Raw genomic sequence first — 144,179 nt, forward strand, 5'->3', positions numbered from 1 at the left:
TAAAATATTTTTTTATCAGACTGGGGTTCCAAAGATATCTATTGTTGCCAAGACTTCTTCCCTGCTGCAGAAATGATATGGGTATCATCTTTTTACTTTTGAATTTATTTTGTATTTCTACGAATGTGGAGGTGTGGCTACACCTTTAGGTGGGTGGAACACCCACATCTGCAAGGTGGATGGATCCCAGAGCCTTGAACTCTATCAAGGGCGGACTCATGACTGCAGGCTCCAGGAGGTATAAGACACCCGGAGGTAGCTCAACAAAGCAAATTTCATCTTCAACTGAAGTATCACGTTTGTATAGACTAAGCCTTTAATACAGTGACGAGTACTTAATACCTTCATATATACAGGACAGCTTCAAAATCACCATGAAAGAAACTAGACCAACCCCGTGGCTGTTGTGGACTTGTCTAATCCTATTCATCTTGTTCATAAGCCAGACCATTGCAGTTCAAAAAGAAATGAAAGGTAAGGAGAAATCTTGTAATTTCTATGGTTATACTATATACCAGTAATTATCTTTTTTTTTGTTGCATTTTAGATAATAACAGCAATGTTTAATATACAATGTGATCAGGTTTCTTTATCTGTTTATGTCACTTACATTATCTGAAAGTAAATGCGGACAAATTTTAGGTTAATTGGATGTATCTGAATCTCTGAATAATAAAGTAACCCATTTTGTTGAAATTCGTTTTGTTTATTAGTTTCCAAATTTTGTGAATGATTAGAACTCAGATCGTTCAAAAAATGATCGACTGATTCGAATTCGGTGTGAAGAATAGCTAGTTGCTAAGGATCGGGCCGAGAAGATGGCCACCGCATCCTTAACCTCTTCTGGACCGTCTCACGCCAATATATGTCCTAACTTTGAAGAGTGAGATATTTTTGTTATGGCAGCAGCTAGCTGCCATTACCCTGGTATCCCCTTCTTTGACCAGTGGTCTGGTTTCTGACAATAGTGGTCTCTGTGGTGGATTTGCCGCAAGATCACTTTTATCGGCGGTGGGAGAGGGGACCCCTCCTGCTGCACTCTGGTGTCATCCGCCGCTGCCGACAGCTTTGGATCCTTGTCCTTGCTGGGTATGGAGATGAGTGAGGGGAAGATGGCCCTACCCGTCTCCATACAACTTCCGCCCATAGTTCTTAAAGGGACTTTTTTTTTTTTTACAAATGGCAATCTTTTATTTATTTTTTATTGCATTTTAGTGCAAATATGAGATCTGAAGTCTTTTTCACCCCAGATCTTATATTTAAGAGTTCCTGTCATGCTTTTTTTCTATTACAAGGGATGTTTACATTCCCTGTAACAGTAATAAAAATGACACAATTTTTTTTAAAAGGACAGTGTAAAAAAATAAATAAAAGGTAAAATAAATAAGAAAAACAAAATGTTTTTAAACGCACTCGTCCCGCTGAGCTCACGTGCAGAAACGAACACATACGTGAGTAGCGCCTGCATATGAAAACGGTGTTCAAAGCACACATGTGGGGTATCACCACGTTTGCTAGAGTGAGAGCAATAATTCTAGCTGTAGACCTCCTCTGTAACTCAAAACATGCAACCTGTAGAATTTTTTTAAACGTCACCTATGGAGATTTTTAAGGGTAAAAGTTTGTCGCCATTCCATGAGCGGGCGCAATTTTGCATGACATATTTTTAACTTGTAAACAACAAATCTCAGAAAGGGCTTCAGTCCTTAAGTGGTTAAAATTTGACAACTCATCAGCTGTTAGCGGGTTTCCCTGCAGAGAGCTGAAATGTAAACAAAAGATTGCAGACAATATAAAATTCAGAAAAAAAACTGAGTGCCCTTCCCCCTCCCCAGTCTATACCAGGCCCCTCGAGTCTGGTATGGATTTTAAGGGAAACCCCATGCCAAAATGAAAAAAAGAAAAAACGTGTGGGGTCCGCCCCAAAATCCATACCAGACCCTTATCCTAGCAGGAAACCTGGCAGGCCAGAAAAGGAAGAGGGACAAGTGAGCATACCTGGCCACATGCCCTCAACATAGGGGGGGGGGGGTGCTAAGGCAGAACCCTCCCACCTCAAATCACCCAAAGAGCCTAGTATGGATGAGGGGGAACCCCACGCTGTTTTTTTTCTGACTTTTTTATTGGCAGCATTCTTTTGTTTACATTTTAGCTCTCAGCAGGGAAGCGCACTGACAGCTGATGAGTTGCTAATCACTTCAGCCCCGGAAGAATTTACCCCCTTCCTGATCAGATCATTTTTTGCGATACGGCACTCAGTCACTTTAAAGGACTATTGTGTGGTCGTGCGACGTTGCATCCAAAATAGTTTTTTATTTTTTGCACTATAAACCAAAAAAGAGCGACAATTAAAAAAAAAGCAATATTTTTTTACTTTTTGCTATAATAAATATCCCCAAAAAAGTATATAAAAAAACAAATTTCTTTCTCAGTTTAGGCCGATATGTATTCTTCTAAATATTTTTGGTAAAAAAAAATCGCAATAAGTGTATATTGATTGGTTTGCGCAAAGATATAGAATCTTTTATTTTTTACGCTATAAACCAAAAAAGAGCGACAATTTAAAAAAAAGCAATATTTTTTTACTTTTTGCTATAATAAATATCCCCAAAAAAGTATATATAAAAAAAAAAAATTTCTTTCTCAGTTTAGACCGATATGTATTCTTCTAAATATTTTTGGTAAAAAAAAATCGCAATAAGTGTATATTGATTGGTTTGCACAAAGATATAGAATCTACAAAATAGGGGATAGATTTATGGCATTTCTGTTATTATTATTTTTTTATTAGTAATGGCGGTGATCTGCGATTTTTATCATGACTGCGACATTATGGCAGACACATTGGACACTTTTGACACTCTTTTGGGACCAATGTCATTTATACAGCAGTCAGTGCTATAAAAATGCACTGTTTGCTGTGTAAATGACACTGGCAGGGAAGGGGTTAAACACTGGGGGGGGGGGGGTGATCAAGGGGTTAAGTGTGTCAAGGGGAGTGATTCTAACTGTAGGGGGGATGGGCTCACTACAACATGACAGAAATCACTGCTCCCATTGATTTGTCATGTTACTAGGCAGAACAGCTCTGTGACACAATCGCGGGACACCTGTGGACATCGAGTCCGTGGCACCCACAGGAACGTTCACTGAGTACGCGGTGCGTGCACACCCACAATGCCGCGTCTTAAAGGGTACTACAGGTACACCCATTTGCGCAGCCGTCCCATTGTGCCGACGTACATTGTCATGTGCTGGTCGGCAAGCGGTTAAGGATGCAGAGGTCAGCTTTCTAGACCACCCCAGTTCAAAGTTGTTGTTGAGAACTGCCTCACACAGCGAAGCCGGAGCTGCAGGATCATGTGACTGGATCAGACTGGATTAAAAAAGGCAAGTATACATGTAGCATGGCACCCTAAAGGACTGCTGAGAATTACCTGCTCATCTGCACGGCCATGACCAAGTGAACCTTCCATCCCACCTGATCTGGGTTCAGACATCCTTGCAGCACTGTGTGGCAATAATCAAACAACGCAGTGTAATTAGGTTCTGGAGATATTTTATGGAACCAAAAAAAGGAAAATAAATCTGCTGCGTTTTAAGCAACAGCACCAACTCAGCAGAAGAATTCCTCCCAAAGGCACAAGACAAAGTTTAACGACAATACTATATACATATATGTACACTTCCTTTAGATATACTGTCACTCCCTAGTGGATGCTTTAGCTAACTGCTTATACTGCCACACTATGAAATGGAAATGGAAACTGGCAGGGGTCAAGTCCTGGGGAAAAAAGTGTGGGAACTCCCACCCAAGATCCACTCCCCTACCAAAAAAAAAAAAGATACGCTCATATGCATATATATATTTCACATAAAATACAGTGACTGCAAATGCGACATGCTACAAGAGATGACCAGACTGCGAATGTGACTACAGGAGATGACCAGACTGCGAATGCGACATAGTACAGGAGATGACTAGACTGCGAATGTAACTACAGGAGATGACCAGACTGCGAATGCGACTACAGGAGATGACCAGACTGCGAATGCGACTACAGGAGATGACCAGACTGCGAATGCGACTACAGGAGATGACCAGACTGCGAATGCGACATAGTACAGGAGATGACCAGACCGGGAATGAGACTACAGGAGATGACCAGACCGCGAATGCGACTACAGGAGATGACCAGACTGCGAATGCGACTACAGGAGATGATCAGACTGCGAATGCGACTACAGGAGATAACCAGAGTGCGAATGCGACTACAGGAGATGACCAGACTGCGAATGCGACATAGTACAGGAGATGACTAGACTGCGAATGTAACTACAGGAGATGACCAGACTGCGAATGCGACTACAGGAGATGACCAGACTGCGAATGCGACTACAGGAGATGACCAGACTGCGAATGCGACTACAGGAGATGACCAGACTGCGAATGCGACATAGTACAGGAGATGACCAGACCGGGAATGAGACTACAGGAGATGACCAGACCGCGAATGCGACTACAGGAGATGACCAGACTGCGAATGCGACTACAGGAGATGATCAGACTGCGAATGCGACTACAGGAGATAACCAGAGTGCGAATGCGACTACAGGAGATGACCAGACTGCGAATGCGACTACAGGAGATGATCAGACTGCGAATGCGACTACAGGAGATGATCAGACTGCGAATGCGACTACAGGAGATGACCAGACTGCGACATAGTACAGGAGATGACCAGACCGGGAATGAGACTACAGGAGATGACCAGACTGCGAATGCGACTACAGGAGATGACCAGACTGCGAATGCGACTACAGGAGATGATCAGACTGCGAATGCGACTACAGGAGATGATCAGACTGCGAATGCGACTACAGGAGATGACCAGACTGCGAATGCGACTACAGGAGATGACCAGACTGTGAATGCGACATACTACAGGAGATGACCAGACTGCGAATGCGACATACTACAGGAGATGATCAGACTGCGAATGCGACATAGTACAGAAGATGACCAAGTAGCTAGTTTTAAAATTTAAACATGTCCTCAGCCCCTTTATGGCACCTCCTTTACATTCCTGTCCTCACCCCCTTTGTAGAACCCCCCTTCACATTCCTGCCCTGCCTCCCTTTTATATCACCCCTCCTCATTCCTTTCTGTTTCTGATACTTTTCCCCCTCCCTCCTTCATAACAGCCCCCTCTTCCCTGTCTTACCTTACACAGGACACAGCAGATGACATCGGAAGTGCAGCAAAGGGATGGACAGAGGGCGGGACCTGCCCCAGTTAACTGATTGGTTGATAGAATGCAGAGCAGTTCTATTAACCAATCAGTTAACTGAGCCAGCCCCTGCCCTCCGTGCATCACTGTGCTGCTCTTCCGATGTCAGCTCTGTGAAGACAAAGCAGCTAGCAGACTGTGTTAGAGCCTCGGGCGGCTCTGGTCCTGCAAAGGGAACGGCGTTCCTGCTGTGAAAAAAGTGCGGGGACGCCGTTCCCACGCGTTCCCGCAGGACTCGAGCCCTGGAAACTGGCCTGCCTACATGCTATCCTAGGAAGGGAGAGCGGGTCTAGAGAAGAGTAATATAGGGGCTTTTCTATAAGTGATGGCAATAAAGTGCACATTGCAGATCTGATGTTTTTCGCTAGTCGGAGCTTGTTAACTGTAATCCGTTTGGGTGTGCTGGAAATAGTAGATTCCTTGTATAGAAGAAACTAAAGGTGTCTGAGCACAGTGTTCAAGTAATGCAGTAAAGTGTTCTTGGAGTAAACATGTCTGAGCAAAGTGCCTCAATGTAACAGTGGCAAAGAATGAATAAAGGTCCAGAAATTTGCCCTCTCACCAATGACCAGACTGTCCTGATGTCTTCCAGACAGGAACTCGTGTAGCGACACTCGTGCTGCGAACCCGCTGTCTCGATCTCCCGACGTGAAGCTTCCACATACACAGACAGGCAGGTGACCAGAGTGGTGCTGGAAAGGATGTCCCACAGCAAACAACAGAGCTAGGGCCCTTAGGCCACGGGTTGGAAGTATGACTCCGCGTTGGCCACAACCTCTCTCTCCCTGTTGCAGAGAGGTCCATCTTGCCTCAGGCCCCACTGGAAGAGAGAGTCCACTCTCTTCCAGTGGCTATTGTTGCCTTTATAGCTACTCCCAGCAATCTTAGGTGGCAGCAAGGAACTCTGGAATATGTAGTGCTGGCACACAATCATGCAAAGCAATTATCTGATGGGAGAACTATTCATCCCACAATCCTATTATTTGGCAGACAAATATGATGTCACTGGATACATTGATCACTAGAGGGACAGGCGACACCCAGAAATGCTAGAAGGTACGTTGCTTTATGTTTGTAGTCCATATTGCTACATTCTCCCCCCACTTGAAAGTCTTTGGTCCCTAAAGACAGAGCACAACCTCGAATCACTTTACTGCATTGTGAAAGCTAAACAATTAACTATCTAATAGACTAGAAGTTGCAACAGCTAATAACTGACTTAGTGAAGGGTCCTCTGATAACAGATTATATACATCAACTAGAGAAGAAGTCATATTATGTTTTTTGACAGGCTAATAATAAATTTGTGACCTACTCAGTAGTGTCAGGGGGTGGATCAAGGTCATCCTTTACTAAAGACTCGAGAAAGGAGGCAAGTGATTGTACTGGGATGTTGAGTAGTAGATATAAGTTCATCTGGATTTTCTCCAAGAGTTTCATAAGTCAATTTCTTTGGGGGACATATTTTTTTTCTCAACCGAGAATGTATGTCTTCCAGTGACTCGGGACCCTGTTCTGCTTCCAAAAAACTGCATCTAGCTTCCAGTTCAGGTTTTATTTCTGTCTCCGGCTCCACTTCAGGCTCTGGTTCTGCTTCAGGCTCTAATCCCGGCTCAGGGACTGTCTCTCTCTCTGTTTTATTAATATTGGGGACTGATATATCTCTGGGCAAGGGGATGAGGGTACTCGAACAGCCTCTGAAATGAGCAGCAAATGGTGTCGATGCCAAGTCTTGAGGGGGCCAGTCTTCCCTTCCGGCCGAATCTGATTCACAGGGAGTTCAGCCAGTTGTTTGCAAACAATGTAGGGTTGGGAGTGCCACCTGTTTCCATCCTAAAGACAGCCATACCAAGCCTAAACTGACCCACCAGACTGAAAAGCTGGGGGTCATTTGGCGCGGCTAACTTAGCTAGGAAGTAATGTTTTACAATGCGATATGCATTGCAAAACATTCAGTGCAGTCCAAAGGAGACATTGGGGGTCTTTTAAACCCTGCATGTCTCATTAAAGAGAACCTGTCACCTCCCACATACGCACGTACAAATGTAAATGCATGCGTTGGGGGTTTCTACGTGTGAAAACCTTGATTGCGATACACATTTTACATATCGCCATGCAGTTTGTGGGTAACAGTGGAACTTGCTTAAAAGAGAAGTGTTTTTTATTTTTTTTCAAACTCATGCTTACCTAGGTGTTCCCTGCTGATTCTAAAGCCTCGTACACACCGTATGATTGTTGGCCAACTGAGCGTCTGATTTTTGTCTTAGCCCCTGTACACATGGTCGGAAATTCCGAAGGAAAAGGTCTGATCGGACCATGTTGTTGGATAATCCGACCGTGTGTGGGCTACATCGGACTTTTTCCGTCGGAATGTCCGACCAACAAAGTTTGAGAGCTGGATATAAAATTTCCCGACAACATGTTTGTAGAGAATTCCGATCGGACAAAGTGACACGCATGTTCAAATCAAATTACGAGACCAAAGCTATTGGCTACTAGCCTGAATGTAGTCCCATCGTAACGAACGAACGTCATCACGTTCCGAACAATCGTATTTTCCTTCAACTTTGTCTGACCGTGTGTATGCAATACCAGTTTCGGGCAAAATTGGTCAGAAAAAATCAGACGGATTTTGTTGTCGGAATGTCCGACCGTGTGTACAAGGGCTTAAGGGCATGTGCCATGATCTTTTCTTGCATTTCTTGCATACTAATGCCATGTACACACGATCAGACTATCCAGCGGACTTGGTCTGGTGCACAATCCGCCCGTGTGTGGGCTCCGTCTGACTTTTTCTCTCTAAAACTCCGGTGGACTTAGAAAGAAGTTTTGACTCAAAATTGTCCGCCGGACTCGACAGTCCGGCTGACAATCCGGCCGTCTGTGCACTAGTCCGTCGGACTTTTGAAATGAACAGCCCCCCACCCCAAAGCACCTTGTCCCTATGTTGTTGAGGACAAGGGCCTCTTCCCGACAACCCTGGCCATTGGTTGTCGGGGTCTGCGGGCGGGGGGGGGCTTATCGGAATCTTGCTTGAGATGTTGACTCAACTCTCTCTCTGGCCGCAATGACAGGGACGTGTTGTGCCGCGACTTATATAGGGACAAGAGGCGGGGTCACCGGGTGATGTCACATTGTGACCCCGCACCTTTATGATGTCACAGCCCCAGCATCCTCCGGGACCCCCGGACGGCAGTGGTGGTTACGAGGTAGAAGAAAGCCGGGCTCCTCCGCTAGTAAAAGAGCTAGCAGAAGATAGCTAAGGAGTCCAGCGAGAAGACCCCCCAAGACAGAAGACCAATAAATTATTTTAAAAACATGTGTTGTGTTTTTCTCTTTACACTTTTTTCACCAGGTGAATGGGTAGGGGTACATGGTACCCCAATACTCATTCACATAGGGTAGGGGGCTGGTATCTGGGGGCCCCTTATTAAAGGGGGCTCCCGGATTCCGATAAGCCCCGCCCGCAGACCCCGACAACCAACGGCCAGGGTTGTCGGGAAGAGGCCCTTGTCCTCATCAACATAGGGACAAGTGCTTTGGGGTGGGGGGACCGTTTTTTCGGCATAGGGCTTCCCCTTTAAGTCCATAGCAGGTGATGGGGCCAGCGAGGTGTCAATCTCGCCGACGGAGGCGGCGACATTGACCTCCTTTGCTAGTTTGGTCTACCTGCAGCCGCGTTCAAAATGAACTGACTTTTCTCCGTGTGTGGGCAAGTCCATTCGTTTCAGAAGTCCGGCAGACTCCCACTGTAGTCCGGCGGTTTGTCCACCAGAAAACTCCGATCGTGGGTGGGCAGGTCCGCTCGTTCGGTAAAGCCGACGGACATCCGCTGCAAAGTCCAGTGCAACAAACACAAACGTAGTGACGTACTACGAGGATTTTCAGCTCTTGAGCACCACCCTTTGGGCCCCTTCTGCTAATTTTGTTTGGTGAGCATTGATTCTGAGCATGCGTGTTTCTAGTTTCGACTTTTGTGTGATGGATTTGTGTACTGACCTTCCAAAAATTTGACAACAGACCGTTGTCCGCCGAAAATTTACTAGCCTGTCATCCAACATTTGTTGGTTGAAAGTTGGATGACAATTGTCAAATGGAGCGTACCAACGTTCAGATTTAAGAACAACAGTCTGTCAACAGACAATCCCCTGCCAACAATCACATTGTGTGTATGAGGCTTTAAGCTGTGAAATGAGCAATCAAACACTGCTGATTGCTCAGTTCTCCCTGCCACCCTGAGCAGAGAGCTGTGACCGTCAGTAAATGGCTCTGTGCTCTGCCCCTCCCCCGCTCATGGGAGCACTGGGCTGTGGAGTGGGTGGGAACAGCTGGCCAGGTGCTGGTCCAGGCTTCTGGGGGATCCGAACTTTAAAGTTGGGATCTTTCCCGAGCCTGGACTGGCTCTGTGATATCAGCCTACAGTAGGCTATAGCCTGCTGTCGGGTGAAAACAGGACACTAATCACAGGAATTAACTGCACTCCTGTGATCCACAGGAGAAGTACTGTACAGCCAAACAAGCTTCCCCCATACTTCTCCTATAAGGCTGGGTTCACATCGCAGCATGGTGCATCTCACAGCAGTCCGGTGTTTCTCCATTCACCATTTCAGGTCCAATTTCAGCCTGAATTTTTGGCTGAATTCAGACCTGAAACAGATCAGAAGATGCACAGGACCCCTGTGCAATTCGCACTGGAGCTGCTCTGGAGATGTGTGAGCTGGCTCCATAGAGAGCCGGTCACACTCTGACATGCAAATTGGATGCAGGGAAACCTACATCCAATTTACACTAGTGGGAACCCAGCCTTAAGGTCCTATGTTAGCTTTTCTCAACCTTTTTACCCCGGGGAACCCTTAAAATAATTTTCAGGTCTCGGGGAACCCCTGATAAAACCCATTCATTGGGGGTCAGTGGGAAAAATGCCCCTTACTTTGGTGGTCAGTGAAAAGAATGCCTTTTTTTACAGTGGTGGTAAGAATTGCCCTCTTACAGAGAGTTATAAAGATCATTGGTGTTATACAACTGGCTCCTCGCATTGGCTCAAAAGTATGTAGGCATCATCAAACAGGAGTTAAATCAGCCACAGCTCAAAAAAACCCTAGCCATCTCTGGAGGAACCCTGGGGTTCAACGAAACCCTGGTTGAGAATGGCTGTCCTATGTAATAAGGTGGAGTTCAAAGTGAACTATACAATTAACTGCAGGAATTAGCATTTAGGAGGTTAAAACAGGCAGTGAGGATAAGCATTCACCTCCTCGCTGCCTATCAAATGCCTCTAAAAAGTGACCTGAGCATAGATCACTTTTCAGTGGAGTGGCAGTGCCTCCTGCAAGTGTGAAGAAGCCTTTGGGTTCACGTTGTTGTTCTGGAGTTTGTCACAGTGCTGGCATATACACAGTTTTCTTGCATTTTATCCCCATTCTCGACTTCTATTTGGTTGTGTAATTTTACTGTGTTTTCTGAAAGCGCACCAAAGATGCAGCATACAGGACATTTGTGTGTGTGCTTTCAGGAAAACATGACAAAAATGTGCAAACAGAAGTCTATGGGACTGCGGCTAAAAATGGGGGTAAATGCAGGAAAACTGCATATATGCCAGCGCTGCGACTGAACCTCAGCGCATCAGTATGAACCCACTTAGGAACATCTGCTGCTGGAGGACAACAAAGGAAAGAGGGGGAGTGATAGAGATTTAGGAGAGAGAGGGCAGGGAGGGAGAGAGAGGGGCAGGGAGGGAGAGAGGGGCAGAGTCCGTCACAATGACAGTACTAACTTACTCGGTTGGTCCCAGGAGGCTCACTGGCTCAGTCAGCGGCTTCTGTGGCTGATGGATGCTTGTTTAAATTTCCCACCCCCACGTCCCTTCAGATGCAGAACATGGGCTGCACAGAGTGTGGGTAGGGGCAGGGGGAAGGAAGGAGTAGGTAGAGATGATCAGATCCAGCAGCCTTTACCATTTGTATGGAGGTGGGAGCTGTGCTTGCTGAGCTCTGTTAGAATGCAACAGAGACACACAGCTTTGTTACAAGTACAGCTGACATCCCTATATTTATGGACAGCTGGCAACACGGATGGGGCCACCTACTGGTCCCAGGCCCTAGGGCAGTGCCTGAGTGCCCGATGGATCAGCCTGTCCCTGCCATTATCCCAAGAAGAAAAAAATAACAGATTGCTGCAACTACTTATAAAGTTTTAGCTGGAGTTTGGCTTCTATGTATCTAAATGTGTTAGTCCATCTAACACTCCTCTACCCCAGACTGACTATGCCACTGTCCAAAGTACCCCCTGTTTTCCCTTTATCCAGAGTGGGGCACTCTAATACAATAGATGAGTTACTGGGCAAATCACCGGGGAAAACAGAAGGAAAAAAGCCTTAAAAAAAGAAAAGGAATGCAGCCACCACATCGGATGAATCGAAATCCACAATGTATATTACAGTGTCTTGAAAAAGTATTCATACCCCGTGAACTTTTCCAAATTTTGTCATGTTACAACCAAAAACAGAAATATATTTTATTGTGATTTTATGTGATAAACCAACACAAAGTGGCACATAATTGTGAAGTGGAAAGAAAATGATAAATGGTTTTACATTTTTTTTTTTACAAATAAATATCCGAGTGTTTGCTGCATTTATATTCAGCCCCCCTGAGTCAATACTTTGTAGAACCACTTTTCGCTGCAAGTCTTTTTTAGCATGTCTCTACCAGCTTTTCACATCTGGAGAGCAAACTTTTTGCCCATACGTCTTTGCAAAATAGCTAAAACTGTCAGATTGGATGGAGAGTGTTTGCGAACAGCAATTTTCAAGACTTGTCACAGATTCTCAATTGGATTTACGTCTGGCCTTTGACTGGAACATTCTAAGCCCTTGTACACACGGTCAGACATTCCGACAACAAAATCCGTCGGATTTTGTCTGACGGATTTTGTCCGAAACTGGTGTTGCATACACATGGTCGGACAAAGTTGTCGGAAAATCCGATCGTTCGTAATGTGATGATGTTATTTAGTTACGACGGGACTACATTCAGGCTAGTAGCCAATAGCTTTGGTCTAGGAATTTGATCTGAGCATGCGTGGGAAATTTGTCCGATCGGAATTCTTTACAAACGATCGGATCATGTTGTCGGAAAACTTTTATATCCAGCTCTCAAACTTTGTTGGTCGGACATTCTGACGGAAAAAGTCAGATGAAGCCCACACACGGTCGGATTATCCGACAACACGGTCTGATCGGACATTTTCTGTCGGAATGTCCGACCTAGGGATGAGCCGAACACCCCCCAGTTCGGTTCGCACCAGAACTTTCGAACGGACCCCAAATTCGAACGAACTTTAGAACCCCATTGAAGTCTATAGGACTCGAACGTTCGAAATTAAAAGTGCTAATTTTAACAGCTAATATGCAAGATACTGTCCTAAAAAGGGTTTGGGGACCTGGGTCAATGCATAAAATGTTTTTAAAAATGGCCGTTTTGGTGGGAGCACTGATTTTAATGACGATTAAAGTGAAAAAAAAGTGAAATATTCCTTTAAATATGGTGCCTGGGGGTTTCTGTAGTATGCCTGTGAAGTGCCACGTGTTTCCCGTGTTTAGAACAGTCCCTGCACAAAATGACATTAAACGGAAATAACACCATTTAAAACTGCTTGCGGTTTTAATGTTATATCTGGTTCCTGCAATATGGTTGAAAATCATTGAGAAAAATGGCATGGGTAGCCCTCCCTGCCCATTACCAGCCTATTTGGGTCTTGTACACATATTAAGGGGAACCCTGGACCCATATTAAAAAAAGGAAATGCGTGTGGCCCCCAGGCCCTATATACTCAGAACAGCAGTATACAGGCGGTGCAAACAAGACAGGGACTGTGTAGGTTTGTTGTGTTAAGTTGAATCTGTTTGTAATTTTCAACTGGTACATTTTTAAAGTGTAGCTCCAGTCAAAAAAACAATTTTTAAGCTTTTTGGAAAACATAGGGAAGGGTTATCACCCCTGTATAATTTGTTTTGTCGTCCATCTTTTTTCATCTCACTTGCTGTTGTCTCCTTCCGTTTGCAAGTAGGAGATGTTTGTAAATTGGATGTTTGAAAGTAGGGGCCTGCCCTATATGCTCTGCAGAAATGGCGGAACAAGGTGTTGGTTTTGCCACAACATTGTAAGCCCTCAAAGTGACTCTTGGTGGGCGCTGGAGCGCCCTGCTGTGAACGATCATATCAAGAATTGTAATTACATGCCATTGTTGAACAGTGGTAGAAAAATTGACCTTTGGTGGTTGTGGTGCTGGTGCCACAACACTATAACTCCTCACCTTTACTCTGGGTGGGCACAGGAAGGGGCCCTCCTGTGAAATATTATATCAAGAATTGTAATTACATGTCCCTGTTAAACAGGGGCAGAAAAATTTGGCCTTAGGCACTGCTGCTGGTGCCACCACACTGCAACCTCTCCCATATACTCTAGTTTTATTGCAGGAATTAGCCCTGCTGCAAAGCATTGCATCAAAAATTGTACTTAAACGCTCCTGTTAAACAGGGGCAGAAAAATTGGGCCTTAGGCACTGGTGCCACCACACTGCAACCTCTGCCATATACTCTAGTTTTATTGCAGGAATTAGCCCTGCTGCAAAGCATTGCATTAAAAATTGTAATTAAACGCCCTGTTAAACAGGGGCAGAAAAATTGGGCCTTAGGCACTGGTGCTGGTGCCACCACACTGCAACCTCTGCCATATACTCTAGTTTTATTGCAGGAATTAGCCCTGCTGCAAAGCATTGCATCAAAAATTGTAATTAAACGCCCCTGTTAAACAGGGGCAGAAAAATTGGGCCTTAGGCACTGGTGCTGGTGCCACCACACTGCAACCTCTCCCATATACTCTTGTTTGATTGCAGGAATTAGCCCTGCTGCAAACATTGCATCAAAAATTGTACTTAAACGCCCCTGTTAAACCGGGGCAGAAAAATTGGGCTGATGGCATCACCCAGAACCAGAAATGTTCTTCCAACATATCAGCGGAGGAGGAAGAGGATAGACAATCAACATAACAGGACAGTCACTCAGCATCAGCATAGGCAGTCTTGAAGGGATGTGATATTTCAAAAAAAATTATTCTGTTACATCAGCTTCAGGTGCTTGGTAGCTGTGGGTGATCCAAGACTGATTCATCTTGATGAAGGTCAGTCAATCAACTGATTCGGTGGACAGGTGCACCCTGTGATCGGTAACAAAGCCACCAGCAGCACTGAAGGTGCGTTTCGAAAGAACGCTGGATGCAGGACAGGCCAGTAGCTCAATTGCATACTGTGCAAGCTCTGGCCAGTGATCCATCCTCAAGACCCAGTAAGCCAGAGGATTTTCGGTGGGAAAGGTGTCCAAGTCTGACCTTGCCCCTAGGTATTCCTGCACCATGTAAATCAGACGCTGGCGATGGGTGCTGGAACCGATCATACCTTGGGGCTGCGGACTAAAAAATTGTCTGAAAGCATCAGTCAGACGGCCACCTTCTCCACCGCTCCTTCTGACCGATGCCTCAGCAACACGTTGTCCAGGACCAGGAGTTTGTAACCTCCCAGTCTCTGGGAACGCGTTGCACAGACCTTTCTGCAAGGCCTCCCGGAGATGTCTCATCCTCTGCTCCCTCTGCGATGGCAAGATAAGGTTGGCAACCTTACCCTTGTACCGTGGATCAAGGAGAGTGGCCAGCCAGTAATGGTCCCTCTCCTTGATCCGAAGAATACGAGGATCCTTCCGCAGGCTTTGCAGGATCAGGGAGGCCATGCAGCGTAGGTTAGCTGAGGCATTCGGTCCGGAGTCCTCTGGGTCACTAAGGACAACATGATCCGCAGCTACCTCCTCCCAGCCACGTACAAGTCCACGTGTTTCTTGGGACTGTAAATCATCCCTACAAGACTGCTGCTGCTGCTGCTGCTGATGCTGAGTGCCAGCCTCCACCTCCATGCTGACATAATCATCCTCCTCCTCCTCTTCCTCCTCCTCATCCTTTTCCTGTGTGATGGGTGGCACAGCAGGAACACTGTCTGGATAAAGGGGGGCCTTGAGAGGCAAGGAAGTCCTCCTCTTCCTGCCTCTGTTCTGCCTTAAGTGCCCTGTCCATTATTCCACGCAGCGTATGCTCCAAGAGATGGACAAGAGGTACAGTGTCACTGATGCATGCACTGTCACTGCTCACCATCCTTGTGGCCTCCTCAAACGGTGACAGGACAGTGCATGCATCCCTGATCATGCCCCACTGGCGTGGTGAGAAGAAACCGAGCTCCCCTGACCCTGTCCTGGTGCCGTAGTCGCACAGGTACTCATTGATGGCCCTCTGCTGCGTGTGCAGCCGCTGCAGCATGGCCAACGTTGAGTTCCACCTGGTGGGCAGGTCACATATAAGGCGGTTCTTGCGGCAGGTTCTACTCCTTTTTGGAGCTCAGCCAGCCGAGCACAGGCATTAAATGATCGGCGGAAATGCACACAGACTTTCCTGGCCTGCTTCAGGACATCCTGTAAGCCGAGATACCTGCCCAAGAACCGCTGCACCACCAGGTTAAGGACGTGAGCTACACAGGGCACATGGGTCAGTTGTCCCTGTCGGAGGGCGGAGAGGAGGTTGGTGCCATTGCCACAAACCACCATTCCTGGCTTAAGCTGGCATGGCGTCAACCACCTCTCGGCCTGCCCCTGCAGAGCTGACAAAACATCCGCCCCAGTGTGGCTCCTGTCCCCCAAACAAACCAGTGCAAGCACGGCATGGCATTGTTTTGCCTGCGTACTTGCATAGCCCCTGGAACGCCTACGAAGCACCGCTGGTTCTGAGGACAGAGCACTGGAAGAGGCCATGGAGGAAGAAGAAGAGGAGGGGGTGGAGGAGAGAGGTGTGTCACAACCAATAGTAGCATTTTGGAGGCGTGGTGGCGGAACAACCTCCAACACTACTGCACCTTGTCCTGCATCCTTCCCAGCTGCCAGAAGAGTGACCCAATGGGCCGTGAAAGACAGGTAACATCCCTGTCCATGCCTGCTGGACCATGAGTCAGCGGTAATATGCACCTTACCGCTGACCGCCCTGTCCAGCGAGGCAAGGACATTGCCTTCCACATGCCGGTAGAGAGCCGGAATCGCCTTCCGTGAGAAAAAGTGGCGTTTGGGGACCTGCCACTGAGGAACCGCACATTGTACAAACTCACGGAAGGGGGCCGAGTCTACCAACTGAAAAGGCAGCAGTTGAAGTGCTAGCAATTTAGCCAAGCTAGCATTCAACCACTGGGCATGTGGATGGCTGGGAGTGAACTTCTTTCGCCGGTCCAGCAGCTGGGGCAGGGACATTTGCCTGCTATAATCGGACGTGGGTGTACCGCTAGCAGAGTTCCTGGAAGCACTTGGCTGTGACACACCTAATTCTACACCTTCATTCCTCTCAGAGCAGGTTTCAGAGAGGACTGAAGGTCTAGTGGGGTTGGAGATGCCAGCTGATGAGGAGCAAGGAGAGGTCCGCTTTGTTCTTTGGTGTGGGTCTTTGAGGTACGCTTGCCAATGAGCTGCATGGCAGGTCAACATATGTCTGGTCAAGCATGTGGTGCCCAAGCGGCTGATGTTTTGGCCACGCGAGATACGCTTGAGACATATGTTGCAAATAGCAGCGGTGCGATCTGATGCACTCGTCTCAAAAAAGGCCCACACCAAAGAACTTTTAGAATAACGTGCAGAGGCAGCGCCCTGCACAGGCGGAGCTCTGCGGTGTGATTCAGTCGGTGTGCTGCCCCTAAGCTGGCCCCCGGAGGGCATCCTACCTCATTGGACATGTGCCTCCTCCTCCTCCTCTCTCCTTCCAGGCACCCACGTGGAGTCAGTGCCCTCATCATCCCCTCCCTCTTCATCGCTGTAGCAAACCTGGCAGTATGCTGCAGCTTGTGGAACATGACTGCCAGATTGCTGTCCTTCTTGAGCATCCCCTCTCTCTGCGCTCACGCTACTGCCTTCCTCTAGCTGAGTGTCATCATCAGAGCCCACAAAACACTGGGCATCCTCCTGGAGCATGTACCCAACACTGTGCTCAAAGAGTTCAGGAGACTTCTCAGGAGGACGTGGTGGGTCTAGGGAAGGAGTCACTGATGATGACATTGAGAGGAGGGAAGACGATGCGTTGGCAGCTGCTTTGCTAGTACCCTGAGACTGGGTGAGAGAGGATGAGGAGGATGAAGAGGGCTTGGTCATCCACTCTACCAAGTCATTGGCATGTTGCGGTTCAACATGTCCAGCTGCCGAAAAGAAGGACAAGCGTGTCCCATGGCCACGTGCTGATGACAATGCACCGCGTCCACGACCAGCACTGTTGTCTCTAGACACAGAGCCTGCTTGCCCTCTTTTATCGGCTTGCGCCTTTCTGCCTCTCCTTGCTGGCCTTCCAGACATGGTAATGGCCTGAAGGGAGTTGGGTAAAACAGCAGTGTAATGGAGTCACACAACACCCACTAAGCCCTGCAGATGGCTCTATTAGAGAACAGCAATAAACGGTCGATACAGGTGTATATTGTGCTGGAGTCACACAACACCCACTAACTCCTGCAGATGCCTTTATTATAGAACACCAGAGATAAAGGGGTATACTGTAATTGAGTCACACAACACCCACTAAGCTCTGCAGATGGCTCTATTAGAGAACAGCAATAAAGGGTAGATACAGGTGTATATTGTGCTGGAGGCACAAAAAACCCACTAACTCCTGCAGATGCCTTTTTTATAGAACACCAGAGATAAAGGGGTATATACAGATGTATACTGTGCTGTGCTGGAGGCACACACAACTTCCAATAACTCCTGCAGATGGCAAGTGGGCTCAAATAGAGAAGAGCTATGTTGGTGGATATAGCGGTGTGTACTGGGTACAGAGCACGCAGACAGCACGCACAAGCTCCTAACACTACTGACTGCAAGCTCTATTATAAAAGATAGATCACTAGCTATATAGGTGAGGTGAATATAGCGGTGTATACTGCGGTCAGGGCACACAGACAACAACCACTACACAACAGCAAGATCGAAAATCGGCCGAAAACGATCGGTGTGTACTGTGTTGAAGGTACACAGAACACCCATTAACTGCTTCAGACGCCAACACACTACACTAGGCCGCCGCGCTGGCGGCCTTATATAGTGTGGGGCGTGTACTACACAGCCTGAGCTATGATTGGCCACAGGCATCCTGCCTGTGGCCAATCATGGCTCTCCTCGCTGCTGGCGCTGTGATTGGCCAAGCATGCGGGGTCACAGTGCATGCTTGGCCAATCATGAGCCAGCAATGCACTGCGATGACGCAGTGCATTGTGGGCCGTGAGCGCCACACGAATTTGGCGCGAACGGCCCATAACGTTCGGAATTCGCCGAACGGGCGAACAGCCGATGTTCGAGTCGAACGTATGTTCAACTCGAACACGAAGCTCATCCCTAGTCCGACCGTGTGTACAAGGGCTAACACATGCATTTGGTTTCATTGCAACCATTCCATTGTAGCCCTGGCTGTATGTTTAAGGTCCTGCTAGAAGGTGAACCTCCATCCCCAGTCTCAAGTCTTTTGCAGACTCTAATGCCGCGTACACACGATTAGAAATGCCACCAGCAAAAGACCGATGGGAGCTTTTGGTTGGAAAATGCGACCGTGTGTATGCTCCATTGGACTTTTGCTGACAAAAGATTGAGAGCAGGTTCTCTATTTTTCAGTCAGAAAAAGTTCCTATCCAAAAATGCGTTAGTCTGTATGAAATTCGGACATGCAAAAAACCACGCATGCTCAGATTCAAGTACAAGAAAGAAGCGCTCGGTCTGGTAAAACTACCGTTCGTAATGGAGATAGCATACTCATCACTCTGAAATTTTTTTAATCGTTTTTTCTTTATAATGCTAGACGAATGAAGTTGTTTTGCTGCTCATATTCACACAGCATTCTCACAAACGTAATTCTTTATTATTTCTCGTGATCTCCTGAATAATCTTTTTTGTTTTTAAACCCAGATCTCCATAACAATGTTTAGAATTTAAAAAAAAATCAATAACTCCTTTTTTTTGGATTATTTTTAAATTATTTTCTAGTGATCTAGTGATCGATTTTTTTGTGTGTGTTAAGTTTACACAACATTATTATCTTGTATTTTTTAACCTCAAGGAGGTTGGTTGGTGTCCCTTGTTAATTTGACCTTGTAATTTTGAAATGTACCTTCCTACTCACAAAGAAAAACACATAGGTAAGTATTTTCATATAAAAAAAATCTCCATTTATTCTGGCTCATAACAAAATAAATAGGAAGACAACGCTGGAGAAACTGCTGGAATTTGTGAAGCCTTTGTACCCCAGGGTAGACATCAACTATTTGTAAAGAAAAATTGGTAGCTTGAGAAGTCCGTATAATAGGGAGCACAATCTGGTCCAGGACTCCCAGAGATCAGGAACAGCAGTAGTTGACATATATGTCCCCAGTAGGGATGAGCCGAACACCCCCGTTCGGTTTGCATTCAGAACATGCGAACAGGCGACGACTGTTAAAGTCTATGGGACACGAACATGAAAAATCAAAAGTGCTAATTTTAAAGGCTTATATGCAAGTTATTGTGATAAAAAGTGTTTGGGGACCTAGGTCCTGCCCCAGGGGACATGTATCAATGCAAAAAAAAAAAGTTTTAAAAACGGCCATTTTTTCAGGAATAGTGATTTTATGCTTATAATGCTTTTTTATATTATAATTATTTTTATAATGCTTAAAGTGAAACAATAAAAGTATAATATTCCTTTAAGTTTCGTACCTGGGGGTGTCTATAGCACGCCTGTAAAGGGCGCATGTTTCAGACCCTTCAGGTCTGGTATGGATTTTAAGGGGAACCCGATGCCAAAATTTAAGAAAAAATGGCGTGGTCCCCCCAAAAATCCATACCAGACCCTTATCCCAGCACGCAACCTGGCAGGCCGCAGAAAAAGAAGGGGGAACGAAAGAGCGCTCCCCTCTCCTGAACCGTACCAGGCCACATGCCCTCAACATTGAGAGGGTGCTTTGGGGTAGCCCAAAAGTGTTATCAGAGGGGGGGCGGGGTCACCGTTTAAGTAAACGGGTGATCTCTCCCCCCTCTGACATCATGGGGAAAGCCATAGGGAAGTCCCCAATGCATCAGTGACCCCGCCCTCAATTATATAAGTAGTGTCGGAAGAACCGAAGCGTCACATGGCGGAAGATTCCCACTGGGGTGGATCGTGCAAAGGACGGACAGGAGAATACGCTGGAGGAAGATGCTGGACGAGAAGAGCGGAGGAAGAAGAAGATGGAGAAGAAGAAGATGGAGAAGAAGAGGATGGAGAAGAAGATGATGGAGGAAGAAGAACACTGAAGGAAGACCAGAAGAAAGAAGATGGAAGATGAAGCAGGGAAAGAACAAGGAATTAATAAAGGACTTGTCAAAAACCGTCTCTTGTCTTTTTTAACCTTTTTGACACTTTTTGGTGAAATGGTAGGGGTACATTTGTACCCCATTACCAATTCACACAGGGGGGGCAGGATCTGGGGATGCCCTTGTTAAAGGGGGCTTCCAGATTCTGATAAGTCCCCGACCCGCAGACCCCCACAACCACCGGGCAAGGGTTGTTGGGATGAGGCCCTTCTCCCCATCAACATGAGGACAAGGTGCTTTAGGGGGGGGGGGCACTACCCCAAAGTATTCCTTTAAATTGACTCTTCACACCTTTAGACATGATCTTGGCCTTTCTCACATTTGGATTTAGGTACGGTCCATACTTCCCATCATAGTCGGCATTCCTCAAGATGTCCACCATCTCTACAAAGGACATATTTGAGGCCTTATATCTTCTTCTCTGGGATCATGACATTTCTGGCTCCGGGCTTTCCTCCTCGTGTGGTGGTGGGACCATGTGAACATGTGAATGTGGTGGTGGGACCATGTGGACATGTTTCCTATCGATTTCCCCTCCACAGTTGGGAAAGTCCCACCGCTGGACAAACTGGAAGGCCACAGTCTGCCATTCCTGTGGCGATGAAGGAAACTGTACAGTCAAAACATTAAACAAAAATAGTACTTTTGCACATAACATTGCAAACAGATTAGACACAAACATTTTTGGCCAACATCAGTATACCATTTATTTTAAGGAGTATTTAAAGACAAAAATATAATGTCCACTTATCAGATTCCTCACCCCCTCTGATGGCCCATTGTAAACATTTTAGGGGGGATGTTCTAAATGAGTTTGGGAGCCAAAAAAGAGCCTTTGGCACTCTGCATGAATTTAAGTATAACACTAACAATTGTACACATTTTAGGGGGTGTTTTGGGTAAAGCACTCAATAGAGCTGACAAAATACATTGCTAAGTGCCTAGGTTATAGGTGTGTATGGGCCCAGGATAGCATGCTGGGGAGGTTAGTGAAGGCAAATATACATGTAGGCCAAAAAAGGAGCATTAAAAGATTACAGCATGCATGAGGACAAAGGGGGCATTCATAGCATATTACAATCATGGTAATTAGGGAATTGAATAATGGGTGAACAGGTCTCTGGAATAATGATCCCCAGAACCTGGGGGGAGATGCCTGTCGAGAACATGAGGTCCTGCAGACTTCACCCCATCGCCAAGTACCGCAACATGTCGACTAGCCTCTGCCCCGGAGTGATGGCTTGCCGCATGCAGGTGTCCTGCTTCGTAATATAAGGGGACAGCAAAGCCAACAGACGGTGAAAAATGGGGTCCGTCATCTGGAGATAATTTCTGAAATCATCAGGATTATTCTCCTGGATCTCACGCAGCAAAGGCATATGAGAGAATTGGTCACGCTGGAGTAACCAATTCTTGGTCCATGAACTCCTCCCTACCCTGTTCATGGACTGGGCTTGGGTCAAGCAAGAACCCCAGCATCAAGCCCCTGCACAGCACGAACTCTACAACAAGAATGTACCGGCAACATGGCTTCAAAATGGTTGACTGGTCAGAACGAACTAACAGAACGCACTGAAGAACAGCAAGGCCTGTGAAGAGCAACAAGCAACGAGCGGACAAGAACGCACTGAAAAACAGATACAAACTGACTACACGCACTGAAAAATAGATACAAATCCACAAGCACAAACTGAACAGCAGTAAAACGATCTAAAAAGCCTGAAAAACATGAATTGTCTCTCACCAAACTTCTACTAACATGAGATAAACACGAGATTAGCAGAAGGAGCCCAAAGGGTGGCGCAGAGGCTATTGAACTTCCTTATTATAGTACCGTTGTACATCACCGCGCTCTTCATGGTCGCAATTTGGTGTGACTGTGTGTATGCAAGACAAGCTTGAGCGGAATCCCGTTGGAAAAACCATCATAGCTTTTTCCGACCAAAATTCCAATCGTGTGTATGTGGAATAACAGGTTTTCTTCTAAGATTGCCCTGTATTTGGCTCCATTTATCTTCCCATCAACTCTGACCAGCCTCCCTATCCCTGCTGAAAAAAGCATCCCCACAACATGATGCTGCCACCACTATGTTTTACGTGTATGGTGTATTGAAGGTGATGTGCAGTGTTAGTTTTACACCACACAAAAAGTTTAATTTTAGTCTCATCTGACCAGAGCACCTTCTTCCACATGTTTGCTCTGTGCCCCACATGTCTTCTCGCAAACTTTAAACTGGACTTCTTATGACTTTCTTTCAACAATAGCTTTCTTGCCACTCTTCCATAAAGGCCAGATTTGTAGAGTGCATGACTAATAGTTGTCCTGTGGACAGATTCTTCCACCTGAGCTGTGGATTTCTGCAGCTCCTCCAGAGTTACCATGGACCTCTTGGCTGCTTCTCTGATTGATGCTCTCCTTGCCTGGCATATCAGTTTAGGTGGACAACCATGTCTTGGTAGGTCTTCAGTTGTGCCATACTCCTTCCATTTTCAGATGATGGATTGAACAGTGCTCCGTGAGATGTTCAAAGCTTGGGATATTTTTTTTTAACCTAACCCTGCTTTTAACTTCTCCACAACTTTATCCCTGTCCTGTCTGGTTTATTCCTTGGCCTTCATGATGCTGTTTGTTCACTAATGTTCTCCAACAAGCCTCTGAGGGCTTCACAGTACAGCTGTATTTACACTGAGATTAAATTACGCACAGGTGGATTCTATTTACCAATTATGTGACTTCTGACGCCAATTGGTTCCACTAGAATAAAGTTAGGGGTATCACAGTAAAGGGGGCTGAATACAAATGCATGCCACACTTTTCAGATATTTATTTGTAAACAATTTTGAAAACCATTTATCATTTTCTTTCCACTTCACAATTATGTGCCACTTTGTGTTGGTTTGTCACATAAAATCCTGATAAAATACATTTATGTTTTTGGTTGTATCATGACAAAAGGTGGAAAATTACAAGGGGTATGAATACTCTTTCAAGGCACTTTAATTTTTAATTTTGGGTTTAATATGGCTTTAAATTGGAGTCAGCAGTTTTAGTACGGAAGAAGAGCTGCACAACTGTGGAAGATTGATGCCTTGGCTGAAAAGGATAGGAGGGTTTACTTACACTTTAAGGCCAGAGATAGCTGAGATCCTTCAATATGTGGTGGGTTGTGAGGCATAGGGGGTGCAAAGGTGGTAAAAGTCATTGGGCGCCAGACACTTCTTGGATGTAAAAGAGGTTTTAGTTCTTTGACAGTCCTTTTTACATTTTACAAGGGAAAGAGGGCTAGGGCTTGGACACCCTTACGTAGTTGCAATTTCAAAGGGCAGACTCTGAGGCCGCGTACACACGCGGGGACTGTTCGCCCAACTTTGTTCGTCAAACAGTTTGAGCGGACAGTCCGCTCAAAATTAGCATGGACGGACTTGGCCACACACGACGAACGAACAGTCCGCTGAAACTTTCGCGATGACGTGAACGGCACGTACGACGGGACTAGAAATACAACGTCCTATACACTGCAATGCAACCTTCGGCGTGTAAATCCTTTCTGAGCATGCGCGGAACTTAGTTTGACGAACAAGCCTACACACGGGCGGACTGTCCGCTCAAACCAAGTTTCAGCGGACAGTTTTACGGAATTTCCGAAAAACTTTGTTCGTCAGACTGTCCGCTGAAACTGTCCGCTGAAGCCCACACACGAGCGGACTGTCCGCCGAAACACTGTTCAGCGGACAAAGTTGAGCGAACAGTCCCCGCGTGTGTACGCGGCCTGAGACTTCAATAAGAGGACAGCCGTACAGGGAAAGGCCCCAACAAGGTGCCACTTCTGCACGTGCAGGATTGCAGTTTCCTATGGTAACAGTACTTAAACAGTTCCGAATCCTAACTCAAAGTAACACTTCTTTCAGCTGTGCTACAAATTTTCCTTGTAGTTTTTCAGCCCCTTGAGCTCCCGGTCTCTCACTAGACCCACTGATTCACTGACTCTAAAACCTGTTAGCTCCTCAAGGCCTTTGCGGTGGTATCTCCCTCAAGCGTCACCCACGCTTCCCTGCTGGGTCCCTAGCTTTGCACTTCGCATACCTTCAAGCTTCACCCCTGCTGACCGGCTTGGTCCCTAGCTTGGCACACAAGGCTGCTCTGCAAGCATCACCTCCGCTGGTTGGGTCTCTGACTTGATCACCGCCTGAAGTTTCTTGATTCTCCACCATGTCCATTCGGTGAGAATACTGCTCTGGTACTTGCTTCAGTTACTCAGTGCGGTCCCTGGTAAAGGCGATTGGTCCCTTGGTGGCGACAGGCTCCCTTCTACCTCCGACCATGGCATGTTCTCCGGCCGGAAGAACCATTGCTTTGGTTGGACTGCAGACCGCAGTCCCAACCCTGCACTGCCCTCTTACTTCTGGATAGGCCCTCACACAGCTTGGCAGCCTAATGCCCCCGGGATAGGCCTAATCTCCAGCCTAGCAGCCTGGGGCAGGTGACACCCATCCACCCAGACTGCCATCTGGGAGGCACACAAGAACCTGGATCACCTGACCTAACCCAGCAGGCCAAGGGATTCAACCAAATCCCTGCCCATTGGCTGAGATACCCCATATACCCATAACCTGACCTTGAGTTGTCTTTCTCAATCTAATACCTCCAAGTGCCATTACACCTGGTGGTAGAAGAGGAAAGTACACACTTAATTATTAAGGATCCATTGACTTCTCCTTAACTAAAGTAGTTACTCCTGACAAGGAATTTGGCAAGGAGCTCCCTGACCAGTGGAGGTGCCTCCATAAGGGCGGACAGGCGCTGCCTCCTCTCTCCTGCCATCCCCCTCTAGCACCAATAGATAGATTCATGCATTGCATGAATCTATCTATGGCCACCGCTGCCACCCCCATTCAGGCGCCCAGCCCCTTTTCGGGTGCAGGGCACCTGAATTACAGAGGTGGGGCTGGTTTTGAAGCACCTAATTAGAGCCATAGTCTCTAATAGGCATCAAAAAAGGTGACCTGCGAGCCCCAAGCTGGGCGCTCGAAGATCACTTAGCAGTGAATATTCACTTTCCTAACACTAAACCGCCTCTCTGCCAATCAGGTGTTCGGATCTGTTACCCACTCACCTGATTGGCTGAAATGACAGGCGCTGTGATTGGACGCCAGGCATCCAAGCATAGCAGAAGACAGGAAGAGAAGATGGGAGAAAACATCGAGGAGCATAGAGGAGCTGTCCCACTGAGACAGGTAAGTGCAGATGGCGGGCCAGCGGGGGGTACACTGGCAGCATTTGGTATGGCACAGTGGCTGCGTTTGATGGGACACAGTGGGAACAATTGATGGACACAGTGGTGGCAATTGATGGGCACAAGTGGCTGCATATGATAGGCACAAGTGGCTGCATTTGATGGGCACAAGTGGCTGCATATGATAGGCACAGCAGCTGCATATGATGGGCACAAATGGCTGCATATGATGGGCACATGTCATCCAGGCCATTTCATCCTTTCTTCTGAGATTATCCCAGCAAAGCGCAGTGAAACATAGCATCCAATTAAATTACTATTTATGCGCACAGGAAAAGTTCAGGTTTCATGTTTTATATTTCTGTATGAAAAAAGGTTGAAAATGCACTGCATAAATGAAATGACTTCATTACAATTCATAGAACCTAAGTTGTTTTTTAATACCATTCTCTTTCAGTTTGCCTTGGAACTGCTAACTTGCTTTCAAGAATGGGACCAGTAGATGCACATTACCGCTTGATGAAGAAAACTTTTAGTGGTTGTGAAATTGTGCTTGGAAATCTGGAGATTACTCACCTGGAACCCTACCATAATGCATCATTTCTTGAGGTATATATGTGATCAGTATTGCTATACTTAGGCCGCGTACACACGCGGGGACTGTTCGCCCAACTTTGTCCGTCAAACAGTTTCGGCAAACAGTCCCAAAATTAGCATGGATGGACATGGCCACACACGACGTACGAACAGTTTGCTGAAACCGTGCGCGATGACGTGAACGGCACGTACGACGGGACGAAAAATACGACGTCCTATACACTGCATTATAACTTTCGGCGTGTAAAGCCTTTCTGAGCATGCGCGGAACTTAGTTTGACGAACAAGCCTACACTCGAGTGGACTGTTCGCTGAAACAAAGTTTCAGCGGACAGTTTTTCGGAATTTCCGAAAAACCTTGTTCAGCGGACTGTTCGCTGAAACTGTCCGCTGAAAGCCCACACACGAGCGGACTGTTTGCCGAAACACTGTTCAGCGGACAAAGTTGGGCGAACAGTCCCCGCGTGTGTACGCGGCCTTAGAAATCTAAAGCCCCGTACACGTGCTGAATATCGCCTGAAATCAGCTCTTACAGTAGAAAACAGCTGATTTTGGTCCTCTCTCAACGCCACGAGTCAGTGGGCTGCTATTGAGAAAGGGGTCCTATATCCGGTACACCCATGCTGCTTGATCTGGGGTGCCCCGGCCCCTCTTCACCCTAACCTTAGGCATCAATGTCCTTTACCCTGGACTTATGGCAAAAGTGCAACAAAAAGTACTACCTTTCCTCGCCCTGCCCCCCCTCACGAATGTTTAACCCTAGTATCCCTGATGGACTGTCTTTGGGTAGGATCTTCACGTGGCTGGTCCCCCCCTTTTTCAGCTCAGAAATCTGGTGCACCCCATCTCGCATAGGCTTCATGCTTTCGAAACCTTACGTGACAAATATAATATCCCCAAGCATTATTTTTACTTCTACCTACAGGTTAGACACCTTTTCAGCTCCAAATCTCCGACTCTAACCCTTGACAACCCCACGGCCTTTGAATTAAATGAATCTACACATCTGTATATGAGTAAATGGTCTCAGTTGTTGGACAAACCTATCCCCCTACAGACATGGGATAAGATTTGGGCCTCTACTTTTAAATCCTCTAAGTGTGTCACACAAAGGGAAACGGCAATAAAAATTCTCATGTTCTGGTATAGGACCCCCGATGTCATCCATAAATTTTATCCCTCAGTCTCGCCGCGCTGCTGGCATTGTGGGCATGATGTCGGGTCACTCTTCCACATTTTCTGGAGGTGTCCCCTTATACGTCCCTTTTGGTTGGAGGTGGGATTGTTGGTGATGGAGGTGACGGGGGTGTCCCTTCTGATCGACCCCCTACACTGCTTATTAGGCCTCACTATCCCAGGCCTACCCAAAAATACAAACCGGCTGACCTCCTATATTCTATTAGTTGCTAAGAGGCTTATCCCGTTATGCTGGTTGTCTGGCGCGACCCCCCCCTGGCCTAGATTTCTTCAACTGGTGTCCGAGATACGGAGAATGGAGTATCTGACAGCCTCGGTACATGACTTGGTTTCCCAGTTTGATAAAGTCTGGGGACCCTGGGATCAGTCGGAAAATGGGGCCCCCCCCATCTGTACACACTTAACGGCCGCAGCCGCCGGTGGGTGCACCTCCTTTCTGGCTTTTGCTCTCGTCCTTCCCCCTTCCATTATACCTCGTTATGTGGTAGTCCGGGTAACCCATTCTCCCCTTTTGAGATTCTCCATGACGATCTTATGGATGTTTTGTTGCTTTGTTTTTCTCTGGCCTCCGGCCTAATGCCACATGGATGATTTTTTTTTGTCATTCATAAACTGTTTGTTATTTATTTTAACTGTTATAGTTATGCAGTTCACTTCTGTGCCTGCATTTGTGGACATTAATATCTAACTTCTCTAATTAACGTTTATGCTCTTTGCTATGTTTACTTCTGCTTACCGAGTATCTCACTGCTCGATTGGATTGTACTTGCTTTGAAATTTAATAAAAATAAAATTACAAAAAAAAAAGAAAACAGCTGATTTTCAGCCCAGGTGTCCAGCTGCCCATGCGACAGAAGCCAATATCATGACAGGCTTCTGTCTAACAAACAGGCTTAAAAAACTAGCAGCCTATAGGCATTTGATCAGTGCTCGCAGCTAATGGCTGCAAGTGCTGACCGATGTGTTCTGGTGGGGAAAGGGTAGACAAGTAGTGGTTAATGCTGCCCCAGCTACAAGGGAAAATAGTTCACCTGTTTCCTACTGAGCTCTGCCTATCTCTCCCCATGATATAAATAAAAGGGAGGAGGACTCTGCCTCACTGAGTCACAGTATGGATGGGAAAAGACACAGGCAGCCAGCAAGATGTAACCTCCAGCTGTTGCATCTGTCAGGGTTCTTTGCCTTTTAAGGAGTCCCAATTTCTGCCGAAAACCTGTGTCCTGGAACCTTCCACATGTAGGAGGATTGCTGGGACCTACAGTCCTCCATGAAGCCACTGATGTGTTGAACTTTCCTGATCATGGATGCCAGTAATGGACTCTATCTTGTACAGGTACACTGGGGATGCCACAAACCTAAAGTTTGGGACCAGGGATGTTAGGAAAAGATTGCACTTTATGTTGAACTGTTGTGTTAACTTATTCTTCCATACAGCTTGGAATCGTTGCCTTTACCTGGTCTAAAGTTTCTAAAGGGGTGCAATGTAAGTAGCCAGTAGGGATGAGCCGAACACCCCCAGTTTGGTTCGCACCAGAACTTTCGAACGGACCGCAAATTCGTACGAACGTTAGAACCCCATTGAAGTCTATGGGACTCGAACGCTCGAAATAAAAAGTGCTAATTTGAATGGCTAATATGCAAGATACTGTCCTAAAAAGGGTTTGGGGACCTGGCTCCTGCCCCAGGGGACATGGGTCAATGCCTAAAATGTTTTTAAAAATGGCCGTTTTGGCAGGAGCACTGATTTTAATGACGATTAAATTGAAAAAAAAATGTGAAATATTCCTTTAAATATCGTGCCTGGTGGGTGTCAATAGTATACCTGTGAAGTGCCACGTGTTTCCCGTGTTTAGAACAGTCCCTGCACAAAATGACATTTAACGGAAAAAAAGTCATTTCAAACTGTTGCGTTTTTAATGTAATATCTGGCAATATGGATGAAAATCATTGAGAAAAATGGCATGGGTAGCGCCCGCTGCCCATTACCAGCCCCTTTGGGTCTTGTACGGATATTAAGGGGAACCCCGTACCCATATTAAAAAAAATGAAAGACGCGGGGGCCTCCAGGCCCTATATACTCAGAACAGCAGTATACAGGCGGTGCAAACAAGACAGGGACTGTGTAGGTTTGTTGTGTTAAGTAGAATCTGTGTGTAATTTTGAACTGGTACATTTTTAAAGTGTAGCTCCAGTCAAAAAATATATTTTTAAGCTTTTTGGAAAACATAGGGAAGGGTTATTACCCCTGTATAATTTGTTTTGCCATCCGTCTTTTTTCATCTCACTTCCTGTTGTCTCCTTCCGTTTGCAAGTAGGAGACGTTTGTAAGTTGGATGTTTGAAAGTAGGGGTCTGCCCTATATGCTCTGCAGAAATGGCGGAATAAGGTGTTGGTGTTGCCACAACATTGTAAGCCCTCAAAGTGACTCTTGGTGGGCGCTGGAGCGCCCTGCTGTGAACGATTATATCAAGAATTGTAATTACATGCCATTGTTGAACAGTGGTAGAAAAATTGACCTTTGGTGGTTGTGGTGCTAGTGCTGGTGCCACAACACTATAAGTCCTCACAGTTACTCTGGGTGGGCACAGGAATGGGCCCTGCTGTGAAATATTATATCAAGAATTGTAATTACATGCCCCTGTTAAACAGGGGCTGAAAAATTGGGCCTGAGGCACTGGTGCTGGTGCCACGACACTGCAACCTCTCTCATATACTTTAGTTGTAGTGCAGGAATGAGCCCTGCTGCAAAGCATTGCATCAAAAATTGTAATTAAACGCCCCTGTTAAACAGGGGCAGAAAAATTGGGCTGCTGGCACTGGTGCTGGTGCCACAACACTGCAACCTCTCCCATATACTCTAGTTGTGGTGCAGGAATGAGCCCTGCTGCAAAGCTTTGCATAAAAAATTGTAATTAAACGCCCCTGTTAAACAGGGGCAGAAAAATTGGGCTGGTGGCATCACCCAGAACAAAAAATGTTCTTCCAGCATATCAGCGGAGGAGGAAGAGGATAGACAATCAACATAACAGGACAGTCACTCAGCATCAGCATAGGCAGTCTTGAAGGCATGTGATATTTAAAAAAAAAATTATTTGGTTACATCAGCTTCAGGTGCTTGGTAGCTGTGGGTGATCCAAGACTGATTCATCTTGATGAAGGTCAGCCAATCAACTGAGTCGGTGGACAGGCACACCCTGTGATCGGTAACAAAGCCACCAGCAGCACTGAAGGTGCATTCCGAAAGAATGCTGGATGCAGGACAGGCCAGTAGCTCAATTGCATAGTGTGCAAGCTCTGGCCAGTGATCCATCCTCAAGACCTAGTAAGCCAGAGGATTTTCGGTGGGAAAGGTGTCCAAGTCTGACCTTGCCCCTAGGTATTCCTGCACCATGTAAATCAGACGCTGGAGATTGTTGCTGGAAACGATCATACCTTGGGGCTTCGGACTAAAAAATGATCTGAACGCATCGGTCAGACGGCCACCTTCTCTACCGCTCCTTCTGAACGATGCCTCAGCAACACGTTGTCCAGGACCAGGAGTTTGTAACCTCCCAGTCTCTGGGAACGCGTTGCACAGACCTTTCTGCAAGGCCTCCCGGAGATGTCTCATCCTCTGCTCCCTCTGCGACGGCAAGATAAGGTCGGCAACCTTAACCTTGTACCATGGATCAAGGAGAGTGGCCAGCCAGTAATGGTATCTCTCCTTGATCCAAAGAATACAAGGATCCTTCCGCAGGCTTTGCAGGATCAGGGAGGCCAGGCAGCGTAGGTTAGCCGACGCATTCGGTCCGGAGTCCTCTGGGTCACTAAGGACAACATGATCCGCAGCTACCTCCTCCCAGCCAAGTACAAGTCCACAGGTTTCTTGGGACTGTAAATCATCCCTACAAGACTGCTACTGCTGATGCTGAGTGCCAGCCTCCACCTCCATGCTGACACAATCACCCTCCTCCTCCTCCTCGTCCTCTTCCTGTGTGATTGGTGGGATAGCAGGAACACTGTCTGGATAAAGGGGGCCTTGAGAGGCAAGGAAGTCCTCCTCTTCCTGCCTCTGTTCTGCCTCAAGTGCCCTGTCCATTATTCCACGCAGCGTATGCTCCAACAGGTGGACAAGAGGTACAGTGTCACTGATGCATGCACTGTCACTGCTCACCATCCTTGTGGCCTCCTCAAACGGTGACAGGACAGTGCATACATCCCTGATCATGCCCCACTGGCATGGTGAGAAAAAACCGAGCTCCCTTGACCCTGTCCTGGTGCCGTAGTCGCACAGGTACTCATTGATGGCCCTCTGCTGCGTGTGCAGCCGCTGCAGCATGGCCAACGTTGAGTTCCACCTGGTGGGCATGTCACATATAAGGCGGTTCTTGGGCAGGTTCAACTCCTTTTGGAGCTCAGCCAGCCGAGCACAGGCATTAAATGATCGGCGGAAATGCACACAGACTTTGCTGGCCTGCTTCAGGACATCCTGTAAGCCCAGGTACCTGCCCAAGAACCGCTGCACCACCAGGTTAAGGACATGAGCCACACAGGGCACATGGGTCAATTGTCCCTGTCGGAGGGTGGAGAGGAGGTTGGTGCCATTGTCGCAAACCACCATTCCTGGCTTAAGCTGGCATGGCGTCAACCCCCTCTCGGCCTGCCCCTGCAGAGCTGACAAAATATCTGCCCCAGTGTGGCTCCTGTCCCCCAAACAAACCAGCGCAAGCACGGCATGGCATCGTTTTGCCTGCGTACTTGCGTAGCCCATTGAACGCCTACGGAGCACCGCTGGTTCTGAGGACAGAGCACTGGAAGAAGCCATGGAGGAAGAAGAAGAAGAGGGGGTGGAGGAGAGAGGTGTGTCACAACCAGTAGTAGCATTTTGGAGGCGTGGTGGCGGAACAACCTCCAACACTACTGCACCTTGTCCTGCATCCTTTCCAGATGCCAGAAAAGTGACCCAATGGGCCGTGAAACACAGGTAACATCCCTGTCCATGCCTGCTGGACCATGAGTCAGCGGTAATATGCACCTTACCGCTGACCGCCCTGTCCAGCGAGGCAAGGACATTGCCTTCCACATGCCGGTAGAGAGCCGGAATCGCCTTCCATGAGAAAAAGTGGCGTTTGGGGACCTGCCACCGAGGTCCGCACATTGTACAAACTCACGGAAGGGGGCTGAGTCTACCAACTGAAAAGGCAGCAGTTGAAGTGCTAGCAATTTAGCCAAGCTAGCATTCAACCGCTGGGCATGTGGATGGCTGGGAGTGAACTTCTTTTGACGGTCCAGCAGCTGGGGCAGGGAAATTTGCCTGCTATAATCAGACGTGGGTGTACTGCTAGCAAGGTGCCCGGAGGCACTTAGCTGTGACACACCTAATTCTACACCTTCATTCCTTTCAGAGCAGGTTTCAGAGAGGACTGAAGGTCTAGTGGGGTTGGAGATCCCAGCTGATGAGGAGCAAGGAGAGGTCCGCTTTGGTCTTTGGTGTGGGTCTTTGAGGTACGCTTGCCAATGAGCTGCATGGCAGGTCAACATATGTCTGGTCAAGCATGTGGTGCCCAAGCGGCTGATGTTTTGGCCACGCGAGATACGCTTGAGATATATGTTGCAAATAGCAGCGGTGCGATCTGATGCACTCGTCTCAAAAAAGGCCCACACCAAAGAACTTTTAGAATAACGCACAGAGGCAGCGCCCTGCACAGGCGGAGCTCTGCGGTGTGATTCAGTCAGTATGCTGCCCCTAAGCTGGCCTCCGGAGGGCATCCTGCCTCGTTGGACATGTGCCTCCTCCTCCTCCTCCTCCTACCAGGCACCCACGTGGAGTCAGTGCCCTCATCATCCCCTCTCTCTTCATCGCTGGAGAAAACCTGGCAGTATGCTGCAGCTTGTGGAACATGACTGCCAGATTGCTGTCCTTCTTGAGCATCCCCTCTCTCTGTGCTCACGCTACTGCCTTCCTCTAGCTGAGGATCATCATCAGAGCCTACAAAACACTGGGCATCCTCCTGGAGCATGTACCCAACACTGTGCTCAAAGAGTTCAGGGGACTCCTCAGGAGGACGTGGTGGGTCTAGGGAAGATGAAGATTGAAGAAGATTGAGACGAGGGAAGACGATGCGTTGGCAGCTGCTTTGCTAGTACCCTGAGCCTGGGTGAGAGAGGATGAGGAGGATGAAGAGGGCTTTGTCATCCACTCTACCAAGTCTTCGGCATGATGCGGCTCAACATGTCCAGCTGCCGAAAAGAAGGACAAGCGTGTCCCATGGCCACGTGCTGATGATGACGATACACCGCGTCCATGACCAGCACTGTTGTCTCTAGACACAGAGCCTGCTTGCCCTCTTTTATCGGCTCGTGCCTGTCTGCCTCTCCTTGTTGGCCTTCCAGACATGGTAATGGCCTGAAGGGAGATGGGAAAACCAGCAATTGGGTAGTGTATATTGTGCTGGAGGCACACAACACCCACTAACTCCTGCAGATGGCAGATGGCTCAATTAGAGAAGAGCTATATAGGTGGATATAATGGTGTATAGTGCAGTCAGGGCACGCAGACAACACGCACAATCTCCTGCAACTGACTGCAAGCTCTATTACAGAAGAGCAATATAGCTAGCTATATAGGTGGCTATAATGGTGTATATTGCGCTCAGGGTACGCAGACAACACGCACAATCTCCTGCAACTGACTGCAAGCTCTATTACAGAACAGCAATATAGCTAGCTATATAGGTGGATATAATGGTGTATACTGCGGTCAGGGCACGCAGACAACATGCACAATCTCCTACAACTGACTGCAAGCTCTATTACAGAAGAGCAATATAGCTAGCTATATAGGTGGATATAATGGTGTATACTGCGGTCAGGGCACGCAGACAACACCCGCAAACTCCTGCAGATTGCTAAAAGCTCAATTACAGAAGAGCAAGAATGCAAAATCGGCCGATAACGAACAGTATATACTGTGTTGAAGGTACACAGAGAACACCCACTAACTCCTACAGACACCAACACACTACACAAGGCCGCCATGCTGGCGGCCTTATATAGTGTGGGGCGTGTACTACACAGCCTGAGCTATGATTGGCCACAGGCATCCTGCCTGTGGCCAATCATGGCTCTCCTCGCTGCCGGCGCTGTGATTGGCCAAGCATGCAGGGTCGCAGTGCATTGTGGGCCGTGAGCGCCATACGAATTTGTCGCAAACGGCCCATAACATTCGGTATCCGCCGAACGTGCGAACCGCCGAAGTTTGAGTCGAACGTATGTTCGACTGGAACACGAAGCTCATCCCTACCCTTCATGCATTTACATATGCAGCTCAAGGCAGTAAACACATATGTATGTATCCCACAGCAAATAAGCACGTATGTATGTAGTCCTAGGCAAATAAGCACATATGTATACCGTTTAATGCAACTAAGCACATGTGTATACAGTTTACTGTAAATAAGCACATATGTATATAGTTTAAACTAAGCAAATATGTATGCAGTATAAATGAAAACCTGCCAGCGTGCGTTTAAGCAATATGTATTTATGGAGGCATGCATTTATGGAAGGATGTAGGTATGTGTTTAAGCAAATATGCGTTTAGGCAAAACACGAAATGTCAAACATGCACTTACGCAATACGCGCCCATAGAGTCATGCATTTACGGAATAAGCAAGCGTGTGTTTATGAAATGTGTTTATGCAACATATATTGCACCACTTGGATCTATGCAAACACGTGTCTATGCACCATGTGTTCATGCATCACATGCATCCACGCAAACACCTATATTTATGCAACATGGATACACACTTTTAAAAGAGAAACTGCAAAAATGCAGACTTACCATTCCTGCTGCAGGACTCTGAACATAACAGAAGTTTAATCTTCACCCATCACGGCGAGCTTTGTCATGAAAGACCTTCAGAGACTGGGTCCCCCTTAATCCAGGGTCCACTCCCCTGGGCCCGTATAGCACCCTGCAGGAAAGCACCTTGGTCAGAACAAACACTGTACAGGGTTCCATTATGCAGGGTCCAGCGCCATAAGACTGCATTATTATTAAAATCACTGCTCCCAAAATAACGGATGTTTTAAAAAAATTTTTTTTGCATTTATACATATCCCCTGGGGCAGGACCCGGGTCTCCAAACACTTTTTATGACAATACCTTGCATATAAGCCTTTAAAATTAGCACTTTTGATTTTTCCTGTTAGTGTCCCATAGACTTTAACGGTGTTCCGGCGGCTTTCGAATTTGCCCTGAACACTGCATATTGTTCGGTGTTCGCAGAACATCCGAACAACCAAAGTTCGACCTGAACTTATGCATGGGCAAAACCATTTGCCCATCCCTAATGGATGGTACTCAAGCCTCTTTCCAATGAGGCCTGGGTACCAGCAATTTTGGCTGATAGCTTTTTCGAATGGATCTGACTGAAGTCCACTATTCTTAATAGAACCATCCGGACCTCCAAGTATGCTCCAAGAGCACGTGTCACTTCAGTGACCATCCACCTAAAAGACACTGTCGAAAAAACTGAGGTACTTCTTGTGTAAGAGGGGTTATATAGGGGAGGACTTATTGTTTTAATTGATTTACCAGTATCCATTCACCAGTAGGTGGAGTATAACCCATATAGTAATGACTGCCCTGTGTCCCATGATGTACGATAAATAAATTACTGAAGTTCTGCTTTAAAGAGCCCTTTGCTGCTTTCCTAGCTCCAGGTGGTCTCCTCCTTCACTTTTCTCTCCAGCTTCTCAGAATATGCAGCATCTAGGTACTTCTCCAATTTCTCCAGTTCAGACACAATTCGGAGATTAGCATCCAGACAGAATTCTCTGGCCATTCTAAAAAGCAGATGAGACTAATGAGAACAGAATGAACAGCACCACAACCTCTGCTACTTTAAAGACGGGCCTCCATGGACATATCACTTACAGGATGCCGATTTACTACATTGTTTCTGGACATGTCCAGTGGTTCAGCACTTCTGGGTGGAGGTGGGCTCTTTCATCTCCTCAGCTTTAGGCCTCTCTAACATTATTCATCCCGAGAACGGTCTACTGAGCATTTTTGGTGACTTGCAACTATCTTCGCATGCCAAGAGTCTACTACATATTCTCTATTTATATGTTAGAAAGGCTATATTGTTATCATGGAAGGGTACACAGACTTCTCTGAAAACTCTTTAGTTAAAGTTAATTAATGACGCTATACCACTATACAAGCTTACCTTTGAGCTCCGGAAACGGAAAAAAACATCCACAAAATTTGGGATAGATGACTGGCCAGCCCCCTGACATTCTCCTGATAATGAATATACCCTGCAAGTCACCTATAGATCGTGCTACAATACAGTACACTATATGCAGATATGCAGATTGCCATTGCTACTGTACATCGATGGAATGTTTGAACTATGCACAATGGTAATTACTGATTGACCACTGTATAATCATTTGTCTCTTAACTATATGAGCTTAGTACTCGACGCTGTATACCTATGATTCACCAAGTTTTGTTCAGCGATTGTTTGTTTGGTGTTTTTTTTTGTATGTATGTTGGTTTGTTTAAACCTAATAAAAATATCTTTAAAAAAAAAACGGTAAAAAAAATGTCCAGTCCAGCTTTTACAACCACATTAAAGCGGTTGTAAACCCGCTGATGTGTTTTTTTTTTTTCCTACCTGCAAAGGAAAAGGCATAATGAGCTAGTATGTACCGCATACTAGCTCATTATGAAATACTTACCTTAGAACGAGGCCCCAACATCTGGTCCGATCCACGCCAAGGGAGCTGACATGTTCCCTCTGCGTTTCTTCCGGGTATCGCAGCTCCGGCCACTCACAGCGCTGGACTGGACTGGACTCGTCACTCCCGCGCATACGCGCCGGAGATTTCTTCCCGGCAGAGTCCGGCATCTGTCGGGTTTTCAGCCGAGAATCCCCTATGCGCATGCGCCGCTGCAATTTTTTTTACCTACAGGTAAGCCTTTTTATAGGCTTTCCTGTAGGTAAAAGTCCCAAAAAGGACTATACAACCACTTTAAGGCTCCAATAGCTGAGCTCAGTTCATCAATAGCTCCCAGTGTTTCAAACATCAAGTCATCCTTAGGTCTTCTTTCTCCCATGTAAGTGTTGGAGAATAGGGATGACCGAACTGTTCGCCCGGCGGTCATTTAGTGGCGAATTTTGCGTGTTCGCGATTCACCCAATCGGCGGACTATTGCCACTGTTCGCCCAGCGGACATATGTGTTTACAGTGTGAAAGAACTTTGACCTATGATGACACATCCATCATGGGGTACAGGACAGCCAATTGAGACATTTCAGCACATGGACAATTGGACATTCCCCCACCTTATAAATAGACCTGATCTGGCGGCCATTTTACATTCTGTCTTATTTCAGTGTAGGGACAGGAAGCTGTGTGGAGCAGGGAGAGACTGTAGTGACACAAATCGCTAGCTATTAGGTCCACAAAAGTCCTTTTAAGGACTGGTATGGTATACGTGTAGTACAGTATATAGGGTTGAGTGCACTGCTGTGCTGGTCATTGCAGCAGCCTGTCTTTTGTCAGTGCAGGGAGGGACAGGATGCTGTGTGCAGCAGGGACAGTCAGTTTAATCACTAGCTATTACTATTAGGTCCACAAAGGTCCTTTTAAGGACTGGTATAGGTGTACAGTATATAGGGTTGTACATGTATAATATACTTTCTTCCAAATATAGAAAGAATATTATACTTGACTGCTGCCCTATTCTGCAGCAGTCCTTTATCAGTGTAGGGACTGAGGTACAGTCTGCAAATCACTAGCTACTAGGTCCACAAAGGTCCTTGTAAGGACTGGTATAGGTGTACAATATATAGGGTGCTGGTGCACTGCTGCAGATTACTGCCCTATTCTGCAGCAGTCCTTTATCAGTATAGGGACTGAGGGACAGTCTGCAAATCACTAGCTACTAGGTCCACAAAGGTCCTTGTAAGGGCTGGTATAGGTGCACAATATATAGGGTGCTGGTGTCAGTGCTCTATATCACGGTGCTGGTGTCAGTGCTCTATATCTCGGTGCTAGTGTCAGTGCTCTATATCTCGGTGCTGGTGTCAGTGCTCTATATCACGGTGCTGGTGTCAGTGCTCTGTATCACGGTGCTGGTGTCAGTGCACTTTATCACGGTGCTGGTCTCAGTGCTCTCTATCACGGTGCTGGTGTCAGTGCTCTCTATCACAGTGCTGGTGTCAGTGCTCTATATCACGGTGCTGGTGATCATCTCCTGCACCCTCTTCATAGCCTACCCTGACCTTTCCTCTTCTCTATTGCCTTCATGCTCTCCTGAGTCCTGAATTGTCAAAATTTCACATATAAAAAAAGAATGCTTGTAGTTGTCGATCCCAGATTCACTTCATACATGTGTTATGTCAGTGGCCATGTGGTGGGACTATGTGTGTACAGCTAGTAATTATTTTGTGGCTAGAAATATGACCTGTAGGTTTTTAAAGTTCGCCTGCCATTGAAGTCAATGGGGCCCGCCGCAAACTTTGCGGCTTGCGAACTTTCAGCTGCGTTCGCGGTTTGTGTTCGCGAAACGTCCCACCGGAAGTTCGTCCATCTCTATTGGAGAAGCCTTTAGCTCCATTTTTTAGGTGTAAATTGTTGGGAACATCACTGTAGCTCCAATTTGCAAAATGACCTGAGCCTCAATGTCATTATACAGATGTTTTCTCTGACTAAGAGCCTGAATACCATCAGGTAAAATAGCTTATTGGGTATTTAAAGTGCAGGTATTGTTTGGGGGGGAGGGGGGAGGGTGAGAAGGAACACACGTTTTAGGACATTACGTACACTCTGTCCTGGTAGCAATCAATTCAACTCAATAACAAGCAAGAGGCAAGAACTCCTCCTGCAACTGGTCTCTCTGGCCGCCTTGTGGTCTCTCCCCCTGCTCCCAGGCAGCCTCCACATCCCTCTTTCCCTCCTTTTATCCCACCACCCTGGGGGCTGTAGCTTGCCCTCTGGAGATGGCCATAGGGCCACTTGTAGACATAACTACATGTCCGACGATGCCCCTCTCCTCCTTTCTCTTGATTGGTCCTCTTTCTGAACCAATGAGCAGGAACAGAGTGGGTGGCGATCCCCCACAGCTGCTGTCCTGTCTACTTCTGACTCCGGTGGCTGGCTGGTTGGGGGATTGACACCCACTACACGTGTAATATATACAAGGTCCTTCAAATTGGACATTATTCAGAAATACCTGCTGGGCCTGAATAAACTTTAAAATTTTCTGCAAACTTTTGAAAATGGTAGGTTTGTTTGCTTATCTGTTCTCTACACAACACATATACAAAACATGATCTGGCAGAAGAGGGGCTTACCCAACAAGCTGCCACTCTTAATAATCTTTTATATTTGTGAAATTGTGTATTTTATGTGCTTTGTTATATCAGACAGTTAATCAATATATACTCATAATCATTTTTTATTATTCAATTTTAGAGCATAAAAGAAGTGCAAGGTTATGTTCTGATCGGTCTTAACCTTATCAAGTCCATTCCATTGACCAACCTGCAGGTGATCCGAGGAAACACTTTGTTCAATAGACAATTCTCCCTCTCTATTTTATCTAATTATGGTAAAGATAACAAAATAGGCCTAGAGGAGCTACCAATGAGACAACTAAAAGGTATAGTCTGAAATTACTATGTAACAATCAGATTTAAATATGAAGTATATACAGTATACCTATGTAGCCACTGGTAAACTATGTCCTATATACCCTGTTCTTCCTCCCAATATGTTCTAGAATCCTCTAGAAGACAGGGGAAAGTAAGCCTGTAAAACACTGAGCAACCATAAGTAATCAACCCCTGCCATTCTGATAACAACCTCCTGCTGGCATGATTCATGCCCATTTAAAAGGTGCCTACCCCCTTCCAGACCCTTTTTGCCCTGGGATTGGTCGAGTACCTCATACAGTGCCTTGAAAAAGTATTCATACCCCTTGAAATTTTCCAAATTGTGTCATGTCCCAACGAAAAAGAAAATGTATTTTATTTGGAAGTTTATGTGATAGACCAACACAAAGTGGCACATTGTGAAATGGAAGGAAAATGATAAATGGTTTTCAAAATTTTTTACAAATAAAAAATTTGGCGTGCATTTGTATTTAGCCCCCTGAGTCAATACTTTGTAGAACCACCTTTCGCTGCAATTGTAGCTGCAAGTCTTTTTGGGGATATCTCTACCAGCTTTGCATATCTAGAGATTGACTTGTTTGTCCATTCTTCTTTGCAAAATAGCTCAAGCTCTGTCAGATTGGATGGAGAGCGTCCGTGAACAGCAATTTTAAAGTCTTGACACAGATTTTTAATTGGATTTAGGTTTGGAATTTGACTGGGCCATTCTAACACATGAATATGCTTTGATCTAATCCATTCCATTGTAGCACTGGCTGTATGTTCAGGGCCGCTGTCCTGCTGGAAGGTGAACCTTCGCCTCAGTCTTTCGCAGACTCTAATGCCACTTACATGCGATCGGACTTCCCATCGGACAATTCGATCGTGTGTGGGCTCCAGCGGACTTTTTCTTCCCAAATGTCCGGCGGACCTAGAAATAAGACTGGCTTCAAATTTGTCCACCGGACTCTGCTTTTAGTGGACAATCCATTTGTCTGTGTGCTAGTCCGACGGACTAAAACCAATGCTAGGGCGGCTACTGGCTATGAACTTCCTTATTCTACGTCACCACGTTCGAATCTGTCGGACTTTTGGAGTAAGCGTGTGTGGCCAAGTACACTCGTTTGAAAGTCCAGTGGACCTCAGCTGCAAAGTCCGTCGGATTGTCCGCAGGACCAAGTCCGTCAAAAAGTCCGGTCGTGTGTACGCGGCATAACAGGTTTTCTTCTGATATTGCCCTGTATTTGGCTCCATCCATCTTCCCATCAACTCTGACCATTCTCCCTGTCCATGCTGAAGAAAAACATCCCCACAACATGATGCGGCCACCACCATGTTTCTCAGTGGGGTGGGGTGTTCAGGTTGATGTGCAGTGTTAGTTTTCCGCCACACATAGCGTTTTACTTTTAGGCCAAAAAGTTCAATTTTGGTCTAATATGACCAGAGCATCTCCTTCCACATGTTTGCTCTGTCCCCCACATGGCTTCTCGCAAACTGCAAACAGGACTTCTTATGGCTTTCTTTCAATAATGGCTTTCCTCTTGCCACTCTTCCATTAAGGCAGTGTTTCTCAATTCCAGTCCTCATGGCCCACTAACAGGTCATGTTTTCAGGATTTCCCTCAGATGAAACAGCTGGGGTAATTACTAAGGCAGTGAAATTGATCAAATCACCTGTGCAAAATAATGGAAAGCCTGAAAACATGACCTGTTAGTGGGCCATGAGGACTGGAATTGAGAAACACTGCATTAAGGCTAGATTTGTGGAGTGCACCACCAATAGTTGTCCTGTGGACAGATTCTCCCACCTGAGCTGTGGATTTATGCAGCTCCTCCAGAGTTACCAATGGGCCTCTTGGCTGCTTCTCTGATTAATGCTCTCCTTGCACGGTCTGTCAGTTTAAATGGACGGCCAAATCTTGGTAGGTTTTTAGTTGTACCATACTACAGTGCTTTGTGAGATGCTCAAAGCTTGGGATATTTTTTAAAACCTAACATTGCTTTAAATGTCTCCACAACTTTATCCCTGATCTGTCTAGTTTGTTCCTTAGCCTTCGTGATGCTGTTTGTTCACTAAGGTTCTCTGAAAATCCTCTGAGGGTTTCACAGAACAGCTGTATTTATACTGAGATTAAATTACACACAGGTGGACTCTATGTACTAATTAGGTGACTCCTAAAGGCAATTGGTTCCACAAAATTTTAGTTAGGGGTATCAGAGTAAAGGGGGTTGAATACAAATGTATGCCACACTTTTCAGATTTATTTGTAAAAATGTTAAAAAACATTTATCATTTTTCTTCCACTTCACAATTATGTGCCACGTTGTGTTGATCTCTCACATAAAATCACAATAAAATACATTTAGGTTTTTGGTTGTAACATGACAAAATGTGAAAAATTTCAAGGCTTTTTCGAGGCACTGTACATATGCCAAACAGTTCCTCCTAACTTTTGCCCACTACAGTACAGATGGAAGTTTCTCCAAGTTTCCAGAAAACAAACAAGAGAAGCTGCTTGCTGAGTCACCCAGCTCCCCAAGTCACTAACCCTGATCCAGATTCACCCAGGCCTGGTTCTCAGCCAAACCAATTTTCCTACCCTAACAAACCCATTTACATCTAGCACACTAGCTAGGGGGTGCTACGCACAGTTTACATTTAGATGGAGGCCCCCTCTTCTGCTTATTTTTCTCTATGTGTATTAGGTTCTCAGGACCTGGTTTAGGGAAGCAGCCACCATTTTATTGGATTCAATTTAATTTCCTTTGTACATTATCCTTCATTCCTGATCCTCCTCTTGATATTCATCAGTTCTTTGCAGTAGCTCTGTAGCTTTACTTTCTTCTTTTCCAAATCTACCTAGCAGCCTACTCCAAACTAGGGGGGTGCTACACCTGCAAAATCACTAAATATGGCATTATGATTATTTACCTTTTTCTACAGCTTTTTGCAGCATGGTCTGGTGCTGTCGTAGTATACATTTTTAGTGCAAACAAGCTGTCGGAATACATAACACATGCTCTGCACTGAGCTAAATGAGTAATCCTTCTCCTAGAAGCAGATTTTTCATAGGACAGTATTGGTAGTATTTCTGGAAACAGGGCTTTTCATAATAGCTAACCTATCAAGCTGGTTTTTCAGAGGTTGTTGGGACAAGTACAAATGTATAATTGTTTGTAAAAGTCCAATTATACTGTAACCACTTCTGGACCGCCCGCTGTTGATATACATCAGTCCTTTCACATTAAATACCATTTTTAAGGCAACCGATAGCTGCCATAATATTTTCTTCAATGGTGGGCGGTCCACTTTGAGATAAAAGGGGTCGCTGCGGAGGATTCGCCGCAAGAGCACTTTTATTGCCGGCGAGAGATGTGCCCACCCCCCTCCCGCAGTGTTCTCATCATCTCCGCCACTTACTGGATTCATCTTTAGTTGCTGAGATCAGGGAAGAGCTTTATGTTTGAGTCAAACTCATGTTCGACTCGAACATTGGCTGTTCACCAGTTCGCCGAACAGCGAACAATTTTGGGTGTTCGCCGCAAATTCGAAAGCCACGGAACACCTTTTACAAGTCTATGGGAGAAATCAAATATGCTAATTTTTTCATGTATCAATGCAAAAAAAATCTGATATGCAGATTGCCCCTATGACCCCTATTGTCCAAATCCTCCATATGCCTATACATGTCAATCAAATGTTGTGTATGTACAGTATTGGTTTGCTGTATTTGCTTAATTGCAGCGCCATGTGTCATGGCGACATTTTCCATATGTTCCAGCCTCGTGGCAACAGCTCTAATGTCAGTTTTTAAGTCTGATATGGCAGCAGACAGGGTGTTCTTATTATACAAGGCCACCTGCTGTAGATCGGCTAGGCACAGGAGAGGAGAGGGATGAGGATTACTCTGGAGGGGTGTCTGTGGCGATGTAGCTCCCTACACTCCGGTCCGCGGCTTGAGATGCGTGAGTCCGTGAGCTGAGTGCGGAACATCCCTGGTATGTTCCTGCTCATCTGAGTAGACTGGTCCGGCTGAGACTGGGAGGCTAAGTGGCTTCTCCCTGCCATCGGTGCTCCGTGTGATTGAGGCTTTCTCGCTACTGAAAAGTCAGACAGAAGCTCTGGATGGCGGAGCTCTCTGTCTATGTGACCATCTTGCTCTGGTGCCAGGCCACGCCCCCAATTTTTGTAAAGGACAGTGTAAAAATAAAAAATAGGAAGTATAATAAGAAAAAAAATTAAAAGCGCCCCCTCCCTCCAAGCTTGCGTGCAGAAGCGAGCGCATACGTAAGTAGCGCTCACATATGAAAACAGTGTTTACACCACACATGTGAGGTATCGCTACAATCATGAGAGCGAGAGCAATAATTCTAGAACAAGATTTCCTCTGTAATTCAAAACTGGTAACCTGTAGACATTTTTAAATGTTGTCTATGGAGATTTTTAAGTGCCAAAGTTTGTCTCCATTCCACGAGCGGGCGCAATTTTGAAGCATGACATGTTGGATATCAATTTACTCAGCGTAACATGATCTTTCACAATATGGAAAGAAAATTGACCTTTGACCTCAAGTTGCGAATGCAGAAACTTGTAGCCTGGTGACAGAGTGATGCTGAGAAACTTGGGTGTCCCTGGAAAGCACAAGATGGATGATCACTGGAAGCCACAACCCTATGTCATCTGCAGGCAGCTGCCAGGGTTACCAGTATACCAGATCCAGCCAGAGGAAAGCACGGGCCTGCTGAAGACTAGGAATCAAAATCATCTTTTGCCCCTGTCAGAAGCAGTTTGCATGCCACCACAGCTGGATTCGCAGTCCTCATCCACAGCTTTTCCGAGGTTCTGACCAGTGACTAAATCTCAGTCTGTACCCCTAGATATAGAAGATGACGATAGTAAAGATGAAGAGATGGGGATGGATTGGCTGTGGCTGTCTCAGATGCCATGGCCTGCCACCCTCCCTCCTCTTCCTGAAGTGACAGACACCGGGGATCCTCAGGCCAGAGGCTCCTGAATTTGTGCCTCAGAAACCTCCTCGCACTGTACTGCATGTGAGCAGTGCTCCCACAGACATGGCCACCTTTTCTGCTCCTTCCCCTGTCTCCTGATTGGTAGGGGGAAGGAGCCTATCACTGGACAGAGCTGCAGCAGTGGGGGATTCTGGGACATATAGTCCCCAACACCAGTGGCCCCATAGCGGTCCCCCGCTGCTGCAGCATAGGAAGAAAGGAAAAGGACACAAAAAGGCTGCTTGGGAGCAAGGGAAAAATACCATGAGGTGAGGGGAAGACCGGACATGAGGAGAGAGGCTGCTGCTATCTATCAGTGTCACCATCCTACCACAGCTCCAGGTGTCGGTGTGCCTATCCTGCCATAGTTTCACAGTTGGACGGTTGTGTGCATCTTGCCAGAGGGGACCCAGAGGGTATCTCCAGGTGTCTATCTGCAGACATCGCTGTACCTTCCTGCTACCGGTTGCCAGTCGGGCATTCCCACTGAGCCTGTCCCGTGTGTCTATTCGGTTCCTGGGATCGCTAGATTGGTGAGCGGACGATAGCCCATCTTGTGCAAACTATTCCTACAGACAACTTTACCCTGTCTCCTAGTCAGAGCCTGTCCCAGGAGACACCTTACGTCAGTTGCTCCTTATTCTTGAGCCTCCTTGCAGAGAGATCTCCTTGGGCCTTGAGCTAGCTGAAGATACCTGGATATCTCCAATGTGAGAGCTTCCATGTTTCTTCTTTACCTAGCAATGGACTCAGTGTTAACGCTTGTACTCGTTAAGGGAGAACTCTGATTTTCAAAATATAAGTTGACATTGTTTGAATTTTGTGCAACGTGTATATACCTTCAGGACCTGTGGGCTCAGGATTTTAGGGAGACCTGCTGGCTGGTAACATGCTGTCTCTGTTCCCCCTTTATGACTGAGCACATAGGGCACATTTAAGCCATTTAAGTTGGGTGAATTGTGCTATTTATCAATTGCATGTTACTTTGTAATCCATAGCAGAGTTTACTATTTCCAATTACTCAGTTATACTACTGCTGTTTTTTTTGGAGAAAAAAACCTTTCAGTAAACATACTTTCTGGTTTCCTACAGTTGTGTGCATTTACTGTTGTGCTCATACTAACGGCAGTTGCTAGGTGTTCCAAAGTGCTCAAACTGTTTCTTTGGGGTCGAAAAAAGGCAGATTATAGAACCAAACATATTCAAGCTGCTCCTTTGGGGGTGGCGCTATATATATATATATATATATATATATATATATATATATATATATATATATATATACACAGTATCTAACAAAAGTCACATTTTTGTAAATATTTTATTATATCTTTTCATTTGACAACACTGAATTAATGGTACTTTGCTACAATGTAAAGTAGTGAGTGTACAGCTTGTAAAACAGTGTAAATTTGCTGTCCCCTCAAAATAACTCAACACACAGCCATTAATATCTAAACCACTGGCAACAAAAGTGAGTACACCCCTAACTGAAAATGTCAGTATTGGGCCCAATTAGCCATTTCCCCTCCCTGGTGTCATGTGACTCGTTAGTGTTACAAGATTTCAGGTGCGAATGGGGAGAAGGTGTGTTAAATTTGGTGTTATCGCTCTCACGCTCTTATACAGGACACTGGAAGTTCAACATGGCACCTCATGGCAAAGAACTCTCTGAGGATCTATAAAAAAGAATTGTTGCTTCGCTCTCCACATTTTCCTTTTCCCATTACACCACAACTACAAATGAATGCCCTGCCCCCTAATTATAATAAGACTCCGCCTACATACAAAAAAGTGTCCCTATACATTTTTTTACAATGTTGGCAACTATGCATATGTGATACCCAGTCGGCCTCTGTGTAAGCTGTATATCACTGCAGTAGCACAAGCTACTACAGTATTGGCTGCGATCTTCCAGGGGCTGTGCCAAGCGGCTGCCCTTCTGATAGTAACCACAGGGCGTGGTTTGCTCAGCACAGCTGCCATTGAGAGAAAGCCTTGCATTTTTCTCATTAATGCAGTGTTTTCTGATAGGACAAAGTGGAGATTGTTTATGACTAAGGCCTTATAGGCTGAAAAGCATCAACCTTTCTTATTTGCGTTTGGTCACTGTGGCCTGTTAATAAATACTACATTTTTTAAGAGCAATCACCGGAGTGCGGATCATCTTTTCCTTATTTCCCTACTCAGCCAACGACTGTGGATCGAGGACCTGGGGAGCTCTGCTATCTATGTGATGTATGGGTAGTAGCACTGACTCTTTTTTTATAAAGTGTAGATTGTGACATCTCTGCCCTCCTAACCACTTCGCCCAACTAGAGAATTCTTTGCATTCAATGAAAAAATGCAAATCTTTCTCTGAATGGAGACCCTGTCAATTGTGTGACCCACCTGTGGTTACCATGCAGAAAGGCAGCTATCGGCACTGCACCCGGATGATTGTGGCTATTACAGTAGTAGCTCAGGATACTACTGTAAATTACAGCTTACACAGAGAAGAATTGCATACTTACATTGGCTAAGCTAGACCAAAATATATCCTTGCTGTAGTTCAGCTATAACCACTTTCCGACTGGCACACGCCGATGTGCGACGGCAGAATGGCACAGACAGGCAAATGGGTGTACAGGTATGTCCCTTTAAATTTGCCACCATGCCATTGCTTGCATGATGTCAGCGGCGTGCTTGCTCACTGGTCGGGACCTTCATGAGTACTTGAGGACTCGATCGCCGCAGGGATATCCGTGATCATCTCACGGGGAGGAATAACGGGGAGATGCTAAAGTAAGCAAGCATCTCCCTGTTCTACCTAGCAACAGTGACACTGATCTCTGCTCCCTGTGATTGGAGCAGAGATCAGTGATGTGTAAAACACAGCCACGCCCCCACAGTTAGCAACACACCCCTACGACACACTTAACCCCTACACTGCCCCCTAGTGGTTAACCCCTTCACTGCCAGTGTCATTTACACAGGAATCAGTGCATTTGTATAGCACTGATTGCTGTATAAATGACAATGGTCTCAAAAATGTGTAAAAAATGTCTGATGTGTAAAATCTAACACTGCCAATATCATGCAGTGTTAGTTTTTTTTTTACCTTCCTCACCCACTGTCATGTGTAAATACAGGAGGTGGAGGACTTGACATGGAAGCCTTTCTTTTCTGACTTCTGTGTTTATGTTTTTACAAGTGACAGTGATAATAGAGTGAGTTGGCACAGCAGGTCCTATGCTGAACAGAGGTCTGGATGGGAATGACTAGCCCAATTTAACTTCTTATAGGAGGAATGAACAAGTAAGGATAGCAGCTCTTCCTTCTACCCACCACCTCTCATGCCTGGGATCCTGACTAGGCCCTCTTCCTGGTTCTGGCTCCATATCAACTGCATAGTCTACTATAGTGGTAGTTCCTCCACAGTTCCTGCCTAACACACACTATCCTTTTCCCTCCCCACACAACACATTAATAACAGTTCAAATGTGTGGGCTGTTCTTATTTGTGGGAAGTGCCTATGCAGTACACACCCGCAAATTAGCTACTGCAGGAGACAGGTGACCCATTTCATGGGTCTAGGGGCGGTGATTCTCAAACTTTTTTCAGTCAAGGCACCCTTTAATAATTATGGACAGTCTCGAGGCACCCCATTCTAAAACTTAAAAGCTATTCTAATAGTTTTACATAATGCAGCAACATCCACAAGTCCAAGTAGGGCACCCAATGTTAGAGGTAATTTATTCTTTCAAAGCAAATATACTTTTGCAAACTAGTACTGACTAGTATTCCAATGTTTCTCTTCCCCTTCAGTTTTTTCCTCACTCAGCTAACATGACGCCAACACTGATGGAGAGGGGCAGGGGAGGGTCAAACAAGGATGCTATACAAGCGACAGAAATACTCTTTATCAACTGATAATGCCATTGGTCGTTAGGATGCCAGCAGCTAGAAGGTTGTAATGGTGCCCAATGAAAACCTGTAACCATAGGTGTGCACAGCCTATTGCACTAGGGTGTACACCCCAAAGCTCAAACACATATACGTGTGTGTGCATGTGTATATATACTGACAGTGTCAATAGAGCAGAGATCGTTGTCAGTAAGACCGTGGCTGGTGTCAGTCGTTTTTATTCTTATTTTATTTTGTATTATTTTTTTAAATTTCTTTTATTGTTTTTTTTTACAATTATTTTAAGAGCTGTATTAGGGGGTTTTGGTGAAATATCAGGGGGAATCTGTGCCAGAAGAGGTGATTAGGGTGTGCCCAGGCACATCCTGTGTGCACATCTATGCCTTAGACTTGGTGTAATTTAAAAGGCATCTTTATGCTAGCTTATATACAATTGTTGGGCAATTTTAGGCATTTTTCCAACGCACCCCTGAAGAAACTTCAAGGCACCCCAGGGTGCCCATGAACCCTGGTTGAAAAAGGCTGATCTAGGGGGGATGCCCAGGGTAATGGTAGGCCAGCCAATCCCACAACAAATGCATATGTATTTCCAAAATCTCATAAACGATGGCACCACAGATGGATTGTGTACCTCCCATTATTTGAAAGTCTTGTGTAAAAACTAACTGACCATATTTGCTGTACTGACTTTCTTGATCACATTCCTATTAGACAACAGGTGACCAATAATTGATCCTATTGGTAGTAACACTGATTTTCATTTTTAAGCAGTAAGAATGTTTTTGACTACGTACTCACAATGATACCATGGAATAAAATGTTTTTTCTTTTGAGATTAGGTTCACTTAAATACTGTATATGAATAGGATGAATGGGAGTTTTCTTCTGTGCAAAAAAAAAAAAAGTCCATAAGAATTTTTAATTTGTGCATCATAACTTTTTGTTTACAGAAATTACCCATGGTGGAGTTAAAATAGCAAGAAATCCTAGACTCTGTGGCTTGGATACAATTAAATGGGAGGACATTGCTAGGTTGGACAATATTAGGATTTTTGCAGAAAACGCATCTCTTTCACACTGTATGTATGCCTATTGAAGAATTGCTTGCTGGTTATAATCTGCAATGAAATACATTTTTTTCTAAGTAAGTCATATGTGAGCTTGTAATATGAACAATTGATAAGGATTTTTTTTTATTATTATTAAAAAATGTGCTCAGAGATGGTTTAATTTGTTTTATAGAGTGCTAAATATTCAGCTTTTACAAGGAGCACAGAGCCATACACATCTCCATACCGCAGTCAGACAGACAGATAGACATATGCACTCTAAGCAAGATTTCTGTGTATGAAGCTGTTAGCTTAATTCTATGTTTTTTAACCACTTCAGCCTCGGACCAATAAATACCTTAAGGACCAGAGGTGTTTTTGCAATTTCGCACTGCGCTGCTTTAACTGGTAATTGCGCGGTCATGCAATATTGCACCCAAACGAAATTTGCGTCCTTTTCTTCCCACAAATAGAGCTTTCTTTTGATGGTATTTGATTGCCTCTGCGATTTTTATTTTTTGCGATATAAATGGAAAAAGAGCGAAAATTTTGAAAAAAAATGATATTTTCTTCTTTTTGTTATAAGAAAAATCGAATAAACTAAATTTTAGTCATACATTGAGGGCAAAATTTATTCAGCCACATGTCTTTAGTAAAAAAAATGTCAATAAGCGTATATTTTTTGGTTTGCGCAAAAGTTATAGCGTCTACAAACTAGAGTACATTTTCTGGAATTTACACAGCTTTTAATTTATGACTGCCTATCTCATTTCTTGAGGTGCTAAAATGGCAGGGCAGTACAAACCCCCCCCAAATGACCCCATTTTGGAAAGTAGACACCCCAAGGAAACTGCTGATGGGTATGTTGAGCCCATTGAATATTTATTTTTTTTGTCCTAAGGGATTGAATAATGACAAAAAAAAAAAAAAAAAAGTACAAAAAGTTGTCACTAAATGATATATTGCTCACACATGCCATGGTTATATGTGGAATTGCACCCCAAAATATATTCCGCTACTTCTCCCGAGTACGGGGATACCACATGTGTGGGACTTTTTGGGAGTCTAGTCGCGCACGGCATCCCGAAAACCAATCACCACCTTCAGGATTTCTAAGGGTGCAAATTTTTGATTTCACCCCTCACTACCTATCACAGTTTCGAAGGCCATAAAAAGCCAAAATAGCACAAAACCCCCCAAAATGACCCCATTTTGGAAAGTAGACACCCCAAGCTATTTACTGAGAGGCATGTTGAGTCCATGGAATATTTTATATTTTGCCACAAGTTGCGGGAATATTACAAACTTTTTTTTTTTTGCACAAAGTTGTCACTAAATGATATATTGCTCACACATGCTATGGGCATATGTGAAATGACACCCCAAAATACATTCTGCTGCTTCTCCTGAGTACAGGGATACCACATGTGTGGGACTTTTTGGGAGCCTAGCCGCGTACGGGACCCCGAAATCCAAGCACCGCCTTCAGGATTTCTAAGGGCATAATTTTTTTATTTTACTCCTCACTACCTATCACTACCTATCACAGTTTTGACGGCCATAAAATGCCAAGATGGCACAAAACCCCCCCAAATGACCCCATTTTGGAAAGTAGACACCCCAAGGAAACTGCTGATGGGTATGTTGAGCCCATTGAATATTTATTTTTTTTATCCTAAGGGATTGAATAATGACTAAAAAAAATAAAAAATAAAAAATGTACAAAAAGTTGTCACTAAATGATATATTGCTCACACATGCCATGGTTATATGTGGAATTGCACCCCAAAATATATTCCGCTACTTCTCCTGAGTACGGGGATACCACATGTGTGGGACTTTTTGGGAGTATAGTCGCGCACGGCATCCCGAAAACCAATCACCACCTTCAGGATTTCTAAGGGTGCAAATTTTTGATTTTACCCCTCACTACCTATCACAGTTTCGAAGGCCATAAAAAGCCAAAATAGCACAAAACCCCCCAAAATGACCCCATTTTGGAAAGTAGACACCCCAAGCTATTTACTGAGAGGCATGTTGAGTCCATGGAATATTTTATATTTTGCCACAAGTTGCGGGAATATTACAAACTTTTTTTTTTTTGCACAAAGTTGTCACTAAATGATATATTGCTCACACATGCTATGGGCATATGTGAAATGACACCCCAAAATACATTCTGCTGCTTCTCCTGAGTACAGGGATACCACATGTGTGGGACTTTTTGGGAGCCTAGCCGCGTACGGGACCCCGAAATCCAAGCACCGCCTTCAGGATTTCTAAGGGCATAATTTTTTTATTTTACTCCTCACTACCTATCACTACCTATCACAGTTTTGACGGCCATAAAATGCCAAGATGGCACAAAACCCCCCCAAATGACCCCATTTTGGAAAGTAGACACCCCAAGGAAACTGCTGATGGGTATGTTGAGCCCATTGAATATTTATTTTTTTTGTCCTAAGGGATTGAATAATGACTAAAAAAAAAAAAAAATGTACAAAAAGTTGTCACTAAATGATATATTGCTCACACATGCCATGGTTATATGTGGAATTGCACCCCAAAATATATTCTGCTACTTCTCCCGAGTACGGGGATACCACATGTGTGGGACTTTTTGGGAGTATAGTCGCGCACGGCATCCCGAAAACCAATCACCACCTTCAGGATTTCTAAGGGTGCAAATTTTTGATTTTACCCCTCACTACCTATCACAGTTTCGAAGGCCATAAAAAGCCTAAATAGCACAAAACCCCCCAAAATGACCCCATTTTGGAAAGTAGACACCCCAAGCTATTTACTGAGAGGCATGTTGAGTCCATGGAATATTTTATATTTTGCCACAAGTTGCGGGAATATTACAAACTTTTTTTTTTTTGCACAAAGTTGTCACTAAATGATATATTGCTCACACATGCTATGGGCATATGTGAAATGACACCCCAAAATACATTCTGCTGCTTCTCCTGAGTACAGGGATACCACATGTGTGGGACTTTTTGGGAGCCTAGCCGCGTACGGGACCCCGAAATCCAAGCACCGCCTTCAGGATTTCTAAGGGCATAATTTTTTTATTTTACTCCTCACTACCTATCACTACCTATCACAGTTTTGACGGCCATAAAATGCCAAGATGGCACAAAACCCCCCCAAATGACCCCATTTTGGAAAGTAGACACCCCAAGGAAACTGCTGATGGGTATGTTGAGCCCATTGAATATTTATTTTTTTTGTCCTAAGGGATTGAATAATGACTAAAAAAAAAAAAAAAAAAAAAATGTACAAAAAGTTGTCACTAAATGATATATTGCTCACACATGCCATGGTTATATGTGGAATTGCACCCCAAAATATATTCCGCTACTTCTCCCGAGTACGGGGATACCACATGTGTGGGACTTTTTGGGAGTATAGTCGCGCACGGCATCCCGAAAACCAATCACCACCTTCAGGATTTCTAAGGGTGCAAATTTTTGATTTTACCCCTCACTACCTATCACAGTTTCGAAGGCCATAAAAAGCCTAAATAGCACAAAACCCCCCAAAATGACCCCATTTTGGAAAGTAGACACCCCAAGCTATTTACTGAGAGGCATGTTGAGTCCATGGAATATTTTATATTTTGCCACAAGTTGCGGGAATATTACAAACTTTTTTTTTTTTGCACAAAGTTGTCACTAAATGATATATTGCTCACACATGCTATGGGCATATGTGAAATGACACCCCAAAATACATTCTGCTGCTTCTCCTGAGTACAGGGATACCACATGTGTGGGACTTTTTGGGAGCCTAGCCGCGTACGGGACCCCGAAATCCAAGCACCGCCTTCAGGATTTCTAAGGGCATAATTTTTTTATTTTACTCCTCACTACCTATCACTACCTATCACAGTTTTGACGGCCATAAAATGCCAAGATGGCACAAACCCCCCCCAAATGACCCCATTTTGGAAAGTAGACACCCCAAGGAAACTGCTGATGGGTATGTTGAGCCCATTGAATATTTATTTTTTTTGTCCTAAGGGATTGAATAATGACTAAAAAAAAAAAAAAAAAAAAATGTACAAAAAGTTGTCACTAAATGATATATTGCTCACACATGCCATGGTTATATGTGGAATTGCACCCCAAAATATATTCGGCTACTTCTCCCGAGTATGGGGATACCACATGTGTGGGACTTTTTGGGAGTCTAGTCGCGTACGGCACCCCGAAAACCAATCACCACCTTCAGGATTTCTAAGGGTGCAAAGGCCATAAAATGCCAAAATAGCACAAAATCCCCCCAAATTACCCCATTTTGGAAAGTAGACACCCCAAGCTATTTACTGAGAGTCATGTTGTCTGAACGAAAAAAAAGAGATTGATCGGTGGGTATGCCCACCATTAGATACCTCCCTTCATCCACCCACTTCTAATGATGGACATACATGCACCATTTATATATGCCGAAGCATGGGGGCATCCTCCCGCAAAAAAGTTATGCCGCGTACATACGTTCAAACTTTTCCATGGGCAAGCCCCCTGTCGGAATTTTGACCGTATGTACGCGGCATTAGGAGCAAAATCACTCCTCCACCCCTTATGCCCCCATGCTTCGGCATATATGCTCTTTTTTAACTGTGGTGGTGAAATCACCGCCTACAGCACTGGAGTCACGGCTTTATGTATCGTGGGAGCAAACGCTGTTGCTGTCAAGATAAATAAATCCGCGCTGCAGCTGAATGGCGTACCTGCTAAGCAAATTATGGTTAACGTTAAAACAAAGTAACATCCCAGTAAAACCTTACCATACCATACCTGCAAAGCAATTGCCAAAAAAAACAGTAAAAAATAAAACATTTTTTAACACAACCTGTGCCTAAAATATATATATGCCGAAGCATGGGGGCATCCTCCCGCAAAAAAGTTATGCTGCGTACATACGTTCAAACTTTTCCACGGGCAAGCCCTCCGTCGGAATTTTGACCGTATGTACGCGGCATTAGGAGCAAAATCGCTCCTCCACCCCTTATGCCCCCATGCTTCGGCATATATGCTCTTTTTTAACTGTGGTGGTGAAATCACCTCCTACAGCACTGGAGTCGCGGCTTTATGTATCGTGGGAGCAAACGCTGTTGCTGTCAAGATAAATAAATCCACGCTGCAGCTGAATGGCGTACCTGAAAACATGAAAAATGGTTAACAATAACACAGTAAACAGTAAAGTATAAAAAATTTGAGAGAAGAGAGAGAGAGAGAGAGAGAGAGAGAGAGAGAGAGAACAATAAAACGACAACTATTTTTGGTTTTTATATTTTATATTTTTTTTGGTTTTTTTATTTTACTTTTTTTTTTTTTTTTTTTTTTTTTATACATTTTTTTTTGAACTGTAAACTGTAACTGTAACGGTTCGGGTCTCTCAAAATGCGATGGCATCTTGGGAGACCCTGTGTTAGTGTGCCTAGCCTGTGAAATGCTGTACCCTACGCTAATACTTCACTCGTTCATGGTAGCGTTCAAAACACTCACCTTGACAAAGACCAGGCTGGCCAGGACAGCGTGGACAATAAGAACGGGTGTCACGCCTATATCCGCGCTTGCTACAGACACGACATCTTTTTTGGGGGGCTCGTTGGGTAGGGGTACTCGGGAGGACATAAGAATAATGCCTCTCATACAGCCGGCTTACTGCATTTGGTTGGGAATGGTGAGGTACAGAACCGTCTGGAAACAGAAGCTCTGTGACAACCTCTCTTTGGAAGAAAAGAAAGGTTAATGTTCCGCCTGAAGCTTTGTATAGCACAAAAGCATTCAGCAAAGCCAATTGAAATAAGTAAGCAGACACTTTTTTGTACCAGCGTCTGGTCTTACGGGAAGTTAGATACGGCGCTAACATCTGGTCATTGAGGTCCACCCCTCCCATATTTTTGTTATATTCGTGGACACAGAGGGGTTTCTCCACAATACCAGTCGCCGTAGAAATTTGGACCGTCGTGTCTGCATGAAGGGAGGTAAGAACGAAAACATTCTTATTATGCCTCCACTTCATAGCGAGCAAATTATTACACCGATAGCAGGCTCTCTCCCCCAGCCTAAGACGGGAATCTACAAGCCGCTGGGGAAAGCCCCGGCGATTAGGTCGCACGGTGCCACATGCTCCAATCTGATTATCAAATAAATGACTAAACAGTGGCACGCTGGTGTAATAGTTGTCCACGTACAAGTGGTACCCCTTTCCGAATAAGGGTGACACCAATTTCCACACTATCTTGCCAGCGCTTCCTATGTAATCAGGGCAGTTCTCCGGCTCTACGTAACTATCTTTACCCTCATAAACCATAAAGCTCCATGCATAGCCTGTGGCCCTGTCACAGCACTTATAGAGCTTGACCCCGTACCTGGTACGCTTGTTGGGAATGTACTGTTTGAATGACAAGCGACCAGTAAACTTAACCAGGGACTCATCAACGCAGACAACTTTTTGGGGAATAAACAAGTCTGCAAAACGTTGGTTGAAGTGGTTTATGAGGGGCCGAATTTTGTAGAGCCGATCGTATTCAGGGTCTCCACGTGGACGACAAAGTTCATTGTCACTGAAGTGCAAGAACCGCAAGATCTGCTCGTATCGTGCCCTGGGCATGGAGTTAGAGAACAGGGGCATGTGGTCAGCCGGATGCGTGGACCAATAAGCCCGCATCCGCATAAATTTGTGTGTGCCCATGTTGAGGGAAAGGCCCAAAAACGTCTTAAATTCGGAAACCGTAACTGGTTTCCAATCTCTGGCAAGAGACGGCAACTGGGGATTAGCGGCGATGCGTTGACCAGCATATAAATTGGTTTGGTCCACAATAGATCTATAGAGATCTTCCGTGAGATACAGAGAATAAAAATCGAGTGGCGTAAAATCATCTGTATCCACCTGAATACCGGGTTGGGCAGTGAATGGGGGAAGTACGGGTTCTGCAGAAGTGGTGGGCACCCAATTGGGATAGGCGAATTCTGCAGGAAGGGCACTATGGGTACGACGGGCCTGTCTTTGTCTTCTTCTTCTTGGTGGCAGCGGGACACTACTTGTGCTTGCCACCTCGCCAGCTTGAACTGCACTTATGGGACTCGCCACGTCACCACGTGATACTGCAGTGCTGGATGTACGCCCAGGGTGTACTAGGCCGCTGGTGCTTGCCAGTTCACCAAAAGGATGAGCGGCGCTAGTACTGGCTCTATACTCCATACGAGGGACTTCCGGTTCCTGCACCTCAACAACATCAGAAGATCGGGGTCGGGTACGCCTGACAATAGCAGGGACCTCTTCTTCGTCGTCAGAGCTATCTGACATGGAGGCGCTGTCCTCTACAGGTTCGTATTCTGAGCCTGATTCTGACAGATCAGTGTCTTCCTCTTCACTATCTGTCATGCTCAGAAACGTGTAGGCCTCTTCACTAGTGTACCTTCGCTTTGCCATTTTGGGCTCTAAATTTAGGGGTACAGTAGTGAGACTCACAGGTAAAAACGCACCTAGCCTGTCAGCGACTGTATAAAACGCTACCAAAAAAAACTGTTAGCGATCGCAGGGATCAGGCCTGACTCTGCGAACGCTGCAGTTATGTGTGTTGTGTTTTGTAAGTGACAGTGATCGATCGATACTGCACTTGGGTGGGCTGGGCTGGGCTGGGCTGGGCAGAGGGGCAAAACGCAGGTGCTAGCAGGTATCTGGGCTGATCCTGCTAACAATGCGTTTTTTTAGAACCCTAAATTGCTGGGCACGCTAGTATAGATCTGATCAGATCAGATATTGATCTGTTCGGATACTATACCACTAAGGGAGGTGTATGCTTTGCGCGTGGGTGTTAGCGGTGCTGGCACTAACCTAGCACTGCCTGGGGCGACGCAGACCCTTTCTGACCCTAAAACCAAATTTATATCACCCGCCGGGTGATCAGGGGGTTAAACCTTTATTAGGTAATAAATGGCGGGTGCCCTGATGCTATAAAAAGCGAACTACCAAACCAGCGTCACCCGTAACACTTATACGGTGATCACTGGTGAAAGGGTTAACTAAGGGCAATCAGGGGTTAAAACCTTTATTGGGTATTTATATGGGGGTACCTGAAGCTTTATAAAAAGCTGACGGGGAACCTAAATAACTAAATAACTAACTGGCTAACCAGCGTCACCAGTGACACTTATGCAGCGATCGCTGGTGAAAGGGTTAACTCTAGGGGCAATCAAAGGGTTAAAACCTTTATTAGGTTATATATCGGGGTACCTAACGGTATAAAAACCTGGCGTTGAACCTAAAAAAAAACTAGCTTCCTAGCGGGACCAGTGACACTATTGCAGCGATCAGAAAAACGATCGCTTAGTGACACTGGTAAAAGAGGGTGAAAGGGTTAACTGGGAGGGCAATCAAGGGGTTAAACCTTTATTAGGGGGGGGTAGGGGGCTACCCTGGACCTAAAGGGGCCTAACACTAGCTGCCCTGACACTTTTTACAGTCACAACTGACACTAAATGTAGTGATCAATAAATAAATGAACACTGCATTAGTGACACTGTGACTGGGGGGGGGCGGGGGGCCGATCGGGGGGGTGATCGGGGGGTGACTGGGGTGAAATGTGTGCCTGTGTGTACCTATGTGTCAGTGGACTGTTGGTGCACTTACTTGCGTCTTCACTCCTCGCTGTCCGGTTCAAAAAGACCGCCACGAGGAGTGTGACATCACTTCCTCCTCCTGTGTTTACATTTTCACAGGGGAGGAAGTTCGTCACTGGCCAGGAGCGATCGAGAGGGGATGGGCGGAAACCAACGGCCATCCCCTCATCGCCGATCGCTCCGGCACCGAAAGGGACCGCCGTATCTAGCGGGAGGGGGTCCGATCGGACCCCCCACCCGCTAGAAGGCATTCACGTACATTTACGTGATTATGCCTGCCTGTGCCATTGTGTTGACGTACATTGGCAATACGGCGGTCCTGAAGTGGTTAATAGTAGAAGGAAAATTCAAGAATGAGAAAACCACAATAAGGTGTTCATTTAAGTTATAGCTCTGCTAAAATTTTGAATTGAGTAAGGAAGGGTTAGGCTGGATTCACACCTATGCAGTTTTAGTGCTTTTTGCATTTTGCGGATTTGCACTACAGTCCATTTTAACATTGTTTCCTATGGAACATGTTCTGTAGTGCAACTCTGCAAAATGCAAAAAGCACTAAAAATGCATAGGTGTGAATCCAGCCTTAGAAACCCTGCTGGGTTTTAATTGCAAATATGATCCAGCAAATGTTGAGCTATCTACTGAAATTCAGAAGGGGTCAGACTTTATATACTTAGGCTGAACTACTTCCAAATGACATCCGAATGTTTTGAGAATTTTTGTATGAAATTTCCTAAGAATTTTCGTACACATTTTTGTTTAGTTTTTCTGTTCAGAATTCTACTAGTGTACCCAGCTTTAGTTGCACTGAAAACACAGAGAAAAGGATCTGCTCAGAGGGAGATTTTTAATGCCATGTCCCTGCTTGGGATATTCACCCTCTTTCCTTGTCCTGGGGATTGTTGAAACTGAGACAGGTGATGAGAATTCAGAAATATTACAATGGAACAGGAGGTGTGAAAAAATCTTCCAAAGAATACAGTTGCTGCGTTAAAGGCTAGATTCACACCTATGCATTTTTAGTGCTTTTTGCATTTTGCAGGTATGCGCTACAGAACGTGTTCCATAGGAAACCATGTTCAATGGACTGTAGTGTGAATATGAAAAATGCAAAATGCACTAGAAATGCATAGGTGTGAATCAGGCCTTAGGCTGGATTCACACCTATGCAGTTTTAGTGCTTTTTGCATTTTACAGATTTGCACTACAGTCCATTTACCATGGTTTCCTATGGAACACGTTCTGTAGTGCAAATCTGCAAAATGCAAAAAGCACTAAAACTGCATAGGTGTGAATCCAGCCTAAGACCCCTAATCTTGTCACGGTAGGGAAGATCCACACTTATTTGCTGTTTTTTAAAACTGCAGGTTTTAAATGTGATGCTTGCAATGGATCCTGCTGGGGACCTGGTCCAGAGAACTGCCAAATACGTAAGTTAATTTCTAAATATCTTATTTCCTATAACAATGGCAATTTATGTATAGCTGTTACTTGTCATGAAAATAAAGGTATATGTATTGTAGTAACATAAGGTGTTCACAGGAGTCACCAGAAAAGCTTCTTATACCAGAGTCAGTAACCATGATTCTCATGTGGTAGTCTGCTCGGGTTGTGCCTACACTTGAATGTCTCCCTGCAAGTGGAATTTTTGTGTCTGATCTGAAAATCACAAGCCAATTCGATGAAGATAAAAGAAAGAAGAACAAAGTAATGCTCACTTCTCAATAAAAACATCAAAGGGTTTTTAAAGTTAAAATAGAAAATACATTATTTGCTAGTAACCCCTACAAGGTAGCATTCAAAAAAAATATGGGTTATCCATGCGAGACTCTCTGTGTTTAGTGCTATCCAGATCACTATGAGGACAGATCTTGCAGAGATTTGATAAGTGTGGATCCCTTAGTGCAGGGCTGGTTGTATCTGTAGGACAAGATTTTCAAATCCCCCCCCCTTACATCAGATGTCAAGACCCCCCCCCCCATCAAAAGTCAAGAGTCCCCCACCCTCCCTTACATCACAGTGGACCCCTTGCCTTGTGCCACTGCAAAGCTGGGAAGAAGAAAGTGCAGTGTCTGTAAGAGAGGGGCTGGAGTCAGTCTGCTAAATGCTGAGATTAGTGGAGGTGGAGACAAGGGGGGGCTTCAGCTGCCCAGAGAGGTGCCTGATCTGGCAGAGGAGTTCTGACCTCCTCTTTGCTGCTGACTACTGAGAAGGAGAGGGGGCCAAGACAAGCCTTTCCGTGGGGGCAGGGGGAAGTGCAGGATCTGGCGGAGGAGTTCTGTCCTCCTCTCTGCTGCCAACTGCTGAGACAAGGTGAGTGCTGAGGATGCCAGGGCTGCAGGAGAGATGCGAGGACCACATGAAATGGTCTGGAGGGCCCTGGGCCTTGTGTTTGACACATGTGCCTTAGTGGATGCTGTGAATAATATTTAATGAAGCTAACTGTATATAAATGTCGAACAAATGCAATCTACAAACTAGTATATCTAGTCCAATGCCTTATGTCTATAACTTATTGCTAGTAAACTGCATAATGATTCCCCATTATGTAGATAAAAGGAATGCTTTGTTGTCCTTTTATATGCATCACCGATTAAAAAAATGGATTCATGTACAAAAAGAGTAGGTTCTGTTCATTTAGCTTAGTAAATTAGGTGAAGCTGTGCTTACTTCAATTAGTCATTTCCTAGTATATGTGGTGCTGCGCATCTTGCTCTGACAAACTGTCATACTTAATTTGTGTTGTTGCGGTTTGGCTAGTTGTGGTCCCCGCCTCGCCTCTGGGTGGTCCAGTGCCCCAAACACCATGGTTTTGTCAGGGGTTGGGAGGTAAGCCCTGTGTGTAAAGTTCCTTTGGAGTTTAGCGGTTTGTGCAAGCCTAATATATGTGGCGATGTTTCAGCTGTATGCCTAATGAAGCAGCTGTAGACTGCAAAACTCGTTGGAATAGACCATCGGAATTTACCAAGTATCTATTTGTACTTTATTTACATAATATATTTTTAATACATTGCATGTGGTACCGATTGTAACTTTATTGGGGTAGTCATGTTAGGCCCCATTACTTATCTTTAAATGGGTTTGTAAAATAAAACTTTTTTTTATTCAATTGTGTTGCCTCTATTGTGGTGCAAAGTCTCTAAAGTCCCCTCCTTGTAGAAAGGATTTCCCTTTGTTGGTGTTACATAGTAACCTAATAGAAATCTTGTTTTTTTTATGATTGGGTATCAAAGTGAACACGGGTTCACCTGATTTACTAACATGCATTTTGTAAATGAATGGCTTCTATTTTAAGTCAACCCCATTGTGTTTAACATGATATCTCGAGCTGCTAATATTTATTTTTATTGTTTGTTATTTAAAATGTAATTTCTTTCAGTTACAAAGCTCAACTGTGCTCAGGAGTGTCCTGGACGGTGCAGGGGACCACTGCCCAGCGATTGCTGTCACAATCAATGCATAGCCGGTTGTACAGGACCCAAAGACACTGATTGCCTGGTAATGTGTATAATCTTACACTATTTTGACAGTGAAGGGTCAGCCAAAGATATCTGCATCTGTAAAGTTTTAGTTTTATTTTTTTTTTAAACTTTGACATCTGTAAAGTTTAGTCTTTCTGCTAAAGCAATCACAAGGAGGGCTCACTTTCCCTGATTCTGTTTACTTTACATTAATGAGAATACAGTAGGGAAAGTGAGAGCCTTCATGTTGGAAGATCAAAGTTGGGAATTATGTCAAAAGTTTTCCACCGGAGTAGCTGAAAAATAACCCAAGTTCTTGGAGATGGCAAGTCTCAGTGTTTTACCAAACACTGTTCATATCATAAATATAATATACTTTGGTTGAATGCTTCCTTTAAATAGAAATGTTGTATGGCTCTTTTGATTTCAACTGATATAGCTTACACCTTAGGAAATATTTAGGTGAGACATCATTTATGAGTTTCTTCTAGTATATGTCTGCTTATTTACTGCTAATGCTGGTGTTTGTTGGCTAGATTTGTGTAAAACAAAGTTATCAAAAATGCATAACTGCATGATAACAAATATTTAAAGCTGAACTCAAGGAAAACAGTTGATGAAATACATATAAGGGAGCCATTTTACCTTCCAAAGGATTTGTATTTCTGCTGATCTAGTTCTGAGATTTACACACAGCTGCCACACCACACACACACTTCAGGTCTTCTCTCTACCCCGCCCTGTGACTGGTCAGTGAAAGAAGAAGCAGCACGTCAATACACTCATCTTGCATGCTTATTGCACTGTAGCACAACCAAAACTTGGATTAAAAAATACATTTAAAGATGTAGTAATAGTTACAGAGCTGCATTCATTTGTGTCTTTTTTTTAAATCTGCCTTCAGTACAACTTTAACATTTCCGTAAATAGTCTTCAGCCTATTTTTATCACCTTGTGAACCCTCACCTTGTAAAACAGCCAATTCTGTTTAACCCCTTGGAACCAGTGCCTTATGGCCCTTTAAGGGGTTTAGGATGCCGGGAGGTGTGGCTGGGTTTATGACCCTGTGACCACTGAGATTGGCTGTCACGGCATACACATGATCGGAAAGCTCCCAATCAGCTATCGGGAGCTTTCTGATAGCCACCAATAACTGTGCCAGGAGCACACAAGATGTGTGCCCTCAGCACAGCTGTTTTTGCACTAATGCATGCAAATATGCGGCTGCTCAGTACCAAGGCCCGCCCGCCGAGAGGCTGCATATTTGCATGCGGCCGGCACCAAGAGGTTACAATATAAATTAAAGGCAACACAATTGTGTATACATCTAAAAACATTATAAGTACTTATTTTCCCTTTTTTATAAGTGATCACATCCCCTCTATTCTCAGATGCATAAGGAGATCAGAGAGATGGGGGAGGAGAAACAGCAGCACACTGGTCTTCCCACTGAATGGCTGTGTGCGGGGAAGGGGGGTCATGTCTGGACATCTCTGATCATTGGAGGAGAGCAGGATGAGTTGCCAGCACAGCTAGAAAACTGACCATGCTTTGCTCTCATGCAGGGCTGTCTTAATAGCATCAAGGGTCCCTGGGCAAAGTAATGTTCTAGGTCCCCTACAATGGAGACATTGCAGGTAAACAGACATCAAGTAGGTAGGAGGCAGACAAGCGGAAGCTTCCCCTTTTGGGTGGAGCTCCACATTAACTACATGAACAACCACTCTGTACAGCAAAGAAACAGTGGGAAAATACTACATACATAAAGTAACAAAGTTGTCCTGTGCATATAATATATCTGCTAGATTGGTGTCTCCCCAGCACTCTGACCCCTCTACAAACCAGATATCTCCCCAGCACTCTGACCCCTCTACATCCCAGATATCCCCCCCCCAGCACTCTGACCCCTCTACACCCTATATCCCCCCAGAACTCTGACCCCTCTACACCCTAGATATTGCCCCCAGCAGTGTAACCATATACCATAAGATACCCCTTGTATTGTGACCCGACTACATCCCAGATACCCTCTACACTGTAGCCTCTCTACATCTCTGATACCTCTAGCACTATAGTCACCCAAGCTACCCCCTATACACCCCAGATCCCCCCTCAGCATTGTTTTCCCCCATACACCCTTGATATCCCCCAGCACCATTATTCCATCCATATAGTACCCCCTTTTCCAGTGGAGATAACGTGCATGTAAACTTTTGGCTCTGTGCCCACCTCCAGCACTGCACTCAACTAGGCAGAAGGAGGGGTGGAGGACGGAGCATCCCTTTGGGCATTCCAAGCCTTTTCGATGCCATCAGTGCTGGACAGCTGGGCTCACCATGACACCATCTACAATGCTACTTCGGCAGGTGGGCTCTCAGTACTGTTGACTTAGCAGCTCCCACTCCAGCTCCTACCCTGTGGCCTCAGAGTCCTGAGTATTCAAGCTGCATGGGGTGGAGTCAGAGTATCACTGGCACTCTGGCCCTGCCCCTCCCTGCTGGCTGTGAAATAATAGGTATTCTATTGCACAGCATGATGCACCGCTGCCAGCCTACCTCCCCTGTGTATCCATTACTCTCAGTACCATCAGGAGGCCCCCAATTTCGGGGCAGCGTGGGCTCAAGGACCAGCTGCTTTGGGGAAAGTGCAGGGGCCTCCCATGCAGCTGGGGCCCCTGGGCAGTGCCCAGGGGTGCCCTCTCATTAAGAAAGCCCTGCTCTCATGCCTAGTATGGTTCGTTTTTAACAGGAAAGCAGATGGTCTGGCAGGAACACCAGGGATTTCACACAAAGACAGCAATACAAAGAGAACAGGATATTTTTTCATATAAGTACATTGAACCTCAAGCACATACTAGAAATACGAAATGTTGGGTTTACATATTCTTTAAACTATCTTACAATCATTTTTTTCCTTAAAGGCTTGCCGCAGATTCCAGGATGGTGACACATGTCGAGAGACCTGTCCTCCACCTTATGTATATAACCCAAACAGTCACCAATTGGAAAGCAATCCTAGAGGAAAGTTCAGTTTTGGGTACTTCTGTGTTTCTAAATGTCCGTGTAAGTAACATTCAGCGTTCAAGTAAAATTAATCTATAATCAGCAAAGAAATGTAGATGAAGGAATTGTTTCTTCTCAATTAAAATATGCAATGACACCACCCAGCACAATTTTTTATTTATGTAAACTGTCCAAATCTCATGACCTAATTAAAAAAAAAGTATGTAATGAGTCCTGCCCGGTACACACATTTAGTAGGGTTGAAAGATGAAAAATGTGTCAATGACAGCCACAGTCCTACACTTAAGCCCAAGAGCTGCACTAATCTGTACTTGGGCTTTCAGTCTTTGTAATTCTCTATTATGCCCCGTACACATGATCGGACTTTCTGATGTAAAATGTGCGATCGGAGCTTGTTGTTGGAAATTCAGACCGTGTGTAGGCTCCATCCAACAGTTTCCATCGGAATTTCCCTCACACAAAATTTGAGATCTTGTTCTCAAATTTTCCGACAAGAAACTCTGTTTGTGCAAATTCCGATCGTGTGTACACAATTCCGACTTACAAAGTGCCATGCATGCTCAGAATAAATTACGAGACTGAATCGATCGGTCTGGTAAAACTATTGTTCGTAATGGAGGTAGCACATTCATCACGCTGCAAATGTTAAAGTCTCTTCTTATTTATAATGCTAGAGGAATGAAGTAGTTTTGCTGCTCATATTCACATAGAGTTCTCACAAACTTCTTTCTTTATCATTTCTCGTGATTTCATGAATATAATTTTTTTCATTTTTGTCAGATCTCCAGAAGAATTTTTTTTTATTTTTGTTTTTTATAGTGAATATTTATTTGGGGTTTTTTTTTTTTTTTTATTTCACAAAAGTTTTTATTGAAAGAGAACAGAGCATTATAATCAACAATGCAACATAAAAATCGTTTACATTTGAACATATTTTTACATGTTAAAGGAATACAGAGAATGTTACAACAACTGGTAGAGAGTAAATAGATACAACATGTAGTTTGCTAATGTCAAGTATATAATCAGAATTATCCAAAAAAAGGACATTTAGAGTATCTGGGCAAATATAAGGCTAAGAACAAGTCGTTACCATTAATAGAGGGGGAGGAAGTGGGATAGGGAAGGAAAGGGGAGAGAGGAAAGAAAAAAAAATATATAAACCACACCCCTGATGTGAGGGGAGAAGGCAGAGAGTTGGTTAAACATATTACCAGATGGGAAGAGTAGGCAAGGAGGTATTTGTTTAGCGGGCCTGCGCTCTTTAAATATCTAAGGATCAATAGAAAAGTTATCTGACATAAATTCAACAATAATTGTTACACACTGGAAGATTTGTATTCCTGGGTATCTTTGTATTCTATCCATTTGAGCCAGGTTGAGGTAAAGTTTGACATTCTTTCCTGTGAGATGCTTATAAGTTCCTCAATGGTTTCAATAGAGTTAATTTTTCTGAACCATTCTGTTTTTGTTGGGAGTGAGGTGGACCACCAATGGCGGGGGATGCAAAGTCTTGCGGCATTTACCATGATCATGGTCAGGGATTTCAGGTATTTTTTTTTAGGGACTTTGTTGTGATGTAATAGAAAGTGGGCTGGGTCAAGGTTCAACTTCTCTGGGGTGATGGATGAGATGGTTTCATGGACCATCTTCCAGAAAGGTTGAATATTCGGACATGACCACCAGATATGTAATAACGTGCCCTCTTCACTATTACAGCGCCAGCATCTGTTGGAGATTTGGGGGTAAAATTTGTGTAGGATGTCAGGTGTTCTATACCATCTTGTTAAAATCTTAAACCCGCACTCCTGAGTAGCGACATTAAGTGAGCCTTTATGGGCATACGTGAAAATGGTTTCCCAATTTTCTTTGGTAAGCGATAGGTTGAGATCATTTTCCCATGCTAGACAGGATGTGGTGGAGAACTCTAAATCCTCTTCAAATAAAGAGTTGTACAGAGTTGAAATATTGTGTCTTTGTGGACTCGTTTCTGAGCATAAGATTTCTAGGGTCGTGTGGGTTTTGGACCTTAGATTTGCCATATCCGCTGTGGAGAGATAATGTTTGATTTGGAGATAAGTAAAGTGTGATATTAGTCCAGGGTCGTTGTCCTTGTTTATTTCTTCAAGGGATAGAAATTTCCCACTCCTGAAGAAGTGCTTAGTTAGCACTGCTTTGTGGGGCCAATTAATTAGGAAAGAATTTTGTTGGTTCCCTGGAGGGAAATCCGGGTTTTTCCTGAGAGGCGTTAGGGGACTGATCCAGGGGGTGGGGTCCCTTTTCCTAAATGTGTCATGAAATATTGCCAGCGTGGGGCCAATTAGGGGGTGAGATTTGATCTCTTTTGGGTGAAACTTGGGGTTTATCCATGGAAGGTGGTTGATGGGGTAGGTAAATTGGGCCTGTTCTAGTGACACCCAGTCCTTGATTGACTGGTGAATGTTCCAATCTACTATACGTGTTAGTATAGCAGCCTGGTGATACTTTCTTAAGTCCGGAAGGGCTATTCCGCCTTTACTTTTAGGGAGGATTAGTCTTGCGAATTTGATTCTAGGAGATTTACTTCTCCATATAAAGGCGGAGCACGCCTTGCGGAAGGAGGTAAAAAAAGAAGAAGGTAATCTGATCGGGATTGTTTGCATAGCGTAAAGGAATCTAGGCAGGATAGTCATCTTTATCAGTGAGGCCCTGCCAAACCATGAAATGTTGAGAGAGTTCCATCTTTTGAGGTCTTCTTGTGATTCTTTTAACAAGGGTGTAAAATTAAGTTTGAAGAGGTCTTTTAGATTTGAGGGAATCTCTATCCCTAAGTAGGTACTATGTTGTGTGGACCACGTAAATGGGAAGTTTTGCTTACATAAGTCAACATCTTTAGGGGGCAACGAGATATTTAGCGCAACAGATTTGGAGTGGTTAATTTTTAAGTTGGAAATTAGTTGGAAAGATTCAAGATCTCGGATTATGTTGGGCAATGAAACGTGTGGCTGTGATAGAAATAGTAGCATATCATCTGCGAAAGCAGCGACTTTATAAGAATGATCTTGTATTTCAATGCCTTTTATATCTGGGTTGGATCTAAATTTGTTCAGGAGTGGTTCCAAAGTAAGAACAAATAGGAGCGGGGACAAGGGACATCCCTGTCTCGTGCCGTTTTTTAAGTTGAAGGCATTCGACAGGTGGCCATTTGTGCGGACTCGTGCAGTTGGATTTGAATACAGTGCGGCAATGTAAGCTCTCATCTGAGACATTATGCCGATATTTTTAAGTACTGCGTCAATGTAATCCCAGGCCACTCTGTCGAATGCCTTCTCCGCGTCAAGAGAAAGGAAGAAACCCTGTTTTTTTTTGGAAATAAGCCAATTATTTATGTTAAGAGCTTTAATTGTATTGTCACGACCCTCTCTGTCGGGGATGAACCCAACTTGGTCTAAGGAAATTAGAGATGGAAGTAAGGGTAATAATCTGTTGGCCAGGATTTTAGCGTATATTTTAACGTCTTGGGTTTTTTTTTAATCAAGATCTCTTGTTTTTTTTTTGTTTTTTTTGGTGATCTTCCTAATTTTTTGTGGGTTTTGTGTGTCAAGTTACCACAACACCATTATTATCTTGTATTTTTTAACCTCAAGGAGGTTGTTGGAGTTGGTGTCCCTTGCTAATTTGACATTGTATTTTTGAAATGTGCCTGCCTACTCACAAACAAACTGTCCTTTTTGAAGGAAAACACATAAGCAAGTATTTGTGAAAAATAAATATCTCTTTGTTAGGGGTCATAACCAAATAATGAGGAAGACAACGCTGGAGAAACTGCTGAAATTGGCAACCCCAGCCCACACATCAATTATTTTCCAGCTAAAATTGGTGGCCTGAGGAGTCCATATAATAGTGAGCAGAATTCGATCCCAGACTACAAGAGATCAGGAACAGCAGTAGATGACATATATGTCCCCAGGCTGTGGTCATACAACAGCCTGCATCTTTTGTCAGACCAGACTGAACCCAGGCCCTTCCTTCCACTCTTCCTTCCAGGCTTACATCCAGGCTGTGGCTGAGGTGTTGGAAGTGTGGCAAGAGGAGGAGGAGGAGGATGGTCCAACTCACACAGGTGGGTTTTGGTGGTGATTTTGCCCCTCAAACCCTTATTTAGTGTGAGGTACATGACTTCTTCACACAAGAGGCGTTGGCCCTCCTCCATTTCCTGTAGTTTGCATGCAGCCATGGATGTAAAGGCCTCTTGAAGAGTGGGGGTGGTTCTGAGGACCGCAGAAGCCTCCCCAATCAGCCTGAGTGCTGACTCCACATTACTCCCCTTCCTAGGCCTTTTTGGTGGAAGGCGGAGGGGAGGGACCTGGGATTCTGTCAGGCTACTGGGCCTGGCCACCTCCTGGCTGCCACATTCCACAGCCTACTCCTGGCTGCCACATTCCACAGCCTAATCCTGGCTGCCACATTCCACAGCCTCCTCCTTGCTGCCACATTCCACAGCCTCCTCCTGGCTGCCACATTCCATGCCCTCCTCCTGGCTGCCACATTCCATGCCCTCCTCCTGACTGCCACATTCCACAGCCTACTCCTGGCTGCCACATTCCACAGCCTCCTCCTGGCTGCCACATTCCATGCCCTCCTCTTGGCTGAGGCTTTCCTGTGTATGAAAAAGGGACATAGTTTTATTTTTTTGGTCATCAATCAGATACAATTTTCAGCTCATGTGTAAAAGAAACAAAAGGTAGATGCGGCTCTAAACCTTAATAAATCCAAAAAAATCCCAATAAAATAATTTTCTATCTGAAATATGAGAGAGACCTCTATTTATTTATCCAGGATATGCCTTTCACAAAATTATGATTCTATCCTGTACATACTTCTTCTATTGTACCATGATTATTTCACACTCCTTTTATTTTATATAGTGGGAATGGATAAAGTGTAAAGCCCCATACGCATCATATTTTCTGCAGATTTTTTCCTTCAGATTTACCAAAATCTTGTAGTGCAAGGGCCTGCCTGATTATATACACATTGAAACTCCTAAGGTTTGACCTCATATTATATGGTTTTGGTAAATCTGAAGGAAAAAAATAAGCAGAAAATCTGATAGTGTGTATGGGGCTTTAGATCTCATTTACATCTGTGTTGCTGTTTGAAGAGTGATCACTTTTCAGAGAGTGGGGTTCAGGCACGGTTGATAGGCATTTATAAGGTAATACTGCTGCCTCCTAATTATTATTTTTTTTCACAACCTTAGGGGGATTTTGAATGAAAATACCATGCCATAATTGCGAGCCTAGCATTTGGCTCTAAATTTCCGTGCAGTCCTATTCATATGAATAGGTCAAGTTCACTGGCGGTATTGTTCATTGAACACAACAAGGGGAATAATCTTTGCCATGGTTCTGGCTGCCTCTGTAGCCTAAAGTGTTAGTAAACCCACAACAGTAAAATCAGTCTGTATATGCAGTAAAGCAAGGGAAGGCGATCTTTCAGAGGTTTAGACAGGGGCAGACTGACAACTCATGGGGCCCCCGGACAATAGGAGATTATGGGGCCCCCAGGCAATCAGAGATTATGGGGCCACACAGTATAAAATCACACAGTATACACATACATGTACACACAGTATACACAGACATGTTTCTATTGGCTGAGGAGGTACTGGAGAGGTGGGACAGCTATAATCTCGGGATTTTTAGACCAAAAGTATGTCGGTAAGGGACATTTCAGAGACAGATGTAAAAAAAACACAGGTTTTTACATACTGTCCCTGGTTTTACTGAGGCTGGCAACCCTGATGGGGCCCCCTAGTGGCCCGGGGGCCTCGGACAGTGCCCGAGTGGCCAAATGGTCAGTCCGCCTCTGGGTTTAGATCTACCTGGACAATATGGAGGAAGGCAAAGATCCCGGTAAATGGTAGGGGAGCTTTCGCCTTTACAAAAAAAAAAACGACCAAGCTCCCAATAAAAAGTCAGCATCACAGTAGTGTCCTCTGTCCCCTTCACATCACCCTCCCACTGTAGAGTCCTTTGCCCCCCCCCCCCCATAGCACTGTCCTCTTCCCCCCTTCCACCACACTAGTCTTCTGCACCCCCACAACACAGTGTCCTTTGCCCTCTTCACATCAACCCCCACTGTAGTGTCCTCTGCCCCCCCTTCCCCACACAGTAGTGTTCTGTACCCCCAAATGCTGTGTCCTCTGCCCCTTCACATCACCCCTTCCACTGTAACAGTAGTGACATGTACCCCCAATGCTGTGACCTATGCCCCTTTAACATTACCCCCCACTGTACTGTGCTCTGCCCCCCATAACAGTGTTTCTGCCCCCCACAGTAGTGTTCTGTAACCCCCCAACACAGTGTCCTATGCTGCTTCACATCACCCCCCATTGTAGGCTCCTCTGCCCCCTTCCCCCCACAGTAGTGTTCTGTAACCCCCCAAAGCAGTGTAATCTGCCCGCTTCACATTACCCTCCCGTAGTGTCCTCTGCCCCCTACAGTGGTGTCCTCTACCCCCAAATGCTGTGTCCTCTGCCCCTTCACATGACTCCCCCCCACTGTTCTCTGCCCCATTTCCCCCCCCCCAGTAGTGTCCTGTACCCCCCAAAACAGTGTCTTCTGATCAACTTCACATCAAGCCCACCATAGTGCCATTTAGTCCCCCTCCAACAGTGTACCCCCCATACACACAACACTGTGTAGGTAGCAGTTACCTGCCTGTTTGTGTTCACCAGAGCAGAGATCAGGAGATAGAATAGTGCTGGGTGGAAGGCAGGATTGGGAGCTGTTAGAGTTCATAATAGCAAGCTGTTGATTGGTTGCTAGGACTGCTTAGCAAGCAATCACTCAGCATCTCCCACCCCCTCCCTCCATCTGGCTCCTGCCTTCCACTCTCTGCTCTGCAGCTAACAGGAGAGTGGCAGAGGCTGGGGGGAGCCAGAGCCATGGTCACAATCCACCTATTGGCCCCTCACGATCAGTGGCTTGCCACCCCCAGCAGTAAAGCATGCTGTTCTACTGCCTATGGAACCTAAGGTGTTAATCCTCCACATTATGTTAAAAAGGCTGTTTGATCCTGTCTTTTCTGATCCTCCCCTACTTCCACTGTCCCCAATCCATCTCCTGATAAGACAGAGCCTTTGGAGTCACTCTGCACATGCTCAGTTTGGTAGGTATTGCTAGAGATTTTTCTTTTTTTTGGGAGGGTGCATGTGATCAGTACAGGGCCAATCAGCACTGTCCAGACAGAGGGGTCATGGAGTCTCATAGGACAGTCAGAGGAGAATACAAACTCCTTCTACAAGCTTTACCCGGACACTGATAGAAGTCACAAGACTGCTATATACTGCTGATGAGAAAAGATATTTAGCAGTTTATATTTACTAAAATAATTGTATTTCCATATACTGTGGGAGACCAGATATAGTGAATGTAGGGTTGTGGGTTTAGTAACACTTTCAGATAGGTAATTTGGCTGCGGTAAATCTGTAGCCTAACCATTTATTTTACCCTACTCACCAACTGCAAGGACAAACTAATGAGTCCTATACTTTGCTTAATAAACTTTATTAGAAAAAAAAGAATTAGAAAGCTATTTTTTTTTAAACCTAATCATTCCTCTACATTGCATTAAAAATAAAGTTGTGTGATATCCTTTTAGTTAAAAGGCTTTGTTTAGTGGTGGGTTATAAAATGTATTTCTTGGCAGTATTAGTAAATGATGAATGGAAACAATCCAGTGCACTGTTAGCCCTTGTGCTCACGGTCGGACATTCCGACAACAAAATCCGTCGGATTTTTTCTGACGGATTTTGTCCGAAACTGGTGTTGCATACACACGGTCAGACAAAGTTGACGGAAAATCCGATCGTTCGTAACGTGATTATGTTATTTAGTTACGGCGGGACTACGTTCAGGCTAGTAGCCATAAGCTTTGGTCTAGGAATTTGATCTGAGCAGGTGTGGCACTTTGTCCGATCAGAATTCTCTACAAACGATCGGACAAAGTCCGATCGGATCATGTTTTTGGAAATTTTTTATATCCAGCTCTCAAACTTTGTTGGTCGGACATTCCGACGGAAAAAGTCAGATGAAGCCCACACATGGTCGGATTATCCAACAACACGGTCCGACCGGACATTTTCCGTCAGAATGTCCGACCGTGTGTACAAGGGCTTATAATTAGTGGAGTTTCTTCCTTTTTTCTGCCTTTAGGTTCAATCTTCTTATAGCCAGAGTTTTTTTGACACTTTGATACCAAGGCCAGGTTTGTCAGCATCAGTGCTCATAATTAATCATGCATTTTGAGCCTTTTCCTATGTGGTACATGTTTACAAATATTGAATTGCTATAAATATTTATATATGTGTGCATTTATTTATCTATTCATTTTATTAGATAATTTCCTAGAAACAGATCTTGGGTCTTGTGTTAAGACATGCCATTCCAGGGCATATGAGGTGAAAGAAAATGGTGTCCGCAAATGCAAAAACTGTGATGGAATGTGTACTAAAGGTAATACTTTTATGATACATTTATCACAAAAAATGCAATCCAGAAAAACTGCTAAATACCTGGTAAATATATATGTTTGCACTTTTATCTGCTAAATATTTTGTAATTATTTTATGTCCATCTAATGATAAACCCACCTTTGCTACACAGCCAGTAAGGTGACACCCCTATTCCTGGGTTGGTTTGAGGTTTTTGTATGTCACCTTTCCTCCTTGATCCTACAGTATGAACAATGAATTTGCATCATCATCAGGGCTGGTGCTCCTGCTAGGCGTACTAGGCAGCTGCCTAGGGTGCACTGCTGCCTCAGGGTCGCAGCCAGGGCTTCTGATTTCCCCATTAGCCTGGCCAGGGAACATGAGGGGACCTACACAGGGCTGAGGCGCTGACTAAGTGAATTAAGTATTTGATCCCCTATCAATCAGCAAGATTTCTCCCAGCTGTCTTCTATACAGGTAACGAGCTGAGATAAGGAGCTCTCTCTTTAAGGGAGCGCTCCTAACCTCAACTTGTTACCTGTATAAAAGATACCTGTCCACAGAAGCAATCAATCAATCAGATTCCAATCTCACCACCATGGCCAAGACCAAAGAGCTGTCCAAGGATGTCAGGGACAAGATTGTAGACCGACACAAAGCTGGAATGGGCTACAAGACCATCGCTAAGCAGCTTGGTGAAAGGGTGACAACAGTTGGTGCGATTATTCGCAAATGGAAGAAACACAAAATAATTGTCAATCTCCCTCAGGCTCCATTCAAGATCTCACCTCGTGGAGTTTCAATTATTATGGGAGCGGTGGGGAATCAGCCAGGACTACGTGGAAGAATCTTGTCAATGATCTCAAGGGAGCTGGGGTCATAGTCACCAATTGGTAACACAATACGCATGAAGGACTGAAATACATGTATAGGCCTGTCTGAAGTTTGCTAATGAACATCTCAATGATTCAGATGAGAACTGGGTGAAAGTGTTGTGGTCAGATGAGACCAAAATCAATTTCTTTGGCATCAACTCGCCATGTTTGGAGGAGAAGGAATGCTTCTTATGTCCCCAAGAACACCCTCCCCTCTGTCAAACATGGAGGTGGAAACATTATGCTATGGGGGTGTTTTTCTGTTAAGGGGACAGGACAACTTTATTGCATCAAAAGGACAACAAACAAGGCCATGGACTGTCAAATCTTGAGTAAGAACCTCCTACCCTCAACCAGGGCATTGGAAATGGGCCATGGATGGATATTCCAGCATGGCAATGACCCAAAACACATGGCCAAGGCAACAAATGAGTGACTCAAGAAGAAACATATTAAGGTCCTGGAGTGGCCTAGCCAGTCTCCAGACCTTAATCTCATAGGAAATATGTGGAGGGAGCTAAAGGTTCGAGTTACCAAATGTCAGCCTCAAAACCTTAATGACTTGGAGAGGAGCTGCAATGAGGAGTGGGACAAAATCCCTCCTGAGATGTGTGCAAACCTGGTGGCCAACTACAAGAAATGTTATACCTCTATGATTGCCAACAAGGGTTTTGCCACCAAGTACTAAGTCATGTTTTGCGAAGGGGTCAAATACTTATTTCACTCATTAAAATGCAAATCCATTAGTAACTTTTTTGAAATGCCTTTTTCTGGATTTTGTTGTTGTTCTGTCTCTCACTGTTAAAATAAACTTACCATTAAAATTATAGTCTGAACAATTATTTGTCAGTGGGTAAATGTACAAAATCAGCAGGGGATCAAATACTTCCCCCCCCCCCCGCCCACTGTACATTTCTTGTAATAGGAATAAAAGTGCTAGGGAAAAAAAAAAAAAGTTAATAAAGGGACAGTGTAATAATAAAAAAGTAAAAACAAAAGTAAAATAAGTAAGAAAAAAAACATTAAAGTGTCTCTATCCCTCTGTGGTCCTGCAGAGGCGAAGGTATGCATAGGTTGCGCACACATTTGTACACGGTATTCGTACCACATGAGAGCAGTAAATTCTAGTGCTAGCCTCCTCTGTAACTCTAAACAGGTAACCTGTAAATGCCTTTAAAGTCTCACCTATGGAGATTTTTAAGTACCACGGGCATGCGCAATTTTAAGGTCTGATATTTTAGGTATCTATTTACTCGGCGTAACATCATCTTTCACATTGTACAAAAAAATTGGGGTAAACATCGTGTTTTGTTTCTTTTTCATTCATTAAAGTGTACTTTCTCCAAAAAAATTGCATTTGTAAAATCGCTGCGCAAATACTGTGTGACATAAAAAATTGCAACAATCGACATTCTATTCCCTAGGGTCTCTGCTAAAAAAAAAAAAAAAAAAAAATATAGTGTTTGGGGGTTATATGTAATTTCCTAGCAAAAAATACTGATTTAACCACTTCCATACTGGGCCTATTCTGGCGAAAATGGTAAAAATCATAATTTTTTTGCTAGAAAATTACTCAGAACCCCCAAACATTATATATGTTTTTTAGCAGACAACCTAGGAAATAAAATGGCGGTCAACTTTTTACCTTGCATGGTATTTGCGCAATAATTTTTCAAACGCCTTTTGTTTGGAAAAAAAACGGTTTCATGAATTAAAAAATAACAAAACAGTAAAGTTAGCCCAATTTTTTTGTATAATGTGAAAGATGATGTTAGGCAGAGTAAATAGATACCTAACATGTCACGCTTTAAAATTGTGCACACACATGGAATGGCGCTAAACTTCGGTACTTAAAAATCTCCATAGGCGACGTTTTGAAACTTTTTACAGGTTACCAGTTTAGAGTTACAGAGGAGGTCTAGGGCTAGAATTATTGCTCTCGCTCCAATGCACGCTGCGATACCTCACATGTGTGCTTTGAACGGCGTTTACATATGTGGGCAGGGCTTATGTGTGTGTTGGGGGACAGGGGTGTTTTAAAAGAAAATTATTTTATTTATTTTTTATTTAACTTTTTTTTTTTTTTTTACACTTTTTTTTACATTCATTTTTTTGGATCACTTTTATTCCTATTACAAGGAATGTAAACATCCCTTGTAATAGGAATCTATCGTGACAGGTCAATAAGACCCCACATCTCTCCTCCAGGCCGTAAAGCATAAGATTGAAAAAAAATAATCCTCTGATCTCATGCTGACAGCCACGATCGCGGCTTTGTTTACAATGCGGGTCTGGGCATGACGTTATAACGTCGTGCCCAGGCCTCCGACTGCCATAGCGATGACTGGTGACCATCTGGTCCCTGGAAATCTCTATGCTGATCATCCGGCATTGGGCGATTCTTTCTGTGGGCCCCCCGATGGCACGGGAGAACCTGGAGAAGCACTGGATGGCGGGGGGGGGGATGTCCCCTCCCGTCGCCGATAAGAACAAGCAATGGAACTGCCACTATGATCATTCTTATTGTGCACAGAATCGCCGGCTGGAAATAATATATAAATAATGATATCTGAATGATGCCTGTAGCTACAGGCATCATTCAGCTATCCCCCAAAAAAGTAGAGGATATCATTTTACTATGGCCCGGTAGGGAAGTTATTAAACTTGTAAACAAAAAGGGCCTGAAAAAGCCTGGCCGGCAAGTGGTTAATTCTTAGTGAAAGGACTCAGATTGTTTACAGTGGAAGATTTATATCCTCAAGTTGCTACTACAAAGCTCATTCCATCATATAATTGTACAAGGACTTTGCTCACAGTTCTAAAGAAGGAAGCTTAGGGTCCTCAAGGTTACTGCAGTATCCCATAGTTACCCTACTCCTATCCAAATTTAAGTTCTTCATTAAAGCATCAGAAAAGCACCCCACTAGAATGTTCATTGAGACAAAAGAGTGACTGTGTGCCTGGCTGGGGGGCAATTCTGGGAAAATACATAAGGGAACTTAAATACTTCTGGGGCCTTCGGGGGTACCGCTAAACTAATTATCCCCAAAAAAGACTAGAAAAAAAAACCAAGATGCACCGTATAGACTTAAAAAGGGTTCATTGCTATGTTTGAGGTTTTGCAGAACTTCCGTTGGGTGAGGGTAATCTCCCCAATTGGGGCCAGAGGCAGAAATAAAAACCTGATGGAGGTTCTAACCATTCTCTGCTCTGTCCAAAACAAAATAAAACTTTCAGGGTAGAGTTTAACTTAAAGTAAGGTGGTTATCGCTATTTTATGTAGATAACGAGCACAGAAAATTCATAAAATGTATTGTCGCTGAACCATATGAATTCTTATCAGCTGTAGCGTAATAAACCACTTTTTTTTTCAGATGTAATATGTGATGGGATTGGACATGGAAAATTACAGTCGATAATGTCCATAAATTCCACAAATATTGATGATTTTGAAAACTGCACCATTGTACAAGGAAGCATACTTCTCCTATTAGTGGCAAAAACTGGGTACATCCAAACATTTTTTACTTTTGTCAGTTATAAAGATAAAGAAAGTATTTTTAATTTTTTTATTCAGCCATTTCTTGGGGCAGTAACGTGACATTCCTATAAAAGGAGTTAGAACTGCGCTAGTGTGTCAACAAAAAATCAAAAAAAGCAGCAGCTTAATGTGAGATACACAACAAGTAGAATAGATAAGTGAAGCCACGCTAGAATAGTCCCAATTGATGAATCAGGATAATTGATTGAATAATATGATCCTATGTTTCAGTATTTGAAGTTGGTGGGATAAATCCTTATGATAATGACACCACAGTGATCCACTCCAAGAAGTGTAACACCACCATAATATTGTCTAACTTTTTAATTTTAGAAAAAAGTATTGCACTTACATTTATATGTTTAAAAATCACATATAAAAACAGAGCCAGCCGGCTCGCAACAATCTCCCGTCCTTCTAGTAAGACAGCGTGGTGACGTGCCCTCCTGCAAGTGCATTTCGTCATATGTGACGTTGTCAATGGGGAACTGGCAGCGTGTTGACTCACCACCTTATAAGCAAAGCCACACCTCGTTCTGAATCTCGGGTGCGGGACCACAGGCACCATGTTGGATACCGTTCATTACCTGATCCACAGTGAGGATGGTCTACTTATTGCAGTGCCCATGTGGTTTATTAAAATATAGGGAGGACCAAACGCACCCTACAGGTTTGTCTCAATGAACACATTATCAATATTAAAACTTTGCTTGTACACAAGAAAGATCCTTCCAACACTCTTTTTGTGGGCATAGATAAATTTAGTCCCAACTGGAGGGGTAGCTCATTAGTGAGGGAAATATCTTGGTTGGAAATGTCCTGGATCCATAAGCTTAAGACTTATGCCCCTTACGTGTTGAACATAGACGTTGATGTAAATGACTTTATCGATAATACTTAATGGCCACTAGTGTAAACCTGATCTGAGTCACTTGTGTGGGATTAATTAATTTTGATAATTTTTAATCATTTATTTTATGTTATTCATCTATTGAGTTCTAATATATTAATTCATTTTAGTATATTGTTTATAAAATTTGATTATGAATAGCCATGAGGGTTACTAGTTTTAGTACTAATTATTTAACCAATTAATTAATTATTTATTTAGCATTGTTTAAAATATAATTGCTTATAAATATTTTTTGGGCATGTGATAGGATATTAAATTACACCGGAGGTTTGAAGAGTTGATATAGAATTATTATCATTTATTCAATTAAAATTTAAAATGTATTTTTTAGGGATAGTAAACTTTTAACTGCTTTATATGGGGAATTAAAGTCCCCTTTAACCGGTTCCTGATCGGCGCACACTGATGTATGTCAGCAGAATGGCATGGACAGGCAAATGGGCATACAGGTATGTCCCTTTAAATTTGCCGCTGTACCATCGCATGCGCGTCACTTGCGGTGCGCGCGCACCGGCCGGGACATCCATGAGTTGGGTTGCGGGTCCCACAGACTCGATTGCCGTAGGGATACCCGCGATCGTCTCACGGGGAAGAAGAACGGGGAGATGCTAATTTAAACAAGCATCTCCCCGTTCTGCCTAGTGACAGTGTCTGTCACTGATCTCTGCTCCCTGTGATTGGGAGCAGAGATCAGTGACTTGTCACGTGTAGCCACGCCTCCCACAGTTAGAAACACGCCCCAGGACACACTTAACCCTTACCCTGCCCCCTAGTGGTTAACCCCTTCACTGCCAGTGCCATTTACACAGGAATCAGTGCATTTGTATAGCACTGATTGATGTATAAATTACAATGGTCCCAAAAATGTGTCAAAAATGTCCGATGTGTCTGCGATAATGTTGCAGTCACGATAAAAATCGCAGATCGCCGCCATTACTAGTAAAAAAAAAAAGAATAAAAATGCCATAAAACTATCTCCTATTTTGTAAACACTATAAGGTTTCTGCAAACCAATCAATAAAAACTTATTACAATATCTTTTACCAAAAATATGTAGAAAAATACGTATCGGCCTAAACTGAGGAAAACATTTTTTTTATATATTTTTGGGGGATATTTATTATAGCAAAATGTAAAAAATAATGTGTTTTTTTCAAAAGTGTCACTATTTTTTTGTTTATAGCGCAAAAAATAAAAAACGCAGGGGTGATCAAATACCACCAAAAGAAAGCTCTATTTGTGGGGAAAAAAGGACGCCAATTTTGTTTGGGAGCAACGTCGCAACCGAACAATTGTCAGTTAAAGCCACGCAGTGCCGAATCGCAAAAAGTGCTCTGGTCAGGAAGGGGGTAAAATCTTCCGGGGCTGAAGCGGTTAATTAATATGAAGGTATATATTCATTTGTTAAACTCACTTGCTAAACTCCGTGAATGGGTTAACAAGATGATGTGGCTTTTTATTAGGTTATGTTTTGTTTTTTTGTTTTTTCGTCACTTTGATTTATAGGTAAGGTTTTTGGTGGATAAACGTCACCATTGCCTTTAATTTAATTATTTACAAATTTAGCTGTTAATATTCATAAATTGCGACTTTTTCTATTTGGTAAGGAAGGGATGCCCATATCCAACATGGCGCCTGTGGTCCCGCACCCGAGACTCAGAATGAGGTGTGGCTTTGCTTATAAGGTGGTGAGTCAACACGCTGCCTGTTCCCCATTGACAACGTCGCATATAATGAAAAGCGTATGGAGGAGGGTACCTGTTGACGTCACTACGCTGTCTTATTAGGGAGACGGGAGTTTGTTGCGAGCCAGCCGACTTTTTTAAACATATAAATGTATGTGCAATACTTTTTTCTATAATTAAAAAAGTGTGTTAAATCATTGCAGCCATCTATCCAGTGCTATTTATTCCTAAGATCTTCTGTGCAAGTAAAGTCCTTGGCTGGGCTATAACCATATGCCTGTTTTTTCTTGCTATATGGTATGCATGATTTTCTTATGGTGGTGGTGCATTTCTTGGAGTGGATCCCTGTGGTGTCATTATCATAAGGATTTATTCCACCAACTTCAAGTACTGAAACATATCAATGTGACATTCCCATTTATGTAGTTTTCAAAATGTAGAGTAGATAGATGTTACTTGTGGAAACATTAACGTGTATGTAAACCCAACATTTCATATTCCTGATATGTGCCTGCTGTACCATGTAGTTGTATGACAAAGTGTCCTGTTCTCTTTGTATTGATTCTTTTGTGAGAAATCCCTGGTGATCCTGCCAGTCCCTCTGCTTTCCTATTAAAAACAGACTACCCTAGGCATGAAAGCAAAGTGTGGTCAGTTCTCTAGCTGTGCTGGGAACTCAGTATACTCTCCTCCAATGATCAGACTTCTGTTCACACGCCATTCACTAGGAAGTTCAGTGTACTGCTGTTTCTCCTCCCCTAGCTCTCTGTTCTTAACTGTATAATGACCACTTAGAAAACAGGGCAAAAAAAGGTATTTATAATGTTTTTTTTTATATCTATACACAAATGTTTTGCCTTTCATTTCTATTTTAAATTGAACGGGGTGTTTACAAGGTGAGAATTTACATACACTTTAGTCAGTTATATGTGCATGCTGGTAGGTTCAGTTGACTGCTGGCCTCCCAGCATGGTAAGGGATCTAGAGTATGATCACAGACCAAGTATAACCCTGCCAAGGGATGTACTAGGATAACCCAGCATAAAGGCAAACAATACCCTAGAATGTTAGGTCAAGAGTAGGGGGTCACAATAAAAATGCAAAAAAACTTCATCCAATGTCCAAGTGGAGTATTCAGAGTCCATGTGAGTTTATGATAGTTCATATAGGGATGCACACTTTTTCAGTGTCATACTTTTATCACCATCAGCAATCTCTTCCAGATGGGATCTGAGACATTTCCTACCAATACCATGTACTGTAAATTAAAAAAATTAAAAAACACAGGAGAGAAAGCACCACTATCTAAGGGTAGTATGTATGGAATTTCATGAAAAAAATAAAACAATAAGATAATGTACTCACATACAAGTATTTGGATATCACATTTCTCTAAGTACTCTGCAGGATGACCAATGGGGAGAATCTTTCTGGTAGATAAATTCAACAAAATATTCATTGAGGGCTCTCTGAGTTTTACTGATGAGCATGGATAGAGAAAGCACAAAACAAAGAGAATGCACTAGCATTTATTAAATCCCATATATAAAAAGGAGACAGTAATACACTTATATATAATAAAAGAAAGCTGCAGTAATAAAATTGTACCTGCAGGTCATGAGGTCCTAGGTGTCAGGGCTGGGCTCAGCCCTTCCTTCTCAAAGCTGGCCGCTCAGCTGTCGGCTAATTGCCAGCTCCTGCCTCTCCACAGTGACTCACCTGTTGATGATATCCTGCTCGTCAGTCCTGCCTACTTATGCCATCCAATCTAGGTCACATCTCTAGAGACACTCTCCTGTGTTCCTGTTAAAGACTTGCTTGGCTGACATCCCTTCTGGCTCCAGATCCTGCTTGCTGTTCTACTACGCTCATCTCTGGCTCCCTGATGTTTTGGCTTGTCTGACTATCCATTCCAGTTCCTGAACTCTGGCTATGTTTTGACTACGTTTACTCTGTTTACCTTTTTTTATTATTATTAAACAAGTGTGATTTAACTGTACTTCTGTCTTAGACTGATTCATGGTTTCTGACAGTAGGCGAAGGCCATGAATTTATAAGATGCAGTCAATCCACTTGTTGGTAATATTTTTTCCAGATTGGATGAGCAGAATCACTGCATGGATCAATTTGCCATGGCATTACAAACGCTCCTGAGTCGCACAGCTCACCTCAACTGTGGCTGCTCCAGTACATGTGACTCATGAGACTGTTCTTTTGTCCATGGTTGTAGGGGCTCTTTACCATGAGATAATCCAATTCTAAGTTATTTCCTCACCTATGCTTCCTCTGGTTATTGGTTATCCTTGGTTACAGAGGCACAATCCCTCTTTTGATTGGCTCCCTGCTGAGGTTCTCTCCTGGTCGCCACAATGCAGTAAGACATGCTTCCAAAAGGTAGCCAATGTCCTGTGTACATCTTCACTCTCCACCCTGCCGGAGGAGTACCGCAATTTCTTTATCTTACATCATCCTCTTACTGGGAGTACCTTAGGTTTTTTTGCCAGTGTCTTAGGAATTGGAGTGTGTCAGTCCTTGAGAGACCTCTTGAAACAGGTGCTCAAGATTTTCCCTGAACAGCAGGCCTAGGAGTTAGCCGAGCTGCCAGCGACTTTGTGTTTTGCAATTGACGCAATCAGAGATTCTATCCTTCAGATCTCTCGCCTTACACTTGGGTTGGTGCATATGCGTATAATCTTATGTTTAATAAAGAAATTATTAAATAAGAAAAATAAAAAAGAATTCTATGTTTGAAAAATTGGTCAGCCTAAGCGCCATGCAAAAAGCTCCTGGCTGGTTTTCCTTTCTGCGGTGTAAGGCTGTTTGGAGATGATTTGGAAAATTATATCCAAAAGATTTCAAGTGGGAAAAGTACCCTTTGCCAGTTAAGAAAAGAAGTAAACGTCCCATTTAAACAGGCTCTTTCTCTAGTGCCAGGGGCATCAGCCTCCAGGCAGACGCAACGGCCTCCACCATCAGGTTCAAGAGTTAAAACTGAGAATCAATCCCAGGGACAAAAAAGGTCCTGGGGGGAGGAAACCTACAAGACAGAATGCTAAAGCCTCTTTATGAAGGGGCGTCCCCACTTGTTTGAGTGGGGGGAAGACTGCTACAGTTCTTAAAGGACTGGCAGGAGGATTTTCAGGACAGATGGGGGGTCTCTACAATAACTCCAGGTAGCAAACTAGAGTTTCGAGAATTCCCGATTCCTCGTTTCCTCAGATAAAATGTTCCCAAAGATCCAGAGAAAAAGAAGTCTCTCCTTTCAAGTGTTAGACCGACTTTTGACACAAAAAGTGATCATGGTGGTTCCCATGGAAGAGCAGGGGTTGGGGTTTTATTCAAACCTTTTCACAGTGCCAAAACCAAATGGAGATGTCAGACCCATTCTAGATTTCAAAGATCTAAACCGGTTCCTAATAATTAGATCTTTTTGCATGGAATCAATCTGATCAGTAGTCTCCATCCTACAAGGAGGAGAACTTCTGGCATCAATCTACATCAATTATGCATACCTGCATGCACCTATATTCCCCGCTCATCAAAAATATCTGCATTTCAAAGTGGAAAAACGTAATTTTCAGTTTGTAGTTCTACCTTTCGGTCTAGTTTACAAAGGTCCTGGCCCTTCCTCTGGCCAGATTAAGGGCCCAGGGTATAACGATTATAGCTTATCTAGACGACCTGCTCTTAATACAATGGTCGGTAGCCCGCTTAGACCAAAACTTAGGTTGGGACCTCAACCTAGAGAAGTCTTCTTTAAAGACAGTAAGAAGACTAGAGTACTTGGGTCTGGTTGTAGATACAGCCCAGAATGGGTGTTTTTACCCCAGGCAAAATCAGCACCATAAAGGAGCTGATTCAGGGAGTCAGGGCAAAGGTTCCTTCTATTCGCCTTTGTATGAGGTTGTTGGGAAAGATGGTGGCTTCATTTGAAGCAGTTCTCTATGCTCAGTTTCATTTGAGACTGCTGCAAAACAGTATCCTGTCTGCCTGGAACAAGAAAGTCCAAGCATTAGATTTTCCGATGCGTTTGTTGCCAATAGTGCGTCAGAGCCTCAGTTGGTGGCTGAGATCCGAGAATCATTCTTACCAGTTACATGGATGGTGGTAACAACAGATGCCAGCCTTTCGGGTTGGGGAGCAGTCCTGTAAGAGACAACTTTCCAAAGGAAATGGCCTAGAACCGAGAGGACCTTACCCATCAACATTCTAGAGATTCGGGCTGCATACCTAGCCCTAAAGGCCTGGACATTCAGGTGATCCATTCTGACAACGCCTCAGCATTGGATTATATCAATCACCAAGGGGGCACCACAAGTCGTGCAGCCCAGGGAGAGGTAAACCAGATCCTAACCTGGGCAGAAAAGCATGTGACATGCATATCGGCAATCTTCATTCCAGGTGTAGAGAACTGTCAGGCGGACTACTTAAGTCACCAGCAGTTGTTCCCGGGGGAATGGTCTCTTCACCCCGACATAATCCTGGCTGTATGCCAAAGATGGGTGATCTCGGATGTAGATCTGTTTGTGTCCAGGTTCAACAACAAGATTGACAACTTTGTGTCAAGAACAAGGGATCCACTTGCATGCGGGACAGATGTGTTGGTGACCCCATGGGATAAGTTCTCACTAATTTATGCTTTCCCTCCTATTCTGCTGCTACCATGACTTCTTCTCAGGATCAAGCAGGAAAAGAACTCTGTGGTTCTTGTGGCCCCAGCGTGGCCTAGAAGATCTTGGTATGCAGAAATAGTAAAGTCGGTGGTAGGGGCCCCATGGACCCTACCACCACGCCCAGACCTGCTGTCGCAGGGGCCAGTGTTCCATCCTACCAAACGCTAAATTTAACAGTTTGGCTATTGAAACCCACATTCTGAAGAATCACAGGCTTTTAGGCTCAGTGATAGTTACCTTGATTAGTGCAAGGAAGCCAACTTCCAAAGTCATTTATTATAGAGTCTGGAAGGCATATGTTTCCTGGTGTGAATCCAGGGGTTGGCATCCCAGAAAGTATGTCATAGGTAGAATCCTTGCTTTTCTGCAAATGGGGTTATAGATGAAGCTGGCCTTGAGTACTATCAAGGGCCAGGTCTCGGCCTTATCAGTATTGTTTCAATGTTCGCTTGCTTCACATTCTTTGGTTCAAAGCTTTATACAGGGTGTACTGCAGCTTTATCCACCGGTTAGAGCACCCCTGAACCTTTGGGACCTGAATTTAGTTCTGTCGGCATTACAGAAACAGCCTTTTGAGCCGATACAACATATTCCCTTGGTCCTTTTGACAGGGAAGCTATTTTTTTTCTGGTAGCCATTTCTTCTGCAAGAAGGGTATCAGAATTGGCGGCTCTTTCTTGTAAAGAGCCATATTTAATCATTCACAAGGATAGATTAGTATTGCGTCCTCATCCTAGCTTTCTACGGAATATCAAATTTTCATCTAAATCAGGATATTGTTCTGCCTTCATTTTTTCCAGAACCCTGTTCTATGGAAGAAAAGTCACTACATTCTCTGGATGTAGTGAGAGTGGTCAAAATCTATTTGGAGGCGACTGCTCAGATTCAGAAAACTGATGTTTTGTTTGTGTTGCCTGAAGGTCCTAAAAAAGGACAGGCAGTGTCGAAATCTACTATTGCTAAGTGGATTCGGCAATTATTCAAGCTTATGGTTTGAAGAGGAAAGTTCCACCTTTTCAAATCAAAGTACACTCCACCAGCGCTGTTAGTGCTTCATGGGCAGTGCATCACCAGGCCTCCATGGCTCAAATCTGCAAGGCCGCAACTTGGTCTTCAGTCCATACATTCACCAGATTCTATAAGGTGGATGTAAGAAGGCATGAGTATATCACCTTTGAGCGCAGTGTGCTGCAGACAGAAATATAGGCCCTCAGGTCTGATTGCACCCTATTTTTGTTTGCATTTCCCTCCCCTCAGATAGCATTGCTCTGGGACATCATATACAGTAAATAATGTGGCTCTGTGTCCCGTGATGTACGATAAAGAAAATACGATTTTTATAACAGTTTACCTGTAAAATCCTTTTCTTGGAGTACATTACGGGACATGGAGGGTTCCTCCCCTCTTCTAATACACATATATTGCTTTGCTACAAAACTGAGGTACTCCCAGTAAAGGAGTACCTCAGGAGGGAGGGGATGCGTTATATAGGGAGCTAAACATTTCCTGTCTAGGTTGTGCCAGTGTCCATCACCTAAAGGTGCTTATATAACCTATACAGTAAATACTGTGGCTCTGTGTCCCGTGATGTACTCCAAGAAAAGGATTTTTCAGGTAAGCTGTTATAAAAATCCTATATATTTTTGACAAAGGTCAAGCTGATAGTTTGCCTCCACACCAGTTATATGATTGCGCAATTGACCTTCAACCTGGTGCCATACCCTCTCCTGGTCGGGTTTACACTGTCGGTCTTGGAGGATAAGGCCATGGAGGAGTATATTGCAGACGCACTTCCTCAAGGTTTTATCCATAAATCCTCGTCTCCTGCTGGTGCTGGTTTCTTCTTTGAGAAGAAGATCGGTGAACTGAGACCTTGTATTGATTATAGGGGTCTCATTCGTTTCACAATTAAGAATGCCTATCCGATTCCGTTGATTATGGAGTTATATGACCACCTCAAGGGAGCAACAGTTTTCACAAAGCTTGATTTGATTTGAGAGGGACATACAATCTTGTGAGGATTAAGTAGGGCGACCAGTGGAAAACTGCGTTTAATACCAGAACAGGCTATTATGAGTACCTCATAATGCCTTTTGGCCTTTGTACTGCCCCAGCAGTTTTCCAGGAATTTATTGACAATGTCCTCCAAGATTTGTTGCAGTTATGTTTGGTGGTTTATCTCGACCATATACTAATTCTTTCCAAGTCCCTGGAGAGCCAGCACACTGATGTCTGTTGTGTGCTTCAGAAGAGAGAACAATCTCTATTGTAAATTGGAGAAGTGCGAATTCCATCATGAACAGGTTAAATTCCTGGGTTATGTAATTTCCACTGCTGGTTTTTCGATTGACCCAGAGAAACTTTCAGCAGTCCTACAGTGGCCCGACCCGTGGGTTTACGTCCTCTGCAGCATTTTCTTTGTTTTGCCAACAATAAGTTTATTTGTAACTTCTTGTCTCTGGTCAAGCTCCTGACTGATACGACCAGAAAAGACGGTAACCCACAGAGTTGGTCTCCCTTAAGACCTTTGAGAGTCTCAAGGCTGCCTTTGTTTCTGCTCCTGTGTTGCCACATCCTGATCCTACGTTACCTTTTATCCTTGAGATTGATGCTCCTGAGACTGGAGTTGGCACCCTTCTGTCTCAACATCCTACCTCTGAGAGCGCTATGCATCCTTGTAGCTTCTTTTCCAAGAAATTATCACCTGTGTGCAATTATGAGATTGGTGACAGAGAGCTGTTAGCGATCAATTTAGCCCTGAAAGAATGGAGACATCTCCTCGAAGGTACCACTGTTCCGGTTCTCATTCTTAATGACCATAAGACTCTCACATTCTTGTCTGAGGCTAAATGCCCCTCTCTCAGAAGAGCACAATGGGCTCTTTTCTTATCTAGTTTCAATTACATTGTCTCATTCTTACCCAGTACTAATAATGTAAGGGCCGACACTTTGTCATGACAATTTTCCTCCACTTCCAAGATGGAGTCAGTTTTGGTTCCTGTGATTCCTCCTGATTGTATACTGGCTACGGTTTGCAGCAGTCTCACTTCTCCTTTGTGTGACAAAATTCTTGCTGCTCAGGTCCATGCTCCTCCTGAGAAACCTTGTGACCGCTGCTTTGTCCCAGAGAGTCTCTGTACTGCCGTGCTCCAGACTTACCATTCTCCCAAGGCTGCTGGCCATTCTGGGAAGAATTAACTCTTTTGGGCCATTTCCCAACAATTCTGGTGGCCTAGTCTACGGGCTGATGTAACCTCCTTTGTAGCTGCCTGTTCCATGTGTGCTCAGAGTAAGTCTCCACGACACCTTCCAGTGGGCCTTCTACAACCCATACCCAATGGAGAGAGGCCCTGGACCTGCCTGTCTATGGATTTCCTTGTGGAGTTACCCAACACCCAGGGCAACACAGTTATCCTTATGATGGTTGACTGATTCTCATAAATGTGCCATTGTATGCCACTTAAGAAGTTGCCCACCTCTGAGGAACTGACTTCCAATTTTGCTTAGGAGATCTTTCACATACATGGGCTACCCAAGGTGATTGTCTTGGACAGGGGTAGTCAGTTTGTGTCCCAGTTCTGGCAAACCTTTTGTGCAAAGTTGGGAATTCAGCTTGCTTTCTCCTCTGCATATCACCCGCAGTCTAATGGGGCTGCAGAACAACCCAAACAGTCCTTGGAGCAATTCATACGTTCTTGTATTTTTGACCATCATAACAACTGGTCAGACCTCTTACTGTGGGTGGAGTTTGCTCACAATAGTGCCTTGAATTCTGCTTCCCGATTGTCCCTGTTTATGGCAAACTTTAGTTTCCAACTTTCCATGTTGATTGACTCATTTGTTCCACAGATTATTTCTGCGTTAGAGGAGTATCTTTGTGGTCTTCACTCCACTTGGGCACAAGTCCAGGAGGCTTTGCGACATGCTAATGATAGGTACAGACTCCATGCTGACCACAGACGCCTGCCTGCACCTTCCTACCAGATTGGGGAGAGGGTCTGGCTGTCATCTCACAACCTCTGACTTCATGTTCCCTCTCTGAAGTTCGCACCTTTGTTTATTGGGCCTTTCAATATTCTTCGCAGGATTAACTAAGTGGCTTATGCATTAGACCTTCCTTCAAATATACGTATTTCAAATGTATTTCATGTCTCCTTATTAACCACTTCAATACCGGGCACTTAAACACCTTCCTACCCAGACCAATTTTGAGCTTTCAGCGCTGTCGCACTTTGAATGACAATTGCGCGGTCATGCTACACTGTACCCAAATGAAATTTGTATCATTTTTTTCCCACAAATAGAGCTTTCTTTTGGTGGTATTTGATCACCTCTACGGTTTTTATTTTTTGCTAAACAAATAAAAAAATACCGAAAATTTTGAAAAAAAAAATGTTTTTTTTTGTTTCAGTTTCAAAACTTTGCAAATAAGTAAGTTTTCTCCTTCACTGATGGGCACTGATGGGGTTACACTGATGGGCAATGATAAGGCGGCACTGATGGGCACCGATGAGGTGGCACCAATGAAGTGGCACTGATGAGGTGGCATTGATGGACACCGATATGTGGCACTGATAGGCGGCACTGATGGGTGGCACTGATGGGCGACACGGATGGGCACTGATAGGTGGCACAAATTGGCATGGATGGGCATGGATAAGTGGCACAGGTGGGCATGGGTTAGGCGGCACAGGTGGGCATGGGTAGGTGGCACAGGTGGGCATGGGTAGGTGGCACAGGTGGGCATGGGTAGGCGGCACAGGTGGGCATGGGTAGGCACTGATAGGTGGCACAGATGGGAACTGATAGGCGGCATTGTATTATAATATATTGCACTAATGGATGCCAATCAGTGCCAATCAATAATGCATGCCAATCAGTGATGCCCATTGTGGGCACTGATTGGCATCCATTATGGGCACTGATTGGCATCCATTGTGGCACTGACTAGAATCCCTGGTGGTCTAGGGTGGCATACCTTGTCCTTGGCATCCCTGGTGGTCTGGTGGCGTCCCTGGTGGTCCAGTGTGGGCATCCTCGGGGGGGCTGTGCTGATAATCGATCAGTACAGACCCCCCCTGTCAGAGGAGCAGCCGATCGGCTCTCCTCTACTCGCAGACAGACGCGAGTGAGGAAAAGCCGATCACCGGCTTTTCCTATTTACACTGTGATCAGCCGTGATTGGACACGGCTGATCACGTGGTAAAGAGTCTCCGTCGGAGACTCTTTACCGAGATCGTAGTTGCCGGGTGTCAGACTGACACCCCGCAACAACGATCGCCGCGATGCGCGCCCCCGGGGGCGCACAGCGGCTCATAATCCCGATCACGTCATATGACGTCCGGTCAGGATTATGAAACCACTTTGCCGCCGTCCATTTGCTATAGGGCGGGCGGCAAGTGGTTAAAACCTTTGGTCTGCAATCACTTTTCCACCTCGGTGCCTCGTCCTCACCCTGTACAAGTTAAGAACCATGAGAAGTATGAAGTACAGTCCATTGTTGACTTCCGTAGGTTCCGTGGGTGCATACAGTACCTGGTGCATTGGAAAGGGTATGGTCCGGAAGAACGCTCTTGGGTCTCATCCTCGGAAGTACATGCCCCTGTCCTTCTCCGTGATTTCCGTAGATGTTTTCCACTCAAGCCTGGTGGTCCTTTCGAGGGGGAGGGATCATTAAGGGGGGGTACTGTCAGGGCTGGGCTCAGCGCTTCCTTCTCAAAGCTGGTCGCTTAGCTGTCAGCTAATTGCCAGCTCCTATCTCTCCATAGTGAATCACCTGTTTATGATATCCTGCTCATCAGTCCTGCCTACTTAAGCCGTCCAGTCCAGATGATCTCTGCCTTCGCCTTGGTCACATCTCTAGAGACACTCTCCTGTGTTGCTGTTATAGACTTGCTTGGCTGACATTTCTTCTCATTCCAGATCCTGCTTGTTGTTCTACTACGCTGTTCTCTGGCTCCCTGATGTTTTGGCTTGTCTGACTATCTGTTCTCGTTTCTGAACTCTGACTATTTTTTGACAGCGTTTACTCAGTTTACCTTTTTTATTATTATTAAACAAGTGTGATTTAACTATACTTCTGTCTCAGTCTGATTCATGGTTTCTGGCACAAGGTCCCAATAATAGGCAATAGCACTTTGGGTGTGGAACGCTAGTGCAGGCTTCTCTAGATGCCAGATGACACAGGAAACAGCACAGGGAGACATAAACCAGCTGGGATAGGCTGAATAGACACAAAAGGTGGCTGCAAAGGACCACATTGAAGGGACTTTTTTTGTTGAATTTACCTACCTGAAAGATCCCCCCCCCACCCCCGTTGGTCATCTGGCTGAGTACTTAAAATGCGTTAACTAAGTACTAAGTGAGTACAAAGTGAGTGCATTACCTTATTGACTTAATTTTTTCACAATATTCCATACATACTAGCACATTTGACAGTGGCACTTTCCCTTCTCTTTTTTATTTACATGGTAAGGGACCATCTTAGCTTTTCTCTATGAACTTTCACCATGGCAAAATGCTACAAGTTCTATGCCAACATTGTGATTTTTCTACCAATGTTTTTCTACAAAAACTCAGAATGCAGCAAAAACTACAAGGTCATTTTGGGTAGACTTGTATTTTAAAGTCTCATTTGCTTCTGACTTTTTTTTAGTGACGTCTACACCAATACACCAAAACTAAATCCTGAAAAGCTAAAATCCCTTAAAAATATACGAGAAATTACAGGTATGTAATTTCAGGAATTACAGGTATGTTCATGAATTAGCTTTTCTGAGCAGGCCCCTCTTAATCCTCTTGTATTTTATTGTAGTATAACTGTATTGTCTCCCTTTTATATTGTAAAGCGCTATTTAAATCCTGTATTATAATAATAATAATAATAATAATAAATGGTAATACAATCGAGAATATCCATTTTTATTGTTACCTGGTTGTATGGTGCAATTTTTATTTTTATTTTATCTAAATCGTGATTTGTGCCACATGAAAAATAAACTGATACATATTTTTTCTACACATTGTTAAATACAGCATTCTGTTTTTATTTGATAAGGCTGCTGCAAGAAAAATGTATATAGTAAGGCAAGCAATTAGAAACAGGGCCAACTTTATTCTTTCTAATGCCGCGTGCAAACGTAGCGGACTATCCGGCGGACTTAGTCCGGCGGACTTCCCGCCGGACTGTCCGCCGGGCTTTCTGAACGGGCTACTTGCTCACACACGGCACTTTTTCAGCCTGTAAAAGAGCTAGAAGAAGGCACGGTGGCCTGGCAAGAAAAACCGAAGAGGGGGACAAGACCCCCGAAGTCGGAAGAAGAGGGCGGCGGCGAGGAAGAAAGCCGGGCTCCTCCACTACCAAAAGAGCTAGAAGAAGATAGAGGAGGAGTCCGGCGAGAAGACCCCCAAAGACGGAAGACCCCCGGAGCTGTGCAATAAACTATTTTAACCCTTGTGTGTTGTGTTTTATTTTTACTTTTTTTCCACAGGTGAATGGGGAGGGGTACATTGTACCCCATACTCATTCACATAGGGTGGGGGGCCGGTATCCGGGGGCCCCCTTATTAAAGGGGGCTCCCGGATTCCGATAAGCGCCCGGCCTGCAGACCCTGACAACCAGGTTGTCGGGAAGAGGCCCTTGTCCTCATCAACATGCCCTCAACAAGGCACCCCCCCGTGTTGAGGGCACGCGGCCTGGTACGGCTCAGGAGGGGGGGGGGTGCTGATGATTTTTTTTCGGCGTTGGGGTTCCTCTTTAAGTCCATACCAGGTGACCGGGCCAGAGACGCCTCCTTCGCTGGCCCCGTCTACCTGGAGACGCGCTCAAAATGAGCGGACTTTTCTCCGCGCGGGAAAAGTCAGCTCATTTCAAAAGTACGGCGGACTGGCATACCAACGGCCGGATTGTCCGCCGAAATGCGAGTCCGGCGGGAAGATTGGAGTGCAAAAATACTTTCTAAGTCCGCCGTACTTTCGGGTAAAAAAAGTCCGCCGGAGGCTACACATGGGGGGATTGTCTTGCGGACTTGAGTTTGCCGGACTTTTCCACCCGATTGTTTGATCGTGTGTACGCGGCATAAGGCAGTATCTTATAGCAGCATGGTGCACAGAACAAATTTAGCAGAGACAGTATGTGTTTGTTTACTTTATAATAATTCTATAACTAATTTGCTTATCTGAATAATGGTTACATTGTTTTTAAAGGAATATAAGATATTTAATTGGTGCACTGTTTTATTAAATATCCCTTCCAGTTGTTTTATCATAGGCTTAACTAAAATCAGAAAAATATATTTTTTTAAATTAATTATTATTTTTAATAATAAGTGGCATCTGCAGGCTTAAGAAGTTTATGTACTGAGTGCATGAAAGCCATGATTGGCTTTCATGGTGGTCACATGATCATGAACAACACTGGCCTGGTTCCTGGCTACCATTTGAGACCTGGATCTGACATTTGACAGCAATGTCTGATATATAGGAAAGGGCACAGTTTTGCATTAGCAGTTCTCACTAGAAACTTGTCTCCTAGCATATTAGACCTAAACTGGTTTTGTCTTTTTTAGACATAGATGAAAGTGCAGTAATACAGGATCTGCATGTTGTATTTCCAGTTACTGCTACGCCACTAAGAGGGGGGGATTTTGCACTAAGGGTGGGGATTGGGGCAGGGAAAGGGACTTAAAAAACTGGTAGGGGGTGTACTGTATATTCAGGGCCGGTGCAAGGATATATTTCAACGTAGGCGAAAATGCATTTTGCTGCACCCCTTCCCCGCAACCCATTCCCACCGTTCCTCTTGGTACTCCCTGTCTAAAACTGAGCTGGTACCTCCTTCACTTTGCGCCCGTAATGTGATGGGGCGCAGTGTGCAGGATGTTACACACCATTGAAAATGGAGCTGTTCTGAACTTCCACTAAATAGCACTGTGTAATGAGGGGGTGGGGTTATGCATTCCTTGCTTACCCTCATTGGCCACAGGCAGCTGGCAGGTAAGACCAACTAAAACTTCAATGGCTGGGTTCCCCCCATTAGCAAACTCCCAGATCACCCCCCCCCCCCAAAAAAAACTCCCACTGAGCTCACATCTCCAGATTTCCCCACCCTGATTACACCCCCATATACCCCCCTCACCCTGATCACACCTCCCCAGATATCCCTACCCTCATTACACCCCCAGATACCCCCACTCTGATCACACCTCTAGATAACTCCCCCTCGCTCTCATCACAGCTCTAGATACCCCCCCACTCTAATCACACCCCAAGATAACTCCCCCACCCCAATCACACCTCCCCAGCCCTGATTACACCTCTAGAAACCCCCCACTCTGATCACACTCCTAGATAAGCCACCCAATCACACCTCACCAGATACCCCCCACCCTGATCACACCTGCCCAGATACCACTACCCTAAGTACACCCCCAGATACACCCCTAGATAACCCCCAATCCTGATCACAACTCCCCAGATCCCCCTCCCACTTTGATCACACCTCTAGATAACCCCCCACCCTGATCACACCTGCCCAGATAACCCTACCCTGATTACACCGCCAGATACCCAGATACCCTCCACTCTGATCACACCCCTAGATAACCCCCACTCTGATTACACCTCCCCAGATACCCCCCCTCTGATCACACCCCTAGATATCCCCTCATCAGCCTAATCACCACTCCCTCAGATACTCCCCATTTAATAACCCCCCCCCTCACACACACACACACACCTACTTCTCCCATAACATGCCTCCCCTGATTCCCTCACTCTGATTACATGACACCCCTAGATATCCCCCTCTCTGATTGCACCACATCCCCAGATACCTCCCCAGATTGATCACCCCCCTCCCCATAAACCCAGTCTGGTCACACCCCTCAGATCTCTTCACCCTGATCACAGCTTCTCTACCACACACACCAGATACCCCCCCCCCCCCCCCCTCCATCATCACACACACCTTATGTTTACCCTCAGATCTTGGCAGTTCCTCCCAGTCCTGCTGGTCCTCCTCCACATGATGTCAGTGGAGGAATCTGCAGCAAACAGGGTGTGTTAGCTGTCATTGGGGCAGGCATGACAAGATCTCCCCCGAATCATCGGTAGACAGCAGCAGCTGCAAAGACTGGGAGCCTCCTCCATCCTGAACTCCTCCTCCACTGGCCTGACTTCAGTGTGCACAGCCAGCGCCCACCTCCATGCTGCCTGATAGCAATTGCCCCGCCTCCTCTTGCCTTCTCGCACACATGGGAATCCCACCGTTCCGCCTTTTTCTGCCTCATTGGATCCGCTCTGACAGCTGCTCTCCGACTCTTTCCCGCTGACAGCAGCCTGCCTACTAAACAGCAGGCAATCTAAAGCTTCCTTGCTGAGCCCTCTCTTCTATGGGATGCAGGGTGGAAGTTTTAGTTTGCCTGCTGGAGGGACAGGTGTTAAAAATCCAAATCCCCAGAAAGTGCCTGGGGATCCAGATTTTTGACACCCCCAACCCTGATGCCCTAGGCGGCTCCCTGACATGCCTATCGCTGGTGCTGGCCCTGTGTATATTAAAAATAAAAATTGTGACTGAAAAAGAGACTTTATCCAAACATGAACATATTAGAGGGGTAAAAGGAATTGATAACAACAAATTTTTTTAATTTTGTATCTGTCTTTATAGCAATAACTGGCTGACGTTAGAAGCTCATGCATTTACCAGTGATGTGCCCACAACAACATGGAGGGTGATTTTGTTCCTTCATAGCACAGTTTATTGTATTGTGGTCCTGTTTCTCTATAGCAGACTCTTCATTTTTGCCATTTTCTTTGTAAAAAAAAAGTTAGATGGGATAGACACAGCAAGGGGTGCAATTTCTGCTTGTTGCTCGCTTGAACTAATATGATGCTGACTGATCGCTAGATGGAGATCACACAACATGAACCTAAAAAATAACCACTCTACTCTAATGACAAAATTATTAAATTAGACCCTCTTTCTTTTGCAGGATTTTTAGCAATACAGTGGTGGCCAGAAATTTACGCTGACCTCAGTATTTTTGAAAACCTTGAAATAATCAGGGGCAGAACAAAATTATCGTAAGTATAGTAAATGTAAAGAATAAGGTATCTGAAGAATGAAAACTTATTTAATAGCAGACATTTGTTAATAATTAGTGCATGCCACATACTAAGTTTATCTGAGGCCCCTTTCACACTTGTGCAACTTGTCCTGTGACTTGGGACTGCAAAGTCGCATGACAAGTCGTACCCCATGATTTCCAATGAGTACCATTCATATCTGTTCGACTTCAAGTCGCACCAACTTCAAAGTTTTTCCTGTACTACTTTTGTCCAGCTTTGATGCGAGTTGAGGTCCGTAGACCTCAAGTTTACACAGGCATTCCCTGAAATCGCAGCAAAATCACACGACTTTCAAGTCGCAGCAGTGTGAAAGGGGCCTTAGGATGACTCATGCAAGCAGAAGTGAGAAGACCTCTAAGAACTGGCTGTAAATGCCCTGTCAAATTCTTGAACATACTGTATATTTACATTTGATGTCCTTTAGCTACTAAGTACCCTTAACAGCATCAGACACAGAGTCCTGTTGTTTTTTACTTTCCTCTTGATAAAGGGGCTTTGTTATTATGATGCTGTTCTATGCACTCAGGAGGCATTGTTTGCTATAAGCATGGGGTCTGGCTCAGGCAGATAGCTGAGCAAGGACCATATCTCCCAACTGTCTGAGATGAGAAAGGGCACCTTTCTGCAGTATGTGTGCAAAGACACAGCCCTGCCAGATCTGCATCTGCGGCTACCTGCGGCTAACTATTCCCAGAAGTCGGTGCACATACCTGGATTATACAAGTATCTGCACCCCCCTAAAAGGTGCCAATTGTGGCACTGGAGGGGGGGAGGGTTCCGATGAGAGGAACTTCCACTTTAGGGTGCAGGTCCGCTTTAAGGAACGATATATATGTTATTTCTGGAAATAATTTCATACCAGCCCCATAGCATTATTATACTGGCCCAACCACATAACATCATTATTTTCTGGTTCACAAAAGGGAAAAGCATGCATTTTAAAGCACATTTGAAGAGTGTATTATGCTCACCATTGCCCATCAATGCAGCCTGTTCAGTGCCCATCAATGCAGCCTGTTCAGTGCCCATCAGATCAGCCTGTTCAGTGCCCATCAGATCAGCTTGTTCAGTGCCCATCAGATCAGCCTGTTCAGTGCCCATTAGATCAGCCTGTTCAGTGCCCATTAGATCAGCCTGCTCAGTGTCCATTAGATCAGCTTGTTCAGCGCCCATTAGATCAGCTTGTTCAGTGCCCATCAAATCAGCTTGTTCTGTGCCCATCAGATCAGCCTGTTCAGTACCCATCAATGCAGCCTATTCAGTACCCATCAATGCAGCCTGTTCAGTGCCCATCAATGCATCCTGTTCAGTGCCCATCAATGCATCCTGCTCAGTGCCCATCAATGCAGCCTGCTCAGTGCCCATCAGCTCAGCCTGTTGAGTGTCAATCAGCTCAGCCTTACCTAGAGAAGAGGAGTCAGATTATGTAGAGCGGGGATCTCCTGTTTACCCCGTGTGGCGGCTGTCCTCAGACGAAGTCCCACCTCCTATGATAGATGTCACCAGTGTGCTGCCTATCATAGGAGTCGGCTAAGGAGGCGGGACTTCATCTGACAGCTGGGCAAGTGGGAGATCCCAACTCTGTATAATCCAATGGAACTCGCCCCTCCCCGTCCGAGACAGACCAAACCCCAGCAGGACTTAGAGGATGGAGGTTGGAATTGGTGCTGCCGCACTGGATATTTCACAGCCCAGGCAAATATAGAGATGGATGACTCAGACATCCTAACCTGCAAAAACTAATTTCAGGAAGGTGGCAAACCCAATTTAACACAACTAGAGGATGATCAAATGAAATGGAATCAGTGTACAGAGGTTTAATTCTTCTGAGAGATATTAAAGGAACACTCTAACCACCATGAGCACTTCAGTAATTTGAAATGGTCATGGTGGTAGGAGTCAGTATGTGCAGTGTTTCTGCTTGAAACAGGTAGGGGGGCAGAGAGAGAGAGAGAGTGGGACTGAGAGAGAGGGAGGGCTGAGAGAGAGGGGGGCGACTGACAGAGAGATGGGGGCTGAGAGAGAGAGGGGCTCAGAGAAAGAGGGAGAGTGGGTGGAGGGTGATAGAGAGGGGGGTGAGAGAGTAGGAAGGTGATAGAGAGGGGAGTGAAAGAGAGAGGGGGTGAGAGAGGGAGGAGGTTGAGAGAGAGAGAGAGAGAGAGAGAGAGAGGGGGAAGAGAGAGAGAGGGGAGTGAAAGAGAGAGGGGGTGAGAGAGGGAGGAGGTTGAGAGAGAGAGAGAGAGAGAGAGAGAGAGAGGGGGAAGAGAGAGAAAGGGGAGTGAAATAGAGAGGGGGTGAGAGAGAGAGGGGTGGGAAATGGGTATTCTCAGTGGTGAGCCACTTACTGTGGATTGCAGTGCTCAGCCATTGTTGGTAGTGGGCAGTCCTGTGTGGCCTCGGGGATTAGGCTGGGTCCTGGGTTTGTGCCCCCAGCTCAGACATAAAAGAGGCTTTCCCCTGCCACATAGTCCCAAGTCAGATAGAGAAAGAAAAAGACAGTCTTGCATACACTTTTGTGCGACGGATTTGTGTACTTACGATCAAACTTCCCGACAAAAAGTTTTGTTGTCAGAAAATTTGAGAACCTGCTCTCAAACATTTGCGTGTGGAAATATTCGACAGCAAATGTTCAATGTAGCATACATCGGACTTTCTGACAACAAGCTCACATCGAACATTTCCCGCCGGACATTCCGATCCTGTGTACGCGGCTTTAGAGTAATTCCAAGTTTTCCCTTCTAAATCAAAAGGCCTCAGTCACCGCAAGGAGTTATTAGTAAGTACTGTAACAAACATATTACCAAACTTCAAACCAAAGAAAACACAGAAAACAGAGTATTCTTCTCCCAAAGTGTGTACTGTCCTGTAATAAAGCATTCCCAATAACCAGTGTGAGTATAAATCCCAATTGTAGTTAGGGTATACCTGTCTCCTCTCCTAGACTTGGAGCAGTCTGGTAAGAACAAGTTGAGGAGGGGCTACTTCTGGGTTCTCTGACCACTCTCGCCAAATTTTGATAAATTTACTTGACACAATTCTGTGCTGATACACATTATTTTCCCTTACAAGTATAGCATTCGCCTGTTGTATCCATTGATTGGAGTTGGGGGCCTGGGGTGGGGGGGAGCCAATACCGTGCGATCAATTTTCTACCTAAATAAAGCAATCTAGTTAAAGCAATATATGTAGAAGGGGAGTATAGCTCCTCCACAAGGCTGCTATTAATGGTCACAACAACTTCACGCCAATAGCATACCAGTTTGGGGAATTGCCAGAGCAGATGGATCAGAGTACCCCGGTGTAGTTGACATTTCAGGCACAAGGGGAAGTCTCTCCTACCTCACTTATATAACTGTAAATGGGTTCTGTACACTCTGTGAAGGATAAATAAGTGTGACAACTTTTGAGCTGCAGAAATTGAAACTAGCGGACCAGCCACCAGTATCTGTTCCCAGCTTCCCCCATCTATAGGGCCAACATCTGATTCCCATTTCTCCCTACAGGGTAACAGATCGGGGGCTTGGATATGGGCTAGCAGGAAGGCATATATGCGAGAAATAATTCCCTTTTTATCTGGAGTATTAAATATAGAGGGAAGGAAATCAGATTGATCTAGATGCATAACAAATCATCTTCCCTGCTTTCTCATGACATTCTGCAGCTGTAAGTACATATAGTAATGATTATATAACAAGAGGAACTCTGCACACAACTGAATTGGACAGTCGGGCCCTCCTGAGGGACCCCCGGAATTCCCATTTCCATTTAAGACATTGCAGAGTAGTCCATTAGGGAATGGATCAGCAAGGTCCTTAAAGGGGCCACCATCACTGACAAATCCCACCCTCTAAGATGTTGTAGCTGTGCAGTGATAAAATAAGTGAGGGAATATGGAAAAGCTAAAAGATATTCCCCCCTGGTCTTTAGGGTATTGCAGTTTAAAACAAGCTAGTCCATTCTTCCATATTAATGCTCTATATTGGGAATCTATGCATTCAAACCAATAGCTGGGTATCCAAACGGGTGCATTGTGAAGGACATACAGCAACAGGGGGGGGGGGGGGGGGGGGGCACAACATTTTAATGAGATTAGCTCTGTCTGTAACAGATAATGGAAGTTTGCACCAGCTGGCACATTTTAGCTTAAACTTTTGCAAAATAGGTTTCAGGATTAAAGTTATATAATCTCTAGTATCTCCTGTCATTACAATTCCCAAATATTTAAAAGAGTGTACTACTTCCAGCTGAGCTGCTGAGTCTGGAAAGGCCGATACTAGAGGGTCTAGCAATAGAACAGAAGACTTATGCCAATTAATGGCAAATCCAGAATACTGCCTTAATCGTTCTATAAGATGCATAACAGCTTCCAATGATCCTGCAGTGTCCCCTAAGTATATCAAAGTATCATCTGCGTAGAGGGAGAGTTTATCCTCCCTCTTGCCTCAGCTAAACCCCACAATATGCGGAGAGGTCCTGACCATACCCACCAATGGTTCCAACGCCAGGGCAAAAAGCAGGGCGAAAGGTGACACCCCTGCCTGGTACCCCTATGCAGTGGAAAGGCCTCAGATAAAACCGCATTAATTCATATTCTTGCCTGAGGAGCCGCATTTAATTGCACCCAGGAGAGAAAGAATTTCCCCACCTGGAACTTCATCAAAACCACCCAAAGGTACTTCCACTCGATGCTGTCATAGGCCTTGACAGCTTTGAGGGAGAATACCGCTGTATTTCCAGGATTGTTTCCAGAATTATCAACTGGATATTCAAGAATAAACAATGTATATTTAGAGCAGTAGACCTAGCCGGTATAAATGCAGCAAATCAGAGACAGCTCCTGCCAACCGCGTGGCAAGGACCCTGGCCAACGGCTTAATGTCTGAGTTTATAAAGGAGATAGGCCTATAAGCGTCTGGTAGCACTGGGCTCTTTCCAGGTTTGGGTATTACTGCTATGACTGCCTCGTTCATAGATTGGGGGAGACCTCCAGAGCTTGCAGCAGTTTTCAAGGTATCTAGAAGAATAGAAAGGAGGGGCTCACTATATCTTTTATAAACCTCAGCTGATAGACCGTCTATCCCTGGAGACATACTGTTACCCATAGAGGTAACCACCTCAGTAAATTCATCCAATGTAATAGGAGCATTTAATAGCTGAAGAGTCCAAAAAGTGCACCAGTTCCTCCTCTGTGGGAGAGACCTTAGAGGTATACACAGCCTTAAAATAGTTGCTAAACACAGACTCCACTCGGTCCAAGTCATGGAAATTTCCCCAATGGGGCTCTGAATAGCATCTATTTGCTACTTAACCCGTTGTGCCTGAGAGATCACGGGCCAATAATTACCCTGTATTTTCCCCCTCCTTAAAGTAACATTGTTGCATAAAAAAAAATTTTTTTTTCAGCAACGGTGGAAACAGCCTGTAGATAAAGGGTCTGGGCTACCAACCAACTTTGTTCAGAAGCCAGTGTGGAGTAGAAATATAAAGTTCCTCAGATTTCTTAGCCTCAGTAAAAAACTGGTTTTCCCATTCTGCAGCTGTGCGATCTCTTAATTTTTGCATGTCCTGTCTAATCAATGTTACTTCTATCTTTACTCCTTTAAATTCAGTAGTGAAACTAGACAGGTTAGTATTACAGGAGGTGATTGCAGCAAAGATCTCTCTGAGAGTAGGCTCAGGGTCTTGAGTGTCAGGGATGCGCTGGGATTACTGCCTGAGGCTAGGATAGAAGGGGTACTTACTGTATCTCATTGAAGCTCAGCAGGGTCCTCTAGCCAGGCAGAATCAGTCTCCTCCTCAGCAGGGGGATCCAGAGGAGCCTCTACATGTGAAGTAGTTGGTTTGGCAGGAGTATCTTTGCCCAGTGTCTTGGAGAACAGTTTTGAGCTGCCTCTTTAGCTGACCGGGAGGAGCGGGTGCCATATTGGACCTCATGGTTGGGTTCTGTGTTAAGGTCTTTACACCCTTCTGAACATGCCACTGGGAAATCTCAGGATTTTAGACAGGAAGTTTTTGGCGTAGAGAGTCCTCAGCACGTCCTAGTCAATGTGCTGCAAGCCACACCCCCTAGGCGAATTTATTTCACCTCTGTGTATCAGCTCTGGCTAGTCACTTCACTGGGTATAGGTAAGAGCTTACAACCCCTTTAATGCACAAAGTAATGCTGTCTAAAGCCAAAACCATGTTTTATTTAATTTTAGATAAAATGATGAAGGGTTACAACTCCTGCTTAATTGCTGCCTGTGTCAACACTGGGGAGATTCACTCTCTTTAAAGCGGTTGTCTCCCTCCGCCTTCAAAAAAATAAAAATAAATAAAAAGGTCTTGCCTATGATAAACTTTAATGTAACAGGTCTTTTCTTCCTTATATTCTAGTGGAAATGTCTCTCTTCAGATAATAGGCCAAAAAATAACATCTCTGGGATTGCAGTCACTAAAAGAAGTGAGTGATGGTGATGTTGTAATTAAATATAACAAAAATCTTTGCTTTGCTGATTCCATCGACTGGAAGCCTATCTTCAGAACAAACCAACAGGCAAGAATTAGGAACAATGCCCTTGCCGAACAATGTGGTGGGTTTTAATTTATTTAAATTCTTTATTTTAAATTTTAAAAAAGTACTGTCATGCAGAAGTGTCAATGTCAAGATACTCACAGACACCTAAAAACGTTATGGAACCTCTTGATATTAAATAGTCAAACATGATTCATCTCCAAATGTGGACATCACTGCATTTTTAAGTATTCTCTGTAAGTTCTGTCAAATGTAAGAGGGGAACAATGGACTAGAAGAGGCAATCTGCCCTAATTGTTTGTAAACATACTGTACAGTGAGCTAAGCTAGTTCCGACTAAATATGTAAAGTTTGGATGATGGCATAAGGGACTAGTATAAAACCAAACAGAACAGCAACTCATAAAACCACAAGAGAGACCAAGGGGAAAAAATAAAGGGGGGAGGGAGTGTAGTTTAGAGCAGGCATCACTAAATAGCGAACTGTGGTCCAAACATGGACCGAATGATAGTTTTATCTGGACTCTGCCACTTAGCAGCCTGGATGTCCTCTCCCGGGTGCTATTCTCCTTCCCCTTTCCACTACCGCCACCACAGCATTCAGTCTTACAGGAGGTAGAAGGCAGATGGTGCATGTCTGGACAGAGGGTGGGAAGGGCTGTGGTGTGAAGTGGGGACAGGGGACACAGATGTGAAGGAGAGGGGGACTGTGATGTGAGGTGAAGGCTAAAAGACATTGTTGTAAAGGGTGAAGGTCTGCAATGTAAGGAGGGGGGCTGCGATGTGAAGGGGGGGACAGAGAACATTGAAGTATAGGAGACACTGTGATGTAAAGGGGGGCTGTATTGTAAAGCGGGGATGTGTTGTAAAATTGGGGGGCTTGGATGCAAAGGGGCGCTGTGATGTAAATAGGCACTGTAATGTAAAGAAGGGGCTGTATTGCAAAGGGGATGCTCTGATGTAAGGGGGGTGATGCAATGTAAAAGGGGGCACTATGTTGTAAAGGGGGAACTATGACGTAAAGGGGAGGTCTGAAGACACTGATGTAAAGTGAAACTGTAATGTAAGGGGGTGGGGCTTTGATAGGAAGGATCCGAGTCGTAGCTTAAACATGAGACTCTAACCTCTGCTGGATAAAAAGTTTTATGGCCGGACCTCTGTATGAATTTTAGTTCAATACCGCTGACCTAGAGGAAAGGGGGGGGGGGAGGGAAGAGAACTGCACATGAAAACGTTAGGAAGTGCTGAACTAGGCAAGTAAAAGGTCAAAGTTTGAGTAGTCCCTGTTAGGTTTCATGCCTTAGGTAGCCAACACTCCAGTAAATTAAAGTAAATTAATGTGGTCCAAAAGAACCACATTTTGTGAACTTGTTCCTCTTAGAATTGGCAGCCATCATCATTTATTCCATGGTCTAAAGTTCATTAACTTTGGACAACCATAGGCTGATTGCTGGAGGTTTTGTTTTTCCCCCAATAAATTGGGATACAAGATTTGCCTGCATTTTGCAGATGCATTAACCACTTCCTAACCGCTCCATAGCTGAAAACGTCTACAGCGTGGCTCATTCATTCCGGGAGGGTGCCCATGGACGTAGCACTGTGATTTCTGTGTTCTTCAGACACAGCTGTCTGGACAGAGGGAGGGAGCTACCTAACTTTTCAAGACACAGCTGATCACATATAACTGCCCATCAGTGCAGCCTATCAGTGCCCATTAGTGCTGCCTATCTAGTGCCACATATCAGTGCATCCTCATCAGTGCCCATCATTGCCGCCACATCAGCGTCCATCAGTGCTGCCTCATTAGTGGCCATCAGTGCAGCCTTCAGTGGCCATCAGTGCAGCGTTATCGGTGCACATCATTGAAGGAGAAAATTACTTATTTGCAACATTTTATAACAGAAACTAAAATAAAAAATAAAAAAAATTCCATCCTTTTTTGTGTAGCAAAAAAATAAAAACCCAGCCATGATTAAATACTATCAAAAGACAGCTCTATCTGTCTCAAAAAAATGCTAAAAATTTCATATGAGTACAGTGTTGCATGACCGCGGAATTCTCATTCAAAGTGTGATAGTGCTGAAAGCTGAAAATTGGCCTGGTGGGGAAGGGGGTATAAGTGCCCAGTAAGCAAGTGGTTAAAAGAGATCATATGTAGCATTTCACTGACATTGGGATCAGGTGAAGACAATACACCGCTGGGTCATCCAGCATTAGGACAGCCATCAACTTTAGAATGACATGTGAAACATGTGATTCCTGGGCAAGACCAGAAGATATGAAGCATGGTGCTTAACTTTTTTGACATCTTCAATACAATGGAGAGCATTGAGGGACAAGTTTATGTAATATCTTGGGAATCCTATACCATCATGACAATATTGTATAACCTATTTCCTCTATAGCACAAGTGATAGACATTTTATGGGTCAACTGCCTCATCCTGTCCTTTTGTTGAACGGTAAAGATGACATTCTGTTCCTATTTCTCGAAATATTTTGGCTATATAACCTCAGGTGGGTGGGATAGATTACAATAAGATTGGAACAGGCCATGCTGGGGTGTTTCCAAACACAGTGCCTCAACTGCATGGGTGGTGGGGCAAGGACAATGATTTGCTCCTTAGTTGGGAGAGAAAATGGTGCAGTGGCATTGTTTGCCATAAGGGGAATGAAGGATCAAACACACCTTTTATCTTAGATGGTGGTTTCAACTTACCACCTGCAAGGAAATAGTGAGGATGATATCTGCACATTTGAAACAGGTAATGGAATGCCCCTTCCTGTATACTGATTTGAACTGTGGCCTACCACAGGATTCATGCAAGAATGTATTTGTTCATATAAGATGGACCGCCTGCCCCCCAGTGAAATATTTTAGGATCGAATCAATGAGCTGGTGCTGGTAAAGTGGCCTAATATTATCCTGTGGTAGCCAAGAGAGGCCCCCGAGTGCTATCTCTGTGAACACATGTTCTAATGGAGGAGAGAGATTTGTTTCTGGCAGCAGGCATTACTAGTATGGTGTCCTACTGCCAAGTACAGTATTAGAAAATAAGTATAACCCAGTACTACCATTAAATCTAATCCTTCTTCACCTGAACATTTAATTCAGTAAATTAAACTTTAAAACATCAATTTAAAGCCTAACTTTTTTTTTTTTTTTTTTTATATAAATTCTCTATTTTCAAACTACAATAGAGCAGAGCAAACATTTACAGAAATGAATATTATGAAATGACACACAGGTCAAATATCTTTCAATGCAAATGAAGAGGAAGTTCAAAGGCTCTGAGACATTCAAACTTATCGAAATTCAAAATATGTATGAAAGAGAACAGGCTCTATTCAAGTGCAATCGCCACCCTGACTCACATTTTTTCAGTTTTCTGTGGGTTGGGGGGAACAAGGGTATGGACAGTAGAGGATATTAGATTGGAAAAGTGTCAGGGATAGAGATAGAGAGAGAAAAAAAGGTGAGGATTGGGGATAGCTTTCCCAAATGTGGACTGCCAGCTCGTTCATGAGGGGTTAGAGTCCCTATAAAGGAACCACAGGGTCCATATTTTAAAATGTTTTTCCGTTTGTTCTCTGAGATTGGCCATCAGCTGCTCCATTAACTGTATGTTAGCTGGCCGATCCAACCAGTTTGCAATAGTAGGTGGAGAACATCTTTTCCATATGGCAGGTATACTTAGCTGCCTTAAGTAGATGTTTTAGAAGAGAGTTTTTGTAACATTTGATGGACAAAGCCAAAGTTTTTTTTTCCAATTTGAATAGGGTGTGAAAGGGTTAGAACATCTGTCATGGTTTTATTATACACTGTATATAATATCATCACCTGTTCAATATATGGCACTTGTACCACTGTTAAGAAAATGTAGTTTTTTACCCTATAGCAACCCCAAGGGGAATCCTTCTGTCCATTCTTTTAGTTTTCCATCATTTAAAAAAAATGTAATCAATGCTTCAATAGCACTTGTACTGTTTTTTTTTCTCCTGTCTTTATCATTTTCATTCTTTACTTTTGCCTTGGCACCTACCATACAAACGGTATATATTGAAAATTGTAGGATGCAATTATGTTGAATTTAAACTTTGTCACTTTAACCCACATGCTCCTCTGTTGGCATCAATAGAAATGCACATCTTTGCGCATTGTATTGCATGTTGCAACGTACATCAACACGTGTAATAAATGCATTTCAGGCTTTTCCATTGACCTCAATGAAAAATGTATGCATCTTATACGAGGTGTAACTTCACTCTATAGCTGTCAGAGTGACTTTTGTTGATTTATTAATTTTCAAGATTACCAGTTGTGGATTAGAATTTAGCAAATTTTGAATAGAACAAATTTTGAATTACTTGACCATCTCTAGACAAAATGACCCAGGGAAAACAGCTGCAGCATAGTATTAGCAGCAACCCAAAGCAGGATGATGCATTGCTCACAGATAACCTCCTAATGATTGACTGGGTTCCATGCTAATGATTACGCCAACAATTAACTTGGTTGAATCTACAGCAATCATAGCCCATTACATTTGTTTTTAACAGGGCTGGGCAAACTTAAGGGTTGGCACCCCTCAGCCATTTACTGTAGGGGTTTTACCATTGCACCCCCTGGGATGTTTACTAACAGCAAAATATTGTATATACAGTACTACTTATGGCATGTATGTGCTTATAAACTACTTGGATAAAAGATACATTTTTCAGAGTGGCGATTATACATGCATGATCCAACCACCGCGCAATATTTAATGATTAAGCTCTTGACAAAGCTGTATGCAAGAAACCATCTTTCCCCCTGCTGATAACTGTTAAGTGGACCAAAAATGTAGGAATTTTGGTGCTATACTGTAGTTACCAAATATTTATAGCTTTTCCTAAAATCTGTTTTAATTTCCTTTTTATTTTTTTCTATGCAAGTCTGATCACTTTGGATTATATGAATGTAAAAGCATGAATGCCAAGCAGATCCAAAGCTTTTGTAAAATAATGTATAGCTTTACTACCCTCAAAGAGTAATATATGTTCTTGAGAATCTCTTTTAATCATGCAATGGATAATTGGATAGTCATCCATTTATTTTTTATATATTTACTGGCTATTTATTATGTATGTTAATGTAGCAGATGCCCTGTATATCCTGTGGCCTAGCCAAGCTGGCCAAGGTTCTTCTGTGAGGGAGAAAAGTGGCTGTCAGTTTCTGCGGGGGAATTTCCCCCCTTCTCTTTTTTAGCGGGGGTAGCGCTACATTAGCATAGCTTGCATTTTCATATACACGGTTATTTCAAAAACCTTATTCTGCCTGATTTTCATACACAGGTATACTGGTGTGAGCTTTCTCTTTGTTTATATCTGATGGCCAGCCCTTCTTGCTGATAATTATTATTGAACAAACGTAATCTATGTGTTATCAGATTACTATTATTTTTTCTGTCTTTGTAGTTCTCAATGGAAATGTTTGTCATTCTTTATGCTCTGACCACGGCTGTTGGGGACCTGGTCCCAAGCAGTGTCTTTCTTATCATGAATATCAAGGAGGAGAAGAATGTGGGCAGTTCTGCAACACAATATAATAAACCAGGTAATTTCACCTTTACTTTAAATAACTGTTTTTAAAATGTTAAAAAATGTAAAGTTACACAAAAATTACACAAAGTGTGTAAAAAAATCCCAAAAACCTACACATTTTTTTCTCTTCTGGTACTGTGTATCATCACTGGGATTATCACTAGTGATGGACGAACTTCCGACGGGACGTTTCGCGAACGCGAAATGCGAACGGACCCAAACGTTCGCGAAACCGAACGTTCGCCGCGGGCCCCATTGACTTCAATGGGAGGCGAACTTTGCAAACCTTCATGTCGAATTTGCGGCCACGTGGTAATTATTAGGGGGTAAAACGTAGTCCCACCATCTGGACAATGACATAATACATGTATGAGGTGAATTTGGGATCGATAACTACAAGCATTTTTATTTTATTTGGGAAATTGTTCTAACAATTCAGGACTATGGAGCTAATGAAGGCAATGGAGGAGAGGGAAGGTCAGGGACCAGGGTAGGCAAAGAAGAGGGTGCAGGAGATGATCACCAGCAGCGTGACATACCGGAATGACACATGCACCGTGATAGAGGCATCTGACAGCAGCACCGTAATACAGAGCACTGACAGCAGCACCGTGACATACAGCGCTGACAGCAGCACCGTGACATACAGCGCTGACAGCAGCACCGTGACATACAGCGCTGACAGCAGCACCGTGACATACAGCGCTGACAGCAGCACCGTGACATACAGCGCTGACAGCAGCACCGTGACATACAGCGCTGACAGCAGCACCGTGACATACAGCGCTGACAGCAGCACCGTGACATACAGCGCTGACAGCAGCACCGTAAGCAGCCCCAGGAGGAAGTCAGCACAGCACAGGGATGGTGTGATCCCCTCATAATAAGAACCCCCAGGAGGAAGTCAGCACAGCACAGGGATAGTGTGATCCCTTCATAATAAGAACCCCCAGGAGGAAGTCAGCACAGCACAGGGATATCATAAGCAGCCCCAGTAGAAATATGACACCGCTCAACCTCTTCAAAGAGGAGGGTAGGGGCATATAGTACGGTGTGCTTTTTTGGGTCAAGGAAGTGAGCCAAATGAATTAAGAAGGTCTGTGTGCTTGATTAAAAAAATAGTTTATAGACATATACATGGTCTACTGGTCACATGTGTTGAATTCCTCCGAGATCCATGCCTCATTCATTTTTAGAAATGTGAGGTAGTTAACACTGTGGTGAGCTAGGCGAGTACGCTTATCGGTCACAATCCCCCCTGCTGCGCTGAACGTCCTTTCGGACAGGACACTGGATGAGGGGCAAGCCAACAGTTCGATTGCAAATTGGGCAAGCTCTGGCCAGAGGTCAAGCCTGCCCACCCAGTAGTCTAGGGGTTCATCACTCCTCAGAGCGTCCACATCGGCCGTTAACCCAATGTAGTCGGACACCTGACGGTCTAGGCGTTCCCTGATGCTGGATCCGGATGACACCTGTCGATGGGTCGGCTGAAAGAATGACCTCATATCCGAAGTCACCAACACATCTTCAAACCGGCCTCTTCTTGCAGGCGCTGTTGGATTGGTACCCGCAAATCCTTCTCTGGGAGTGGGAATTGCTCCTCTGCCAGCGCACGCAAAAGCAGAATGCAGCATTTCTCGAAGCAAGGCCTGGAAGTGCTGCATTCTGACAGCCCTCTGCGACGGCGGTAACATTTCCGCCATTTTGTGTTTGTACCGGGGGTCTAAGTACGTTGCCACCCAGTACTGGTCCTTGACCCTCATGCTTTTTATACGGGGGTCCCTATTAAAACACTGGAGCATGAAGGCCCCCATTTGCACTAAAGTGGAAGCGGTGTGGTGGCCTGGCTCCTGCTCATCATCCAGGATAATGTCGTCCTCTTCATTCTCCTCTCCCCATCCTCGCACAACAGGGATCCCAGAAAGGTTTAAAGCATGCTCTTCTTGCTCCTGCTCATCCGCCCCGGCACCATCCTCCTCTGACTCCTCATCAGACTCCTGTTGTTGACTTGTCTCAGATAGAGTAGCCCCCCCTGGGAATTCATCCAGCATTGCGACTTCCTCATCTTCCCGCTCCTGCTCCTCCACAGCCTGATCAATGACACGACGCAATGCACGCTCCAGAAAGAAGGCATAAGGTACCATGTCACTGATGGCGCCATGGCTGCGACTGACCAGTTTGGTGATCTCCTCAAATGGCCGCAGAAGTCTGCATGTGTCGCGCATGAGCAGCCACTGGCGCGGTGAAAAAAAACCCAGCTCCCCAGAACCGTTTCTTTCGCAGAGTTCATACAGGTAGACGTTAACTGCACGTTTCTGCTGGAGCAGCCTATCAAGCATATAGAAGGTTGAGTTCCATCGCGTCGGGCAATCGCAAATAAGACGTCTGACCGGCAGATGGTGTCGCCGCTGAATGTCAGCAAGGCGAGCCATGGCTGTGTAAGATCTTCTGAAATGGGCCGAGATTTTCCTTGCCTGCCGCAAGATGTCCTGGACCCCAGGGTATTTGACAAGGAATCGCTGCACGACCAAGTTTAAGACGTGTGCCATGCACGGCACGTGCGTGATTTTGCCCTGTTTCAATGCGCTAAGCAGATTGGCACCGTTGTCACACACCACTTTACCAACTGTCAAATTGAGCGGTGTTAGCCACTCATCTGCCTGTGAACGCAAAGCTGAAAGGAGTGCCGGGCCAGTGTGGCTCTTTGCTTCCAGGCACAACAGACGCAGCACGGCATGGCAACGTCTCACCTGGCATGTGGAATAGGTTCTGGGGAGCTTGGGCGGTGCAGTGGAAGAGACGCTAGCAGCGGAAAAGGAGGAGGCAGCTGAGGAGGAGAGGGAGGAGGATGGAGTAGGAGGAGGAGAAGAAGAGTCAGGCCTGCATGCAATCCGTGGCGGTAAAACCAAATCTACACGGGTGCCACGGGTTACATGCTTGACGGCCGTCAGAAGGTTCACCCAGTGGGCAGTAAAACTGATATACCTTCCCTGCCCGTGTTTGCTAGACCACGTGTCTGTGGTCAGATGTATCTTGGCACCGACACTGTGTGCCAGAGATACATTCACTTGCCGCTGAACATGGCCATATAGCTCTGGGATGCCCTTCTCTGAGAAATACTTCCTTCCTGGGACCTTCCATTGTGGTGTTCCAATGGCCACAAATTTGCGAAAGGCCTCCGAGTCCACCAGTTTATATGGCAGTAGTTGGCGGGCTATGAGTTCTGACAAGCCAGCCGCCAACCGTTGGGCAAGAGGGTTATCCGGCGTCATCATTTTTTTACGCTCAAACATTAGGCCCACGGAAGCCTGCCTTTTTGCAGAAAAATGTGAGCTTGGCGTGATGGAAGGTGGAGTGGAGGACAATTGTGAGGAGAGAGGAGAAGGAGAAGTAGAAGACGAGGCTGGACGGTGAGAGCCTGCAGTGTGGCTTTGTGTGTTCCGTTGCTCCCACTGGGCTCGGTGATGGCTGCTCATGTGCCTTCTTAAGGCGGTCGTCCCTAGGTGAGTATTGGGCTTACCGCGACTAACGCGTTGACTGCAAAGATTGCAGATGGCAACGCTATTGTCAGCAGCGGACACGTTAAAAAAAGCCCACACTGCGGAGCCATGTGCCGGTGTCCTGGGAGCGCCAGATGTGACCGTACATGGTCGATGACTCGCTCCTGATACATTTGCAGTCTGCTTTGTCCCTGCTGTGCAATGTAAGTCATTGCTGCTTCTCCTCCCTATCTGCTGGTCCATATCTCCCTCTGAACTCCCCTCCTCTTCCTCTCTTGTGGGCACCCACGTGACATCACTAGACACGTCATCATCAACGTCACCTTCCCCACCGCTATAAGTAGAGATCTCGGAGTAGGCAGCAACACCGGGGACCAACCTCCTCCTTGGGCTGATCTGGGTACTGGCGTCAGACTGCTGAGTAGCGCTTGTTGCTACCTCCTCTTCCTGATCCAATACCAAGAGTGGCTGCGCATCAGAAATGTCCTCTTGATATGGATCGGAAAATAATTCCAGTGACTCAAGCGGAAGGTATGTGGTGGTGGTGGTGGTGGTCGTGTTGTTGGTGGTAGTGTCTTTGGGGGTGCACATAGCAGAGAGTGAAGAAGAGGGTGCAGATCGAGAGGATGAGGAGGGTGCAGAAGAGTAAGGCTGAGCGAGCCACTCAACCAAGTCTGGTGCATCCTTTAAAGTAATTGAACGCACCTTCTGCAACTTCCCACTTTGGCTCAAGCCTGTTGCTCCTGCCCTACCCCTACCACCCCTGCGGAAGGGCCTGCCTCTTCCTCTGCCTGTCATTTTTTAAATGACCCTGTGACAAAACTCTTAGTCCCTATACCGATGAAGGACTGCTGCAGTATAGGGCAGCGGTCAGCAGTGGTGCACGTCAACCCTATCTATTGTGGACCGATAGCGGTCCTTACAGAACAGCAGACTGTACCGCACTCAAGCCTATGTACCGTAGCACCCTATACCAAGTTACCAGTCCTTATAAGAACTTTTGTGGACCAAGCAGGTTGTGTATTAGTGTTTAGCAGACTGTACGTCAGTCCCTATACCGCTGAAGGACTGCTGCAGTATAGGGCAGCGGTCAGCAGTGGTGCACGTCAACCCTATCTATTGTGGACCGATAGCGGTCCTTACAGAACAGCAGACTGTACCGCACTCAAGCCTATGTACCGTAGCACCCTATACCAAGTTACCAGTCCTTATAAGAACTTTTGTGGAACAAGCAGGTTGTGTGTTAGTGATTAGCAGACTGTACGTCAGTCCCTATACCGCTGAAGGACTGCTGCAGTATAGGGCAGCGGTCAGCAGTGGTGCACGTCAACCCTATCTATTGTGGACCGATAGCGGTCCTTACAGAACAGCAGACTGTACCGCACTCAAGCCTATGTACCGTAGCACCCTATACCAAGTTACCAGTCCTTATAAGAACTTTTGTGGACCAAGCAGGTTGTGTATTAGTGTTTAGCAGACTGTACGTCAGTCCCTATACCGCTGAAGGACTGCTGCAGTATAGGGCAGCGGTCAGCAGTGGTGCACGTCAACCCTATCTATTGTGGACCGATAGCGGTCCTTACAGAACAGCAGACTGTACCGCACTCAAGCCTATGTACCGTAGCACCCTATACCAAGTTACCAGTCCTTATAAGAACTTTTGTGGAACAAGCAGGTTGTGTGTTAGTGATTAGCAGACTGTACGTCAGTCCCTATACCGCTGAAGGACTGCTGCAGTATAGGTGAGCGGTCAGCAGTGGTGCACGTCAACCCTATCTATTGTGGACCGATAGCGGTCCTTACAGAACAGCAGACTGTACCGCACTCAAGCCTATGTACCGTAGCACCCTATACCAAGTTACCAGTCCTTATAAGAACTTTTGTGGAACAAGCAGGTTGTGTGTTAGTGATTAGCAGACTGTACGTCAGTCCCTATACCGCTGAAGGACTGCTGCAGTATAGGGCAGCGGTCAGCAGTGGTGCACGTCAACCCTATCTATTGTGGACCGATAGCGGTCCTTACAGAACAGCAGACTGTACCGCACTCAAGCCTATGTACCGTAGCACCCTATACCAAGTTACCAGTCCTTATAAGAACTTTTGTGGACCAAGCAGGTTGTGTATTAGTGTTTAGCAGACTGTACGTCAGTCCCTATACCGCTGAAGGACTGCTGCAGTATAGGGCAGCGGTCAGCAGTGGTGCACGTCAACCCTATCTATTGTGGACCGATAGCGGTCCTTACAGAACAGCAGACTGTACCGCACTCAAGCCTATGTACCGTAGCACCCTATACCAAGTTACCAGTCCTTATAAGAACTTTTGTGGAACAAGCAGGTTGTGTGTTAGTGATTAGCAGACTGTACGTCAGTCCCTATACCGCTGAAGGACTGCTGCAGTATAGGGCAGCGGTCAGCAGTGGTGCACGTCAACCCTATCTATTGTGGACCGATAGCGGTCCTTACAGAACAGCAGACTGTACCGCACTCAAGCCTATGTACCGTAGCACCCTATACCAAGTTACCAGTCCTTATAAGAACTTTTGTGGACCAAGCAGGTTGTGTATTAGTGTTTAGCAGACTGTACGTCAGTCCCTATACCGCTGAAGGACTGCTGCAGTATAGGGCAGCGGTCAGCAGTGGTGCACGTCAACCCTATCTATTGTGGACCGATAGCGGTCCTTACAGAACAGCAGACTGTACCGCACTCAAGCCTATGTACCGTAGCACCCTATACCAAGTTACCAGTCCTTATAAGAACTTTTGTGGAACAAGCAGGTTGTGTGTTAGTGATTAGCAGACTGTACGTCAGTCCCTATACCGCTGAAGGACTGCTGCAGTATAGGTGAGCGGTCAGCAGTGGTGCACGTCAACCCTATCTATTGTGGACCGATAGCGGTCCTTACAGAACAGCAGACTGTACCGCACTCAAGCCTATGTACCGTAGCACCCTATACCAAGTTACCAGTCCTTATAAGAACTTTTGTGGACCAAGCAGGTTGTGTATTAGTGTTTAGCAGACTGTACGTCAGTCCCTATACCGCTGAAGGACTGCTGCAGTATAGGGCAGCGGTCAGCAGTGGTGCACGTCAACCCTATCTATTGTGGACCGATAGCGGTCCTTACAGAACAGCAGACTGTACCGCACTCAAGCCTATGTACCGTAGCACCCTATACCAAGTTACCAGTCCTTATAAGAACTTTTGTGGAACAAGCAGGTTGTGTGTTAGTGATTAGCAGACTGTACGTCAGTCCCTATACCGCTGAAGGACTGCTGCAGTATAGGGCAGCGGTCAGCAGTGGTGCACGTCAACCCTATCTATTGTGGACCGATAGCGGTCCTTACAGAACAGCAGACTGTACCGCACTCAAGCCTATGTACCGTAGCACCCTATACCAAGTTACCAGTCCTTATAAGAACTTTTGTGGACCAAGCAGGTTGTGTATTAGTGTTTAGCAGACTGTACGTCAGTCCCTATACCGCTGAAGGACTGCTGCAGTATAGGGCAGCGGTCAGCAGTGGTGCACGTCAACCCTATCTATTGTGGACCGATAGCGGTCCTTACAGAACAGCAGACTGTACCGCACTCAAGCCTATGTACCGTAGCACCCTATACCAAGTTACCAGTCCTTATAAGAACTTTTGTGGAACAAGCAGGTTGTGTGTTAGTGATTAGCAGACTGTACGTCAGTCCCTATACCGCTGAAGGACTGCTGCAGTATAGGGCAGCGGTCAGCAGTGGTGCACGTCAACCCTATCTATTGTGGACCGATAGCGGTCCTTACAGAACAGCAGACTGTACCGCACTCAAGCCTATGTACCGTAGCACCCTATACCAAGTTACCAGTCCTTATAAGAACTTTTGTGGACCAAGCAGGTTGTGTATTAGTGTTTAGCAGACTGTACGTCAGTCCCTATACCGCTGAAGGACTGCTGCAGTATAGGGCAGCGGTCAGCAGTGGTGCACGTCAACCCTATCTATTGTGGACCGATAGCGGTCCTTACAGAACAGCAGACTGTACCGCACTCAAGCCTATGTACCGTAGCACCCTATACCAAGTTACCAGTCCTTATAAGAACTTTTGTGGAACAAGCAGGTTGTGTGTTAGTGATTAGCAGACTGTACGTCAGTCCCTATACCGCTGAAGGACTGCTGCAGTATAGGGCAGCGGTCAGCAGTGGTGCACGTCAACCCTATCTATTGTGGACCGATAGCGGTCCTTACAGAACAGCAGACTGTACCGCACTCAAGCCTATGTACCGTAGCACCCTATACCAAGTTACCAGTCCTTATAAGAACTTTTGTGGACCAAGCAGGTTGTGTATTAGTGTTTAGCAGACTGTACGTCAGTCCCTATACCGCTGAAGGACTGCTGCAGTATAGGGCAGCGGTCAGCAGTGGTGCACGTCAACCCTATCTATTGTGGACCGATAGCGGTCCTTACAGAACAGCAGACTGTACCGCACTCAAGCCTATGTACCGTAGCACCCTATACCAAGTTACCAGTCCTTATAAGAACTTTTGTGGAACAAGCAGGTTGTGTGTTAGTGATTAGCAGACTGTACGTCAGTCCCTATACCGCTGAAGGACTGCTGCAGTATAGGGCAGCGGTCAGCAGTGGTGCACGTCAACCCTATCTATTGTGGACCGATAGCGGTCCTTACAGAACAGCAGACTGTACCGCACTCAAGCCTATGTACCGTAGCACCCTATACCAAGTTACCAGTCCTTATAAGAACTTTTGTGGACCAAGCAGGTTGTGTATTAGTGTTTAGCAGACTGTACGTCAGTCCCTATACCGCTGAAGGACTGCTGCAGTATAGGGCAGCGGTCAGCAGTGGTGCACGTCAACCCTATCTATTGTGGACCGATAGCGGTCCTTACAGAACAGCAGACTGTACCGCACTCAAGCCTATGTACCGTAGCACCCTATACCAAGTTACCAGTCCTTATAAGAACTTTTGTGGAACAAGCAGGTTGTGTGTTAGTGATTAGCAGACTGTACGTCAGTCCCTATACCGCTGAAGGACTGCTGCAGTATAGGGCAGCGGTCAGCAGTGGTGCACGTCAACCCTATCTATTGTGGACCGATAGCGGTCCTTACAGAACAGCAGACTGTACCGCACTCAAGCCTATGTACCGTAGCACCCTATACCAAGTTACCAGTCCTTATAAGAACTTTTGTGGACCAAGCAGGTTGTGTATTAGTGTTTAGCAGACTGTACGTCAGTCCCTATACCGCTGAAGGACTGCTGCAGTATAGGGCAGCGGTCAGCAGTGGTGCACGTCAACCCTATCTATTGTGGACCGATAGCGGTCCTTACAGAACAGCAGACTGTACCGCACTCAAGCCTATGTACCGTAGCACCCTATACCAAGTTACCAGTCCTTATAAGAACTTTTGTGGAACAAGCAGGTTGTGTGTTAGTGATTAGCAGACTGTACGTCAGTCCCTATACCGCTGAAGGACTGCTGCAGTATAGGGCAGCGGTCAGCAGTGGTGCACGTCAACCCTATCTATTGTGGACCGATAGCGGTCCTTACAGAACAGCAGACTGTACCGCACTCAAGCCTATGTACCGTAGCACCCTATACCAAGTTACCAGTCCTTATAAGAACTTTTGTGGAACAAGTGAGTTGTGAATGTTTAGCAGACTGCAGCAGAAGGGCAGCAGTCAAGTATAATATCCTTTCTATATTTGGAAGAAAGAATATTATACATGTACAAGCCTATTACTGTACCACTGATACCAGTCCTGAAAAGAACCTTTGTGGAACTAATAATAACAGCAAGTCTTTAAAATTACCCTCACTGCCTGACAACACTGCTTCCTTCCTGTCCCTATACAAATTGGCAAAAAAAGAGAACGATTAGTGGTTACTGGAACAGCTCTTTTGTGGACCTTGATAGTAACAGCTAATGATGATGATGATGATGATGATGATGAAAGACTAATCTGGCTGTCCCTGTAGCATACACCGTCCTTTCCCTTTCTCTAAACTAACAAAAGACACTCAGGCTGCTGCAAGAATCAGCAGCACAGCAAACCTATCAACACCTAACACCTATACCAGTCCTGAAAAGAACTTTTGTGTACCAAATAGCTAGTGGTTTATCTCTCCCTACTCCACACAGGAACCTGTCCCTATCGTAACAGAAGAAAGAATGTAAAATGGCCACCGGATCGGGTGTATTTATAGGTTAGGGGGAATGTACAAGTGTCCATGTGCTGTCATGTCTCAATTGGCTGTCCTGTATCACATGATAAACGTGTCACCAAAGGTTAAAGTTCTTGTATACATTAAACACGTAAGTCCGCCGCGGCGAACGACGGAAAAAGGCGTTCGAACGTGCGGACCGCGAATGTCGGAAATTCGCCGCGAAACGACCGCCGGGCGAACCGTTCGGCCATCACTAATTATCACCCACTTACATCCAGCACTCAGTAGTGCACCTGTATAAAGTACCAGTATTGTACTCAGCAAAATGGTGCCACTGTAAACGTCTCAGTCTCTTGTTCAGCAGCACAATGGGCCAAAAAATATTACTCCTTTACAATTGTAGTCTGTGATGTGTCTCTGGATATATAACTTCATCCCATCCCTCACTTTTTCCCAAAAATACTACCGTTCCTATACTATCCCCAGAAATAATACCAGACTCCACGCCGATAGGCTCTTCCAGTGTTCCTTGTCGCAATAATCCTTTCTAGCTTCTGATTGGAATATGAGCATGTTTAAAATGTACTGCTATAACCATTGAAGTCATTGAACTTCCACCAATGAGCTAAAATGCAGTTACTGTGAGTTATCATTGTTTGCATATCTGTACTTCTGCTTGCACTTTTTTTTTACTAAGCACTAAAGTATCTGTTAGAGGTTTTGTAACACTTGCTAAACAAGTAGGTGGTTTCCATAGAGATGTAAATGTTAAACAGACCAGAATGCAGTTAAGGCTATGTCTATTTAAGGAATGGATCAGACATCTAGGGGAACAAGTGATACCAGCAAATAGCAGACCATGCGTGGAAAGCAGGTCAGCTATGAATGCTGAGAAACATAGGTATACCAATCCATCGTAGTCAATGGTGTGACAAAACGCTTGAAGACAGTTTTGTCCCAGATTCTATCTCCTATGGTAAGGTGACCAGATTTTTAAAATGAAATCCGGGGACATATTTTTTTTTTTTTTACTAGTAATGGCGGCAATCAGCGCTCTCTGCCCATCGCCGCTGCCGCCTGCCTCACAGCCTGTCAAGTCTTACTCTTCAGGCCCCGGCTACTACTGGGTGGGGAGCGGAGTCAAATCACTCTCCCAGGGAAGGCAAGGAGATAAGCAGGTAGGCGGCTGGCCGGGACTTGAGCCAAGGCAGAAGAGCATGCGAGCAGAGATGTATGGGCATGCACCCAAAACTGAAAAAATATTCCCTCTGCTCCGACCAGCACATGATCATCAGAAAGGGGCACAGATAATGGAAAAAAAATACACTACCCTAAGCTAGTAGGAGCAGCAGATTTTGCACTGACAGACAGAAACCGGGGATGTCTGGCCACCCTATCCTATGAGGCACACAGCAGCCAGGCACACAGCAGTTCCACAGTCTCACAACACAAGAAACAGGTGGCACATGCCTTTTTGTAGTTTAATGCTGATTTAACCACTTAAGCCCCAGACCAATTTGCAGCCAAAGGACAAGGCCCCTTTTTGGGATTCGGCACTGTGTCGCTTTAACTGAAAATTGCCCGGTCGTGCGACGTGGCTCCCAAACAAAATTGGCGTCCTTTTTTTCCCACAAATATAGCTTTCTTTTGGTGGTATTTGATCACCTCTGCGGTTTTTATTTTTTGCACTATAAACAAAAATAGAGCTACAATTTTGAAAAAACAATTCAATATTTTTTACTTTTTGCTATGATAAATATCCCCAAAAAATATATAAAAAAACATATTTTTCCTCAGTTTAGGCTGATACGTATTCTTCTACTTATTTTTGGTTAAAAAAAATCGCAATTCGCGATTATTGATTGGTTTGCGCAAAAGTTATAGCGTTTACAAAATAGGGGATAGTTTTATAGCATTTTTATTAATATTTTTTTTTTACTAGTAATGGCGGCGATCAAGGATTTTTATTGTGACTGCGACATTATGGTGGACACATCTGACATTTTTGACACATTTTTGGGACCATTCTCATTTATACAGCAATCAATGCTATTTAAATGCATTGATTCCTGTGTAAATGGCACTGGCAGTGAAGGAGTTAACCACTAGGGGGCAGCATAATGTTATGTATGACGTGATGTGTTTTTTTTTATTGTAGGGGCGTGGCCTGGCATGTGACGTCACTGATCGTCATTCCCTATAAAAGGGAAGAGACGATCGGTGACAGACACACAGGGAAGCACAGGCAGAGCTTTGTTTACACAGACCTCTCCTCGTTCTTCAGCTCTATGACCCAATCGCAGGACACCAGCGGCGAATGGGTCCGCTGGTCCCGCGGCCATGGTCATGGAGCACAGGACTGGGTTGGGAGCGCGCCTGCGGCCGCGTGCTTCCGACCCACGGCTGGGCACTTAAAGAATCATGTACTGGTACGTGATTGTGCCCAGCTGTGCCATTCTGCCAACGTATATTGGCGTGAGGCGGTCCTTAATTGGTTAACTTGGTTAGGATGCAGGGTGAGCCTTAGGTACAAAGTATAATAGAGAACACTATGAATGACTCTTTAGGGTGAAACCCCTCTTAAGACTAGAGACAGGTGAACTACAGCTCAGTGGACTCCAATGCATGGTCAAATCTGATCCACCAAATCTGGAACAGTCTTTTCAAGGGTTAACAAGGACAGTCACTAGGCTATTTTACTCTCTGGCCTTTACTCACTGTGCCATGTGTACTTAAGTGCTTTCCTGCAGTATCAGCCAAGTACTGTAACCCCCCCCCCCCCCCCCCCCAGGCCAGATCTCCAAACTGCTCCCAGCAACTTTACATTTTAGTCTGTCAGCTCTTCCTGTGCTGGGCCCCTGATGTTCTCCTGCATATTTCAGCTAAGTGACCCAAAGGGCCATCATGACAAGGACCCTGTTGTTCCAGGCCCCAACCTATTTATACACACATAAGCCCCCTACTAGTCACTCTTCCTCCCACAGATTAGCTGAGGCTATATGAATACACAAGTTAAGGGTCTGCCTCTTCCAACCCACCAAATGCTAGAACTCAATAGAAACCAGGGGAAGCAGTTGAGCCTGCAACCAGAAGAACCCAAAACAGTCAAAAGCAATCAGACGTTTACCCACTGGCTACAGAGGAGCCAAAAACTAGATTTGCTTTACTCCTACTAGCAGCTTAACTAGGAGGGTGCTAGACTGGCTATCTCCAAAGAGGTCAGTTACCCCCTTTGGGATTTGCCCAGACTTAACATGGAACAATATGGAACATATAATCATTAGATCAGTAAAAGCTGCACAGTAATTGGCAATATCATTATTGATGGCCATCACCAGATGCTGCATCTTTCCTATATTATTTCACACAACAGTAATAATAAGTATTATGGAGCCCAGCCTGACACAAACCGATATAACATTAAACATTTACTGAACACCTGGTGCCACCTCATGCCCCTAAACCTTCTCCAGCATAATCTGGCTACCTGGAAAGGGGATGCCTAGAATCATTCCATAGCTCCTTTCCTCCACCCTCCAACTACCTAATAGATCTACAAATCTCTGATAATCCATGTCAAGACAGGGGCCAGACCTAAAATTATAGCTAAAATGAGGTCTAACATATAACAATAAAACAGGTCAATTTCCACCTACCCAAATGCTTCCTTATCTGAAAACCCCATTAAAGATGCCATGGTAGCAATTCCTATCCTAAATTAATGGGTGGAAAAATTAGATGGAGGAATACCCAATTTGTATAAGCACATGCCATTAACTATCCAGAACCGCAATCTGCTAAAGTGAATCATAATGAACAAAAAAGTCATGTGATGGTGGGTGTATCGCAGAAACGCTCCTTTGATAAAGCTCTTGGGCAAAACTGTCTGCCACAGGCAAACAAGCACACTTTATTTTCCCAAATCCTTCTGATCCATTTTAGACTGCGTAAAATAATCGAAACACTGAAGTAGGTTATGACCATGTCTTCTGAGATTATACCTCCTGGGAATGTGTTACTCTTTGGAATGAATTTGCTGATCCAGAAAATTTCTGGAAAATGCCATGGAAAGGCAACTCAGAAGAGCAAGGTTTTAAATGGCTGAAAAAGAAAAAGTAGAAATTAAAGTTAATATGCATGATAGGATAATTTCCATTAAGGGACAGTGTGAAACAGGGTTGAAGGCTAGATATTTCTAACAATTGTCTCTTGGACAAAAAATTCCCTTGTTATGTCCTTCCAGCCTAGTAAGCAATACCAAATCATTAATGCTAACATCAGTTTCTTGCCAATGGGTCCTGATCTGCCTTTGTTCTGTAAAACCAACCAGCAGACTCCTCTCTTGGAAGTTGCTAATGCTCAGGATCAGCACTGGCAACAAACTGAAAGGGTGATGGCTTATGTAAAAATGTTAACAGCATGGCAGTCAAACCCAAGATCATTATGAAGGGACATGAGCTGAGTCCACTCCTCCACCTTCATTTGTGTTCCAAACCTACTTAGGAAGCTCTCCTATGGTCCATCAGGTCAGTTGTTGACACTGTGGGCCTGCTGCAGGACTCAGCATTTAACATGATTGTTTGTTTGGAGTTGAAGCTGCTTCAAGCCTGGGTGTATCCAAAGAGGTCACTGAACCCTTCCTTTGCTCTCTTTTAAGGTCGCTTGAACTTCCACAACCCCTTCTAACTTTGTCAAATCTTGAATTTTTGCCTTCCTGAGTTGGGTGATTCAAAGGAAGGGTTCTTCTGAAGACTTACCATTTTAAAGATTTTTCCAGCAGCCAGGGCCCCCCTTTCCTTAAGGTCTAGAGGCCTTCATTCTATACATATGTAGCGGCCATAACCCATTGCAGGGCGGCCTTGACTTATTGGGCTTACCAGTTACCTTCTCTTGGCCTGCTCTTCCACGTCTAGAGGTTCCCAGGGTTGATACCCAACAACTTGAATGCTGACACAGATGAAGTCCTCTTTAAAAGGTTTTATTTTGCAGCAATAACTTTCAATAACACAGTCTCTTAGGGAACAGAGGGCACGGGTGAAGAACTCAGGCACCTTGAACTGCAAGTCTAGCAAAGTCTCTATTTCCACCCAGAGAGTAGCCACTCGCAGCTGGGTACTTCAAGGCTGAACAGATCTCTAGCCAGAGATCATGGCAGTCAGTACATTGACTCAAAACTTGAACAATCCTACGAACGTGTATTAGTTGCAACTAAGGGTAAACAGGAACCTTTTTCCTCCGTACCTGGAATGTTTCCCATCTCCTCAATAGTACTGGAAAAACGTGAATTTGTCAATGTCCTTCCTAACCCAGTAACCAGGCACTTCCCACCCACTTGCCGTCCCTCCTCTGAAGAGTCCTCCCCCAGTTACTTCCACGAGCTGTGGCACCTCTCCAAGCCGAGAGCACATCTGGACACCTTGAATCCTCCCTCAGTTACTGTGCCTCAGACCAGCCAGTTCCGAGACTCGGGAACAGACGGATCCCTACCCCAGACCAGGCAGTTCTATTAGGGGCCACTAACAGGAACATGTTGCGGGATGTTGGATACCCCGTGACCGGGATCCCTCACGGGCTACCCCAGTCCTGGAACCAGAACAGACCACACGGGTCTCATGAACACCTCTCCCCGAACCACGTGACCCACACCTCTTAAGTACCCCTTCCCAGACTCCTCAGTAGGCCGTGGCACTCCCACTGATTGGTTCCGAGAAGGCTGATACCCAAACATCCAACCAGACCTGGTTCTGGCCTGTCATGTGCACCTCACATGACCAGGCAGAACTTCCAAACACAGCCTGGCCAGACTGGTGTTAAGGTCTAACCTACAGAATCACCCTCAGAACCCCTACTGTTCTGAGGCAAAAACTAAATTTACATGCGTATGACATTTTGTCCAAAATGTCATCCGCTACACATGTATTAACCTCCCCAAAAGAAACATGCACTGTAGCCAAGTTAGCTAAAGATTCATTCATCCTTTCCTGTGTAACTTGCATTACTATACATAAGGCTACAAATAAAACAAGTTATACATATATTTAGTAAATTAGCCATTCTAGTGCAGGCATTTGCCCTTGTAGCCTTTCTACAGACTTTATTGTTTGTGCCCATTGTTACACATATTTCCCATAATATGGTTACCTGTAATATGTTCTAAATTGTTTGTGATTAAAGTGATTGTAAAAATACCAAACATGTCACACTCACCTGCTCTGTGCAATGGTTTTTCACAGAACAACCCCAAACCTCCTCTTCTGGGGTCCCCGCGCTGACACTCTGAGCTCCTCCTCGTCTCTGTGTGCCACCATAGGAACTCACCTTCTATAGTAGCACATGTGCAGTGTCGATCCTGAGGTGTGTTCTGTGTGTCTATTGACACACACAAAGTGCGGCTTTGCTCCGCCCCCTGCTCCCTCGTCACTGGGATAGATTGACAGCAGCAGGAGACAATTGCCTCCACAGCTCCTACTGATCCAGTGAAAATGGAGAGAGCGGAGATAGATGCTGCTCTTGGTCACATCACTTGATCGAGATTTGGCCCAGTTAAGTATTTTGGGGGAGCTGGGGGAAGAAAGAGCTGACAATGCAGAGAATGCATTAACAATGCATTCATGTAAAAAACCTTCAGCCTTTACAACCATTTTAAGGCCTTTTACACTTTGTCTTTAGCTTGTAGAGGAACAGAATTTACAATATTGCTTTAAGAGCATTTGCAAACCTTTAGCCATCTAAGAGAATTTCGTAAAGCCTTTTTAAACCCAATGTATAATCCCATCATAACCTGTCAGGTTATAGTGTCTTGTTTCTTTCTGTGCAAGCCTTACACCTAAGAAGTCATCATTTCCATACACTGCATAGATGGTGGCCAGTGAGCCTAAAATAGCTGTATGTTGTTTGTTGTAAATGCCACTATAACAAGATATCTTAAATGTGTTAATCCGAGTACCCAAATAAGAAAATTATTACTGTACCAAGTAATATTACCAAAATGAAAGCAGTCAATTAATTATTAAGCTAGGTTCACACTGCTGCAATCCGATTTTGGTGCGATTATGTAGTATGTGGTTTGCATATTCTATGGGGCCAAAGTAGTGCCAGAATTGCACCATAGTAGTATAGCAATCTTTTCCAAAATCGTGCCATGCTGAGTTGCATTGATGTGAACAGGCACCATTGAAAACAATGTGATTTGTTCTGTGCAACTCTGAAATCACACTAGTGTGAATGGAGCCTAAATCTCAGTGTTCTCTCTTTTTTAAAGCAGAAAAGTGAAAAGATAATATAACACAAAAATATTATTATAATCAAAACAGGTAATAGATTCCTGAGCATCATTCCAATATACATGCTCATACATATCCAAAATCTATTTAAGGGAGAATTCTATACAAATATAAAGCATAAATTAATACAGCTCTGCATTCATAATACATCATGAAATGTTTTGTAATTGCAAGCCACGTAAGTACCTGAATTTGACTTGGTATTAGTCTCTTTCAGTCCCTGGACAACAGTGCTCAGATCTTGTCTGTGCAACTCTCCACCTCTGCCTTGAGAGTGTGTGAGAGCTATAGTCCCCCATATGTGTCAGGGCAGTCCATCAGCATGTGAATTGGAAAGAAGAAAGAGGTGGAGGAGTAGAGGGGGGAAATGGGGAAAGAAGAGGGAGAGATCACATTAGCAAGATTCGCCAACTACTACCCCCATAGCACTTATACCCCTCCTTTTAAGCTTGCCTGATATTTTTCTGGGGGGAGGTGATACTTATTTGGGGAAGGGTACGCAGCTTATGGCTGACGGATTGTACATTTTATTGTTGCTGTTGCAAGGCCTTAGAAATGACCACCTCTATGTTCTGCTGGCCGCTCTTCACTCTGTTTTGTAGAATAGCAGGAAGCCTTTGGCTTTGTTTTTTCTTCCTGCAGCCAAGCTTCAAGGGTCCTGACTATATTGAAAGAAATATAAAAAAACCCAACTGGCTGCTGAGTGCCTGGCAAGAGAAAGAATATGCTGGCAAAGCAGAGAAACTACAGATATGCCTGGCCTCTGCTATACACAGCCCAACCACAGCATCAATACCAAAAAATGCAAAAAATAAATAAAAAAATAAAATAACTGCAGGTGGCAATTTGCCAGTCTGGTCAGAAAATTTCCAATAAATTATATAGGGGAGTGGTTGCAGTACAAATAGCTTGGAAAAAGAGGGCTTAGCCCTTGTACACACGGTCAGAGAATCCGTCGGAATGTGTCCTATCGGACCGTGTCGTCAGATAATCCGACTGTGTGTGGTATGCATCGGACTGATTCCGTCGGAATATCCGTCGGACCCAATTTTCCAACATGTTGGAAATATTTCCCGACCAACTGGGCCGGTCGGACACACTCCAATCATGTGTAGCGAATTTTGATCGGACCAAGTGCCACGCATGCTCAGATCAAATTCCTACATCAAAGCTATTGGCTACTAGCCTGAATGTAGTCCCATCTACGTCATCACGTTCTGAAAGATCAGATTTTTCGACAACTTAGTTCGACCGTGTGTATGCAACAGTTTCGGACAAGATCCGACGGACAAAATCCGACTGAGAAAATCAGTGTGTACAGGGGCTTAGACTGCAAGACTTGGGTGTGATTGCCTGCACAATATTCATGGCTATTCTCCTTCAAATAAAAACATTCAAATTTTTTTTTTGTCTCTTCTTTTTATATTGCAGCTTACGCAAGCTGTTTCCCCACTGTCCAGTCACTGTAATATACTTGTGCCTATAGTCTCTCATATGATACAAGGTTACGTTTATTGCATGTTAAAACCTGTCTTGTTTTTTTCTATTTGCCGCCTATTTAAGTGCTTGGGTACTGTCCTGAGGCTAGCCAATTTCTAGCAAACCCATACCTGGTGTCTATATTTAGAAAATATTAAGAATAATTGGGGGTACCGGGATAGGTGGATCTTCTGTTGCAGGTTTGAAGTATTTTTGTGCTACATTTGCATGGATATATAGCCACAGTGTAAATGGCAGTGGCAAGACTCTGATTCCTGCTGCTGTTTTTGGCATACTGTGCTCAAAAGGTTGCCTACCCCTGTATTTGACTATTTTCACAAATTAGTATTAATATAATATTGTTGACGTGCAGGCCAGAATTCTAAAATTTTGACTGACATTTTTTCCTTCATTTAATTTTTAGGTGGCATGTCAGCAAAAGATGGCATATCAGACCTGCTCATCCTGCTTTTCATCATTATATTAACATCATTGCAATAATGTCAGTTTTAAATGATTTTGGTTCACTTAACAAGCAATATAAATGATAAAATCAGTTTAACTGATTTTGGAAAAGGTTTAGTATACATTTTAACATGACAGAGTCAGTTTTCATTTGAAAATCTGATAAGGATCTCAATACAGTAAATGTGGTGCCCAACCATTTCTATTTTACATTCTTTAATTCCACCTTTATACTTTTTATTTAACTCTAATTACTTGTCCTTTTTCTCTCCTTGATCTGTGCCCAAGGCACTTATCCTTGCTGGAGAATTGTAGTTCTCTTTTCTAACCCTATCTTAATTTTCTATTTCTCGTCTCACTGTAAACATTTGTTGGCTAACAAGTTATAGTCCATTGTGACATACAATTCTTGATGCTTCTTTATTGTATTATAAGGTTAAATGTCATCAATGAGTTTACTTTAGACTGATTTTCCTTTTAATATATACATGAAAGGTATTCAAAGCAATACATGTCTGAATGCTTAACATGTGTCACATAAAGAATTATATGTCTTTTTTGTTGTATTTACTTTATGCTATGCAATAAATCTTATAAACATTTCAATTAAAATGAAAGGAAACCAATTGTGATTAATATTGGTGTTAATTTAGAGTGTGTGCATATATTTTTTACTCGATTAGAAAGGATCCTGGAGTGGGGCTTTAAGAGAAACTATAATAGCAAGTTTTAATTTTTTTTAAAGCAGCTGTAAAAAATAATGTTGCCCCTGCAGGTTAATGTCATAATACGCTATATGCATCACATACTAGCACATTATGACAGACTTACCTAAAAAAACAAAGTCCTTTAGTGGCTCGCTGTCACTGCTGTTGGTGGCCATTTGAATGCCTGGGTTGAGATTAAGTCACTCCCACGCATGTGCACGGGAGTCATGATTGCAGTATTGTTCCCTGAATTGACAGTGTAAGCTGTATATACCGTATATACTCGAGTATAGGCCGACCCGAATATAAGCCGAGGCCCCCAATTTACCCCCAAAAAAACTGGCAAACTTATTGACTCGTGTATAAGCCGAGGGTGAGACATGCCTGTCCATCCCTGTGTGTGTGTCCGTCCATCCCTGTGTGTCCGTCCATCCCTGTGTGTCCGTCCATCCCTGTGTGTCCGTCCATCCCTGTGTGTCCGTCCATCCATCCCTGTGTGTGTGTGTGTCCATCCATCCATCCATCCCTGTGTGTGTGTGTCTCCATCCATCCATCCATCCATCCCTGTGTGTGTGTGTCTCCATCCATCCATCCATCCATCCATCCCTGTGTGTGTGTGTCTCCATCCATCCATCCATCCATCCCTGTGTGTGTCTCCATCCATGTGTGTGTGTGTGTGTGTGTGTGTGTGTGTGTGTGTGTGTGTGTGTGTGTGTGTGTGTGTGTGTGTGTGTGTCCAGCCTACCTTTGTCCCGAGCCTCCGTCCCGTGCCTTGCCTCCTTGCCTCCGTCCCGTGCCGTGCCTTGCCTCCTTGCATCCGTCCCGTGTCGTGCCTTGCCTTGCCCCCGTCCCGTCCCGTCCCGTGCCGTGCCGTCCCGTGCCCTCTTCGTCGGCGGCCATTGTAAAGTTCAAAAGCTGCGCCGCCGCCTTCGCCTGTGATAGGCGGAACACTGAATTTCCCAGCAGCCTGTGTTCCGCCTATCACAGACGTCGTATCATCCTCGTCCGTAGTACGAGGATGATACGACGTCCGTGATAGGCGGAACACAGGCTGCTGGGAAATTCAGTGTTCCGCCTATCACAGGCGAAGGCGGAGCCGGAGGCGCGGCTTTTGAATAGAATGGCCGCTGTCTGTCTGCTCGACACGCTGATCGAGCGGGCAGACAGCGATGACTCGAGTATAAGCCGAGGGGGGCACTTTCAGCCTCAAAAAAGAGGCTGAAAATCTCGGCTTATACTCGAGTATATACGGTATATATATATATATATATGTATGTATATGTATATATATATATATATATATATATATACACACACACACACACACACACACACACACAATATTGTCACAGTATTAGTATTGGGACACCTGCCTTTACACGCACATGAATTTTAATGGCATCCCAGCCTTAGTCCGTAGAATTCAGTATTGAGTTGGCCGACCCCCTGCAGCTATAACAGCTTCAAAACTTCTGGGAAGGCTGTCCAGAAAGTTTAGGAGTGTGTCTATCGGTCAGCTGGGGGAGGATGTGATGTGGGAAAGCTGGGGGAGGAGCCCGAGGCGGTGTCTGTGAGGACGGAAGGGGAGGCAGGAGATCCATGGCAGCAAGTCTGATGCAGATGCTGGTGAAGTGGGATAGAACACTGTGTTAGAGGACAGCACATGGTGACCCCCGCAGATGCCTATTCCCCATGATATTGGATCAGGAGACCAAGGAGGAGCGACTGATAGATCGGGGTGGACAGCAGTAAAGGATGCAGGAAACTGAACAGGGGTATGTGAGAGATATCCCTGGTTCAATCAAAAAAATGGCTGCAAGAGAAAACACCTGATCCTGAGACCCCACAAGTGACTGTTGGTTGCTGGCCTCCCCTCTGTCTCCTCCATACGCCCCCCCTCTTATCTCTGCCTTTGTGTCCTCTGTATATTATGCTCTGCATACTACCCTCCAGAGCCCCTAGGTTATCCAGCGCTGTTGCATCGTGAACTGTGTTTGAACTGTGTTTGCTGTGGAAGCTAAAGAGATTTGATGACTAACTGAGGGAGAGATGCAGCAGCTGGGGCTGGCTAAAATTTAACTGACTGGAGACATAAGAGAGGTCTTGATGGAGCAATGATTCTTTTTGAAACCTATGAATCTATGAGAGCTACGGAATTGAAATGTTTGTAAGAACGTACCAATGAGAGGACTTGTTTAAATGTCAATGATTGCCTAATAACCCTAGGAGTGGCTCAATTGATTAAATGCTGGAATTACTGGAAACTGCTAAACTGATAGTTGAAACTAGTACCGTATATACTCGAGTATAAGCCGAGATTTTCAGCCTCTTTTTTGAGGCTGAAAGTGCCCCCCTCGGCTTATACTCGAGTCATCGCTGTCTGCCCGCTCGATCAGCGTGTCGAGCAGACAGACAGCGGCAATTCTATTCAAAAGCCGCGCCTCCGGCTCCGCCTTCGCCTGTGATAGGCGGAACACTGAATTTCCCAGCAGCCTGTGTTCCGCCTATCACGGACATCGTATCATCCTCGTACTACGGACGAGGATGATACGACGTCTGTGATAGGCGGAACACAGGCTGCTGGGAAATTCAGTGTTCCGCCTATCACAGGCGAAGGCGGCGGCGCAGCTTTTGAACTTTACAATGGCCGCCGACGAAGAGGGCACGGGACGGCACGGCACGGGACGGGACGGGGGCAAGGCAAGGCACGACACGGGACGGATGCAAGGAGGCAAGGCACGGCACGGGACGGAGGCAAGGAGGCAAGGCACGGGACGGAGGCTCGGGACAAAGGTAGGCTGGACACACACACACACACACACACACACACACACACACACACACACACACACACACACACATGGATGGAGACACACACAGGGATGGATGGATGGATGGATGGATGGAGACACACACACACAGGGATGGATGGATGGATGGATGGAGACACACACACACAGGGATGGATGGATGGATGGATGGAGACACACACACACAGGGATGGATGGATGGATGGACACACACACACACAGGGATGGATGGACGGACACACAGGGATGGACGGACACACAGGGATGGACGGACACACAGGGATGGACGGACACACAGGGATGGACGGACACACACACAGGGATGGACAGGCATGTCTCACCCTCGGCTTATACACGAGTCAATAAGTTTGCCAGTTTTTTTGGGGGTAAATTGGGGGCCTCGGCTTATATTCGGGTCGGCCTATACTCGAGTATATACGGTACTGAGTTTTAAGCTCACTTAAGGACTAAGTATTGATACAGCTTAGTACTGACTGAAAAGGTTATGAACTATGCTAGGAACTAAGCTGCAAATTAAGTGATGAACTCTGCGATTTAACTATGCGATAAGTTCGGAGCGATATCTACTGGAGAGTAACTTTCCTTCCTGTGGTGGATAGCAGCTGATTAGATAATTGGGTTAAGCTAATATAGAGCTGCAAAAGCATAAGGACATTCCTTTTTTTTCTTCCCCCCCCCCCCCCCTCTGCGGTTTTTTTTTTCCTTCGTATCTTCCCGCCTCTCTTACGTTATACAGAGACCGGGAAAGAGGGATGAATGGTACGTTTTTCATAGGTTCTTTATAGGATTTTCATAGGTGCCCCAGCAAAATAAAATACAAAAAAAAAAATCCACCAAGTTGCAGAATTTTCAATTCCATCTAAACTAGGGGGCCTGAAAGGGTTAAGTGACTGGAGACATAAGAGAGGTCTTGATGGAGCAATGATTTTGTCTGAAAACTATGAATCCAGGAGTGGCTCAATTGATTAAATGCTGGAAGTACTGGAAACTACTAAACTGATAGTTGAAACTAGTACTGAGTTTTAAGCTCACTTAAGGACTAAGTATTGATACAGCTTAGTACTGACTGAAAAGGTTATGAACTATGTTACGAACTAAGCTGCAAATTAAATGATGAACTCTGCGATTTAACTATGCGATAAGCTCGGAGCGATATTTTCTGGAGAGTAACTTTCCATTATGTGGTGGATAGCAGCTGATTAGACAATTGGATCAAGCAGAAATAGAGCTGCAAAAGTATAAGGACATTCCCCTTTTTTTTTTTTGTTCCTTATGCGTTTTCTTTTTTTTTTTTTCCTCTCTCTCTACGTGTCCTCCCGCCCCTCTTACGCTATATAGAGATCGGAAAAAAGGGACGAAGGGTACGTTTTGTTTTTTTATTGTTCCTTTACAGGATCTTTACAGGTGCCCTAATAAAAAAAAAAAAGTAAAAAAAAAAAAAAAATCCATCAAGTCGCAGAATTTTTAATTCTTAAAGCAAAAGTGAAGAGAAGTATTCCATCTAAACTAGGGTGCCTAAGAGGTGAAACGGCAGGATATTCTTCTCTCCCCTTGCCCCTCCATTCAAATCAATAAAAGCAAAGATTGGAACCGAGAGTTACTCCCCTCTATACAGGACAACTATTTTGTCAAACAAGATAAGTGAACAAGATACATGATGAGGGGAAGATCACATAAAACAACAGAACCTAAAACCCAGAGGGAGAGTTTAAATACTAGTGTAACAGCTAGTTCAATACAAAAATACTTGACAACTAAAGAGGGTAACCAAAAAAGCCCAGATGTAGAAAAAAAAACATCCTTGCCAACCAAAAACGCAAAAAAGGAAATGGCTAAGTTAAAAGGAGCCCAAGGAGATAAAACAAGAGAAGAAACACAAACAGAGAGAGAGATGGAAACTTACGAGGGGGACGGGGAAGAATAGCGAAGTATAGCTCAAATGCCCACGAAGATCGAGATGATGGTAATGTTTGAAAGGATGGAAAGTTTAATTAAGAGTGAGATTACAAATGTCCGGATGGATCTGGGCCATTTGCTGCGGAGAGTAGAAGAGGCTGAGGAGAGAACTGAGAAACAAACACAAGAAATCGCAGAATTAAAATCGCAAGTGAAAGCACTGCAAATAAACCAAAGAAATACCTTCTATAAAATGGAAGCACAGGAAAATCAAAATAGACGCCAAAATCTAAGGATAAGAGCCCTCCCAGAGCAAAATGGAGAGAAACTGGAAGAAAAAATAAGGAAAATATTTAACCCCCTACTAGGACGAGAAGAGGACGAGGAGTTAAAGATCGATAGAGTACCGTATATACTCGAGTATAAGCCGAGATTTTCAGCCTCTTTTTTGAGGCTGAAAGTGCCCCCCTCGGCTTATACTCGAGTCATCGCTGTCTGCCCGCTCGATCAGCGTGTCGAGCAGACAGACAGCGGCCATTCTATAATTCAAAAGCCGCGCCTCCGGCTCCGCCTTCGCCTGTGATAGGCGGAACACTGAATTTCCCAGCAGCCTGTGTTCCGCCTATCACGGACATCGTATCATCCTCGTACTACGGACGAGGATGATACGATGTACGTGATAGGCGGAACACAGGCTGCTGGGAAATTCAGTGTTCCGCCTATCACAGGCGAAGGCGGCGGCGCAGCTTTTGAATTTTACAATGGCCGCCGAGGCGCCGACGAAGAGGGCACGGGACGGAGGCAAGGCAAGGCACGGCACGGGACGGGACGGAGGCAAGGCACGGCGGCGAGGCACGGAGGCAAGGAGGCAAGGCACGGGACGGAGGCTCGGGACAAAGGCTCGGGACACAGGTAGGCTGGACACACACACACACACACACACACACACACACACACACACGGATGGATACACACACACACAGGGATGGATGGATGGATGGAGACACACACACACAGGGATGGATGGATGGATGGATGGATGGAGACACACACACACAGGGATGGATGGATGGATGGACACACACACACACAGGGATGGATGGACGGACACACAGGGATGGACGGACACACAGGGATGGACGGACACACACACAGGGATGGACAGGCATGTCTTACCCTCGGCTTATACACGAGTCAATAAGTTTGCCAGTTTTTTGGGGGGTAAATTGGGGGCCTCGGCTTATATTCGGGTCGGCATATACTCGAGTATATACGGTACATAGAATTAGAAAGCCTCTAGGAATGAAGGAGGAGACCCCACGAGATGTCATTGTTAAATTCCATCGGTATACAGATAAGGAGAAAATATGGAGGAACCTCAGAGAGAGACACCCGTTGCAATACGAGCAAACAACTTTGCAAGTATTTGCGGACTTGTCAAGTGAAACATTATCCAGAAGAAGACAATTAAAACCATTACTAGAACATTTAAGACAAGCTAATATTAAATATAGTTGGGGGTTTCCTGCAGCATTGATAGTACAGATAGAGGTAAAGTAAATAAAAGTTAATGTGGGTATGGGTGGAAACGGGAAGAGCCTCCCTGGACTATCTGCTCCCTCCTCTCCCCCCCTATGTCTACCGGGCCTTCAAGGCCGGGGGGGAGTGGAGGGACACGGAATGCCGGGCTTGGAGCTTCACCCCAAGGGGTGAGGTACATATTGCAGGATGGGGATATATTCTGGATATAGGTACAAGGACCAAAGAGGGGTCTGGGAGGGTTGGGAGGAGGTTGGGAGGGGGGGTGGGAGGGGTGGGGGGAGAAAGAAGACCCGACAGCAGAGAACCTCGTTAAGTGAGAAAAGAGGAGAAACCAGCCTGACTAAAATCTATGTCTATAGTTAATTGTTTGTCATATAACGTTAGGGGGCTAAATGAATCAGCAAAGCGGTTTAAAATTCTGAAAGAAATAGAACAATATGAAGCGGGTATAGTGTTCTTACAGGAAACCCATCTATTATACGAAAGCAAGATTAGAATATACTCCCCTAGGTTCCCGGTGTGGTTTTATGGAGATTCTTACTCAAGGAACTCAAAAGGGGTAGCTATCGGTATAGGACGGGAGGTATACTATAAAATAGAAGAAAGATTAGTCGAGCCGGAGGGTAGATTCCTCTTTCTGAAGGGGAAACTATGGGGAGTAGACTATACCCTCGCTAACATATACTGCCCAAATAGAAGTCCAACGGTTTTTCTGAAAGGAATATTGGAGAAATTATGGGATTTTAAAAGAGGAAGAGTAATTATAGCTGGAGATATGAACTTTTGTATGAATCCGCAAATGGATAGTTCGTCCCGTGTGCAGGGGATTGGGAAGGAGCAGAGGAGAATAATAAAACACAGGCTATATCAGTACCAGCTTATGGATGTGTGGAGAACTATGCACCCAAGGATACGAGACTACTCGTTCTATTCCCCAGTACACGGGACGTACACAAGGATCGACTACTGGTTAGTGGAACATAGGGTTCTGGACGAGGTGATATCCACAGATATAGGAATTAGAACATTGTCTGATCATTCTCCAATATGCCTGAAGATCAAAATCCCAGGATTTCAGAAATCTCCTTTTTCCTGGAAATTGAATAGGGAACTGTTGGACGAGAAGGGAGAGGAAATAATTAGAAAGGAATTGGAGTTTTTTTTTACCACTAATTTAAATGAAGAGAATATGGAAAATATTATTTGGGAGACACATAAAGCTTATATAAGAGGGATATATATTTCACTAGGTACAAATAGGAAGAGAGAAGGTATTAAAAAGAGTAGAGAGTTGAGGGAGGAAATCCATGGATTAGAGCAAGAACATAAAAAGGCAAATGGCAGGGAAAGTGGACAGGTAGTGGACCTATTACATAAACTGGCTATGAAAAGAGAGGAACTCGGGGAATTAATGGAACAGGAAATGAGGACGATATATAATAGGATTAATAAAGAGAGATATTATAGCGGCATTAAAAATAGCAAGATCTTAGCAAAGATATTGAGGAAAAAAAGATCGAAGAATTATATAGAGAAAATATTAAATAAAGAGGGAGAGTCGGTCTATAAAACTAAGGAAATAGCAGAAGTTTTTAGAGAATATTATGGGCAGTTATATTCCGTGAGAAAAAAAGAGACAGAAAAGCAAAAGATGAAGAGAAGGGGAAAAATCAAAGACTATATATTTCAAGCAAATATCCCTAAAATACCGGGGGAATTGGCGCAGGAATTGGAGAATCCAATCTCAGTCCAAGAAGTAATACAGGCAATAAAAGAGACCAAAGGAGGAAAGAGTCCAGGGCCTGATGGCTATACAATAGAATATCTAAAAAAGTTTGGAGACATACTAGCCCCAATTTTATGTGCATATTATAATGGACTAGGTACAAAATATGGACTGAGCGAGGAGGCCTCCACTGCGACAATCTCCACGATATTGAAAGAGGGAAAAGAGAATACAATATGCTCAAACTATAGACCGATCTCACTACTCAATACGGACATTAAATTGTTCGCAAAAATATTGGCCGCTAGAATAAAGAAGTTAATGCCTAGCTTAGTCCATGCAGATCAGGTGGGATTCATTGAGGGGCGAGAAGGAAAAGATAATGGAGTAAGGTCATTATTACTGCTTCAGAGGATGAAGGAGAGTAGAATCCCCAGTCTACTCCTATCAATAGATGCTGAGAAAGCTTTTGACCGAGTAGACTGGGGATTCATGATGGGTACCCTAAGGGGAATGGGGTTTGGACCCAAAATTTTGAAGTGGATAAAGGCACTATATAACAGCCCCAAGGCAGTGGTAAGAGTTAATGGGGTACTATCAACAGCCTTCAGAATGAACAATGGGACTAGACAGGGGTGTCCGCTGTCCCCCCTATTGTTCGTTCTGGCATTGGAGCCACTCCTGGAGACGATAAGGAGAAACCCAGATATAAAGGGGGTTGAGATAGAGGGGGAAATACATAAGACAGCCGCATTCGCGGATGATATTCTGTTTTATGTATCCAGCCCACGAATCTCCATGCCAAACTTGTTAAAGGCTTTACAGGAATACGGAGAATTATCTAACTTTAAAATCAACCCAAGCAAGTCAGAAATCTTAAACGTAAATATAAATCCGAGAGAAGAACTTGACATTAAGAGAGAATTCCCATTTCTATGGCAAAAAGAAATTAAATATTTAGGGATTAAACTGACTGCATCAATAGAAAAAATTTACCTAATAAACTATATCCCCCTTCTAGAAGAATTGAGAGAAGAAATAAGGAGAATGAGAACAAAGCCCCTGTCATGGTTAGGAAGAATTAATGCCTTAAAAATGATTATTCAACCTAAAATCCTTTATAAATTTCAGCTATTACCAATATATATCCCCCCCCTATATTTTAAAATGATAAATTCTTTAATTTCTAAATTTATCTGGAACAACAAGAAACCTAGAATCCCACTGAAGACTTTGCAAAAGGGAAAAGACGAGGGGGGTCTGAATGTCCCAGACTTTAGAAAATATTACGAAGCAGCAGTGTTAACACGGGTGGTGGAATGGGCAAAATTAGAAAGTAAAAAAAGATGGGGAAAAATAGAACACAGTTTATCAGGCACAAATTTAGGTAGAGAAATCTGGACTCCTTTAAAATATAGATCACTAGGGAAGACAACACCTTTGGTCACAAAAAATGTGTTTAGAGTATGGGAGGGAATACACAAACATAACAAGTGGAAATATAATTCCCCTTTAATTTATTTAAAAGATAATGATTTTTTTGCACCTGGTAAAAGTACAATAGGAGGGAAATGGATAAAACAAGATAATATGCAATTACGACACATAATTAAAGAGGGGAAATTGAAAACACTAGCAATATTACAGAAAGAAAATGATTGGATGGATTTGAATGAGTGGCGATACCTGCAGCTTAGACATTTCGTCTCAAGACTACCACAACCGCTTAGAGATGGAGAAAATTTGACTGCCTTGGAGCGGATATGTGAGGGGAAATCCCCAAGGGCAGGTATTGCCCAGTTTTATAAGGTCTTGAGACGGGAATGTGAAGCGGAGGTACCAACTTTCATTAAAAAATGGGAAGAAGAGATAGGAGCACGGGGTGAAAACCAAAATATAGAAAAAATATTGAAGATGGTGCACAGATCCACAGAAAATAGTAAGATGATAGAAACAAATTATAAAATTTTAGTAAGATGGTATAGGACCCCAGATATAATGGCAAAGTACCAGGAGGGACAATCTGGGAAATGTTGGAGGAATTGTGGACAAACGGGAAGTTTGGCCCATATATGGTGGGATTGTCCCAAGATTAAAGAATATTGGAGAGAAATAATAAGATATATAGAAGTAATAGCTAAAATACAGTTACCTGAGAACCCATGGTTATGCCTATTCCATGCAGTAGATACCCCAATTAAGGAGTATAGGAATTCCCTCACAAGCTCATTAATAAACGTGGCAAAAAGCCTGATTCCGAAAAAATGGAAAGAAATAGAAGCACCCAAAGTAAAGGAATGGCTAGGAAAAGTTGAGGAAATGTATAGTATTGAAGGGCTGGGAATGGAGGAAGAAAGAGAAAGAAAGAGATTCCATGTGAAATGGAAATACTGGAAAATCTTTAGACAATCTATGATTTTTAACGAGGTAATGGGTCGGTAGGGGTGGGGAGAGGGGTGGGAGGGAGATATTTTAGAAGAACTCGAGAAGGAAAGAAAGAAAACCAGGATAATGTGAAAAATTGAAGGGCATGAATGTATTTTGGTCCTATGGTTTTCTTTTATAATACTTGATTATGTTTTGTAGGCAACTTAAATGAAAAATTTAAATAAAGAATAAAAAAAAAAAAAAAAAGAAGAAATGGTAGAGGTAAAAAAAAAGCACTTGTGGATTTAATGAACCTTTTTTTAAGGGTAATTCTCCTTACAGGGGGCGTGGCTTATGCCTACATATGTTTGCTAGTAGGTGTCCCTCATTCCCATCTCAAAATGTTGGGAGGTAGTCTCGCAAGTGCCATGCGATATTCCAGCTGCAGGGCCTATCTTGGGTGTAGGATTGCCACCTGTCTGGTATTCACCCGGACAGTTCAGGTTTTGAATCATGTGTCCGGGTTTCAGTCCACCTGAAACCTGGACACTTTATTCAGGACTTCTCTCATCAGGATTCTCCCTATAACAGCCACTCCCTCTGTACCTTCATCTGCTCACCGCCCCCAGCTGTCCCCCTCTATCTGCACTTTCATTTTACACTCTACCCCCCCCCCCCCCCTGCACTGTTTCCCTTTTTTTTTCGCTTGGCTGCTCCTGGACCTCTCCTACTCCTCATCCATCCATGCTTTGGTTCACCTCCACTGTAACTCAACCTAACTGCCTTTCATTCACACTACATGGTGCTCATTCTCACTCCAACAAGCAAAGCTGCATCTCACTTCAGAACTGCTCATCTCCCATTCATTCAGCCTCTTCCTTCTCACCACCAACTCTGGTCCTCCCTGATCATTGCCTCCTTGCTCACTTCCATCTGCATCTTTCACCTTATATAGCAAGCTTCTTCTCTCTGCAATAGGGTGGCCAGACATCCCCGGTTTCTGGGGACAGTCTCCGGATTGAGGACACTGTCCCTGGACCAAGGCTGTCCCTGGTTTTGTCCCCGGATTCTATTTGAACAGGGGCTGGGGCAATTTCAAAAACAGTCAGTGCAGAATATAAAATAAAAAAAAAATCAGAATTGCACCCCCCCCCCCCCCAATCTGCCGCTCCTACTAGCTTAGGGGAGTGTATTTTTTTTTCCCATTATCTGTGCCCCTTTCTGATGATCATGTGCTGGTCGGAGCAGAGGGAATATTTCTTCAGTTTTGGGTGCATACCCATCCATCTCTGCTCACATGTTCTTCTGCCTTGGCTCAAGTCCCGGCCAGCCACCTACCTGCTTATCTCCTTGCCTTCCTTGGGAGAGTGATTTGACTCTGCTCCCCACCCAGTAGTAGCCAGGGCCCAGAGAGTAAGACTTGACAGGCTGTGAGGCAGGCGGCAGCGGCGATGGGCAGAGAGTGCTTATTGCCGCCATTATCCGGTCACCTTACTCTGCAAGTCTCATTCCATTCCTCTCCCCCTCCCCATCCTTGTCTGAATTCCACCCAACTCCACCAACCTACCACCTATCTTTGCTGCATCCCCTCTTTCCATCCCTAGTCATCCCTCTATTCCCCCCCCCCCCCCACCTTCCTGTCCTACCAGTCAACCCTCCCCTTGCAGCCCCTTCTACTTATACTACCCACAACCCCTCCATGTACAACCCCCCTCCCATCCTGCCACATTACACATTATTACTCTCCTTGGCACACCCAAAGACGTCCTAAGTCTTATACTAATCCTATAGTGTATACTACAAAATAAAATTGCTGTGCGTCACTAAAGTGTTTTGGGTTTGACTTGAAGAAAAGGTGGCAACCCTACCTGGGTGGGTGCACTGGGCCCAGGTCCCGAAGCTTAAGTGGAGTCCTCCCCTCCCTTCTCCTCGTGTGTGGCACACAGCAGCAATCTCCTGCTGTGGGGTCTGAATTGTTCTTCGACGCTATAAGAAAATCCTGCCTCCTAGACCGTCTTCTGTGATAGATGGTACACTGATCCAACGGGGGATTGAATCAGTGTGATGTGAGGTGGGACTTTCTTACAGTGGCCACCCTGGCGGACAATTCAAATCCAAGCTCAGCAGGAGATCGCAAGCCAGGTACTGATATGCTGCATTTGGTGGGCACTGCATTGGTAGATTACATTTGTTGGTGGGCACTGCACTGGAGGGCTGCATTTGGTGGGAACTGCACTGAAGGGCTGCATTTGGTGGGCACTGCACTGATAGGCTGCATTTGGTTGGCCGCATTTGGTGGGCACTGCACTGGTAGGCTGCATTTGGTGGGCACTGATAAGGCTGTATTTGATGGGCACTGATAAGGCTGTATTTGATGGGCACTGATGAGGCTGCATTTAGTGTGCACTGATGAGGCTGCATTTGGTGGACACTGGTAGGCTGCATTTGGTGAGCATTGATAAAGCTGCATTTGGTGGGCACTGCACTAGTGGGCACTGCACTGGTAGGCTGCATTTGGTGGGCACTGCACTGGTAGGTAGCATTTGGTGGGCACTGCACTGGTAGGCTGCAATTGATGGGCACTGGTAGGCTGCATTTGTTGGGCATTGATGAGGCTGTATTTGGTGGGCACTGATGAGGCTGCATTTGGTGGGCACTGATAAGCTGCATCGACAGGTCTCATCCGGATCCAGCATCAGGGAACGCCTAGACCAACAGGTGTCTGACTACATCGGGTTAACGGCCGATGTGGACTCTCTGAGGAGTGATGAAGCCCTGGACTACTGGGTGGGCAGGCTTGACCTCTGGCCAGAGCTTGCCCAATTTGCAATGGAACTGTTGGCTTGCCCCTCGTCCAGTGTCCTGTCCGAAAGGACGTTCAGCGCAGCAGGGGGGATTGTGACCGATATGCGCACTCACCTAGCTCAAGACAGTGTTGACTACCTCCCATTTATAAAAATGAATGAGGCATGGATCTCGGAGGAATTCAACACATGTGACGAGTAGACCATGTATATGCATAACTCTATAAACAATATATTTAATCAAGCACACGGACCTTTTTTCTACCTTTGGCTCACTTCCTTGTACAAACAAAGCACACCGTACTATATGCCTGTACCCTCCTGTTTGAAGAGATTGAGCGGTGTCATATTTTTGGGTCCCGCAGTGATTTTCTGGTATCAGTGCTGGTGTCAGTGTTCTCTCTCTATCTCGGTGCTGGTGTGGTGTCAGTGCTCTCTATCACGGTGCTGGTGTCAGTGCTCTCTATCTCAGGTGCTGGTGTGGTGTCAGTGCTCTCTATCTCGGTGCTGGTGTGGTGTCAGTGCTCTCTATCTCGGTGCTGGTGTGGTGTCAGTACTCTCTATCTCTCTGCTGGTGTCAGTGCTCTCTCTCTATCTCAGTGCTGGTGTGGTCTCAGTGCTCTCTATCTCGGTGCTGGTGTGGTCTCAGTGATCTCTATCACGGTGCTGGTGTGGTCTCAGTGATCTCTATCACGGTGCTGGTGTGGTCTCAGTGATCTCTATCACGGTGCTGGTGTCAGTGCTCTCTATCACTGTGCTGGTGTCAGTGCTCTCTATCACTGTGCTGGTGTGGTCTCAGTGCTCTCTATCTCGGTGCTGGTGTGGACTCAGTGATCTCTATCATGGTGCTGGTGTCAGTTCTCTCTCTATCTCGGTGCTGGTGTGGTGTAAGTGCTCTCTATTTCAGTGCTGGTGTCAGTGCTCTCTATCACGGTGCTGGTGTCAGTGCTCTCTATCTTGGTGCTGGTGTCAGTGCTCTCTATCTCGGTGCTGGTGTCAGTGCTCTCTATCTCGGTGCTGGTGTCAGTGCTCTCTATCTCGGTGCTGGTGTCAGTGCTCTCTATCTCAGTGCTGGTGTCAGTGCTCTCTATCTCAGTGCTGGTGTCAGTGCTCTCTATCTCAGTGCTGGTGTCAGTGCTCTCTATCACGGTGCTGGTGTCAGTGCTCTCTATCACGGTGCTGGTGTCAGTGCTCTCTATCACGGTGCTGGTGTCAGTGCTCTCTATCACGGTGCTGGTGTCAGTGCTCTATCACGGTGCTGGTGTCAGTGCTCTCTATCTCAGTGCTGGTGTCAGTGCTCTCTATCATGGTGCTGGTGTCAGTGCTCTCTATCACGGTGCTGGTGTCAGTGCTCTCTATCACGGTGCTGGTGTCAGTGCCCAGTCTCTATCGCGGTGCTGGTTTCAGACAGTGAGGGAGATAGCAGCGGAGAAGCCAATCAGCAGGCAGTGCCAGCACCATGGCTGAGGATCAGCACTGGACTGGCACCTCCGGACCACCGCAGTGGAGCCCTGCATAGGTGGGGGTAATGGCCGGGCAGAGGGAGGGGTTCAAGCACAGGTTGGCACACTGAGACACTGGCACAGGACTGCGCTGCCCTGACTGTGGCACTGATTATTTCCTGCACCTCCTTCATAGCCTGCTCTGACCTTGCCTCTCCTCCATGGCCTTCATGTGCTCCTGAATTGTCAAAATGTCACAGATAAAAAAAAGAATGCTTGTCGTTGTCGATCCCAGATTCACTTATTACTTTTGTTATGTCAGTGTCCATGTTGTGGGACTATGTGTGCACAGCTAGTAAGTATTTTGTGGCTGAAAATATGACCTGGAGGTTTTTAAGATTCGCCTGCCATTAAAGTCAATGGGGTCCGCCACAAACTTTGCGGTTCGCAAACTTTTGGCCGCGTTCGCGGTTGCAAAACATCCCGTCGGAAGTTCGTCTATCACTACACATAAGAGAAAAAGAAAAATTACTTAGTTATTTGAAAAAGTTTATAACAGAAACTAAGAAAAACGTATATCTTCAATAATTTGAAGATTGTTTAGCAAAAAATAAAAAAAAACTCAGTGGTGAGTAAATACCACCAAAAGAAAGCTCTATCTGTCTCAAAAAAAAAAAAAAAAAGCTAAAATTGTCATATGGGTACAGCATTGCATGACCGCGCAATTGTCATTTAAAGTGCAATAGCACTGAAAGCTGAAAATTGGCCTGAGCAGGAAGGGGGTGAAAGTGCCTGGTATTTAAGTGGTTAAATGGCAATTGCTCGGTCATGCAACACTGTATGCAAATTACATTTATATAATTTTTTTCACACAAATAGAACACCACTGGGTTTTTCTTTATTTTTTTTATTATATAAACAAAAAAACTTTTGAAAGTTTTGAAAACAAAACAATATTCTCTGCTTTTTATTATAAAACATATCCAATAAAATCAAATATATTGGTTTGTTTGAAAGTTATAGCATCTACAAACATCTACAAACTACTGGAATTTACAAAGCAATAGATGCTATACTAATAATGGCGATGAT

The 144,179-nt window shown here is 44.8% G+C and overlaps 1 protein-coding gene and 1 long non-coding RNA gene across 2 annotated transcripts; both read left to right on the plus strand.

Moving 5' to 3' along the window:
* The first annotated feature begins 205 nt into the window (after positions 1–205).
* LOC143998245 (uncharacterized) lies at positions 206–40,414 on the plus strand. The gene is made up of 3 exons (XR_013277804.1): positions 206–474; positions 26,419–26,570; positions 40,234–40,414. It is a non-coding gene; the product is annotated as an uncharacterized LOC143998245 (long non-coding RNA).
* A 3,959-nt stretch (positions 40,415–44,373) lies between these two features.
* On the plus strand, positions 44,374–108,893 carry LOC143998036 (epidermal growth factor receptor-like). Its single transcript, XM_077493815.1, has 11 exons — positions 44,374–44,377; positions 50,278–50,406; positions 60,380–60,442; positions 62,392–62,510; positions 65,394–65,535; positions 73,881–73,997; positions 78,225–78,357; positions 92,318–92,391; positions 96,654–96,744; positions 103,165–103,361; positions 108,759–108,893. Exons 1-11 carry the CDS (start codon positions 44,374–44,376, stop codon positions 108,887–108,889), a joined length of 1,200 nt encoding a protein of 399 aa, XP_077349941.1. The 3' UTR covers positions 108,890–108,893.
* The last annotated feature ends 35,286 nt before the right edge of the window (positions 108,894–144,179 follow it).

The sequence above is a fragment of the Lithobates pipiens genome, unplaced genomic scaffold, assembly GCF_037356315.1.
Source record: "Lithobates pipiens isolate NorthernLeopardFrog02 unplaced genomic scaffold, aLitPip1_a1.2 Scaffold_19, whole genome shotgun sequence".
NCBI classification, from domain to species: Eukaryota; Metazoa; Chordata; class Amphibia; order Anura; family Ranidae; genus Lithobates; species Lithobates pipiens.

Bases quoted from the DNA above. Each gene is read 5' to 3' on its own strand.
- LOC143998036 (XM_077493815.1), top strand. The intron at 73,998-78,224 runs GTAATACTTTTA...TTTTTTTTTCAG, and splicing joins TGATGGAATGTGTACTAAAG to ATGTAATATGTGATGGGATT. The intron at 96,745-103,164 runs GTAAGTATAGTA...CTTATATTCTAG, and splicing joins AGGGGCAGAACAAAATTATC to TGGAAATGTCTCTCTTCAGA.